This window comes from Eulemur rufifrons, chromosome 17, assembly GCF_041146395.1.
Source record: "Eulemur rufifrons isolate Redbay chromosome 17, OSU_ERuf_1, whole genome shotgun sequence".
Classification (NCBI taxonomy): Eukaryota; Metazoa; Chordata; class Mammalia; order Primates; family Lemuridae; genus Eulemur; species Eulemur rufifrons.
This window is the reverse complement of record NC_090999.1, coordinates 22587831-22718321: the sequence shown is the minus strand read 5'-3', so window position 1 is coordinate 22718321 and position 130491 is coordinate 22587831. Positions and strand designations below refer to the sequence as shown.

Sequence of the window (130491 nt, the reverse complement as noted above, 5' to 3'; positions counted from 1 at the left end):
GACCAGGATGGTCACTCCTATCCTCCAACTCCGGAAAGGTTTCTTGCCTTCAGGCTCTAGGCTCCCGAAGCAGCCACGCGGCAAGTCAGACCTTGGCGCCGCGGCAGCGCACTCGCCAAGGCGCAAAGGAAAGTTCTGTGGGCGGCTCCCTGGCTGGATGCACCTCGAACGCCCTTTCAAGAGCTTCATAGAAGTCGCTGGAACAAATGCCCTCAATTGTCTACGCATCGTTTGGCTACACTTCACTCCCTCATGCCCTAATCTCTCTAATTCCTGATGCTTCTCCTCCCTTCGGGGTCCACCACACCGTGGGTAGAGGAAGGAGAGGATGGGGGTGGGAGCGGAGGCTGGTGGCCTGCCCTGTGGAGCTGATCCCGCCCCTTTGCCGGCTTCCTCTCTTCACCTGCTTTCGCAGCACGCCCTCTCCGGAGAAGGTCCTCCGGCCAGTTCACCAGCTGCTTCTCCACGTGTCTCCCCATCCTCGTCCCTCCTACTTCTTGATTGTGGGTGGGAGGGGGCAGTGTCCCCTAGTCCGTTCTCCTCTTTCCCCGCCAGGGGATGCCATCTTGCCCCGACAGCGCGCCCTCGGCCGCAGCCCGCGTCAGTACGCAGAGCTGCTGGGCAACAGGTCGTAGCGCCCCCCACTGTAGACCACCACTCCTGGAGGGTAGTAGAGCAGGTCTGGTTCGGCGGTGGCGTGGAGCGGCGCCAGGGCCTGCAGCCCCAGATCCTCGGGCTCTGGTTTGGTAGAGGCGGTGAAGGGACGCATGCTGGTGAGCGAAGGAGACGCGATGCGCCACAGCAGGCTCTTGAGCGCCTTGCGGAACTCGCGGCGCACGAGGCAATAGAGGATGGGGTTGAGGCAGCTGTTGGAGTGCGCCAGGCACACGCTCAGGGGGAACGCGTACACCTGGCACAGGAAATACTCCTGGCTGAAGGGCACTGCGTTGAACTTGATGAGGATGCTCCAGGTGGTGAGCGCCTGGTTGGGCAGCCAACACAGGAAGAAGGATAGGACCACGATGGTCACCGATTTAGTGACCTTGGACCGTCTGCGGGCGCTGGCTCCAGCCAAGCCTCCCCGGGCTGCTGCGGCCCCGCCTTCGGTCCCCATCACGCAGCGGTCCGAGATGAAGCGCACCAACAGCAGGTAGCACAGGCTAATGATGCCCAGCGGCAGCACGAAGCCTAGCAGCACTTTCTGCGAGTGGTAGAGGCCCAGCCAGAACTGCCTGTCGTGGCCCAGCAACTTGTCTGGGAAGCGCACCAGGCACAGCTCCTCGCCCATCACCTTAACAGTGGTGGAGAAAATGGCATTGGGCAGCGAGGCCAGCGTGGCCGAAGCCCAGATCAACAGGCACAGCGCCTTGGCGGAGAAGCAGCAGCTGTCCCTCAGCCTCTGGCCGCAGCATTCCCCCCGGCCGTGTCCTTGGGTCCAGTGGCTCTTAAGAGCCGAAGCCACCGAGTGGTAGCGCGCCACACTCATGGCAGTGAGGAAGAAGACGCTGGCGTACATGTTCATGGACGTCACGATGGACACGATCTTACACATGGCCTTGCCAAAGGGCCATTTGAAGTCAAGCGCGTTCTCCACTGCCCAGAAGGGCAGGGTGAGCACGAACTGAAAGTCCGTCAGCGCCAGGTTGGTGACGAAGAGGTTGATGGAGGACTTTCGCCAGCCCTGCTTGCTCTTCATCAGGTAAAGCACCAGCAGGTTGCCGGCCAAGCCCAGAGCGCAAACCACCCAGTACACTACGCTGATCAGAATCCGCACCCAGGCCTCGGTGTCAGCGCTGGCTGCCCCGCCGCTGCCGGGGGGATGCCCCGGCGCCGCGCCGTCCGGCAACTCCAGCCCCAGCTCCCACCATAAGTCCTGAAGCTGCAGCGACGCGTTGCCACTCGTGTTGGCCACTTCCAGAAGGTCCGGGATCACATTGAAGAGTTCTGCGAGCTTGTCCCCTCCAGTGGCCTTATTCATGGTGGTTCTCGCGGCTGCAGCAGCCACTCGAATGCGCAGGTGCTTCTGGGGAACAAGACGTAAGGGAACACGGTTCGCCCGGGTGTTGTCCCCAGGTGAGCGCGCGGGGCGTGCGCGGGAGCTTTCAAAGTGGCTGCTGAAGATAGAGCGGTCCCGGCGCACAGCACCACTCCGGGCGCAGGAGTAGAGCTGAGCCTCTGCTTTGGAGCGGAGTTGAGGAGTGCAGCTTCTCAGGCGAGAGGTTGGCGTCCAAGGGCTCTCGGGCCAAGTTCGGTGTCTCTAGGTTTCTACTCTACAACTCAGGCTCCCCTCCCGCCTCTGTTTGCGCTGTCACTTGGGCACTGGCACACGACTCACCCCGCGGCTCAAGAGCGCGTGGGGCCGCTCCTCTTGCAAATACCTTTGTCGGTTTCCTCTGTTGCTGTTGGACACGGTTTCCGTCCTTTGAGAGAAAGAGCTCGTAGATTTCGCCCACCTCGCTCTGCTGCCTGGAGGTGTGTGAGTGTCTCGGTCTCTCAGCTGTTGTCTACTCCGAGTGGGGTGCCTGGGTGCTCGCGGGAATTCCATTGGCACCCGCACTGCCGAGGCGGCGGCCGCAAGGAGCATGCGTAGCCCCGCGCGGAGAGGGGGCGCTTTCCGAGGTGCTGAACCCAGCCGCGCCCCGCCGGGGAGGAGGGGGAGCTCGGCGGCAGGCAAAGCCCACTGGCCGACACTCCCCCTTTCCTCTCCAAAGTCCCAGTCGGAAATGGTCGTAATCCGTATTTTCCTTTGTTGTGGGAGAAAGTCTGCTTTGACTCGCGTTTCCTCTTCCTTTCTTATCCCCAAGCATTACGATTAGAAGTTTTTTTTTCTTTCTTCCTCGGTCCCACTTATCATTTAAATTATTCCATTTGGTCAAGGATATTTCTAAAATTGTGCGGTCTCCTGCCCACTTTCCTTTTTAAAAAGCAATGACAGGCCGGGCGCGGTGGCTCACGCCTGTAATCCTAGCACTCTGGGAGGCCGAGGCGGGTGGATTGCTCAAGGTCAGGAGTTCGAGACCAGCCTGAGCGAGACCCCGTCTCTACTAAAAATGGAAAGACATTATATGGACAACTAAAAATCTATATAGAAAAAATTAGCCGGGCATAGTGGCGCATGCCTGTAGTCCCAGCTACTCGGGAGGCTGAGGCAGTAGGATCGCTTAAGCCGAGGAGTCTGAGGTTGCTGTGAGCTAAGCTGACGCCACGGCACTCACTCTAGCCTGGGCAACAAAGTGAGACTCTGTCTCAACAAAAAAAAAAAAAAAAAAAAAGCAATGACAGTGGCCTCTTTTCATTCCTAAATGTGATGATGGGTGCTTATTGAGTACACAAACGCAAGCTCCGCGTTTCCTTCTTTAATTAACTGTGGTGTCTATGATCGTCAGGATTTTCGAAGGATCTTCATATAACAGAACTCTGGGTTTGAGTGTTGCCCCCAGTTGGTGTATTTCGAGAAGTGGAGCTAAACAGCATATAATTGGCCAGCAGACTTCACAGACATTAAATGCCACCTGTCTAGCCCAAAGCACTTCAACAAATTGTTTGATCACATATATCCCACTCTCTCTTTACCTAGATGCAGGTGGAACAGAGGATACCAAAGGGCTGGTTTTTGGACCATCAATCCCCTATTTCCACTACTATTATAATCAGAACCTTTTATCAGATATTTCTCAGAACAACAGTAGTAAATTCTAAGAAATCTTCTAAGGGAATGAGTGGAAACCCTTTGAATTACTTCTCAAGTTGCAGTTTATCTAAATGCCAGGTCAGCTTCTCTAGTGTAAGTTACACTTCTAAGGATTTGCTTAGGAAATTTGAAATGTTTTCACAATCTGGGCTAAACTGAAACAAAAGCATTTTAAGCACAACTGTCTTCACTCCTGGGGTAATGCAGAGTTCCTGGCTTTACTTAGAGAGATAAAGAATATGTGACCTTCAATAAGAGGAGATAAAAACACTTAGTAAAAAAAGAAACATGGTATCCAAAACATATAAAGGGAAACAATTTTGTTTCCAAAGCGAGAACACAGTTCCGAAGAGAACGCACGCCGCTATAGACACTACTCTGTCGTCCCGCTAGAGGGCGCCAGGGCTTTAGTTAAAACCAAACCAAACTCAAGACTGCTTCCTTCGATCAGTGCTAAAATGAAGATCAGCCCTGCCCTGATTATTTCTCCTAAACCACAGGTTACTTCTGTGGACACCTCTTATCCCTATTTTATTTGCTTCCCCTTTTTTACTAGTTTTTATCTCCATGAAATTTCTCCCTCTCTCGCTTTCTCTCTTACTCTGTCTTTCCCTCTCTCTCTTTCTCCCCCTCCCTGCCTCTCTTAATATTTCAAGGAGCTATTGAAAAACAAGAAAAACCTGGGCATACCCTAAAAGCCTTCTGCTGTTAAATTTTTGGTATGTTCACCCTAATAACCTCCACCCCACACATACACAGCTTTGATGTTTCAGTGCTTCTAGTCTTACCCAGGGACGTGATCTGCTCCAAAAATACATGTACACATTCACACATTATGAAGAATATTGTGGGAACTTGGTTCAATTCATCTCACACTCATTGGCTACTTGCTCTTTGCCAGGCAGGCTGAACGACTGGCTATAAATGCAAGTCCTCTACTTTGATCTTTTCTTGAACGCTCACTCTGTTATTATTTATTTATTTTTAGAGATGAGGTCTCACTCTGTCACCCAGGCTGGAGTGCAGCTCACTGTAGCCTGGAATTCCTGGGCTCAAGTGATTCTCCTGCCTCAACCTCCTGAGTAGTTAGGACTACTCAGGAGTGTGCACCACCACACTCAGCTAATTTTTTATTTTCTTATTTTTTAAGAGATAGGACCTCACTATGTTGTCCTGGCTGGTCTTACACTCATGACCTCAAGCAATCCTTTGTTGCTGAGATTATAGGTGTGAGCCACCGTGCCCGGCTGAAACCCTTAATCTAGATGAATGTGCAATTTACTGGTGTCTAAGACTATATTTTTTGTTTAGTCTTGCGCATGACTGAGTTATCTAGAGTGTAATTATTCATGCCAGATGTATGGACAATAATTTTAACTCTTTTATTATTTCTCTTTTATTTTTAAGGGGCGAGTGGATAATAAGTGGTTATACCGTGATGGGTATAATCAAGTTTTGGATTCTTTTTGTTGTTGTTATCTCAACGCTACTCTATGTTGGTATTTGAATAAACCATAAAGGTGGAAAGGTGCAGAGTTTGTTGTATTACATACATATTCTTCTTCTTTGTCCTCTTTCTCACCTAAATTGAGACTAGAAGGGGGATTACAGGTAAATTCTGTTAGCAGTAAGAAGCACTGTGTCCTTCATGGTGGCAGAATATGGGATGTTGAAACCTTTTCTTGGGCTGCTATTGTGTTCCTGAAGCCATGTGGGCCATGTGAAGCCATGAGTAAGGACAGAGTAAAAGCATAGCCTAGCATGTAACCACTGGGAACCGTGGTCATAGAATGTAAGAAGTCACCTGCTTTGGCCTGGCATTTTGCAGAGGAGGCCTGAAGAGATGAAGGGATTTACCCAGAGTCTTGCCACTAGGAAGTAGCCACACCAGGTCTAAAACCTAAGTCTCTTGACTCTCATGTGACACCTCTTGGTCTATGCTTCATTTCCCTACTTGGATCCAGCTCTTCCATATCCAGATTTTTCAACAAAGCGGTGGGTGGTAGGCTGAATAATGGCCCCCAGGTATGTCCACATCCTAATCCACAGGCCCTTGGATGTTACTTTATATAGCCAAAGGAGCTTTGCAGATGTGATTAAATTAAAAGTCTTGAGATGAGGGAGATTGTTGTGGATTACCCAGATGGGCCCTGTATAGTCACAGGAATCCTTACAGGAGGGAGGCAGGAAGAATCAGAGTCAGAGGAGAAGGCAAAGTGATGACAGAAGCAGGGACTGGAATGATGCTCCTTGAAGACAGAGGGAGGGGCCACAAGCCAAGAACACAGGCAGCCACTAGAAACTGAAAAAAGCAAGCAGACGGATTCTTCCCTAGACCTCGAGAAGGAACCATCTCTGCCAACACCTTGGCTTTACTCCAGTGAAACTGGTTTTGGACCTCTGATCTCCAGAACTGTGAGAGAATAAATTTGTCCTTTTTAAGCCACTACATTTGTTGTAACTTGTTACAGCATCAATAAAAACCAGTACGAGGTGGGTACATGAGCCAGGCTTGCACATGATATAATGGGAAATTGAGCAATTCTGAATTATTTAATAAATATGTTGGTTCATCTTAGCATACTATTCACTTATTAAACACATATTTATTGCGTATCAACTTTGTGCCATGTGCTAGACATTTAGTGGTCAATACCATCTACCAGAGCTCAACATTCTAACAGATGACAGAGACATTTAAAAAATTAGAATTCTAATAAATTGTATTATTATAATTATAAGAAAGAAAACAAAGTAAAATAGAAAGTTATAAAACCATGTGCAAGGAAGTAACTTTTAACTATGAGCATATTTAATTTAATTCTAAGAATCACATCTTTTCAAAGTAAAGATTTTTAAGATTAATATGGATTTCCAATTGCTATATGTATATTTAATGAGATAGTATTTTGTTCTCTAGAAAGCTTCTAACAAAAGGTGTACCTTATAAACTACAGTATCTTTGAAGAAAGGAAATTCAGTAGCCAGGTAAAGGAGGGAAGAAAAGGGAAGGGAGGGAAAGAGCACTCCAGAAAGAAGGAGCAGCCATGGTGAAGATGCCAGACAGGAAGGAGCACGATGCTTTTGCAGGACAGAAAGAAGATGAAGTGCTTGTAACACGGGGAGGTGGAATGAATAGTGCTTTATAGTCTGGTGAGGTGGGCAGGAGTCAAACAATCCCTGGCAAAAAAATTTGATCTGTGACTTTAGAGTAATGGAGGACATTGGAAAATTTTAATCAGGGGAGCAACGAGATCAGTTTTGCATACTCAAACCACTCTGCTAGTTGCAGTATGGAGAGTTGACTGGACGGCGCAAGAGGAATGTGAATCAAGACAGGAAGCCAGAGCAATAGTTCAGAAGGGAGATGATTGTGATCCAGTTGAAAGTGGCCCAGGGAAGAAAGAGGTTTAAATAAATGTTTAAGAAACTGACTTGACAGTCTGTGGTGGTGGATTGCATACCAGGGTGAAGATAAGGAGGAATCAAAAGCCTTACTCCGTAGGTCTGGGCAGGTGGGCACACTGAGACAGTGAGGTGGGGGAAGAGGACACCCCCCAAGTGAACATACAAGGCTATGAATACCTCTGAGACTGTCAGAATGAGATGTCAAGTAGACAACTGGACACATGGATCTGTAACTCGGAGAAGTCTGGGTCCAAGATAAAAATATGTGGTTCAGCAATATATAGTTGACAACTGAAGCTTTGACATTGATGAGACTGTCTGGAGAAAAAGTGCAGATTGAGAAGAGCATGGATTCCTGGGGGAACTCTGGGATCGAATGATCTGGTAGAGGGTGGCAAGTCTCTATGTGACAGTGAGAACTAGAACTTTGGGGGCGGGGGAGGAAAATTAGGAGCATGTGAAATGGAAGCCAAGAAATCTAAGAAATGTAAGAGAAAAAGACAGGGACTGTGCCTAATGAGAGGTCAAGGAAGAAAAAGAACAGAAAATGCTAATTGGGTTTAGAGACAGGGAGACAGTTGATAACCCCGGGTGGGGGGAGAGGTGCAGACTACGTCAGGAGGCAGATGCTGGGAAAGGGGATATGAGTATACTAGGAGCTATACTCACAGACTTCTGACAACTAAAGAAACCAAGTCGGGGGGAAGTAGAGTAGCTTATCCAAGTTCAGCTGGCAAGTCAGTGATAGAATTAGAAAAGAATTCAGAGATATTGGCTAACATTCCACTCTTTGGAAATCTATGGAGTAAGCTGAAAGAGTCAATTAAATAACTGCCCAACACACGAAAGAGCCTGAGCCTCTTGGGGTCCTCAGGCTGCATCGCTAACCTGAGTAGTCACTTCAGACTAAATTACAATTTCTCAACCTTGGACCTATTGACATTTTGAGCCAGATAACTCATTGTTGTGGGGGCTATATGGTAGGATGTTTGCTCACCAGCATTCCTAGCCTTTACCCATTAGATGCCAGTAGCAACTCCTACTGCTGTTGTGACAACCAACACTGTCTCCAAACACTGTCAAATATCCCCTGGGGGCAAACATCTCCTTCCCCAATGTTGAGGACCACAGGTCTAAACATAGGCCATTTGTCAGAAAGGGAATTGATAGGAGACTATGAAAGGATCTATTATGAACCCAATGGCTGGACCCTTTATATTTCTTCTTCCCATGGGCACATTTGAATCTTTTAACCAATTCTTTTGCTTCATATTTCAATAACTCTGGTTGCTTTTTTGTCTCCACTGGAATTAACAATCATCCTGTTTTTTCAACGTAATTATAACTAAACGATTCCCAAACTTTCTTTGAACTGTGAAAAATCTTTTTTCAGTATTTTAAAAAGTACTATATTGCTCTCCCTTGGAGGAGGTTAGCCTCCTCTTGCCTAAAGAAACTGCGATGTCCTCCGCTGAGGTAGGTGCCTTGCTGGGGACTCTTGATCCTCCTAAGGACCTCCCTCCACTGGTATAAGAAGACTAAGTGCTGGCAGGCCCCAGGAAGCAAGACACAAAGTGTGACCCATGAGGAAGTGCACTGCACACAAAAAGACTTATAAGAGTTTGCCAATTTTAATGATGGAACTTTGGAATATTTATGGGAATGGATCCTAAGAATGTTGCATCAGGGTGGAAGAAACATAATGTTGGTTTGGTCACATTTGTTGACGTGAGTACACTATGCACAGATTCTAGACTTGGTATGGTATCTCAAGCTCCAGGAAATGGCTCTAACAGTATGCTTGTTGGTTGGCTGAAACATGGACCCAAAGTATCCTAGACAAAATGAAATTGAAATGCCAGAAATTCCTTGGTACACTATAAGGGACACTACCGTGAGGCTTGGGACAATAAGAATCATAAAGTAGATTTACCATGTAAGATCTGCTCACCCACCTCTAACTGCATGCACAGGGAGGTTGAGAGGACACTCCTTTCAACAAGGCAGCAAGAAACACATTCATGAGAGGACTCCGGGCATCCTTAAAGACTTCTGTGGTAGCTGCTGTCAGCAGGACAGAGATGGAAGTGGGAGCTGCCCTCATTGAACTAGACTCCTTGAATTCAGTGGCGATGGTGGGGCTCCAGGGTGACAGAGGCCCAGTGGTGACACTGGATTGCCAGAAGTGAGGTAGGAAAAGTTAAGACGATGAGCAGCAAAGTGGAAGCAACAATCAGAATGGTTTGACCTACAGAGGTCTTCAGTGTTGTCTAACTGACCATTCCCCCTAGAACTGAAATTGGTGGACAACCTAGTATAAAGTCTTACTTATACGTACAAGCTTAGACAAACACAATAATCAATAACTCTCTCTCCTCTATACTGAATATTTCTTTTTTAACACCAACTCCCTCAGATTAAATTTTTTTTAAGAGACAGGGTCTCACTCTGTCTCCCAAGTTAGAGTGCTACGGCATCATCATAACTTACTGCAGCCTTGAACTCCTGAGTTCAAGCAATCCTAGCCTTAGCCTCCCTAGTAGCTCGGACTGCAGGCCTGTGCCACCACACCTGGCTTACTTAAACCGCATACTTCTTGAGAACTATACTCATGTCTAATCCGTTTTTGTATCCCCAGCTCCTGACTTAAGGTCTGTAAAATTATATGCAGCTCGAACCCACAAATGAGTCATTAATTCCTTTTCTGACCACTAACATAAATTTAACAGTAAGAAAGCAATTCTCGGTTGGAATACCCTGCAGTAATCCGTAAGCTCCGTTTCAGACGTTTTCCTGCTCCTCCTTTGCACATTCCACACGCTCACAACCTGGCAGCGGCCATTCTCCGTGTGTGGGAGGGAACATTCCCCTGACCTTCACCCCAGGGAAGGGGACCTCTGAAGTCAGGGTAACAAGCAGGGTTCCCAGTCAAAGAGTAAATGGGGACTTGTTTTGGCAGAAGATATTAAAACGAGTCTGGATTACTTCACAGCATTCTGAGGGCAAAACTGATCACATTTCAGTATTTTTCTAAATCAAATTAAACCTGGCTTAAGGCTTCCCTGACTAAGTTGGAGAGGCAGTAAGACCAATCAACTTTGGTGACCTCCTCCTCTTCAGCTCTGCCCTAGGGCTCACGTGGTCCAGAGAAGAGCAGGAGGGCCCTGGTCCCCTTGCCATGCTGGCACCCTGCCGCTGTTGCTTGTCCAGGTCTGAGTGCCCTGACAAATCGGGCAGCTCCCCCAGCAGCCTCTCTCTTTTCATGCTGCGCTCAGCTCTGGACCTCTCTGTCGAGTGTCGCATGGTGAAGGTCCCTGATGCCCGGTCCTCACAGACACCCATGCAGGCATCCTCACTCAGGAACGCTGCATGCAGGCAAGCTTGGAACCCCTTCTGGAATCTCCAAACTTTCTTCTACCCCAGTCTCTAAGGTTCATGATCTGGGCTTAAGTGTTTCCTTTTTTTTAATTGTTGAACTCCATCTCTTCTATTGAGAAATGACTCAAGAGAATCATGGCAAACCCTCTAAAATAGTGGTTGTCAAAATGTGCTCCCTGCAGGCAGCATAAACATCACCTGGGAGCTTCCTAGACGTGCACGTTCTCTGGCCACACCTGATACCTACTGGATCAGGAACTCTGAGGCTGGGACCAGGCAATATAGATTTTTAACAAGACCCCCAGATGATTTTGATATATTGAAGTTTGAGAATCACTGTTCTAAAACAAAGAAGTAGCTTTTCCCAACTCCCACTCTGAAACACATTCAGAAGGAAAGGGAGAGATAAAGAAAGAAAGAAAGATAGTTGTTAGCTCTTCTTCCCCCTTAAGAAAATCCTGATAAAAAGACAATAAGGATGTGGGAAAATTGGGGGTGGTGCAGTTATAGGGATTGACTACTTTTCCCTTCTAAGGTTATGAATGTGCATGAGAGAAAAAAAAAAAAAACACCACATAGTGACATTTCCAATTGGTAATTTTGCCACAGAATAAACTCTTGATGCATTGTTTCCTTAGCTGTTTTAGAATCTCTTGAGAAGCTTAAAAACATTCCAATCCCTGGGTTCCTCCCTCTAGGAATTCTGATTTAATAGGTCTGGATTGAGATCCAGATGTTGTTATTTTTGCAAAGTTCCACAGGTTATTCTAATGTGCAGCTGAGGTTAAAAAACATTGCCCTAGATCCTCTGTTGTTTTTTAAGGACGACACAGGTAATTTTAACTCCCTGTTACCTTCTAGGTTTGCATGTGATTCAATGAGGAATGGACTAGGAACATACAATCCTAGGTTCTTCTAGTTGTCTTATAGTCAGTCAAGAGTTGACATTCCTACTCCTTTCCTTGCTTGTTTACAATGTTCAAAGGAGCAATTGTAGCATTCAGACAGAGGTCTAACAGTCATCCAGGAATGTTGAATATCAGCCCATATGCTGTTCCTTCCTCTATATTATTGCAAACTAACTTGGGCTGACTATTTATGTATAGCTTTTAGGTTCTGCTTCTTATTATTTTGTTGTAATTTTTTAAATTTTATTTTTTAGTGGACAGATAACATTGTGTGTTTCTATCATGTACCACATGATGTTTTGAAGTATATATACATTGTGGAATCGTTAAATCCAGCTAGTTAATAAATGTATTACCTTACATAGTTATCACTTTTGTGGGGAGAGCATGTAACATCCATTCTGTTTACATTTTTCAAGAATACAGTATACCATCATTAACTATAATCACCTTGCTGTACAAGAGACCTTTTGAAATTTATTTCTTCTATCTGACTGTAACTGTGTATTCTTTGGCCAACATCTCTCCATTCCCCCTCTCCCCTGACCACTGCAGCATCTGGTAACCACCATTATACTCTCTACTGCTATGAGATCAACTGTTTTAGATTCTACATAGGAGTCTTTTTGTACTTGGCTATTTCACTAAACATAATGTCCTCTCGGTTCATCCACGTTGTCCCAAATGGCAGGATTTCATTCTCTTTTTATGTTTAAAGAGTATTCCATTGTGTATATATACCACATTTTCTTTATCCATTCATCTGTTGATAGACACTTAGGTTGATTCCATATTTTGGCTACTGTGAATAGGCCTACAATAAACATGAGAGTGCAGATATCTCTTTGACATACTGATTTTATTTCCTGTGGATATATACCCAGTAGTGGGATTTCTGGATCATATAGTAATTGAGACCTGTGTAGATATGCTCAAAAGAAGACCTATAAATGGTCAGCAGGTATATTAAAAAATGCTCAGTAACCAATCATCAGGGAAATGCAAATCAAAACCACAATGAGATATTACCTCACCTTAGTTAGAATGGCTATTACCAAAAAGACAAGAGATAACAGACATTGGTGAGGATGTGAAGAAAAGGGAACATTGTTGGTGGGAGAACAGTATGGAGATTCCTCAAAAAGTTAAAAATAGAATTACCATCTAGCTTTTAGATTCTTTTTGATAAGTCAATAGTCACCCATAATTAGAAGTGGGAAAGTGATGATCTTGGTTCCCATTCTACCACCTATTTACCAGGTTTCAAAGAAGAATATCCCATTCTAGGTTGATAGACTTTTTTTTCTTTCAGTACTTCAGAGATATTGCTCCATTGTCTTCTGGCTTGCAGAAAGTGAAAAGTTTGCTTCATTTAATTTTTGTTCTGAATGCAATATGTCTTATTTTTCTGACGCTTTTGAGATTTTCTATTTATCACTGATTTTGAGTAATTGGATTGTGATATGCCTTGGAGTAGTTTTCTTTATGTTTTTTGTGCATGAGATTCATTTTTCTTGGATATGTGGATTTATAGTTTTCATCAAATTTTGGCCACTATTTCTTCAGATAGATTTTTCTCCCCTCAACCCTTCTGTGGACTTTAATTGCATGTATGTTAGGCTGCTTGAAGTTGTTTCATAGCTCCCTGGTGCACTGTTATTTATTTTTTTTCAGTCTTTTTCTTTGTGTGTTTCATTTGGATAGTTTCTATGTCTTCGAGTTCACTAATATTTTCTTCTACAGCGTCTAAACAACTGGCAATACCATGAAGTATAGTTTTCATCTCAGATATTGTTTTCTTCTTCCCTAGAAGTTTGAATTGAGTCCTTTGTATTAACGTATCTCATGTCTCTCTTCAACATGCTCATGCTTTCTTCTACCTTCTTAAACCTATAGAATAAAATTATTATAATTATAAAAATATCCTTATCTACTAATAATTATCATCAGTGTCATTTCTGGGCTGTTTCTATTGATTGGCTTTTCTCCTCGTTTTGAACTGCATTTTCCCTGTATTTTTTTTTAATATGCCCGATAATTTTTTTTATTGGATGACATGACACACAGTGATTTTTACCTTGTTGAATGCTGGATATTTTTGTATTTTTTAAAAAAATTCTTGCACTTGGTTCTGGTACTTTGGGTTATATTTTAGTTATTTGTTAAACAGTTTAGTCTTTTGAAGGCTTGGTTTTTTGTTATGTGAGACCAGAGCAACCTTTATTCCAGGTTTAGTTTTGCTCCATTACTGAAGCAATATTCCTCTGATTCCCTGTATATTGCAGGGTTTTTTGTTTTGTTTTGCTTTTGTTTTTTTCCAGTTTAGCTTGTGGGAGAGCAAACTCTTCCGGCCCCTATCTATTCACTGGAATTATTCCGCCTGAAGTTTCCAGTGCTTTTTTTCACCTGCTTCAGGTAGTTTCCTCACATGCATGGGGTGTGCAGTACTCAGTTAAAGGCTCAAGGGGAATGCTCTGCAAATTTCTGGAACTCTCTCTATATGCAGCTCACTCCTCTCTGGGCAGGTCCTTCCTCTTCTGTAGTCTGCTCTGCAAACTCCTAGCCACCTTGGCCTCCTCCAATTCTTAGATGTCTCCTCAACTCAGAGAGATCATTGCGCTGTTCTGGGTCTCGCCTTCCCTCCCTACGCTGCAATCTGGAAAGTCTGTCTAGAAAGTCAGACGGTAATCACAGGGGTCACATCACCTGTTTGCCTTCTCTCTGGGATTAATGTCCTGTGATGCTTATTGCCCAATGTCTGAAACCCATTGTTTCATATACTTTACCTAATTTTTTTAGTTGTTTGAGTTGAAAAGGCAAATTGCATCCCTATTACTCCATCAAAGTTGAAAACGGAAATTCCTTTTGCTAGATATTTGTATCCTGTTTATACAAGGTTGGGGGGGTTGTCTCTATAATATCTTAATCAAGCCACATCTCTTGAACATTCTAGTTAAGAAACATCTGGCATTTATCAGAGATAAAGATAGTTGAAGCACATTTAGTTGCTGACTTGTAGCATGAACTTTTGATTATGTATTACCACCCTTCTCTAGGTTCTTATTCTTTTTTCTAGGGTATAAATGAAAAATAACACACACCAGTATTATCAATAATAAAATATCTTGAATTAATTTATAGATATTGTATCCCTTCTCCCCAAAATAACTGCTGGTGGACTTAGAATTGGATTTCAGTTGCCAAATCCTCACCAGCAGAGTGCCAGCCATTGGTTCCTTTTCCTTGTCTATACTCCAAGACTAATGCCGGAGCCAGAACCACATGCAGAAACGACAGAGAGGGAGTGCTCAGAATACTGTGATAGTCCTCTGAGCAGTGACCAATGCCCCACCTTCTGCTGAGGTATCAGTCATGCCAAATGTCCCTTAGGTCAATATTAACGAACCTCTTTTTGCTTAACTAAGTAGCTATTTAAATAGTTAGTTTTGCTTTCTGCAAATCTACAAAGTAGAATATTTATTCCTGAGGGCAAAGAGAGGAGGGAATAGTCTAATACTAAAACCAGAATCTACTTCCCAAGGTCAGGTAGGAGTTAGGCAAGGAAACCAACTCCTTTTAATAGAGGGGTGTTTCTATGGGCTTCAAAGCAGATCATTCCCCAGAACATTCCCCACTAGGTCACCCACCCACACAACCATCCTCTAATCAAATATTTATCTACCAGGGGCATCTTTGAGGGAAATGCAGAAATGAATAAAACATAGTTTCTGTACCTACAGTTTATAATCAAGTAGAAAATTAATCATCAGCATCTAATTAACTTGACTCTCGCTGCATGCAATGCAGCTCAATTGCCGGCTTTCTAATTCGCTACTTGATAGCATCACTTCTTTTTATGAGTCTTTCACAGATTTCTTTCTGCCTTACATGATAATCCGTGCATTTAATCCACATATTCTGTGCACCCAGTTTTCTCACACTGGCTTTCAAAGATTTCATCAGGCTACTCATAGACATATCACCCCTCTCACCTTTGAAAGGTGGATCACACACCTTAATCTGATCATGGCCACCGCTTTACTCCAGGAGGTAGTGACTGAATCAATATGTCCATTTGATCTTGGAGGCCTCGCAGGAGACTCAGTGCAGATTTAGGGTGGCAGCAAAATAAGCAACTGACAATGTGAGTCAGAGCATTATCTGTAACACACAGAGGGCATATAAAGCAATGACAGAGGCCTTCTCCCTGCCCACGCAGGCACTTTTTGGAAAGTGTGGTGGCTGAGATGGATAAAGGTGTTAGCAGAGGCTTCTAGCCCTTGTTCAGCTGTCTTCTGGGCCTCATGAAAGGGTGTCTGAGAGCACAGAGTCTGTATTTCTGTGCCTCCAAGAATTAAAGTGATGCAAATGCTCATCTTGTGGTTGTGGAGATAAACTACACCTCTCTCTAGCAGTGTGGACAAGCTATGTTGAGACTGGACAAAATCTTAGGAGATCTTTTATTGTAATCTACGGTTAACTTTAAAGCTGATTTTTTATTTTAATATGTGTCTTTTAAAGTCACTTTATCCTGAGGAGAGACACCTAGTGTCTGTTGAAGTGTGATTGTTGGAGCACTTAGGGCCCTTGCTTCCCCGTTTCAGGGAAAGATCTTTAACGTGAATGGGGATATGCACACATCTGCCTGATTTTAGGCTAAGCATCCTGAACCAAGTTTTCCCTCTATCATTTTTCTAATGGTCAATAGATATTTAGTGACAAGATAAATGACTAGATCAATTGTGGTATATTCATGCAATAGAATACAACTCATAAATAAAAGGGAGCAAAATATCGGCACACACAGCATTCATAGATCTCAAATAAGCATGCTGAGTGAAAGAAGGCAGACAAGTGAGTACATGCTATATGACTCCATTTATATAAAATTCTAGAAAATGCAAACTAATCTTTAGTGACAGACAGCACAGTGGCTGCCTGTGGTTGAAGGTAATGTAGATAACAATGGCAGGAAGGGATTTCAAAGGAGCAGAAGGAAACTTCTGGTGTATATATATGTCAAAATTTATTGTGGTGATGGTTTCACAGGTGTATAAGTCAACACTTATAAAACTGTACACTTTAAACATGTGCAGTTTATAGTATGTCAAATTATACCTCAATAAAGCTGGACAAAAAGATTGATACTATTATGCTGCATAATGATGTTTTGGTGGACCACATTTATGCCAGTGGTCTCATTGATTGATTATAACAGAGCTTCCCTTTACAGATGTATCATTTTTATCTTTTATCCTATATTTTTTGTTGTACCTTTTCTATGTTTAGATGTGTTTAGACACACAAATACTTGCCATTGTGTTACGATTGTTTACAGTATTCAGTACAGTAACAGGCTGTACATGTTTGTAGCCTAGGAGCAATAGACTGTACCATATAGCCGAGGTGTGTAGTGTGCTATATCATTTAGGTTTGCATAAATATACTCTATGATGTGTGCTATACCATTTAGGTTTGCATAAATATACTCTATGATGTTTGCGCAATGACCAAATCACCTAATGACACATTTCTCAGAATGCATCCACATCGTTATACATGATGCATAACTGTATATTTTTACTACTACCTGAACTAATTTCATTTACTCACTTTGAAGTTTCTTGGGGACACAGCTGATGTTCTGCTCTCAGCGATGCCAGGATACCAAAGAGCAGTGATAAATACCAGGCAGAGGCCCTCTGAGACCACAGCAGGATTCCCTGACATTCAGCGGGTATCCTCTAAGGAGGAGAGGTCCACCCCAGGCTCTTCTTAGGCTTTTGGTTGAGCTCAGAGGTTAAGAGAACAAAACAAGCAGGGTAGACTGGGGCTGTGGACGTTCTTTGGCACTCCCATCCTTCCTGCCACCACTGTTCATGAGGGAATTTCTAATCTGGTCAGATTTCAAAGACATTTATTAAGCTGCATTTATGGAAGGGTGGAGTTATTGTTTCTTAACTGAACAAACTCAGTCTTCAGTTTCTCCCTTCCATTTTGTCTTTCATGCAGCCCACTATGCAGAGCTAGGACTCCTCTGCAGCCCTTACCTCCAGTTTGAGCTATCGCATCACTTCCCCAAAGCTCCTCTCACTCAATTTCAAAGATATCACCCTCTCTTGATTGTTCTATCTCACTGGCCTCTCCTCACTCTTCTTTACTGGTTTCTTTTTATTTCTGGTAACTCTAAATATCGCAGCACCTCAAAGTTCAGTCCTCATGTCTCTTTTCTTGTCTGCTAAATTCATTCAGTAGGTAATCTCATTCTGTTTCATGGCTGTCAATAGCATGCACACACCTATGATGACTGCCAAATGGATACCTCCAACCTGGACCTTTCTCTGAACTCTAGTCTTGTATATTCAATGGCCTACTTGACATTTCCATTCAGATGTCTAAGAGACATCCATGCATATCTCAAGAGGAACTTCTGATTTTCCCCATTCTCACCAGGTATTTTCCACACTCTATCTTACCTATCTCAATTATTGCCAATGCTAAGCTTTATAACCATCCTTGACTTCTTGCTTTCTTTTGTATCACACATCTAATTCATTAGAAAGTCCTGTTGATTCTGCCTTTAAAATAAATCCAGAATCTGACCAATTTTCACCATGTCTTTGGCTACCACCTGATCTAATCCACCATTATCTCTTACCTGGCTTAATCTGATAACCTCTGAACTGCTCTCTGTACATTTACTTTCTCTCTCTACAGTCATTCTCAATCCCCCTACCCAAAGAAATCCTTTTAAATCTGAAGTCATGCCTGTTGCTCCTCTATTCAGAAGCCCCCACTGGCTTCTTAACTTGCTCAGGGCAAGATCCAAAGTCTTCACTATGGTCTTGAAGGACCTATGGGACTTCCTCCTTCACTAGCAGTCTCCCTTTGCCCACGCCATCCAGTCATTCCAAACTCCTTGCTTTTCCTTAAGCTCTTTGAGCATATTCCTACTTAGTCCCAATTGACAGTGTTATTACTGTTTCCTTAGCCTGGAATGTTCTCCTAGATATCTGTTGCTCAGATTCTTATTTCCTTTAGATTTCTGCTAATATCATCTTTATTGGAGAGGCCATTCTTGACCCTCCCCCCCATATAAAACAGGAACCTACCCCTCTCAATCACTCCCGGCCCTCCTTAGCCTTGTTATTATTTTCCATTGCTCTTGCCACTAGCTCACATATTATGTATTTACTGGTTTATCCTTTATCCCTCTACCTCCCACAACCCCAAACTAGAGCATATGCACACAGGCATGAAGAAAGAGTCTCTGATTATTTAATTAATTGCTGTATTCTCAATTCCTGGACATAATGGGCAGTCAATAAATATTTATTGAATAAATAAATGAAGTATTCTCTTTTTGCTAAGGCAGTAGCACTCCAAGTTTCCCTGATACATTCCATTTCTAATTTCTTCCTCTCCTTCGGAACAATAGGAACACTATTCTTTAATTGAGACTCAATCTTTAAGGCAGAGTGAAAGAAAGGGTACCCATGTGGCTGAGGACCAAAATAGGACCTGTCTGATAATGCTGAGGTCTACAGCTGCCAGCATGGAGGCTTTTTCCCAGCTGCACAGAGGCGACCATACACGAGCACTTAACTGGCTAACTTCTACTGTATGTGTGTCATTATTATTAGGTTTTACTAATTTCCAGTTCTATAGCATTTACCATGTGTTAAATCATTATAAAGAATGAAAACAGCCTGCAACATTTGTTTTTTATTCAGAAACAATCTCAAACTTACAGAAAAGTTGGAAGTGGAGTGTAGAGTTAAAAAAAAAAAAAAAACAAAACCAGAATATTTTGTGGTCTGAATCACTTGAGAGTAAGTTGTCAGCTAGATGCTCTATCACCTCCAAATACTTTACTGTATTTCTCCAACAAACATGGATATTCTTCTGTAACCACAACCATCACAATCAGAAAATTAACAGCAGTACAATACTACTATCAAATACTCAGTTCTCTGAAGTTTTGCTAACTGTCCTGGCAATGTCCTTTGTAACAAAAGGATCCCATTCAGAATCATGTGTTGCATTTGGTTGTCATATCTCTTTAATCTTCTTCAATCTGGCAGAGGTTTTCAGTTTTCCTTTGACTTTCATAACCTTTTTAAGATAAAGAGCCAGTTTTCTTGTAGAGTGTCCCTCAATTTCAGCGTGTCCGATGTCTCTTCATTATTAGATTCAGGTTATGTATCTTTGGCAAAAATATTACAGAAGTGATGCTGTTCTCCTCGCTGAATCCTATCAGGTAGCACAGGGTTTTGATTTCCCACGTTACTGGTTATGTTTATGTTGTTAACTTGATTAAGGTGATGTCTGCTAGGCTTCTCCACTCTAAAGTATTTTTTTGGCCTTTATAACTAATAAATGCTTCGGAGGATGTACTTTAAAATTATATGTAAATTCCTCATTCCTCATCAACTTTTCTATTCACATATCTACTTGTATCAGTATGGATTCATGGATTCTTATTTTATTACATGATTAATAATTTGTTACTGTTATACATTTCTGCCAAAACTTTCCTATATTTGGCCAATAGGAGTCCTTTCATGCTAGCTCCTCTACCCTTTTGACATGCCCCATCTTTCTTTGAGTAGTTTCTTGGTTTTGGGGGTGTAACAAAATGTTTTAGGTTTGTCTTCTATTTTCCAAGCCCTAGAATCAGCTATTTCTCTAAGGAGCCCTAGTTCCTTTAGAGTACAATGGTATTTGGAATCCACGATCTGAGTGTCAGGTGTGCTCATTGCCTTTGGGATGTCATTGCTCCAACATCCTCAAGTGACAGGCCTAGGGAATATGTGTATGAATACACACATACACATATTAACTTATGCACATTTATGTCTTTATTTCTATATGCATCTATATTTACATCAATGACATAGGTTCATATTAATGCCTTCAGTTCCAATCCAACATTACTGGCACATTCTGCTTTTTTAATATTTGTACTTCTCTTCACTGGCAGTGAGAAACTTGTTGACTCCTATTATCCTTACTATGTGTACTTATTTGATCAATCTCCTTGTGCGTAACCAATCACCACCATCATTGCCGTTATCAGCCCACCTCTCCTCACCCTACCAGTATTTCGACACCCTGCACTTGGACATCCCCTCTCAGTTGGATGCCTTCCTCTCTCTGCTCAGCTCGGGTACCATGCACTGTGCCATGATAGCTTCTCTCTGTACGTTGCTGACACCTTGCAACAAGCTGTTCCCTGGTCCCCTCTCACCTCACTTCGGATCCCTCTGACAGATAGATCTCCTATGTGGATCATCCCTCCACCAACTCTCCAAAGCTCTGTTACATTTCATTTTGAGCCAGTTTAAGATGATCTACAAACTGACGTTGGTCTCAATTAACTGCAGCATTTTGATCCAAATGCTACACATTCTTTCTGTGGTGTGCTGTTTTCCTTCAGCCAGTAGTACATTTCATTAATCGGGGACCCATAGCCTTTTCAGCCTCAGCTTTCAAAAGGGCATTGCCATGACATTGTTTCTTTAAGTAAATTGATTAATGACAGTGTCAGAAGAATGGTCCGATATGGCACGTACTTTAATGCAAAGCCAGATAACTTTACAAAATCTGCAACAAATGGATTCTAGGGTCCTCAAGCTGAGTCAGGAAAGTAAACTTTCTGGGGCTTGGAGATATGCAGAGTGGGTAGTGGTGATTATTGATCCAGTTGCACATTTAACACCCTTGGATGGAAGAAAAAAAAGTGACTTGACACTCCTGAGGGTTAAAAATATCTACCTTCATTTTCTTACAAGAGCTGCAAAAACGTTTGAGAAAATAGTACATCTGACAACAATATTTAAATATTTCACTTTTGAAGACAATCCTTTTCAACTGCCAAGCTGAGTTAAGATCTAACTAGTCTTGAAAACCTCAGAGGAAGACTTTTCTCCTCTCTCACCTCTCACCTGGCTTGGGAAAAGCAGCTTACAAACTATAATGTGCGATGCAAAAATTTTTGTTATGAGATGGTGGTTATGGTATTTAGGCAGGATTAACAGATGTAAAGTCTCTTCTTGTGGCCTATTCATTTGTGATTCTTGGGACCAAGTCAGGTTTTTTTGGGTCCCTGTCAGTTTGTTTTGTCCTTCCAGTGTTAATGACAGCTCTGAAAGATCCATTGAGCTAATTTTCCTTGAACTTCAGCCATCCCTTGTGCTTCTAAGGGTTTATTAGGAAAGTATGAACATGTTTTATGCCTTATTTGCTAATGAAACAAAGGGAGCTCTTTGTGAAGCATCTTAGATCTTTTGTCACAATTTGTATTTTCACATGGAAAATACTTAACCATAATGAACTAAACAACTATACAAGGCACTCTGATAATTACTAGGGGCCTTAACTAAGACAGATTTATATTTGAATCTGTTTAGTGGCTTGGCTAAGTCTCTTAACTTCTCTGAACTTTACTACTTCATCCTAATTTTCCATCTCATAGCGCTGTAATCCTAGGCAAGTTATTTAACCTTTCACCAACTGCTTCCCCAGTTATAAAATAGGGATACTAATAGTACATACCTAATGAGGTGTTTTTTTTGAGACAGAGTCTTGCTCTGTTTCCCGGGCTAGAATGAGTGCCGTGGCGTCAGCCTAGCTCACAGCAACCTCAAACTCCTGGGCTCAAGCAATCCTACTGCCTCAGCCTCCCGAGTAGCTGGGACTACAGGCATGTTGCCACCACGCCCAGCTAATTTTTCTATATATGTTTTTAGCTATCTGTATAATTTGTTTCTATTTTTAGTAGAGACGGGGTCTCGCTCTTGCTCAGGCTGGTCTCGAACTCCTGACCTCGAGCGATCCTCCCACCTCGGCCTCCCAGAGTGCTAGGATTACAGGCGTGAGCCACCGCGCCCGGCCAAGGTTTTTATGAAGATTAAATAAAGCAATGCTAATGTAGTGGTTATCATAGCACCGAGTATATAGTTAATGTGCAATAAAAGTTTACTGTCTTAGCTATCACTTAGCTCTGGGATCTTACATGGTTTTGTAGTTTTTCCTCAAGGGCAGCATGTTTGCATAGCTCAGGGATAATCTGGCGACTCTGCAGTGATTCACAGATCTGCTGTCTGTAGTGAACAGGAAAAGGTAGGTGGCCCTTTTCATTGCTATCAACTTTGGTCACCAAGGAAATTTGTTACCTTTTTTCTGTGAGCAGACAAAAAGTTAAGGAAGATTTAGTTTTCTCTTTAACCTGTGGAACCTCCAAGCTTTGGAGGTATTTTGTAAATTCTGGAAAGAGTAGGATGTATCGTAACACACTCTTGGTGTTAGAATAGCAGCAGAAAGTATATTTGTGTTGAGCCACATTGATAACTTGCTGAAGTTGGAGACATAAACTGATGGCTGCACCAGTAGGTGCAAACATGTTAGTTTCTTCAATAGCACCTGGAAACAAAGAGCAAAGAAAATCAGCAGTTGGGGTAAAACAAAGTTACATTTTGATGAGGAAGAAATAAGATGTTGAAAGTGGTGGTTTAAGGAGATAAATCATAGGGTATGGCTGGGCAGAAAAGGAGGTAAGGCCAGAGAGATGCTGATAGATTATCATAAAACCAAAGATGGAGAGAGCAAGGGACTGGAAGTCCTTGCTAGGTTGGAGACCCAAGGTACTGAGTATAAAGGTTTGAAAGATAATATAAAACTTTAGTGGGATTTTATAATTTTAATATTTTGGTCTTGGGTGACTTAAGGATAACAGATATTTCTGGTTATGGTCTTGAGAGTTAGGTGAGGGAGAGAATAAGGGGAATGCCATTAGAGTTGAAGGGATTAAACTATGAAGTCAGAGCGTTCAATGGATTATCCCTGATCACTCCTAATATCGGTGGAACTCAGGAATACCCCAGCGTTCTTTGGGTTTCTGCCAGAGAGACAAATCTCTTCTCCAGGGAATGGGAGCCAGGAATGATCTCGCCCTTTGAATGAGATCCTGGTTGCTATTAAAAGGAGAAGAGGAAGAAAGGGAGAAAGAAGAAGAAGAGGAGTAGAGGGAGGATGAGGAGAAGAAAGAGAAGTAGGGGGAGGAGGAGGGAAGCAAAGAAGGGGAAGGAAGGGAAAGAAACAGGAGTCCTAGCCCAAAGTGGTTCTTCAATGCCTTGCAAATTTCTGTCAGGTCATCATGTCTGTTTCGTCTGAATCTCTTTTGACTCCAGTTGTGAGCCTATTGTCCCTCCGACCCACTTATATAACAGGAAAAGGGGCTGTTACGTGGCAAGCAGGCTTTAAGGTTGCAGATGGAATTAAAGTTGCTAATCAGCTGATAAGGAGATTACCCTTGATGGTCGGAGCAGGTCCAATGTAATCACAGAATCCTTATAAGTGGAAAAGGGAGGAAGAAGAGAGAGTGATGTGATGTGAGAAAGATTCAAGTGGCCATTTCTGGCTTTGAAGATGGGGGAAGAGGGCCGTGAGCCAAGGAATTCGGGCAGTCTTTGGAAAAGGAAAGAAAACAGATTCTCCCCTAGATCCTACAGAAGGGAATGCAGCTGTGCTAATTCCTTGATTTTAGCCCAGTGAGACCCATTTCAGATATCTGATCTCCAGAACAGAAAGATAATAAATCTGAGTTGTTTATGCCACTAAGTGTATGATAATTTGTAACAGCAACAACAGGAAACTAACACTTACCCCTTGAAAAGTCTTGGTGTCCATGGATCCCACTTTGAAGTCCTTCAGGCTACTCATCCCGGGCCTGTGAGGACCCCTTTGCATTTGGGCCACTGCAGTTGACTTGCCTGTCCTGTCCCCACGCAAGGTTGGGTGAGTTGGCACCCCAGACCTTTGCTGAACACATGCGGTTGGCTGGCAGCCAGGGAAATCTCAGTATCATGGCCAAATTCTTCCTGAAGAAGAAGGCGGCTTGTGAAAAATCTTGGCTGGACTAGCCCAGTGAAATCTCAGGATGCCTGGCAAGCGCCCTGGTGTGTGGCATTCGCTCACTGATGTAAAAGCTGGAACCTCTGAATGAGTGGATGCCCCCTCCACCGGCAACCTGTTCAGGTAAATTGGATAAATACCTAACACCTTCTTGGGCTGACTTTCTTCCTCCACTCTCCTGGTTTCCTTTTGGTGAATGGAAGTGAGCCAGGAAAGATGGGGTTATAAAACGAGGGAAGCCCCACAGAGCACTGCAGCCTCAGAGGGGCCCACAAGCATTAGTTCTAGTGCGCTCCTTGCACAGATGAAGGGACTTGTCCAAGGTGAAACTAGCAGAATGGCTCAAAGCACTTCCCTTCATGCGTCTTGACATGGAGAAAAACTGCCTGCTAGTTTTTCAAATGGAAGTCTTAGCCTGCCCTGGGAGAGAATCCCAGAGCGGTGCCGAGTGGGATTCTTGACCGAGAGAGCAATGTCAGGGAAAGTTCGGGAACTTGGGGGAGGACGGCAGGGAAGGGGGGCCGCGCGGAGCTGGGGCGGCTGGAGGGAGTGGGGTCCCCTCTGCCCCGCCGCGGCACTCCCCGTTGGGCGGCCGAGGGGCGGGCGCGGCGCGGCCGGGTCTCCCCCGTTTGGCCGCTCGGCGGGGCGGGGCGGGGCGGCGCGCGGGTGGGGGTCCCGGGGGAAGATGCGGACGGCGGAGGGGTGGGGACCCGGGTGGGCTGCGCCCTCCCGCCCTGACCCATTCCCACCCCGCCGAAAGCAGACGCTGTCAGCCGAATCGCTCCCCTCTCTGGAGGAGGAGGGGAAAAGGTGTCTAGCCCCTCTCGGCTTCAAAACGCTGAGGGAGCGCGCGGGCGTCTGCGGCCGCTGCCTTCCCGCGCCCGACCATGCCCCCCCGCATCTTCCTGCTCGGCCGCGGGCGAGGACTTGACTTCTGGAGCTGAGGGCTGGAACTTTTTTGACTTTTCTTCTCCCCAACAACTGAATCATGCCATGTGCCCAGAGGAGCTGGCTTGCAACCCTTTCTGTGGTGGCTCAGCTCCTTAACTTCGGGGCGCTTTGCCATGGGGGGCCGCGTGAGCCAGGCCCGCTGCGCTTCCCGGACAGGAGGCAAGGTTAGTGGCTTTTCTTTATCTGCTTTTGAAACCGTGGCAGTAAGACGTGTGGAGACTTGCTCCCTTTACCCATCCCCCACCGGCAGAACTGGGCTCTGCACAGCTGTGAGGCTGCGAGCTCGGTAACCGAGGCTTTCTCAGAATTCAGTGTTTAAGGTGCTGATTCCTTCGTTCTTACCGAAAGCTGAGCACCTCGCTCTCCGTCTTCCACAGGGATGACACTGCAGTCTTTGAAAGCCCCAGGAGGCAGCTGGTAACCTTCTCTCTCTCTCTTTTGTCTCCTGTTTGTTGCACTGTTTCAACCTCCTATTTTTCAGATCCTGATCACGCAAAATTATTATTTTTAAAAAGTCCCAGCTGGCCACTGGCAGTCATTGCAATGTTTCTAGTCAGTTTTAAACTTTTGGTCAGGAAAGGGGAAGTGTGAGTCCTCCCCCCCTGCTGAGCCGGCTTGGCTGTGTTTGGGTTTCCTGGAAAGATTTAGGGTTGTGTTTTTAAAATAACAGTCCTGGGGGTGGTGGTGGAATTTACCTCCATTGGGGCCCACTTTTCTCTGTCCTGCCTCGTTGGTTGATCACAGCTGGCTGCTTCTCTTTCTGAATTTCATGAAACCCATAATGTTACAGAAAGCACTGGAGGGCTTGTGGTGGACAGTTTGTTATGATGATGATGATGATGATGATGATTCTTTTAAGCCCAACACTCTGAGCAGAGAGATACAGTTGTCTCTGCTTTTTATTGGACGTGGGTCAGAGACACTTTCCTGTTTGGTGGGAGTTCATGGTGCCTCTGGGGGAAAACAGGCATGGCAGCAGTAATGGCCCATGTGGCACTCTGTGTGTCAGCCCGTCTGACCACTGAGGATAGCCTTATAGGGGGCAGATACAGTCCCTGCTGTACAGATGAGGAAGCTGATGCCTGGGAGAGTTTATGAGCATAGCTAAGAGTGGAGCAAGGTTTTGAGCCCAGGTAGCCTGACTCTTACAATCACACAGCACTGCCCCATTGCAGTAGTAGGGATTTACACACACACACACACACACACACACTCACACACACTTGCAGAGCACTGGGTTAGCATCCATTAAGTCGTGTATTTGCTGACTATGCTCAAGTCTCGGGAAGTTTCCCCCATAGCTTTCTGACATCTCTTTAATTCCCAAGGCCATTTGGGTGACAGACATCACCAGCCTGTCGTTGTTTAGGATTTCTAGGCAGGGTTTTCTGCCCGGGTTGCAAAGTTCAGATACTGCTGCAGAACTCCTCTGCTGCGGCTTCAAGAGCTATCAGAAGCAAGTCCCTCCCTTTGCTTTACTTGGAAGCCGGAGCAGGCCAACACTGGGGTTAGATGTCAATCAGCACTCGCTTGTGTAAACGTTCCAGATACAATCTCCCACCCCCAAGTTTAAAATAGCAGCGCTGGTTGTTCTTTGCAAAACAGTCCCTTTGTGAAAAGTCTCTCTTCTGGGGCAGCACAAACAAAGCCTGCAAGCACTTCCCAGGGCATTTGGAGATGATTTGGTTCAAAGACACACATTATCCTGGGTTGGTTTTCAGCTCTGCTTGCTCTACATCATTTTTGTAAGGAAATTCAGCTTGGCGTGGAGCAGACACCACTGGGATTTGCTTTTTCCTTTCTGGCAAATGAGATATGGTTATTTTTCCTAGGCACCTTTAGGGCCGTGTGCTGTGAGTATTCGATATTTTAAAATAGTTGTAAAGTGCTCCAAACTTAATAGCGATGCATTTTATTTACGTTTAAAAATAATTTCAGTTTTTAAAAGACTTTTTACTAATCTTAGTCAATTCACTAGTGGATTTACAAGTAATTCACATTTGGTGCAAAGATAAGTTTCTAAGCAGACTTCCATTTAGAACCAAAGGTTGGGGGGTGGGGAGTTTGGGGGTGGTGGGGGAGAGAAGGAGGGATGGATGAGGGCAAAGTAGTAGAGAATGACATTCTAAGGCTATCTGGGAATAGGATGGCCTGGGTTTTCCCTCCAAATGACCTGCCTGCAGCTTCACAGTTAGCCAATCTCCTTAGACTTTCATTTCCTTTTGGACAATATTTTTGAATTGCACCCAGATTCTGTACATTTAAACTCGCAAATTACTTAAGATATCATCTCACCATCCTTTTTAGTTTTACACATGAGGAACAGGAGGTCTGGGGGTCAGTTTGTTAGTTAACATATATTTATTGAGCACCTACTAAATGCCACTTCACTAGTGGGGTGAAGGGAATTGCACAGGGTCCCACAGTTGGAGACAGATTTAGATACTAAATAACCTTCTAGTTCTAAGGGTTGGGCTCAGTCAGTCAGGTTTTGGTTCTCAGGAGGAGTATGGAGATAAATCCAATTGTTTTCTGGGCCTAGCAACAGGCAGATTTGACTAATTTTGCCCAGTATTCTTTCCACATTGCTCAGTTGTGATGTAAGAATGTGCTGTGACTTCCACAAGATTTCTTGGTTCACAACCAAGTATCAGAACATTTAATGGAAAATACTAATCTTGCACAAACACACTGCCTCTCTTCTACAGCCAGTAATATTCCTTTGGGTTTGTTACCTCTGTACTGTTTACAAGGCGCTGGTCACTTCCATGATCTCTTTTGCTCCTGACAACTCCGTGAATCAACAGGGTAGGCACTTTTTCCTATGTTGCAGATTAATTATCACAGGGTTGGTGAGCAAATCCAACTTTCTGTGGCATATTTTACAACTTTGAGGGGCCCAACACAATTCTTCACAACATTTCAACATGTGTAAATTCTATAATAAAAATACAGTTGTAGGTTACAATGATCTTATGAGGAAGATAGTTATGAAAAGACCCTCTAACTATTATAGGAATTTCATTACTTTTTTAGTAAGGAGTCTTAGAAATTCAGTTGCTCTCTAAGACAAAAATAAGGAATAAGTATAGATTGTGCTCACTTTGGCAGCATACACACTAGCACTGGAACGATGCAGAGAAGACTAGCGTGACCCCTGCTCAGGGATGACGTGCAAATTTATGAAGTGTTTCATAAAAAAAATACTTAGAGTTTTAACCTAAACTTCATAAAAATTGATAGGTAAATATTCTCTTACCTCTTTCTTTCTAAGCTGAGGGTAAAAGATCCCTTGGTGTTTTGTATTTTCAAAAGCACTTGTGCCAACAGGCCTCCCTTAAAGTTTCTTATGAAGTACCATGGAAACTTGTGGCTTGTCTCAAATCCAATTTAAACAAGGCAAATCAAAGTATTCGGGGCTGTTAATTTATTTCTGCAAACCCAAGTGCAGATTGTGATGTAATTTCACTGTGTCTCATCCAGTCCCCCAGCCATATTGACAGCCCACCTTGACATCTGGCTCTCAGTGGTGGACCCTTGAGAAGCAGTGAGGGCAGAGCTTGGGAGCGTGGGCTCTGGCGTTAGATGGCCCAGCTACAGATCCTCACCATTAATTACTGTCACTTGACGGAGATGGGAGTGGAGGCTAAGCTGGAGGACGTGGTCAATAATACCTCACCAGAGAAATGTGAGGATTGGACAAGACCAAGCTGATATACTCTTAATATGGTACTTGACCACAGAAATGGTAAAAGTTATGAGCTGTTGCTATTTCCTAACACCCATTTCTCCATCCCTGTCATATCCCCTTTGAGTTGTGCTTTCTGTTGGCCAAGATTATAGCTAACTAATCTGCCAAACTAAATACCTACTGAGAGGAAGCCAAGGTGAGTGTGGGCTTCTCCCCACTCTCTGCTCTTGGAAGTTATACGTGTTTATGTTCACAGTGATCCCTGGTAGCCAAGTTTCTCTCTTTAATACCAACAATACTAGTGTTTAGCTAATGAATGTTATTTGTGAAGCACTATTTGAAGTCAATTACATATATTAATACATTGGAGCCACAACCAGCCTAGGAGGTCAATGCTATTATTATTATTCCCACTGTCTAGATGAGGTGGCTGCAGTTGGGCCGCCCACATAAACCACACTCTGTAAATGACCTCCTGTTTCCATCCACACCTGAGGGCTGCCCTGGCTTAGCTGCCACCTTTGCAATCAAATCAGGAGGGAAAACTGATACTGTCCCCTTTACTCTGACCAATAAAGAGGCAATTATTATCTCCATTTATTGCTGAGCAAGCTGAGACATAAAGAAGTCAGTCAGGCAGTTTTTTTCTGGTCAGATTGTCATCCCTAGGGACAATGTTATTACCTATAACTCTGTTATCCTTTCTGCCAAGGGCAATTGCTCTTTCTTATGGACATGAAGTGCAGTGGCTAAGAACATGATACTGAAATAGGAAGCCCAGGGTTTCAATCCAAATAATGTTGTATAATGTTGCATGGCAACTTCTTAGACTCAGTTTCCTTATCTATGGAATGGGGCCAACAACTGGTCTCTATTACAGGGTTGTTGTGAGTATTGAATGAGGAAAGATTTGTGGTACCTGGCTCATAGCAAGAGCTTATTAAATGGTTACTGCAGTTATTATCATTATATTATTATACAGCCAACTTAGTTTGGCTTTCTTAAAAATCCATTAGATCAAAAAGCAACTGGGTCAGACTCCGTTAATTTTCTTTGCTCTTTTATTCTTTTGCCAATAGGTGCTGGGGCTTAGGCAAGGTTTAGTCTTTCATTTTATACATTCGAAAATCATGTTTAAATATTTGAGGTGTATCTTCAGAGGCAGTCCTCATACGGGATATTTTAAGTCAGTAAATTTATGGAAAAAGATGTATTGTTCTCTGAATAGGTTGAAATAAATCCTCGACCAAGTCCACTTCCTCTGTGCTCTTCCTATTGCAGTTCTTCGAACTTAGATCTGGGGCTATCGCTCCTCTTCGCTGGACAGCCCAGCTGGCTGCACGCTGCAGAAGGAGTACCTAGCCCGCCATTTAGGGCTGCCTCTCCCCTCTGGCTTGTTTTGTCTTCCAGCCTTATCTCCTGCTAATACTCCCATTGATCTGTTACTCCAAACTCATTTTGCCTTCCTGTTGCCTGAGAGGACACGGCTTCACGGTAGCTGTACCACCCCTTCTCCAATGACTGTTCTCTTGGGTCAGTCACGGGGTGCCTCCTCCAAGGTGAATTCCTCCCCTGGGAAGCAGCAGGCTGTGATGGGCACAGTCAGCAGGATACTGGGCATTGGGAGCCCCTGCTGTCAGACGGCACCGCCTTATGTTGTGGGGCACTGGCATCCCTTGCTTATCTCCCCTACCTGGTGTTCTTCGCAGACCTCTCAGAACCCAGCACAACCCCTCTTGCATCCAATCCTTCTTACCTATTTATCTTTTTTTAAAATACTTTTTAATTCTGTTTTTTAAACTGAAACATAATAATTGCACATATTTATGGGGTACATAGTGATGTGCCCATACATATAATGTATAATGATCAGATCAGGGTAATTAGCCTATCATCATCTCAAGCATTTATCATTTCTTTGTGTTGGGAACATGCAATACCAACTTATTTTTAATGGGGAAAAACAGCATAGGAAATACAAATTTCAAAAGGAAAAACCATACCTCAACTCTCACCACTGTGACAATTTTCACTTTTACAGATTATCTCAAAGGCTTTGTTCATATACTTATATACATGTATCACACAGTTACAGTTATAGTGGAGACATTATTATACATTTATTACCCCTTTATTATTAGATCCGAGTTTTCCACATTTCTGCATAATTGCTATAATTATTAAGTATACTAATACATCATGTTGATGTATCACTTTACATAAATTGTCTATTTAGAGAAATATTTTTTAATGTAATATTGATTTAAAACTGCACTTGTTCTCCATTTCACAATAACCTGAATTTGTTATGGTTGTATTATGGGTATAACAAACAAGACATTTTCAACTCTTTTCAATCTTGTTCAATATGTTATAGATCATTTAACTTGGAGGAGTATAACATTTTATTTAGAATTCAGTGTTTAAAAACATGTAGCTGCTTTTAGTTTGTATTCCTTTTAAATCAGTCAGTATGACTTTTTGGAAAAATGATATGTTAGAAAACATGCTTTTTTCCCCTGTTTTGATGGAGACAAAGAGACTTGCTTATGTCACAGAGTATTAAAATGGGACTTTTCCTTAAGTCTGAGGGGGGAAAAAGGAGTTAATTTCCCGCTCATACTTAAAGAGAAACTTTAGACCATGCATGCGGGACTTGCAAGGTGATAGTGTGATTCTCATCCCTTCACCCTCTTGGTTCTTACATGAGGAGAGGCTTAAAGGTCAATGGAAAAATATGGAAGAGAGATTTCTTCAGCAAGGATTAGGGTGCTGGGTCATTCTCCTGATTGTCCCCCAACTCAAGGCAAGTGAAGGGCCTTTATAGATTTCAGAGAATTTGGTGTGGGTTTGGGGAGTATCAACTAGCATTTCAGCCTTAAAATACTGATGGGCAAAAGACTGGCTAGAATGGCATTTGGTGACAGAGCCAACCAAGAGCACTATGTTGCCAGGAGTAGCCTGATTTCCTTGACATTGGGGAACAGGACAGGGCTCATGGTTGTCTCCTGTGAGCCAGATTTGGACCCCATAGAAGGGAACCAGATGTGGATCGTCTTGAAGGGTTGCCAAAGAGGATGCCCTGCAGGGGTGAGGTGGCCTCAATAAAGAAGTGGAGGGAGGAAAGGCTGAGGGTGGCTATTGGGGGAGGAATTGCCTACATTGAGGGACCTGGATGGGGGCAATCCCAAGGGACAGGGCACCATTGACAGATGACGGCTATGCCCAGTTGAATAAGAGTTTTTTTTGCCCCTAATTCCCTTCCTTGCTCCAACCTTGGAGGAGCCAGAGGCATCACTGTGAGTAGCAGAGAAGAGCAGCAAGAGGGAAGCACTACAAGAGCTGACTATATCCGCCTCACACGCCTGCCATTTCTCTCTGCAGTTAGGCCTGGACTTGGAAGATACTCCAATGCTAAATCCAGACATTTCTTGGAGAGTGAGTGGGTGGTAGAGAGGACTGAGTCAGTTATACTCCTCAGTTCATGGCACACTAGCTTCAATAATTTGTGCAAAAACTTTTTTTGTTTGTGTTATATATTTCTGCCTTTTTGTTCTCACTCCCTACTCCTCTTCCTCCCGGTGGAAAACCATTTTAATGTGTTCCATATGTGTTTCTTGGCTGCGTGTGCTCTGGCAAACTTTATATTATTGTTTTTGAGTGTGTGTATTTTCCATTAATTTAAATAGCTCTGTATTAACTTGCTTTGTTTCTTATTTTTCATTAACATTATTTTTAAAATGTATCCATGTTGCTGTGTGGTCTCTTGTGCCTAACTGCTGCAGTTGGAAGCAATGGGTCTGGACTTTTTATGCCTAAACATTAAGACTGCTTATTATTAATTATTGTTGTTAATAGTACCTGAGAGTGAAAACTCTGTGCTCTGCCCCATATTTCATCCAAGGCAGAGAAGAATGATTCCACAAAGTATATTTGGAAGCAGTTGTCTGGAAAAAAAAAAAAAAGCTTTTTTGTAGTTGTACCCCATTGAGTCCAATTCTTTTAATTAACCAGCTATAAATGTGTTACTGATACATCAACACATATAAACTGACCACCTATGATGTGCAAGATTCTGGCCTCCAGAGGATTTGAAGATAAGTAGTATATATAATACATAAAAGGCAATGTAAAATAAAGCCACTCTGGGGGGTACAGAAAGTAAGGGCAAGAGGGCTCAGGGGAAGCAGAGAGAACTTTAACCAGGGACATTAGGAGAATGAAGAGGAAGGATTTGAGTTGGGACTTAACACATAAGGATTTTGATAGAACGCAAAAGACATTCTAGTTGGAGAAGTAACATGAGCAAAGTAAAGCAAGTGAGAAAGTGCAAGGGGTACAGCTGGGACATGGCAAATAGCATGTTTTCTGTTTTTCCTTTTTTTTTCGGTCTGAAGCAAAAAATTAGTTTATCTTACGAAGTAGTTAATCGTCTTCTTTAAGCAGTCTGTAATCCAGAGTGATGACTACTTCCCTGCTAGGTAGGTCCCTTGTTATTCTCACACATCAACATAAGGAGGTCCTCCATGGGGACTGAAATTTGGGTAAGTCAAGAGGTGTTTGCTTTTGAGTGTGGAAGGAACAAGTGTTCCTGTCTTGCATTTTTAAAGTGGCAGTTTTCACATTTTGAGCCAATACCTCAGATGCTTATATGTTCCCTTATCATTTCATTTTGTGTGTTTTGTAAACGTTAAAAAAACTCAAGTGCCTTTAAGCACTCTTTGCTACATTATGGGACACTCTTGTGCTGTAATTGGTATGAGGTTTGTCAGTGCATAGATGATGGGTTTGCTGCGTTTTTGTTTTTTCCCCTTAACCTGACTTAACTGGAAGTTCCTGAGGAATTTAAGTGCCTAATAAGCAACAGTGGAGCTCTGTGATTTGTATTAATAAACTCTAGACTTGAAAGGTTCCTGTTCGTCATGTGGATCTTGCCCCTTTCCTTACAGTATTCGTCATGAATTAATTCTCGTCTAAATTTGCCTCTGATATGACATCTGCTCTCCAGAGCTATACCTTAGTGTCAGCTCAGACTGCTACATGTCACCAAGAAGGGAGCAAGTGTAAATTTGAGTTGTTCTGGGGATTTAATGTGTACAGTATTTGTATGGTGGAAAGGATCTCTAAACTTCAAGTTAATAGGATTTTGCAATCAAAAAGCTAGAATCTGAGTTCCAAATGAGAGCGGTTTCCCTTGCTATAGACTCAGCTTGGATCTCAGTTTTCTTCTGTCTCCTTTTCTTTCAGAGCATTTTATCAAGGCCCTGCCCGAATACCACGTGGTGGCTCCTGTCCAAGTAGATGCCAGTGGGCATTTTCTGTCCTATGGCTTGCACCTTCCCGCCAAGAGCAGCAGGAGGAAGAGAGATTTGGACGGCTCAGAGGACCGAGTGTACTACAGAATTTCTCATGAGGAGAAGGACCTATTTTTTAATTTGACAGTCAGTCAGGGATTTCTTTCCAATAGCTACATCGTGGAGAAGAGATATGGGAACCTCTCCCATGTTAAGATGATGGCTTCCTCCGCCCCCCACTGCCATCTCAGGGGCACGGTCCTGCAGCGGGGCTCCAGCATCGGGACAGCAGCTCTCAGTGCCTGCCACGGACTGGTGAGTGCTGGCTCTGCCATCTCCCCGCCTCCCTCTACAGGCCCCTAGAGTCTCAGCCAGTGGAGACTAGTGAGAACCAATAGGTTCACAGACACATTGACACATGGGAACCAAGCACCTGTGATACAATAATGCTGGGCTCCAACGACGTGGGGGAGAAAATGTATAGTAAACAGAAGGGATCAGTTTCGGAGGTACAAAGAGTAAGGACACTGAGGGTTTAGAAGAGGCAGGGAGAACTCCAACCAGGGGCATCGGGGTGGGAGGCGGAAGAAGAGGGCGGGTTTGACTTGGGTTTTCAACCTCTGGGGCAGCTCGGAGGGTATTGTTGGCTGACTGGCTGGCCAGCGTTATTTTGAATTAGCAAAACCTGCGTTTGGACTGAGTGATAGCAGCAGCTGCTTTGATGGAATAGTGGCGTATGTGTGCTTCATAGTCAGACTTCATGTGCGATCTTGGGCTTCAGTTGATCCCTTTGTGCTTCTGTTTTCTCATCTGTAAAATGGAGATAACGATAGTACCTGTCTCATAGAGCAAGGTTTAGCAAACTATGGCCCACAGGAAATTCTGGCCTGCCTCTTGTCTTTATAAATATAATCTTATTGAAAGACAGATATGCCCATGTGTTTACATATTGCCTATGGCTGCTTTCAAACTATAGCGGTAGTTGGGATTGGGACTGTATGGCCTGTGAACCCAGCAATATTTGCTATCTGGCTTTTACGGAAAAAATTTGCTGACCCTCGCAATAGAGTATTATGAGGATTAAATGAATTAATATATAATATAAGTAATAAACACTGAATGTTGGCTGCTGTTATTATTTTTGTTATTATAATATGCCAGGCACTGAATTGTGTGGTTTGTGATGTAGTTTATGTATGTTGTCTCTCCCATCCCTTTTTGAGCAGATGACAAAGCTTGGAGATATTGAATAACTTCACTGTGCAAATTAATTAGGTCTGAGTATTTCTACTGTTATATGCTACATCTCAAGCCTGTGACCAAGCTTATTTTTCAAAATTTCAACCTGTATTTAAAAACAAACTTTGGTCCCTTTGTTCTCCTTTACTTCTAGCAACAGCAGTAGTGATGGCCCCACTAGCAACTGCATGGCAAGCAATGCTTAGGGATTATGTTGAGATTTTTTGAGGTTTCTCTCATACTTGAGTAGGAGGTAGGCACCAGCACTGATGGGTGTGCTTAGGAGTGACTGCATGGGGAGAGAGCCCAGAGTCCTGATGGTGGAGTCCAGTATAACAACACTGGCATTTGTGCCAGGACTGGTTTGCTGAGCAAAACAGCCAGTGGCATTGGCATTCCCATAGAAGGCACTTGTCCCAAATTCTCCCATCATTACTGCCGTTATGCTAAAAATTTCTGTTATTTGTAATTTGGGACTCTGTTTATTTTGCATCTATACAGTTTGCCTTTGCTGCAATACTGTGGAAAACATTCATGTAAAATCTTACACAGCAGTTTAAATTTTCTGAAGGACCTCTGGGGATGAATTGGTTTGTACAATAAATGGAAAGTCTTACTTTGCCTTTTTCTGTAAATCTGGATTTTCACACATAGGTATTTATCATTTCCCCCTCACTAGATCATAATACAAAATCAAGAGTGGTGTCCTATTCTTCTGTTCTTCTCTCTGGGCCTTATATGTGCTCATTTGCACTGGGGGACATTTCCTGGCTCCGTGGAACTTACCCGCTAGGCTTGATCTGGGTTCACATCGCATCTTCCCTTTGCAATCCCCGCTCTCATTTCTAGGAGACAGCCCTGGAAACATCAGTGGCACCTGATCCTCTATGGCCAGAACAGAAGAAAGAGCTCCTGACATTAAAAGAGCTCCTGACAATGAAACATTATTATGCTCGTAAAACCCTAGAAAGTTTAAACACAGGAGCCTTTCTGTGGGTTGGAGCAGTGCGATCTGTGGACTTGCACAATTAACCTGCGGAGTCACCCGGGACCTCATTAAAGAGACAAATTCATGGGCTCCACTCCAGACCTGGTGTGTCAGAATCTCTGGAGGGGGGAGTGGGAAGAAATATATGTGTGTGTGTGTTTTAGCAGCTTTTTTGAGATATAATTCACATATGTACAATTCACTCACTTAGAATTCAATGGCTTTAATTATATTCAGTGGCTTTAAATACATTCACAGAATTTTGCAACCATCACAATAAATTTTAGAACATTCTTGTTATCCCAAAAAGAAGCCTGTACCCCTTAGAAGTCACCTCTATTTCTCCAGGCTTTCTGTCTTTATAGATTTGCCTATTTGAAACCTTTGTTTTAATAAGCCCTCCAGGAGATTCTGATGCCCACTGAAGTTTCAGAAGCACTGGACTAGAGCAGACGTTCTTAACTCTGGCTCAACATAATGATCACCTGGGGAGCTTTAAAGTATACCCATACCCCAACCCCATGCTCCAGATGTTTTTGATTTAATTGATCTGAGGGTGGAGCCCAGGCATCAGCATTTTTTAAAGTTCCCCAGGAGATTCTAAAGTGCAATAGCTGTTGCCAACCACCAATTAGTGAGAGTGGGTGTTAATTGGCGGTATTGGCCGATATTAGTCTAATATAGCAGTTCTCCTCCGGTGATTCTAACCAGCAGCCAGGGGTGCAACCACCACTCTAAATTGCTCCCTAATTTCATATCATGCTTTTTAAGGGGAATTGCATACTGTTTAGCATTATTCCAGGCTTGGGAATAGAATACTGGGGCCCTTTCCATTTCAAATGTCCCCAAGGAGCAGTGAGTACCACCCTGTGGGCATTTTCAGATTCAGATTTCAGATTCATAGAAAGTATAGGAGCACAAAGTGGTCGTTAAGATGATGAAAAATTTTTGCACCCAAATTTTGGAATAATTTTGCCAGAAGAAACACTCCACTGGGATTATTTGGGAGACTTTTACACATAATTGGACAGTTAATGGATGGTTATAAAAAAGGGCATCAAAAGCCAAACGAGTTTCTTTCCTTTCTGTGAGCACACCACGTGGATGGCCTCAAGTTTATTTGCTCATCTGTCAAAATTTGCCAGTTTTCACCTAGAGTGCTCCTAGTCAAAAGGGTAGTGGTTGGACTCATGTCTGACTTACGATCACATGTCTGCGGTCTGACCTCTGGTACAGTTGCTTTCCCTTTCACTCAGGGATGACACCAGACTCAAATCCACAGGATGGCAGGCCTAGGATGTGCTGGCTCTAACTCCTGTCACCACGCCTAGGGGAAGAGGTAGCATTTGGGAAGGTTTTCTTAGGAAGGAGACATTTTCACGTGGACCAGGACATCTGCCTGTCATCTAGGATGCAGGCCTTGCATATTCTTTGGTTCAGACGTGGTCATCTGAACGAGATGTTGGAGCTGTGTTCTCTTGGCACTGCCTATGATTTGAGGCTCATTTAGTCTCCTCTGGCTCAGACCCAGATGGTTGCAAACTGAAGACCCCAGAAAAGTCACCTATGGGAAGCTGGGGGACAACCTCCTTCCTCCACCTAATGTCCTCTCACATGGCTCTGGTCCCCGTCTTCTGGGAGGCTGCCTCCAGACCAAGTCAGCCCATGTCCCCAGCTTAGCAGCTCTTGTCTGTCATCTCCACCATTTTCACTACCCTCCCCCTCAACATTTTCATAGCTTTGAAATCATGGAATTTGTTTATTTTGAACAGTTTAGTTGATTTGTCCTATTCTCTATTCTTTGGTGGTCAAACTGTATTCTTTAATCGGTTAGACTCTGAATTCATCCTTAGCAGGAATGAGAATCCCAGTAGGGGTGGTTTGGGTTTGCTACTGCCAAGGGCCCTACAGTGCTGGTTCTAGGTGAGTTTGTTATTAGTAGTTCAGTTCGGATTTCTAGGAGAATAGTGCACAATGTTAGACCCCACACTTGTGCACAATACACAATTGGAGTTGTTATTTTTCTTGGGGTACTCTGCTTCCCAAGGGTCTGCCCTAAGCACTCGCATTCTGGACTGTGTACCTGGGTCAGTGAACAGTTTTCACTCCTGTTCACAGACATTATTTAATTCCTGTTCACAGCATTTCTTAGCCCAGGCTTTATTAAAGTTCTTGGCTCGATCATCAACCCTAGCCTCAACTCTAGCCCCTGAAGGGAAATAAATTCCAATTCTTAATCTGAACAGCTGGTCATGGATCTCCCCAGGGCCTTCCAGCTTCAACTCCCACTCACTTTTCTGGCCTAAAGTTTGCCTTTCTCTTTTGGCACAATGAGGTTTCCTTTCTTGTTTTGAACTCAAATATGGATTAAACTTTTGAAAGAGGTATTTTCTTGGTGTTTTCTTTTTAAGTTAAACTTTTTATTTTGGAGTAGTTGTAGATTTATATACAGTTGTAAGAACTAATATAGAAAAGTACTGGTAGTACCTTTTACCCAGTTTCCTCTGATGGCAGCATCTTGCAAAATTACTGTACAATATCACAGCCAGGATTTTGACATTGATATGGTCAAGATGACAGACATTTCTGTTACAAAAGTCCCTCATGTTGTCCTTTTATAGCCATACCCATTTCTCTCCTGCCTCATCACCTCCTTATGTTTTACATTTAAGTCCATGATACATTTTGAGTCAATTTTATATGAGACTTAGAGGTTCTTTTCCCTCCCTCCCTCCTTCCCTCCTTTCCTTCCTTCCTTCTTTCTTTTTTGCCTAGAGATGTCTAGTTGCTCTGCACCATTTATTGAAAGACTATTTTTCCTTTATTAAGTTGGTTTTGTCCTTTGGTAAAAAATAAAATTTTTTGTGAGTCTATTTCTGAGTTTTAGGTTCTGTTGCTTCCAATAGTACATAGTCTTCATTACAATAGCTATATGATTTGTCTTGAAATTGGGTGGACTTATTCCTCCCGTTTTAGTCTCCTTTTTCAAAATTGTTTTAGTGATTCAGGTTCTCTGATTTTCTATATAAAGTTTAGAATAATCTTGTCTATGCATAGTTTGTTGGGATTTTGATAGAAATTGTATTAAATCTATATATTAATTTGGGAATAATTGACATCTTTGCTATGTTGAGTCTTTTGATCTATGAACATGGTATGTATCTTGATTTATTTAGATCTTTCATTTCTTTCATCAGTGTAGTATAGTTGTCAGCATACTAGTCCTATATGTGTTTTGTTAGATTTATACCTAAATATTTCATTTTTAAAGCAATTGGATTTTTAATTTCCATATTCACATATTTATTGTTATATATAAAAATATAATTAATTTTTGTATGGTTATTTTGTATGCTGTGAGTTTGCTGGATTCACTTGTTAGCTCTAAGATGGTTTTATTGATGGATTCCTTGGGATTTTCTTTGTGTATAATGATGTCATTAGCAAATGGGGCAGTTTTATTTCTTTGTTTCTTATCTTGTGCCTTTTAATTTCTTTTTCTTGCTTTATTACATTGGCTAGAATTTTGAGTACTATATTGAGTAAGAATGGTAAGAGCAGACATCTCTTGCCTTGTTCCCAATCTTAGGGAGAAAGCATTTTGGTTTTGATCATTGGTATAATATTGGCTATCAGTTTTGTTTTGTTTTGTTTTTATAGGTGCTCTCCATCAAGTTGAGGAAATTCTCTGAGGGTTTTTATCATGAATGGGTGTTGAGTTTCGTCAAATGTTTTTTCTACATGAGTTGATATGATCATGTGATTTTTCTTCTTTATCCTGTTAATATGATAAATTACTTTGATTCATTTTTAAAAAAAAATTTTATTTTTTAAAAGAAGTCTTAGTTTTATACCAAAATTGAGAGGAAGGTAAAGAGATATTTCATAATCCCCCATCCTCACACATATGTGGCCTCCCCTATTATCAACATCCCCCACCAGAGTGGTACATTTGTTACAACTGATGAACCTACGTTGACACATCATTATCACCCAAAGTCCATAGTTGACATTGGGGTTCACTCTTGGTGTTTTACATTCTATAGTTTTGGACAAATTTATAATGATATATATCCACAATTATATTTTCATATAGGGTGTTTTTTACTGCTGTAAAAATTTTCTGTGCTCTCATTTATTACTCCTTCTCCCCTACCCGTGGCAACCACTAATCTTTTTACTGTTTCCATAGTTTTGCCTTTTCCAAAATGTATGTAACCTTTCACTTAGTAATATGCATTTAAATTTCCTCCAAGTTTTTTCATGACTTGATAGCTCATTTCTTTTTAGTGCTGAATAATATTCCATTGCCTCTGTGTACAGTTTATGAATCCATTTACCTACTGAAGGACATCTTGGTTGCTTCCAAGTTTTGGCATTGTTGGATAAAGCTGTTATAACCATCCAGGTGCAGGTTTTTGTGTGGACAAAAGTTTTTCATTCATATGGGTAAATACACAGAAGTGGAATTGTTGGATCATATAGTAATTCTATTTTTAGTTTTTGAGGAAGCTTCTTACTGTTTCCTATAATGGCTGTACCAATTTACATTCCCACCAACAGTATACAGGGGTTCCCTTTTCTTCACATCCTTGCCAACACTTGTTATTTTTGGTCTTTTGGACAGTAGCCATTCTAACAGGTGCAAGGTGATATTGATTTGCATTTCTCTGACATTTAGTGAAGTTTTGCACCTTTTAGTATACCTGTTGGCTGTTTGTATTTTTTTTTTTGAGAAATGCCCCTGGTCCTTAGCCCATTTTTATTTTTATTTTTTTTATTTTTTAATTTATGTATATTTTTTGCTATTGAGTTATTTGTATGAGTTCCTTATATATTTTGGGTATTAACCCCTTATTAGATATATGGTTTGCAAATATTTTCTCCCATTTCTATAGGTTGCCTTTTCATTCTGTTGATTGTTTCTTTTACTGTGCAGACACTTTTTACTTTGATGCACCTGTACTTTTGGTGTCATATCAAAAAATCATTGCCCAAACCAATAGCAAGAAGCTTCTAAGTTTTAAACCTGTTACTTTTACTCTCCTGGATGACACATGTGAGCTCCTCTTTTGTCTTCCCTGTTTCCAGTCACAAGTGGCCCCAGGACTTCCAATTCCTACCATGAGAACTTTCTAGGTTGATTGGTAGAACTGAAGGCTCCATGATCTTTGTCCCTTCCTTCTTTACCATGGTGAGAATGATATAGCTCCTTTGGGAGAAATTTAAATCCCCCTCTGAGGGTATTTCTCACCAAGAATCTCCCAGCTCATCATCCCCGTATGTATCACCTATTGGGTTGTTTGTCCTTGTGGGCCACCAGGCCTATCCCACCTATAGGGTATTTGGTGTGAATAGAGAATGAGGCTCCTAAGTAAAGTCAAATAATTGCTTATATCCTTTTCTCTTCCCTGGGTCAGAGAGTGTATTTGTGGAAAAATTAATGAAACTGTTTTGCAAATTTATTCCTTTGGATTTCTCACTCATATTTATTCTAAAAATATTTTGTTTTGGAGAGCTTTCTGATTCTAAACTAGTCTGGGAGAAGGATAGCACTTTTTTCCATTGCTGAGGATGGGGGCTGGTTGGGGTGGCCACATTTTATTCACAGGGGAGAGCTGGCTCATTGATTCAGGGCCTGTTTGGAGAAGGGTCTGCTCTGTTATAAACTAAATTCCAATGCCTTATTAGTATGATCTATGATTTCTTTTCAGTCTGAAGAACTTCAGTGCCCTTTTCATTTGACTTCCTTCTTACAGGCTATAAACTGTGCAGCCTGTCTGGAAAGTAGTAGCAAGAACCTCCCTTTTAGTGTCTGCCTGCTGTCGTTTGATTTTTTTGTCCCCTCCAAAACTCGTGTTGAAACTTAATCCCCAATGGTGCAGTATTGAGGAGTGGAACTTTTAAGAGGTGACTGGGTCTTGAGGGCTCTGCTTTCATGAATGGATGAATCCATTCATTCATGGATTAATGAGTTAATGGATTAATGGGCTAACACTGGAGTGGGATCAGTGGCTTTATAAAAAGAGGAAGAGAGACTGAGCTAGCATACTTAGCTCCCTAAACAAGCGATGCTCTGTGCCATGTTGTTCTGCAGAGGTCCTCACCAGATTTGGCCCCTAGACTCTGGCTTTCTCCATCTCCATAACTATAAGAAATAAATTTCTTTTTTAAAATAAATTTCCCAGTTTCAGGTATTCTGTTACAAGCAACAGAAAACAGACTAAGACCCACCTTAACCCTGACAAGCCCTTTGTAAACTATTCCTGCATGGAAAATATAGGTAATCATGTTAGTCACTCGTGCTTACTTTGCACAGAAAACAGCTTGAAAATGCTTTAGAGAAGTACTCTAGTTTACTTTTTGACTAAGCAAGAGCAGCCAAATCTCTTTACCCAAACTGTTCAGACACTTTATTAAAACTGCTTTTTTCAAGTTATCAGTGAACTTCATGCTTCCAGTGGGCACTTTATTGTTGTATCTTATTTGATGATATCTTAGCACCATTTGACAAAGTCAATTATTCCTACTTGAAATATTTTTCTCTTGGCTTAAATGACAACATATTATGGTTTTTCTCCTATCTACCACTGGCAGTTCTGTCTCCATATCCTTTGGTCCTTTCCACACACTTAACTACAAGAAGTTTCCTGGGATTCTGTCTGTGATCATTCTTCTCCAACTTCACACTATTGCTAGGTAACCTCAACCAGTAACAAATCTATCTATCTATCTAATCATCTATCATCATCACCATTATTTATTTCCAACATTCATCTCTATATCTGTGTATGTCTGTGGATAACTACTACATTTAAATATCTAATTCTCATATTTCCTTGGAACTCCAGCAATCGATTTGCCATTTCCACATGGCAGGAATCTCAAATGTAACATGTTCAAAGCAGCACTACTGAGCGCCCCCCTTCAGTCTTCCCTGTCATTGCACATGTCAATTTCATTCTTCCAGTTTCCCAGGTTAAAATCTTGGAGATATTCTGTCATTGACTCCTCTTGTTCTTTCCCACTCTGTATCTATTCTTGTCAGCATGTTTTGTCAGCTCTACCTTCAAAATATGTTCAGACTCTACTATTCTTGTCACCTACACAGTAGACACCCTAGTCCCGTTGTTCTCAACAGGGATAATTTTACCCTCCAGGGGACATTTGACAATCTCTGGAGACATTTTTGGCTGTCACAACTAGGAGAAGATTGCTTCTGAAGTCTAATGAGTAGAGTCCAGGGATGCTGGTAAACTTTGTGTAATGTATAGGACAGCCCTCCATAATAAGGGATCAGATAACCCAAAATGTCAATATTGCTGAGGACCTCAAAAGTGGTTTCTCTGCCTCTTCTCTTATTTCCTGCAAGCTGTTTTCCACATAGTGGCCAGACTGGTCTTTTAAACACTTTTGTAGAGCAGTGACACCTCTTCTGTTTAAAATCTTCTACTGGTTTCCCATCACAATAGAATGAAATCTGAACTGTTGCCCTGGGTTCCAAGGCTCTCTGTGATCTAGTCACTGACCACCTCCCTGCCCTCTTGCCCCACAACATTCCCCCCAGCACTGTGCTCCAGCCACATTGACCTCTCTGATTCTCAAATGTACCAGGCACACACCAGCCAGCCTCATAGCCTTTGCACATGCTGTTCCCTCTGCCTAGAACACTGTTCCCACAGATTTCCACATAGCTACCTCTTCTCTATAGATCCCCAACTTAAGTTTTTCCCTGGCCACTCAATCAAAAGTGGACTCCTCCAGCATTCTATCACAATTACTTATTTTATTTTTTAAAAAGAACTTATAGTACTTGATATTTTCTTGTTTCTTTTTGCTTAATTTTTCCCCTCACCCTGTCTTGTTGACACATGTTTAGCTATGTTCTGCCATAAACACTCAGTAAATATGGTTGAAAGGATGAATGTGTTTATTTCAGTATTTAGCCTTTATACTGCTCCAGGTTCCTATAGCCCCTCCTAGCCTGTGGCTTCCAGATGAGATTACATTTCCTTAACTACCCAAACAATGTCTTGAATCCCCACATATTGACTGTTATATTACAGTCTGCTTACATGGTCCATGCACTATTTCTGATGGGTTCTAGGGTGAAGCTTCTTATCATGGTACCATGATGCTGCCTCTGCTATGTGGCCCCTCTGGGCTCATCACTTTAAGAACATGACTGCCACCATCAGGCTGACTTTCAGAAGAAGACACGGCTCCCACCTTTGCCATTTATTTCTGAGCCTGGTTTAGGCCTTTCCTTAGTTCTGCAAAGCACATCAGTGTCCAACCTATAATTTTCAGTAAGACTTTTTTGAAAATTTTCACATAAAGAGAAGGAAAGTATGACACAAATAATAACCTAAAACTTTTACTCACCTTGGGTGTGCTCAGAGTCTAGGCTGAACTTTAAGAGGGTCTCTAACCAAGCACCTGGCCTTTTGTAAGTAGCAAGATCACTTTACCAGTACTCTTCCTGAAAAACATGTTTCGCTCCTGAGTTCCAGGCCCAGTCAGGGGCAATAAGGAAATTTCCCCATCTGTCTGACTATGTGTCTATGTCTCTATCCATCCAGTCCAGTCCCAGGCTCACCTTTGTTTCCAGCTCTTCTTTCCAGGCCTGATGTTTTTCAAAGAATATCTGCTTGCTTCAGGGAAAACCCCAACCTAAAGCTCTGGGTTGCGCCATGTGTTTATGTGTTGTACACCCTACTAAGTTGGTCCATTAAGGCGGGTATTGGGGGCTGAAATCCAGCTCAGACTCTGCCAGCTGAGCCAAGTCATGGCTCAGGATAGAACCTAGTCCTGACTTAAGAGGAAAAGAGGCCTTTTTATAAGTCTTTGTACAAAGTGCAGTACCTTTTTGTAATTTGTCTTCCTCAGTGGGTACTTTTAAAAATTCATCTGTCTGGATGGGCCACTTTTTATAATTTCATCTGCCTTTCTTGCATACCTTCTTGCAGTTTGCATAAATGTGTGTGACCACGGGAGCTACTGAGACCCTTACCTATAGGACTCAGTCTGGGTTTATGAACCAGATCACAGTCACCTGAGGACACAATAATCCGTCACCAGCATGTTTCCCAAAGCCTGAGTTATTCGGTTTCAAACAACAGTGCAGGGAGATAAAGAGTGTGTGTGCATTAATCAACACATCCTTCTACACTGAGCCGCAGAAAGTCCTGACTAATTGCCTTTTCCAATCTCTCCTTTTATTCGAGGTGAAGAACAAATCTCTATTTCTTGAAACTGTTGGGGTCTTTGCCTCTGATCTCCAGTGAACAACTATTTGAGCTGAAACACAAGGGAGGAGGTCTTCTCAAGAAGATACAGTTACATAAAGACTCAAATTCTTTATGCATTGAGGGAAAAAGAAAACACCCTCATTTATCCCATATGAACACCCAAAACTGCAGTGACACATTTCTGCTGCAATATTAACCCAGTAGTCATGTTTGAAGGCAAACATGGCTATTGTTTCCCTGTTTAGCTACCTTTACATTGAGATGAAAAGTACCTTTATTTTTGTCACCAGAACAAATGGAATGTCTGCTACAAAAAGAAATTTAATCCTCCTTCTTTTAAGATGTAGGCTGCTATGGAGCTTTGGGAGTTTTCCAGCTTCTAACCAGCAAAGTATCAGTTTGTGCTAGGATATGCTGTTATAATAATTTGAATTCTTTAAAGTTTGTTAGATTCTAATTTCCAAAAATGCAAGGATGAAGTAGTCTCTGCATTTTTTGGTGTGAATGCTGCAAACAAGGCTTAGCAACATTTAAAAATCTGTGCCGTTTGATGGCGCCTCTGTTGAGAGAGGGATGTGCTTCATACCACGTCACTCCCTCAAGTGCAGGTCAGTTCTTGGCCCAGATGGAACGTCTTGCTGGTTCCTTTCCATACAATCAAAGAATGTGACCGTTTCTGCCCTCTTGTTCTTGAAATCTGGCTGAAGCCTGGGGTGATGGAGCTGAGGAATGAAGTCCATTGGCAGGGCTGTGTGGGAAAGCTTGCCCAGCGCGGCTTCTTGCCTTGCTTCCTGATCCGGAACTTCGTGGCTCTTTTGAAGAAGCTGCTCATTTGAGTGGCGGGATGCCTGTGTGTCAGGGTTTGTTGTTCCTCACCAGGGGAGGGAAAGGAATGCTCTGTTTATCCCCTAACTCTGCTTTCGGGATGAGGAATTCTCTGTGACCCCTGACCTTTGGGGGTCGCCTGGTAAGACCCATGCTTACTCAGACATGAGACTGTGGACCGCGGTGTCTGTCTGATAGGAATTCCTCCCCTCGCTATCAGTACTTTGTGCTGCATTCTCATAAATATGAGTGGGTATTTTTCCTCCTTCCCTTTTTGTCTTTCTGCTTACTTTTTAGTTCATCAGGTTCATTTTGTGGGTCCCATTACGATGGCTTGGAGGTGGGAGAGAATGGAAGAATCTATACTTCAAGAAACAGCATTGTTTTCTTCGTTTTACTGGGTCCTGAATTAGCAGCTTTCCCTATGGTTCAGGGATGGTGCAGGAGAAGAATGGAGAATGACCCTCTATGGTTGTGGGGGAAAGAGGCCAGATGCTCTATTATAGAGTTAATGACTCAGCTTAACGGTCGGCACAAATGCAGCACACAGATGTTACTCCCTTCTCATGGATCTCCTTTCTGGAGACTTGACTTTGAATCTCAGTTCTGTTTTCATTACAGAAACTGAAGACTAAGTATCCAGAGTCTCCCTCTAGATGTTCATGTATTAATATTTCTGTTCTTTTTGACCCAGAATGAATCAATCACTGGTCTAGAGAGCTTAAATATGAGGGAAATCTAGTTCCTTTTGAAAATATCTCCATTGACTGACAGATACTAACAGGAACTTTGAAAATTGGGAAAACAAATGGCCTGGATTTTATGTTCTATAATTGAAAAAATGTTTTGACTTAGTTGTTGGTGATCTTTCAGTATGACATGACTGATTTATTTTTAACTTAACCTATATGGAGGCTTGGCATATTTTTCACACAGAACGATTCCACTGGATTGGGAGTCAGAGAAGCTGAGCTAAAGTGCTAGCTTGAGTACTTACTAACTGAGTAAACTTAGACAAGACTTTGCCTCTTTGGGTCTGTTACATTGGGTAAACTGGATCCTTGCAGCCTGTGGACCAGGAGGATGCTCATCACCTGAGAGCTTGTTAAAAATGCAGATTCTCACATTCTACCCCTGGTCTGCTGAATCAGGCCTAAATTTTAACAAATTTAAAATCCCCAGGTGATTTGCGTGTGCATTAAAATTTGAGAAGCATTGACCCATTAAACCCAGAGACACTAATTCTATTTGAGTTCATCCTTTTATGTCTTGCGTCCTTTTGACAAATTGTTTGCCTGCAAGCCCAGTGATGTTTAAAAACAGTAGCTGGGAATGATACTGCTCTAATCAATGTTGATGGGTGAAGCGGTGGAAGAGGAATCTTAGATAATGTGATTCAGAAAAACACTGAGAAGATACACGGGAACTTGGAAACCAAAATAAAGATGAATCATTTGGCCAAATGTACCCATTCTTTGTCATTCTTTTCCGCTCTTCTGTTCTCTGCAGTGTTTTATTGTGTGAATCCATGTCCTTGGCATGGAGAACTCTTACCACAACAGCTGGCGCTTCTCAGGTTCTTTAATTCTCATCTACCTGATGAGTGTGCCAGGCAATAATCTCTTGTTTTGGTGTCTACCTCTAAGCTGTTGGGAAGAGACAGGCTTTTGGGCCCTGCATGGGCTGGAACAGACAATGACAGCTGGCACTGTGTATGGTTTCCTTCCCACCCCAAGGGGATGGATGGGCCTTATTGATGCTAAATTTGGGTTAAGAATGAGAAGACTTTGATATTATAAATATTCCTTTAAGAGATTGGAAGTGTGGAGTTTTCTCAGATGGTACTCAAAGTCTAGGTATAAAAGGGCAACAGCAAAACAAGAATTAGGCTTCCTTCTCAGCTCTGAGAGGATGGTATCCATGAGGACAGGGCCACTGGCAGCTGAGCAGCCCGAGGACAGCAGGAGCAGGAGACACAGCCTCTGCTCCGGGGCTGTGGCCACCTTATTTCTACCAAATTCTATGTCCTTGACTAAATGAATGCGGGATTTAGAGAAGGTATGCATATGTTTCTCACTTCCTGGCTATTTGCCTTCTTCATTGATTATACCTGGTTATTTGCTTTTAAGGCCTTGCAAATAAATAGTCAAACACTGAAAATCTTCCTCTCAACAAACACATAAAAAAAAGACCTTCTGAAAAAAATTTTTTCCCCAATGGTGTACGTTGTTGCATCTGCTCATTTCCCTCCTTGAGATATTTCAGACATTTATTTAGAAAGGGTGACTTTCATACACTAGTGCTTCCTACCTGACCATGTCTCTAGCTTTCAGACAGCACGTTCCCCATTAGACATTTCCGCTAGTTCTGCAGTTACATTGGCTGAGAGCAGTAAACTATTTTGAGAAATAGATTTATTGTAGATATAAAATTTCACACTAAATGATCCCATTTGATGTCATTGATTCTCTCTCTTCCCTTTACTGATCCATCTACCCACCCCAGCATCCTGTTGACAGGTAGATTTTTTTCTGAAATTTTTTCGCCTCATTTGATTTCTGCTTTGGCCCTAAGGAATGAGTCATGCAATTTTAAAATGCCCAACTTCCACAGTCTCTTGCTGGGCTATCAGATATCACTATCTTTCCTCCAAGTAGACTTCCTTTCTTTTAGCAAGCCTTTTTAAAAACTTTTTTTTAAGTTTGCAATGGATTTTTTTCTCTTTCTGATTCTTCAGCATTCTCAATTCATCTCTAAGGACTGACTTTTTTGTTTTTGGTTGTGGGTTTCCTGGGCTTTCTCTTTGGCTTTCCTTTTCTGGCTCTTGCATTATTTTAGTTATTTTTTACATATATATAGAGCACATTACAGAAGAAACTCAGGAGTTTGAGTTGTTAGTTAAAATAAGACTTAGGGATACTTCACAGTTTATTATCTCTTTTCCACCTTCTACAGAGCTTGATAAGGAAAGAACATGGGAAATGGTCTGCTCATGGCAGAGCTTCCAGACAAATTGGATTTTATTGCACATAGAAGGGCAGGCTATGGTGTGTGTGTGTGTGTGTGTGTGTGTGTCTGTGTATTATAGGTAGGGGAGGGGTAATACTATACTTGATCATTTGGGTATAATGATGCTGTTTTTTTTTTTTTTTGGTTATGAATTGATTTTGAGATTTTATTTTATTTTATTTTATTTTATTTCAGCATATTATGGGGGTACAAAAGTTTAGGTTAAGTATATTGTCCATGCCCCGTCACCCCCCTGAGTCAGAGCTTCAAGTGTGTCCATTCCCCAGACAGTGCGCATCGTACTCATTATGTAGGTATACACCCATCCCCTCCCCGCCCCCCACATCTGCCTGACACCCAATTGGTGTTATTCCCAAATGTGCACTTAGGTGATGATCAGGGAAACCAATTTGCTGGTGAGTACATGTGGTGCTTATTTTTCCATTCTTGGGATACTTCACTTAGTAGAATGGGTTCCAACTCTCTCCAGGAGAACATAAGAGATTCTATATCACCGTTATTTCTTATAGCTGAGTAATACTCCATGGTATACATATACCACATTTTACTAATCCACTCATGTATTGATGGGCATTTGGGTTGTTTCCACATAATGCTTGGTTTGATCCAGTCCTTGAAACTTCCAGTTTTTTATTCTAGCTACATTTGTACGTATCCTGTTTTGCAGCGTGTTCACTCCTACAGAATTGCATGCATATGTGCAATGAAATACATGTAAAACAATGTTCATAGCAGGATCCTTAATAATAGCCCTAGCTAGAAAAACCAAACTTCATCACTAAGATGATGAATACATTGTCATATATTCACACAATGGAGTACTCTAGAGCATTGAAAATGAATTACTACCACATGCAAAAAATGGATGAATCCCACAAACATAATGTTAAGCAAAAGAAACCAGATGTAAGAGCTCGTACTGAATGATCCATCGATGTATATAAAATCTAAAAATGACAGAGCTTATATAATGGTGTTGTAACTTCCCCTTCTAAGTACCACCCCTTCCCAAGTACAAACCCTATCCTGACTTCTAACACCAAAGATTAGATTTGCCAGTTTTAAAATTTTGTTTAAATGTTATTAGAGAGTAGATACTGTTCCGTTTCTGGCTTCTTTTGCTTTGTGATTGTATGTGTCGGGTGGAAGGGTGTTTAATTTACTTAAATGGTATTTAAAGTTATTTTGAATTTTTCACTAAAGAAAAACAAAACAAGATTTAAGTGATACCCTCTTACATGTGGTTTATAGTAATGCTTTTTTTCTTTTGTTTTGAGACAATCTCAAACTTACAGAAAAGTTGCAAGTACAGTACCAAGAATTTAATTTTTGTTTCCTGAACCATTTGAGCATAAGTTGCTTACCTGATGCCCCATCTTCTCTGAATAATTGAATGTGTATTTCATGTAGACAAGGACAATCTTCTGCAAAACAATGGGCAGCCACCAAAATCAGAACATTAACATTGGTTCATCTAATCCTACTGCCATCTAACCCTCAAACTCCATTCAAGTTTTGCTAATTGTGTTAATAATGTTATTTATAGCAAAAGGGATCCAGAGTCACATCTTGCATTTAGTTATCAAGTCTCCAGTTCCTTCAGCTAGACTGAAGGACAATTCCTCAGTATTTTCTCAGCTATATGACCTTGACACTTTTGAAGATTACAGGCCAGTTATTTTGCAGAATGTCCTTCAGTTTGGGTTTCTCTGATGTTTGCTCATGATTTACTTCATATTGTGTATCATTCTTTGGCAGAAGTAGCCAGAAAGGACCCTGCATTTCCTCATTGTGTCCTATCAGGTGTTACAAACTTTTGATTTGTCCCATTACTGATGAAGCTCATCTTGATTACTTGATTAAGGTGATGTCCACCAGCCTTGTCTGCTGTGAAATCAGCCTTTTTCTCTTTCTAGTTATTAAGTATTTGGGGGAAAATACTTTGATATTATGGAAACTTTCTGTTCCTCATCAGACTTTGAATTTATTCATTCATTTACTTTTCTTAGTATAGACTTGTGCTCGTGTCCATACTGGGACTTCATCATTATTTGATATATATCATTATTTACTGGGATATAATATATCATTGTTTATTGTGATACTCAGTTATCTCAATTTGGCCAGTGAGAGCCCTTTCAGTCTGGCTTCTGTGTCTTTTTGACTTGCCCCGTCATGCTTTGAGCATGTGCCTGCTTTCTGGGACAATAAGATGTTCTAGGCTCATTTTGTACTTTCTCAGCCCTGTAGTCATTTCTCTGGGAAGCCCTTTCTTCCCCTGGTGGAGAGTGGTATTTAGAGGCAAAGATCTTGGCGCCAAATGTGCTCATTGCTATTGGGTGGTGCTGTTCTACCTCAACGGACAGAGCTAGGGAATGTGTGTGTATACAGGCTTATGTACGGGTAAATCACAACGCACAATTACATCTATAGTTATTAGGATATCTATTTACATATATATGAAAAATTATGGATTTACAGTAATACAGTAGTCCCCCCTCATGCATGATTTTGCTTACCCATGGTTAACCACGGTTTGAAAATATTAAATGAAAAATTTCAGAAATATACAATTCATGAGGTCTAAGTTGTGCACCATGCTGAGTAATGTGATGAAATCTTGTGCTGTCCTCCTGTGTCCCACCCAGGACCGGAATCATCCACGCTGTCTATGCCCATTAGCCACTTGGTAGGCTTCTCGGTGATCAGATCAAAAAGCATGGTATATATAGGGTTCAGACTATCCTCAGTTTCAGGCATCCACTGGGGGTCTTGGAATGTATCCGCATGGTTAAGGGGAAACTACTGTACCTGCAATTCCAGTTCAACACCACAGGATTCATTTCTCCCTTTCCATATTTGTAAAAATACCTTCTCTGACAATGACAAAACCAGCTCCTGTTCTTAGCATTTGATCAGCTCCCCGGTTTATATCCCATCCTCATCATTGCTACCTCCTCTCTCATGTGGGTGCCCTTTTCACCAAAGCTGGCTGCCCCAGATGCCTGGAGGGGCATCCTCCTCACCTGCCTGGGCTCTGCCCCACACGCCAGGCCTCCAGGGTTTGACTTCCCAGCCAGGCTGCCTCCCTGTGAGGCTGTCCGCCTTACTTGCTTGGGCTCAGAAACCCAGCACTGTGCCTCTTTCCTATCACCACGGATGCCTTTCTAGCCTCTCCTGGGCTCCGGTTTCTCTCACTTTGTACCACATGTCTCTCCTGTGCAGATACTGGCACTGCTTGGGCTCTGCCATTCTGCTCTGGTGCACCTCAGCTCTCCTGCCAAGCCCCACACAGATGCCTACTTTGCTCTGCTCTACTTAAGGGCTTTAGGATCAAACTATTCAGGAAGGGAAAGGTAGGGGAGGGAAGGGCACCGTGTTTGTCTGGGTGCTCACCAGAGGCCCTTCCAATTCATGTATTCTGTGACCCTAGGCTGGCTTAGCTGCACATTCCCAGCTCTACCTTGGCGTTTCTCGGCACTCAAGTCTGGCTCTGCCTTTTGTAGTTGTCCTAGCTGTAGCTTCCTGCCTTTGTGTTTGTACCCCACTGTTACCCTGGCTCTCTCTTAGCCCACTGGCCTGGTGTCCTGGGGTCTTCTGTCCTGTGCAGGTCACCTACAGGGCCTCTCAACTGTTAGAGGGCTTAGATAGAGAGGCTGCCCCAGCGCCTGGCATCGTGCCTGCCTCCGATTTCTCTGTTTTTCCAGCTGCCCCTGGTGTTTTCTCAATAGTTCTTTATGCAGCACTGTGGATATTAAGTAACCTTTGTGCTAATTTCAGCATGAAAAGGCCTGTTTTAAAGTTGCAGTGTGGACAACTCCTGTTTTAAATTCCTTTTGCTCTAAAAAGCTTTTTTGCTATTATAATTCTGTTAACCCTCACTTTGTGAGTAGCTGGAACCTTGCAGGTTTATTTACACTGGAGCCACCCCAAAACAAATTCTATTTTACCCTGATTCAGCTGTAATCACTTGTAATGTGTTCCTAAGTAAAGCACCTTTTAAATTTATGTAAAATTAAAAAGAATGTAGAGAGAAATGTACACTTATACACTGTTGGTGGGACTGCAAACTAGTACAACCTCTATGGAAAATAGTATGGAGATACCTCAAAGAACTAAAAGTAGACTTACCATTTGATCCAGCAATCCTACTACTGGGTATTTACCCAAAGGAAAAAAGGACATTATATAAAAAAGACACGTGCCCTTGAATATTTACAGCAGCACAATTCATAGTCACAAAGACATGGAAACAACCTAAGTGCCCATAATGAGTGGATTAATAAAATGTGGTATATATATACCATGGAGCACTACTCAGTCATAAAAAAAAAATGGTGATCTAGTATCTTTTGTAACAACCTGGATGGAACTGGAGACCATTCTTCTTAGTGAAGTCTCACAAGAATGGAAAAACAAACACCACATGTACTCAATACTAAATTGGAACTAATCAATCAACACTTACATGCACATATAGAAGTAAAACTCAAGGGAAATCAAGTATGTGGGGGGGGAGGGGGAAGGTAAATTCACACCTAACGGGTACAATGCACACTAACTGGGTGAAGGGCACACTTACAACTTTGACTCAAACTGTGAAGAAGCAAATTATGTAACCAAAACGTGTATACCCCAGTAAAATTTTGAAATAAAAAAAAATGAAGAATGGGGAATGGCAATGGAGATGGAGGCATGAGGAGAGCACATTTCACTTCTTTGCATGGGATTACCCATTATTTTCTTTCTCTTGTGAGTTAAAGATGACCATTTCCAATGACCTGTTGTGCCTATCTACCTAGATGTCCTAACAAAATAAAATTATAATCTACTTGTTCTAGAGATTGGGAAGGCGTTGCTGAGACTGGGTTAAGGAGATAAGACCAAGGTGTCCCTGCTTGCCCTGGGTGGTGTCAGTGCCCATTACCTGGTGCAGGGAGATCTTATAGCCAGCAGGGGATAATGTAAGAGGAAAACGAAGAGGCGGTGTCAGGCTGTGGCATGTCATGGTGAGATGTAGAAACTACTGACTCATGTGGCCCTGGCTGAAAGGTTCCAGTGAGGAGGGAAGCATGAGTCTCCACACAGAAGTTCCCCTTTCCAGGAATACCCTGCCCTATTCCTGACCACTTGGTAACATCAGCGCAAATGTTCCCTTTTGCATTGTATCGTTAGGAACCCCAGCATCTGAGTCTCATTGGTATGGGCAGGGCAGAAACCATAATGCAAGACTGGTTGGGGGAAAATTAACTCCAAATGTAGACTACTCTATTTGAAGGAAAAGGAAATACAGGTCAGCGAATAGAGGAGAGTGAAAGTTAAGTGTAAGTTCACCTTTTCTCTTTGGAAGTTGGGAGAGACTTGGGAGAAGCCACAGGGGACTCAGAGGCTCGCCACAGACAGAGAGAGAGGATGGTTGATGAGACAAGGTCCCTGGGGACGTAAGGGGTTCCAGGACCCAGGGCACAGTGAGAAGACTTTGCCTGAGACAGGAGTACAGACCATTTATGCCACAACAGTGAGGATGAAAATGAAAATGGGTGTCACTGCAGACAGCTGTGAAGTTGGGGGGCAGGAGGTAGAGGGAGCTGCAGCAGGCCTGGATCCCTGAGCTTCAGTAGGGGCTGCGGACATGAGGCCCTGAGCCAGCAGTGCAGGGTTCAGGGAGGGAATCCAGTGCCAGCAGGAGTGCTGGAGTATGGGCCGAGCGACTGCCTAAGGTGGGTCACATAGACTGGGCAGATGCGACAGAGCTAGCGGTGGGGCCTGGAAGGTTCTAGCTTCAGCTGGCTTGAGCAGTACCTCAAATTGAAGGCCTTAGTAGCTGGTCTTCTGAGGCTGATACACTGGCTGTATACACACTAAATGGGCTGACTCTGCAGGTTGAAGATCCTTCCTACGCCCTCTGGTTGGCCTTGGGGATCCAAGATCTCCTATGCTGGAAGATAAGGGCTGCCTTAAGGCTGCTGCATTCCCGGGGCCTTGGGCAGAGCTGAGTGCTGTCAAGACGCCTCCCATGACTATGATTAGCTTGAACACTTGACCGCGCATGCCAGGCACTGTTACAGGTGCTTTCCTTCTTCATTTCACGTAACCTTCACGAGGAATCTATGAGATGGTGCTATTATGATCTCCACTGTTCAGAAGAGGAAATGGGCCACAGAGAACATTGGTCACTTGCTCAAGGTTACACATCTGGTTAGTGGCTGAGCTGTGACTTAACTCAGGCTGCCAGTTTCTTGATCCTGAGTTCTTCCCCGGGGTGCCATGGCCAATTCAAGGGTGAGATGAAGAAACTGAGGCAAAGGGTTCGTGTTAGGAAAACTACCCGACACACAGGGAGTAAGGGGAAAAGAATTTGCCTATGTGCAGTGGGGCCCTAGAGCTCAAGCACTGTAATATCTGTATCTAAGATCTTACAACAAAGGAGATGAAGATATAAAGGGAATAAAATAGGCTGTGCTGATCCTTCCACTCCTGACCCTAGATTATGGTGCTTTTGTAGAGTCTTAGAGAAAATACGTGTAAGCAAACCTGCCTCCAGGGCACTTAATCCTTCCTCGAGGATTGGAGTCTTTCTGGAGCCTACTTAGGCTTTGCGAGGAATGCCAGAGAACGGGATATTAGTGAGTTTGATGAGAAAATTCATCTTTTCCTCACAATACGTTTAGGAGGATAGCTTTGAATTCTTCAATGCCCAAACCATCTTCTTTGTAGTGCCTTTTCCTCCCCAGCTAGTCACTTGATTCTACTGTATTAAGGCATAGGAGAACTTTCTTTTTCTCATTTCATGAAACCACCAAGCAAAATACTGTAGTTTGTCTATAGTGAGCACCAATGACAGCATGGACAAACCCGGAGAAGCAAGGCTAAGTCAGTATGTTTGCATTGCTTGTGTTTCAGTAAAGAACATCACACAACCTTTCTGGGTGGGCATGGTGGGGTAGAGAGTGGGAAGTGCACAAGGATTGCAGAAGAGTTTTGAAGTGGCCACATAGTCAAACCCAGGAGGCAAGAAGCTTGACATTGGTGGGAACCAAGCCAGGAAGGACTCCTTCAGTCTGCTCCCCTCAGCAGGGAGCACAGACCTCATTCTCAACTCTCCAACCAGAGTTGGAGCCAGAGGGGCCAACTCAAAAGGAGAAAGGAGATTGACTGGCATCCTGTAAAGAAAGTGTGACTCAGTGATGTGCAGACATGGAAAGAGCACATGCCAATTTGTGTGATTATCAAATGGCTGAGAGTAGCAAAATTCTGGTCTAAACTGTGGTTAGCCTGCACCCTTTCATATTGGTTAGTCTATAAAGTGCACTTGGAATTTGGGATAAAAGATCTCTGCTAATAACAGTTCACACTGCTTATGTTACCAATCTCTGTTCTGACTCAATCCTTACTGGAATCCTATGGCATAGATACTGTTATCACCTCTGACTTACACACAAGGAAACTGAGGCCCAGGCATGTTAAGTCAATTTCTAAAAGACACACATGGAGGGGAGATTGAAGAAGCCTACTCCCAGTTCCTGTCGTCTTAACCTCAACACTGTTCTGTCTCTTATTTAAATCACAGAAGGGTCAAGTTTGCAAAGCAATGTTTTAGGAGCTTCATGTTTTAGATGAGGGAACTGTGATGCAGGAAGGTGGGACAGAGAGTGGAATTAGCAGTTCAGGTTGATGCCAGATTTGGGACCTTTGAATCCAGTTGTTTTTCATCCAGCAAAAAGGGGTAGTGACTACAGAACCTTGTTACTGTTTCCAAATTTTCAGTCCATCGTCTGGCTCTTAGGAATGGCCTTCCTTCCTCTGTGTAAGCTCTTACTTCTCCCTGTTCCTTCTCCACGCTTCTGTCCTCCAAGCCCCCTCCAGGGCTCTCCTCCTGCTGCATCTTTCCCCTGCCTCTTTCTCTCTCCCTCTCCCCTCTCCCTTTACTTCTGCTTCTCAGACACCTTTGTGTTCCACAATTCTTTTGGTCTGTATTCTTTTCTCTTTGCTTTCAATACTCTCCTATCCCAGGTTTTATTTTCCCTTTATATTTTTAGTCCTTGGATGCTATTGAGTCTGGCTGTTGGCAGTCTAAGGAACTGTATAACTGTCGTGGTTCTTCTGAACGTCTTTAGTGCTCTAAAGTCTTGAAGGATGGCCCCATTGCTTCCTATTCTCTAAACTTGTGCAGTCCTCACTCATCATGGAAACCAGACACCATGTGAGGCCACATGTGGCGTGGGGAGTGTCTGTGTAAGCACTTCTGTGCGGATGTTGCAGGGAGCAATGAAAACACGATGTGATTCTTCACGACAGTTCTAACTTTAAAAAATGTAGGGTGGTAAGCTGAACCACAAATACAGATTTAATGTAATCATGACATCTTAATGTTCTTAGTAAATTACAGTTTGTATATTGTACCCTCTATTGTCTACAACTTTTAAATTTCTTAAAAGTAAGTTTTCAGAAAGGCAGGCTTTGCTCAGAAGGAAATCTGTTTCTCTGCTCAAACATTACAAGTGAAGTTTCTTTAAATAACTAATTCTCCCCAATGTTCTGACTGTAAGACGTGTTTACTGAGTAACTCAGTGATTGGATCCAGATATTCACTGTTGTTGACCTGTTTCTTTGGTTTTGTTTTGTCATGTTCCACAGGTTCTTTTAAGCTTTATTTCACTAAATAATCACACACTTCAAGAAGTACCAACCAGGAAAGCCACTGCAGAAGCTAGGAAGGTAATGGGAAGTGCTCCTAAGCCCAGGAATCCCACTCAGCTGGAAAACAAAGGCATCCCTGCTCTAACGGGTCAGATTCCTATAAGAAATGGATGCTTCTCAAGAATTTCTTGGTGTACTCAAGCGGTAGATTGTCCAGAGGAATTTGTTTATTTGGGCGGGTGTGGCGAGCAGAGCTCTTATGATGACTTTCCACATAAGAAATAGCACATATCTGGAATAGGTGATCAAAGGCAGCATCTCAACCAAGGCTGCCCCCCACACCTTCCACCACTGCAGCTCAGTCCATCCCTCCTCCTGGCGATTCTGTCTCCAAAGTGCATTGCAAGTCCTTCTCGCCCTGCACCACCCCCATCCTCATGTCTGTGCACTCCCCACTCCAGCCCAGCTTCCCTTCCCACCTAATCTCATCCCTTCCCACGAGTCCTTTTACACGGACCAGCCAGAGTGACCTTTCTAAAGCCTACAGTGGGGCTTGTCTGTGTGCTTAAGCCCCCTGGGTTTCCCATTGTTTTCGGCATGACCTCTCTCTGCAGACTCTGACCTTCCAGTCCTGTCCTACCAGCTGGCCCTCGAGGACAGGCTCCAGCCACCCTGGCCCGGATGCCACACGTTCTTCCCCACCCCAGGCCTATGTACATGCTGTTGTCATTGGCCGGAACATTGGTTACCTGCATCTGGGTCCTTCTCATCCTACAGTTATGAGCTTCCCTCTCATCTCCTCTGAGAGTCCACTGAGTGCTCTAGGTCAGTCTCTGCCCCACTCTTCTCCGTTCTGTTTTCCTATTTCTTTCCTCCCCAGCTCTTTCCACAGAATGTGCTTTGTGCTTCTTCCCAGCTCTGCCTCATTGTCTGCCTCCCCCACTGTAACAGAGCTGTCTCCCAGGGCAGAGAATTCCCCATCCTGTTCACTCTTGTTCATCTCAGTTATATCCTTAATATCTAGTTAATGTTAAATAAAGATTTGTTGAATGAATTTTTTCCCAGCCTTCCAGGTTGTACTGCTGGTTGTCATCCTTCTGTCCCAGAAATGTAGTGTGCTACTCCAATCTGGGTATTTGTATTTTAAAGGAGGTTGTTTGGAGAAGGCTGGCACCAACTTGGTGTGTGAATCACCTCCTGGAGGAGGTCAGAGTTTAGGGGAGGGACTTAGTCTAGGGGTGAGGAGCTGTCTGAGGCCTTTCAAGACATTCCAGGTTAGCATTACCCCCTCCTCCAGGCTGAGGGAGTCTTCTTGTGGCTGGTGAACACCCTCCTCCGCCCCCTCACCCCACCAAACTGCAGTGGGCATGGCCACAGGGTTTCCGGATTCTCTGTTCACATTCAATGCTTTGTGATAACTTAATATTAGTGCTGAGGGTGTAGACTTCAAGAAAACAAAAACAAAACCTGTAACATTTATATTTGTGCTGAACTTCTGCAGCATATGTTGCCTGTATCTCTCATTTGGATCTTAGTACAAACTGCTTAGATAGATAATAGATAGATGGAAGTTACCTTCAATTTGATTCTGAATTTTTTGAGGACAGAAAATCTTATACTGTTGTGAATTTTCTAATCCTGAGAACCTTGCACTTATTTAATTTCTCTAAGCCTCCATTATCTCAATTCCAAAATGGGAATACTATAAATAATTGCTATGGTCTCAATGTTTGTGTCCCCCCAAATTTATGTGAAAATCCTAACCCCCAAGGTGATGGTATTAGGAAGTGGGAGATGATTAGGTTGTGTAGGAGAGCCCTCATGAATGGGATTAGTGCCCTTATAAAAGAGGCCCCAGAGAGCCAGCTTGTCCACCATGAGAGGGCATAGCAAGAAGGTGCCATTTATGAACCAGGAAACAGGCCCTCATCAGACCCCAAGTCTGCTAGCACCTTGATCTTGGACTTCCCAGCCTCTAGAACTATGAGAAATAAATTTCCGTTGTTCATAAGCTACCAAGTTTATAGTATTGTATTATAGCAGCCCAAACAGAGTAAGACAATACTACTGATTTTGCAAAGTTAGTGTAAGGATTAGGGATAATGTTTGACAAGTCCTTACTTGGCACTGTGGATTCACAGTAAATGAAGCGGTTGGTTGCACTTTGAAATATCCGTTCTTGGTGCACTCATGGCTAAAGAATGACCAGATGCACAAAGTAAGGCAAGCACAAAAATGAGGTTTATTGAAGAGAGAAAGATAGGATTATAGAGCAAGAACAAGATATAGGTTTACAGAGCAAGAGAAATACACCACAGATGACAACCAGATCCAGTGTCGTAGCAAAAGAGAGAGAGCCGAAAAGGGCTTGGTTATGGTCTGGATCTTGTTTTATAGTGTCCAGATTGGGACCTCCCTTGTGGCTTAGATGTCACTATGGAACCACTTTGTTTGGACAGTTGTGAGTTATATGACCTGAGTCTTACTGCACATGCAGCTTTCCCATGAGCCTCTCTGAAAGCCCATTTGGCAGGGAGGTGAACTGCAACGGCACCCACTTTCATCCCTGGAGGCCGGGAATCCCTCACTATCTACCTAACAATGCTAATTTGGTCTTGTTCTTTCATTATTCAGCAAATACTTATCGTGGACCCCACTGGGGATACAGTGGGTTGGACATGGCCTTCCTGCCTTCGTGGAGCTTGTGGTTCCAGGTGCTTTCAGACCAGAGCTCTGGAGATGGGCCTGGACTCTAACCCTGGCTGGGCCACTTATTAGTTGTGCAGTTCAGATAAGTAACTTCTCTGAGTCTGTTTCCTCATTTGTAAAAAATAGAATCGACTTTATAGGTTGTCCTGAGAACTAAAGGGATAGTATTTGAAAAATGTTTAGCAACATTCCTGGGTTATGGGGAGTGCTGATGTCTACAGTCTATTGATATTATCTGGCAGGTGTTGCCACAGGGTCAGGTGATTTTCCTGCTCCTTTCTTGCTGTGCCACTGGGACTCAAAATATTAAGTGGGTCAGAATTAGTCCAGTCTTCTACCACTGTCAGTGAGGCCTTCTTGGGCCTTTTACTTGTGACCTAAATATGTGTTTGTAAGCAGGCATTTGAAAGAAGTTGTCTTGGCCAACAGTAGCATATGTGTAGACACAGCTGGAACACAGTGTCCTTATCCTCCTGGAAACTGGTGACATCTGTCCTAAATTCATATCTGTCCAGGGAACTCGGGTGAAGTGTGTGTGTGTCTGTGGTGGGGGGTGGTGAAGAGGGGATGATCTGACTTTGGTGGGTGGGCTTTGCCCTTCCGACTCCTCCAGTGGAGTCTGGTGGAGAAGGGCAGGCCCCCTGGCGTCTGGAGTGCAGGCCGAGAGCTTTTGCAGACGGTTGCGCGTTCCTGAGTGAGCAGTAGGTCATTCCTGAACGCATACCTGGCAGTTAACTCAGTCAGAATGTGGCTTTCAAGGAAACTCTCACTGTTTCTTTTTTTTTTTTTTTTTTGAGACAGAGTCTCACTCTGTTGCCCGGGCTAGAGTGAGTGCCGTGGCGTCAGTCTAGCTCACAGCAACCTCAAACTCCTGGGCTCAAGCGATCCTCCTGTCTCAGCCTCCCGAGTAGCTGGGACTACAGGCATGCACCACCATGCCCGGCTAATTTTTTTTCTATATATATATTTTTAGCTGTCCATATAATTCTTTCTATTTTTAGTAGAGATGGGGTCTTGCTCTTGCTCAGGCTGGTCTCGAACTCCTGAGCTCAAACGATCCGCCCACCTTGGCCTCCCAGAGAGCTAGGATTACAGGCGTGAGCCACCGCGCCCGGCCTCACTGTTTCTTAAGAATGCTAAAAACTTGTTTTTAATAAGTTTAAACTTATTTAAATAAACCTCATTGTTTTTTCTAAATATAAAAATAATGTATCTTATTGTAGAATATTTGAAACACTCATAAAAATACTAAGGAGAAAAATGAGAATTGCCTGTCGTCCCGCCGCTGAAAACACTTTGGTGCATTTAGTCCCTGTGATGGGCTGTATTGTGTCCCCCCCAAAAAAATTCATGTTGAAGTCTTAACCCCCAATAGCTCAGAATGTGACCATATTTGAGGGTAAGGTCCTTAAAGAGGTAAGTTAAAATGAGACCGTAATCCAGTATGACTGTGGTGCCTATAAGAAGAGGAAGTTTGGACACAGAGGCTTACAGAGGGAGGGTGGTATGAGACACGGGGAGAAGATGCCATCGACAAGCCAAGCAGCCAGGCCTGGGACATCCATCCCTCACAGCCCTCAGAAGGAGCCAACCCTGCCGACATCCTGATCTCAGACTTCCAGCTGTCAGAACTGCGAGAGGATAAATTTTTGTTGTTTAAGCCACACAGTCTGTGATACCTTGTTGTGACAGTGTTAGTAAACTAACATAGTCCCATTTTTTTCCTAAGCACGTATAGTTAATAATTTACACATTTTATATGTATAGCTTTGAATCCTGTTTTTTATTTGCTATCGTAAGCATTTCCTATGTCATTAAATTTCTTGTAAATGTATTTTTCTGGTTACAAAAGACCTCATTGAATGGCTGCACCACCATCTGTTTAACTGTTCATGTAGGATTGGACCTTTTTTGGGAGAGAGTTTGCAGGTGGAAAGTATTGTAGAGTGAATTTGCTTTTCTTCTTATGTTGTATCCACTCCCCATTGTAAAGCATTTAATTTCCTAACTGATACAGTCTGGTGCACCTTTTGTGTCTGAATACAGTACAGTTTGAGATATAATATTTTAGCTAAAGAGTTCTAGGAAAATGTTTTTAGAAACGTAAAGACTTTGGGCTGGTCCTTGAAAGGTGAAAATGAATCACTCCTTGTTTCTGAGATGATACAGCTGACAAAGTCCCTGTACTCCTCTGAAGAGGTGGCTGTGAGACTCCATGTTGCAATGACTATGACCTTGTGTGTCCTTGCTGTGTGGCTACCCGGTCAGACATTAAGAAATGCTTGTCAGAGCTTGGTCTTTTGAGCTTACGTCTAATGCAGCTCACCATTTGCACAGTGACTTATGAACTAAAAAAATAAGTATTGCTATGCAGTCTGAGGTGTGCTTAGAACTTACAGGAAAAAGGTTTTTCAAGTAGAAATTTTATTTCCTCCCCTCCCCCCATCATCCCATCACTCTAGTTATTTCTCTTTGTCATCTCACACTAATTCCTATGAACCCTTATGAAATGATGGGGGCAGTGACTCACATCTTTTGCTTTTATTTCATGGTGACTTATGCATAGCTATTGTATTACTGGAAAATCTATAATTAGAGAGAAACTAGGGTATTCCTGGAATCTGTGCTAAAAAGAAGAACTATATTGACTAAATTTAAAAATTAAATTCAAAGGATAGGAAATAAGCAAGTTGTCTTTCTTCCCTTCAGTTTTTGATACAAGGCCAATTTTTCAGTCTGGTCTGTGGCTCTCATTGTTGTCTCTCATGCATATGTAGAGTCAGAGGGAATGAGCCTCATATTTATATTGATATAAATGGAAGCAAAGTATGGGTTATAGTTAAAGAAGGGGAAATGCAGCTCTTTATCCCTTCAAATACACCAATGTATCATTGTCCTCAAACCAAACTATGCCAAGGAAAAACATCACTATCTCTCCAGTGCTGAGTGGAAATTCCCTTTTGAAACATGCACAATACCAGGTGGTAGAAATCACACACATGATGTGTGTTGCAGCGTTTTTAATACCTAACACATTTGCCTGCACATTAGTTGAATGGAACTCAATGTGAATCTGAATTCAAGAAGAGGAAATTCTATTTTATGTTTGAGAAAATTCCAACTACACTGATTGTTTTCATATCTTAACTTTAAATAGATGTATGATGCCCATACTAAAAGTTTTATTTTTCCCTCATATAATGTTCATTTATTTATTAGGTCACTCTCCTTGCAAAGAAAATAGTCAGGTAGGAATTGTTCTTATAGTGCAGATGAGGAAACTGAGGCATGGCAAGCTTGTGGACTTCGATAGAGCTCACACAGTGAGTCAGGGGCACAACTTGGAAATGAATAAAAGACCCCATTCCCATACAATGACTCCAATCACCTGCGGGGAGTTAGCTACGCTCCCTGCAAAGAGGTTTTTTACTTCCGATCAGGTCTCTCAGGCAGGGGTCATCGCAAAGGATGAAAAATATAGTAGGAAACAGAAATAAAAAATAAAGTAATGGCAATAATAATACACAGAGCCAAAGATTATAAAGTAAAAGTTTATGAAAATAGATAAAGGAGGGTATCCGGATGGAAATATTTTAACCGCATAAAATATCTCCCCAACTGAAACTCCACACAGGTATTTTATAGGGTACATACAGGCTCTCCGTTGCCAAGGGCAGTGGGATTTGCATATTAACAGGCAGTTTGCTTTAGGGTCGAAGTCTCCTAAAAGGCTACTACAGATCCTTTAGCTCTAACTAGGGGAACAATGAGTTATAAAATCGTCTTGGGGCAAACTTCTAAGTTTTATGATAAGGCTATTACTTTAGCAACAAACAGAGACATCTTGGCTCCGGTGATTGTGTTCTTGGAGACAGAGATGATCCCAGAAGTCAACATAGGCTGTGCTTTGTGTTAATTACTTGAACCGAATGGTTCCATCTGGGCCCGGCTTGGGCATTAGCATATCTATATGATCAGCTCTCATCTCCAGGGGTCTACCTGTCAGCTCGGGCAACCTTTGGTTCTAAGGGAGGCCTGCCTTGTCTTTGAAAACAGGTGAGAACCATAGGCCCAGTTTACAGCTGTCTCTTTGAAGTGCAGCTTTTACTGACCAGCCAGACGCTCTCCTGAGACGAGGAAGCTTTTGAACTAACACATTTATTTTTTCTTTAAGGCAAAGCCTTATTTGACTTCTGAAATCAAATCTTGTCTCCAGAAATACAGGGAGCATTTCTATAACTCAGTATTCTTAGGCTCAACAATCACCAACCTACACATCCTCCCACAGAGTAGCAGATTTTGTCTTTGCAAAGTAAACTGCAGATACTGTTCTCACCTCTTCCATGAAACCTACCAGATAGGTTTAGCAACAGGTCATGAATGACAGTCTTAGGAATCACTTGAACTATGAACCTGGAACCTGCAGAAAATACTGCATTCTTCAGAAGGGGAGGAATTATGCTTGGTACCAGCTGCCTTGCAGGGACCCTGTAAATCCCCTATCTCCTAATGTTAGCTCTCCTTGTTTCATCATTCGTGGCAGGACTCTCTCTGGGTGTCAGGAGGTCTTTGAGAGGACCTGCCCACTTCTAGAGTCTGAAGTAGCCTTGGCCGTGGGGCAGGGCTTTCATCACTGTCTCTGCCACCTGGAGTTTTCATCTTTGGGAGCCGGTCATTTGCGATGGCAATATATTTTGTTCCCCGTGAAGGCAGGAAGGATGATAATCATGAAAAGCAGCCCAAATGAAAAGGAGATAATTAAGGGGTCAGTGTAATTTCACCTAATATTCTATCAGTAATTAAGCAGCACCGTAAACGTGCATTGAGCTTGTCACAATCCATGTGGTTTGGGGAGTGAGAAATTATCCGTCATCCAGGATGAGGAACAACTGAAATATGGAAGCAGAAACCTTCAGTCAGAATCAATGATGCACCTCCTACTATTAGTATTTAAAATGTAATAAGTCAAGCAAAATATTTGTCTTCAGCGGCTAGACTGCTGTTTGGGCTAGTTCATGAAGAACCTTTTAAAGGAAAGCCAGACTTAAGATCACTGTTTATTTTTGCTGGGCAGGTAACTCCCCATCACTGAAGAGGTAATATAGCAGGTGGTTTTAGTGATGGGTCCTGGAACCAGAGTGCATGGATTCGAATCCCAATTCTGTCATCTTTTCATTGCATGATCTTAGACAAGATATTCAATCTCTATAATCTTTTCTGCCTCAATGACCTCATCATTAATAAGGAGATATAGATAGTAGCTCATTCATAGGGTATGGATTCAATGAGTTAACATACATTACATGCTTATAAGAGTGTCTGGAACATAGTAAACATTCTCTATTGTTTTCTCCTGTTATTATTGTAGTTTCTTTTTCCACTTTCCTTCTGGTGTGTAATGTTGAGTTAAGTGTGTATTTGTTTATCTTCTTAGCTTTGGCCTAGAAAAAAAATAGAAAGAAAAGTGTGTATTTGTACACGAGTGTGTACTTGATAAATTAAGTGTCTGTTTGTAGAATACCCATGATGGAAATAATTTTTAAAATGAAGTTAAATCAGGAACCAGAGGCATCAAATCAGCAACTGCCAACTGTTGTGATATGGGCTTCTCTTACAAAAACTGAAGAAGAGCCAGAATTCTTTAACAAGTGGCTTTAAAGTTGTTAGGACCCCCTGCCCTCAGACCATTTTTGTGTTTTATATCAATTGGCTGCTTTGTTGGTGGGCTGGCAGTTTTCTGATTATCTTCTTTTGAATATAAATCTAATCAGGTAATTGGGCTGGCCTTCTGTAAAATTGTGATATAGATCAAATTCACATTCCAGTTGTCCTACCCTTTTTGCCTTTTATCCCTTTGGATCACCTCCATCCTCTGAGGGGAGCCGGCTGTACCACGGCTCTCAGGAGCCCTCACTGGGCCACTTCACTCAGGTCTACCTTCCTCGTAGATCCTTCATCTTCTCTCCAAAGTTGTCCCAGCCTTTCTTCTTTAATCCACCAGAGCCCCATTTGCAAAGCATGGCCAGAATGGCTGTCTCGTTCTCTTCCTGAATTTGATTTATATTCAGTAACCATAACCTCTCCTCCAGTCTGGGTCCTCTGGCTTGCCTTTCTTCATGTGTTCAGGATTCTGACATTGCGTGAGTAAGAGGTATGGCTGACCAAGAAGGTTATGGAGAGGGCTCCCTGAATGGCACTGAGGAGTCTCGGGCTGTTTGCCCTCCCTGGAAGGGCCTGGGTTTTCTGTCTCTGTTGCCAGATGGATTACTCAGTACAGAGTGGGTGGATTCTTTGAGAATTGAGCAAGGCTGGTTGACATTATAGTGAGACTAGAAGGGGCCATTTTCCAGGGGGTTTTGTACTTGCTAATGATAGCTGCTTAGTTCAGTGGAATCTGCTCTTAGCTCTGTGAGGGAATTGTTTCCAGGGAATGAGTTCAAGGGAACAGAGAGGCCCACAGAATGACATGCCTCTGGAGGAATTAATTATTAAGACCCAAGGGGGTTAAAAAAGGCAGGAGCAGCCCAAAGGCCAATGGTCAGATCCTCCTTCTATGTGATTCCTGGGAAATCATTTCTGAACTTCCAGGATGAATTAGAGAAGTTTAAGGGAGAGGTCATAGCAGGAAGCTAGTTGTGTGCTGCCTTGGAAAGGTGGGGAGGGAAGGTTCTGGCTGGTGAGAAGAGAAGAGGGATAGAAAACCTTCCCTCAGATCTTTAAAAAAGAGTAGTGAGTATGCAAGGAAAAGGTCCTGTCTGGCCAGAGCCTGGCTAATCAAGCAGGCCAGGATGCCGCACCTCTGAGGCCAAGCCCTGTGGCAGGCTCCAGCGTCTCTCCTCAGGTTACACACTCGGGGATGCCAGCGTGGGGAGGAGGCGCATCTTGAGAGTGTCAGCCTGTGAATGGGTTCTTCTCCCATTTGGCATGATATGGCCTAACTATGTGTGCCATCTGTTTGTCTCATTGGACCTTGTTAATTTTGTGAGGAAAGAGATTTTAAGATGGAATGGGCCTGTGTTGGAGCAAAACGTGTCCAGAGCAATGTGGCTAATGCCAGCTGCCAATGTGACCAGGGCTGACACGATGCACGGCAGCATGGCCCTTTCCTTCTCATCCCCCAAGTGGTAAAGAACTCCAGTTTTCAATAGAAGAAGAGAAATCATGGATTAGTAATTACAGCAGAGAGGCCAAAAAGGATGTTCAGGACAGTATCCACCGCTACGACCCTTCCTTTTCCTGCCACCAAGCTTGTGAATCACTGCATCATGCCGTCTGCCCGAAGAGGGTGGGGTCACTTTGGCTTCCCAGCCCAAGCCACATCCACATTTCTCAGCTTACCTCTCCCCATGGTGGACTGTTGAACAGATGTGTTAATAAAACTGCCCCATGGCCGGGCGCGGTGGCTCACGCCTGTAATCCTAGCACTCTGGGAGGCCGAGGCGGGTGGATTGCTCAAGGTCAGGAGTTCGAGACCAGCCTGAGCGAGACCCCGTCTCTACTAAAAATAGAAAGACATTATATGGACACCTAAAAATCTATATAGAAAAAATTAGCCGGGCATAGTGGCGCATGCCTGTAGTCCCAGCTACTCGGGAGGCTGAGGCAGTAGGATCGCTTAAGCCCAGGAGTTTGAGGTTGCTGTGAGCTAAGCTGACGCCACGGCACTCACTCTAGCCTGGGCAACAAAGTGAGACTCTGTCTCAACAACAAAAACAAAAAAAACAAAAAAAACAAAAAAAAACCTGCCCCACAATGTGGAGTAAAACAAAACCAGAGGGTCTCATAAAAATATGGACCCTTGGGTGTATTAAAGACTGAAATGTGAAAAGTAAAAATATGAAGCCAATAGAAGAAAATATAGGGTAATATTTTAGGGACTTAATGGTAGGAAAATATTTCTTAGTAAAGATCCCAATAAAGTACAAATTATAAAGCAAAACATTGACAAGTATAATTATATAAAATTAAGGATTCTTGAGTTAACAGAAAGATAACACAGTGGGAGATATCAGAAGAGTCTGGTATCTAAAAGACATAAGAACATACTAGAAATCAATAATAAAAAGATGGAGGAATCTCTAGCAAAATATATAAGTAGGCACTTCACAAAAGGGGAAACCCAATATGTAAAGTGATACTCAAACTCATTGATTCAGAGGTATGCAAATTAAAAGAACTAGATGTTGATTTACACCTGCGAGATTAACAAAGATTAAGAAGTTGGTAATGTTAAATGTTGGCAGAGATAGAAAACAGGACCTCTTGTACTGCCAGGGGACTCTCAAAAGCTCTCTTCCATTTGAAGGAGAAATCTGAGAGTGCATAGTCAGACTGAGTATTCATATATCCTATGACTCAACGATCCTCTTCCTGGGTGTATACCCTAAAGGAATTCTTAGGCAGGATCATGGGGAAACTCATATGACGGATGTTTATCACAGTGCTGAGTTTGGCACAGGGAATTGAAGGCCGACTTATAAAAAGCATAAATAAAAACGTAGTGAATACACACTATGGAATATTTTGGAGCACTTAGGAGGAACTCACTAGATACACCTACAGCAAATGGATAGATGTTAACAAGATATATGTGAGTGAAAAAAGAAACAATAAATAGCATGGCATTTATGACACAATACTATTAATGTAAATTAAACTACATAAACAAAACGAACTTATGGTTTATTTATATATTTTCCAAGGACATATCCAAAGTCAAGAGTACATGTCAAGCACAACAAAGCGCTTTGCCTATGGGTAAAGGGGACTAAGACAGGGAAGTGCAGATAAAAGAAAATTTGCTAGAATGTGTTCATTTAAAATTTTCTAGCCTGCCATGATCTCATCCTTATTTTAAATCTTGACTTGGTTTGGGAGTAAATATATCATAGTATGCACCACGAGGAAACTGATATTGGCATGAATACAATGAACAGCAGGCAGTTCTTGCTATAGGGAAGCCAACGGAGGCTTATCTAGCTGGAGTCAGTGTCCCAAACACCAGAAAACACTATGTTCTTGTGGGTGACTTGACTGTGTCAGGCTGCCTCATCTGTTCCCCACAGCCTGCCAAGGACAGCAGGTGTGTTTTCGAGGGGTGGGGTTGATGTTGTTCACAACTAGCTTTGAAGAATCCCCTTTCAGCTACATTTTCTGGGTCCTCCTAGCTTGGGGCTGTTTTCCTGGCTTTCTGGGTCCTCAGCCTTCTTCTGCATCATCTGCTAGCTCTGTCCTTGGCTTGGGATCAGAAATGCAGCCACTTCACTGTATAGAAGAAAGTTCCTGCCGGAGAGAAGTCAAGTTTTTTTGTGAGTCCACTCTCAAGGGTCGTCAAACAAGTGCTACATCTGCCCATCTCTTTTTCTGCAAAGTAGTCCTTTTGAAAATGCATGGAGCATAAAATATGAGGTAGGGGAAAGACCTTATGAAGCCAGAGTGACCTGAGAATTCATCTGTTTAACTCCATTTATTCAAGAAGTGATATCAGTAATTTAGATACCTTATGCTGTTACTATTAGTTGCTTTTGTGACTTTCTAGGGAAACAGATGAAACTGAAAAAGCACATGAGAACCAAAGAAAAAACCTCCGGCATTCAGACTTTGCACTTTATGGTTTCAGTTAGTTCATAGAGGTTTTAAGAAGCACCTACATGAAGTTAGAATGAAAATTCAAGTTGTCTTATTCTGTATCTCATACTACCTGGCATGGACTGAATTGTGTCCCCCCCAAAATCTATATATTGAAGCCTTAACCCCCAAAAAGTGACTATTTAGAGATAGGGCTTTAGGAAGCAATTAAGATTACATTAAGTCCTAAGGGTAGGGCCCTAATCCAGTAGAATTTGTAGTTTTGTGAGAAGAAGAGAGATATCTCCACCCTACACCTGCTCTCCTACCCACGTGCATGCACTGGGGAAGACCACATGAGGACAAAGCAACCATCTGCAAGCCAGAAAGAGAACCCTTACTGGAAACCAAGCCCTGCCGGACCTTGATCTTGGATTTTCCAGCCTCCAGAACTCTGAAAAAATAAATTTTTATTGTTTAAGCAAAAAAAAAAAAAAAAAAAAAAAAAAATTGCACCTATATAATTATATATGTCTGTTTTTCTAGGCCCCCCACCATGGCTTCAATCTCTCTTCTTAACGATTTCATATATTTACATTTCTGGGTAACTTTTCCTTGAAACCAAGCTTTCTGAGAACCCTGTGCCAGAATCTAGTTTTATTTTTAATTATTCTGCTTCATATTTATGTATAGTTTACAAGTTGATTTTTATAAGTCACAAAATACAAACTCTCAATAGAAAACAAGTGTTCATATGCTAGGAGTTGTACAAAATAATGTGTGTGGATAATAATCAGGGATGGGAAAATTGTGTGTGTGAAAAGCCAGATAGTAAATATTTCAGGCTTTCAGGGCCATGCAGTGTCTATCACAACTACTCAGCTCTGCTGCTATGGTGTGAAAGCAGCCCTAGACCACACAGATGAAGGGCTGTGACTCTGTTTTCACAGAACTTTATTTACAGGTGGGCCAGGTTTGGCCCATGGACCATGGTTTACTAACCTTGAATTATATCATTTAATCCTCGTAAGAGCCCTATAGATAGAAACTGTTATTATTATCCCCATTTTACAGATGAGGAAACTAAAGCCTAGAAGGGTTAACTAATTTATCTAAGGTCACACAGCTAAGAAGTGGAGAAAATAAGACTGGCTTTTCCAATGTCACTCCAGAACTCAGTTCTTACTCCTTGAGCTGTAAAATTTTCCTGACTACCACTAAGGAAATAATTCAGGGAAAAACACTGGAGATGTTGTATTCTAGTACTGTGGATGACTAAAAATATAATCTTCCTGAGTGACAAGTATGAAGTTCCAGCTGTAACTTCTAATCCATTTCTCTGACATAAATAAGACCAGCCATTCCCCACTCCTAGCCCCCTAAAAGACCTGGTCCTGGCTGATGGTCAAGATTGTGGTCTCATCGGGCTTGATTCTGAAAGTGCTGCCCCAGGCCCACTTGTCAGCCTTGAGCAGCCCCCTGATGGGCTGAGAAAGGACTCAGGTCTTTATGAGGCAGATGATGAACATAATTCCATAGACTTTAATTTTTGTGGATGACTGAGAGCTATTTAATAGTAACCAATTATGTGAGTTATTAAGGGTCATTCAATTTTAGTATTCACAAACCAGAATTAGTACATTATTGGAGCTTATTGTGGACTTTAATTTGGTATTTTGCTAGGAATCCCAGTTTCCCTGTAATGTCTGGCAGCATAGCAGAGGTCCCACTGCCATCCAAACACGTGGATGGCTGCAGCTCTGCGGTTTTGGGACAGAAGTCTACCATCAAGGTGGTACTTAGCTGTTTGTTTTTGTTTGCTGCTATTCTTGTTTTTTTTTACTTATAAATTGCTCTTAGTTTAGATTTATTATTATTAATTTCATTTGTTATTTGTTGTATAGTTAATCAAATAATGTGTAGAGGTACACATTGTCATCAAGAAAGTTTTGACATATGTTTTCAGGCAATTAGACTTAAATGCATATATATATATATATATATATATGTATTTTGAGGTGCAAATAGAATTACCCATACCCTATTGCTCAAACCTTTGTATATAATCTCCCTGAAATTTGCTAGCATTATCACTATTTTTTCCATTAAAATTTTTTTTTAAAGTAGGTGAGTTAGGTGAGCAGTAAATCTTTTGCTCTCACTGAGCAGACTATCATTTAAAAGACTTTAAGTTCCATGGCTCAGGAAGAAAAATTCTTCTTTTCTGAGCACACTATTGTAGACCTCAGCAAGAGGCATAAATTGAATCTAAACTTTTCAAAAAGGAGAACTAGAAAAAATAATTTATTTCTTGATTTCCCTTAGAAATGTCTCTAACTCTTATCACCAGAAAATCATCTGGGAACACTAAGGTGAAAATGTCATGTATTTTCATCTTCCTGTTTTTAAGAGGGCCTTTAAAAAAAATATCTCCTAACTGTAGTTCATACAACTGTATTACACAAAATGCCATCTCCAGCCTATTCAACTGTGGCAAGGTAGGGATCTGTTCCAGTCTGGAGTTTTCTAAATCCAACTTGCAGAGGTGACCTTGCATAGCTATATCCTCTAGACCAAGCTTAATTCTGGTTTGAAGTTTCTCTCTTCTGGTTACATAATCTGGAATCTTCTAGGAGATTTTAGAGGCCAGCCTAAGCATAATTGTATAATTTCCCAGAGCAGGGGATGCCAGGAGTTGTCTTGTGTGCCTAGAAAGAGGAAATGGGATTGGTGAACATCTAGGCTGTCTCAGCCACAAATATCATCACAGGGCCTTTCTTCCTCATTTGTACTCTTCTCCTCAGGCAACCAGCAGGGGCCTCTCCCTCATGTGTTACCCCTGCTCTGGATGAAGACAGTGACTTAGAGTGGAGGAATCTATTTTCTAGGTACAATTATGTTATTATTGCTTACTTGTTTTTTATTTTTATAATGACTAAATTGACTCATTAAAACTTGCAAAAATGTGAACTTGGGGGCAGTTTCCTCTTCTAAAATGAACTGACCAAATGGTCTTTTAACAGAGAAGGGCGCCTACCTTCAAGGACAGTTGAGGCCAGAGCTCCTCACTGTGGCTGCTGCAAACCCATCAGTCACCGCTCTCTGCTCCCTTCCTCTGGCACATGGCTTCATGGAAGGGTAGCATAGAGGTCATGGGTTTGAGTCCCGAATCAGGCTCCAACTGTGTGACCTTGAGGTTAAATGAAATTAACCATAGAAAGCCCTAGCCCAGTATCTGGACTATAGTTCTTAGTATATCTTAGTGCTTGTTATTATCCAGTATTATTGAGAAGGAAGAGCTTCTCTCTTCAGTGAGTAAGTTGGCTCATGACCGTGATATGCTTGTATGTCTTTAATAATTTCACATACTTCCCCACAAGCTTTATTGAGGTACAATTGACAAGTAAAAATTGTATATATTCAATATGTACAACACGATTATTTGATATATCTATACATTGTGTGATGATTATCACAGTCAAATTACTCAACATCCACTGATTATTTTTCTTCATATTCTCTCTCCTCTGCCCCAATTCACCCTCATTTTTTTATTTTAAGGTGAGACCCCTGTTTCAATCAGATGATTCCTTCTCATTCTTCTCATTGAGGAATCTCAATATTCTTTCTTCCAAACTGACTCACAAAGACATATAACATATTTTATTTGGCTTGCCCAATACTGAAGATAAATCAAACCCAGTAGGTAAAGTATCAGGAATTTTCACCTAAAAATGTGAAGTTTGTGTTTCTCAAAAAAACCCCAGGAAATTTCACAGCAATTGCTCTGTATGCCAGTGAGGCCAGAGTCAAAGGAAGCTGAGTCTCCCCCTCTTCACTGGGGTGAACCCTGACTGGTTCATGTAGCACCCACTACTTCCATCTTTTTTTTTCTGACAGTAAGCCCAACATGGGGCAGTCACCATTTATCATTATATTTGTACATTGTTTTCGAGTAATAATTGTTGAAGAATATTGTTTCTTTCATGGATAGTTATGTAAAAAAGAGGGAAAAACAAAACACCCATGGTGTTCAATGTATCATGAAAATGGGAGGAAGCACAATTCTTTGTGAAAGTGAAGACCATTCCTGCCTCTAATTCTAGAGCATGCACCAATTTTGGAAGCATAAAAGCCAGCATGCTTCAGTCATTTATGTTACTGGTTTGGCTCTGAAGGTAATTGAGCTGGCCACCTGGAGAGAAAAGCTCTCTATTAAGTGCCAGAATAGATAGTGCAGTCAACATTATGGGCAGTCTGAAGGAGGACTTTGTATTTTTCTTGATTGAATTTAATACCTGTGCAGTGACCTTTCTTACTTTTTTTTAGAGCCATGGTTTCCTTTTTATTTTTTAGTAAGAAGAGTAGTCCTTTTAAGTGTCAACCAATTTTGTAGACCTCCTTTATGATAATACTAATAATTACAGTATCTTTTGATTTGTGGATCAAAGAAATACATATGTGCACAAAGATTTGAGGGTTCTTTTAAATTTTGCTGCAACCCTCCAGTGTTTTGTAGCTGATACGTTAAAAAGCACATGATGTCCAGAAATTCCCTTTTCATTGGGAATTTAGGGACTTGTGAAGAAGACCATAGAGATTGAAAGAGGTCTTATAGAGAATACAACCCAATTGTCTCATTTTCAGTGAGGAAAACTGAGGCCCAGCAAAAAGTGCAAAAAATCACACAACCAAAGGTAGGACTCAAACCTACCTCCCCGGGCAGTGCTTGCAGGCTCTGGCTCTGCAAGCTGACAATTGCATGTCCCCAGGATGAGGTCTGCCACTTAGAGGGCTTTCAGAGTGAATTTGCTACTCAGGCTAATATACTGTGTGGAGCATCATGTGGCTTTTCATTTTCAAGGCATTAAAGTTAAAGAAATCAAGGGTTAGGGCATTTCCCCAACATGCCATGGGAGAGAGAAATAGGAGCTCTGTAATTGCAGAAGATGGACTATTTCTTGATGATAAGTGTAGATTCCATGAATAGAGACAGGGCAAAGTGTGAAGGAAAAATATGTCACTTGTTTTTTATAAATAATATTTTACAGGACATTTGTAAAAACAAAACAGATCATGACTTGAGGATGCCTAAGTCTTGCTCAAACACATTTGGAGTAGTAAGCTCCATCTTAGTCTAGACAGACAGTAAATAAACAGTGTCAGCAAATCTAAAATTCAGCAGTTCTGAATGAAGAGCTGGAATTTAGTAGTCAGTGACTTGGCTGGCAGAGATACATTATTATATTGAAAACTCTTCAGTAAGGGGATGGAAAGGGTGGAGTTGGGTAGTTAGGTCTGCAGAGCAAGCTCAGAGCTAGAGAAAAGAAGGAAGTACTGTCACATATTTGATAAAAATGCTACTTGGAGTAGCTAAGCCATGGGAATGATTTCTTTTTTATTTAAAATTTTAAGTAAAATATGTTGCCTTATATATTTATTTCAATTATTTTAAAGTTGACAGTGAGTACTGACAGAGTGGGGAGAGGCCACACTCACATACCACTGGTTGGAACAGATCATAACACGCATGTTCAGAAGACAATTTGTTAATACAGATCAAAGTAAAGAAAATTTGTATGACCTAATACATAAAAATTCCATTTTTAGGATTTTATTTCCAGCATATCCATTAAAATTCAGCTAGTAGGATTGTTACAGAAGCATTTGCTATAATAAAAAAAACATATATTAGAAACAAATAAATGCTGAGCAATAGGGAAATGCTCAAATGATTGGAGTACCTTCAAACAATGGAAAATTATATAGCCGTTCTCACTATTTGGGAAGATTATTTGATGATAAAGAAAGAAATTCATGGCCAGGCACAGTGGCTCATGCCTGTAATCCTAGCACTCTGGGAGGCCAAGGTGGGAGGATCGCTCGAGGTTAGGAGTTTGAGACCAGCCTGAGCAAGAGTGAGACCCTGTATCTACTAAAAAGTAGAAAGAAATTATCTGGACAACTAAAAATATATATAGAAAAAATTAGCTGGGCATGGTGGCACATGCCTGTAGTCCCAGCTATTTGGGAGGCTGAGGCAGAAGGATTGCTTAAGCCCAGGAGTTTGAGGTTGCTGTGAGCTAGGCTGATGCCATGGCACTCTAGCCTGGGGAACAGAGCGAGACTCTGTCTCAAAAAAAAAAAAAAAAGAAAAGAAAGGAATTCATAATATTGATAAATGTGAAATGCAATACATGATATGATTCAAATTTTTAACTTTTAATGATTATAGATATAATGGTAGTAAAGCTACAAGAATGTCATCAGTGGTCATTACTGGTGTTATGATCACGTGAAATTATTTTGCTCATCTCTTTTCCCCAAATTTATGGGTTAGTAATTTAAAAAAAACTCAACTCCACAATCAAACTGAAATTTCCTCTGTCAGCTGAAACTGGCTTCAGTTCTGCTGGCTACAGAACAGTAGTTTATCTTCTTTACCAAAGAACTATTTTGCAGTTGTCTTAAGGTCTTGTGCAAATACCACTCATGATCTAGTAAACACATTTTAAAATATGTTTACTCTGTTTAAAATCTTTCTCTAAGAGGTCCAGGATAGGCCACACATAAAGTATTCTTAGGAGTGAACAATCCATGTGGTGCTTTCTTTTCAACACAATGGAATAAAATAGGGAACCTAGAAATAAATCAATTAATTTTTGACAAGGGCACCAAGAGGACACAATGGACAAGAATAGGCTCTTCAATAAATGGTCCTGGGGAAACATGCAAAGGAATGAAATTTGACCCTTATCTTATACCATACACAAAAATCAACTTAAAATAGATGAAAGATCTAATGTAAGACCTGAAACCATAAAATTCCTAGAAGAGAGCATAGGGGGAAAAGCTCCTTGACACTGGCCTTGGCAATCACACCAAAAGCTCAGGCTACAAAAACAAGAATAAATAAATGGGACTAAACTAAAAAGCTTCTGTACAGCAAAGGAAACAATTAACAAAGTGAAAAGGCAACCTACGGACTGGGAAAAACAATTTGCAAACCACATATCTGATAAGGGGTTAATACCCAAAATTTATAAAGAACTCCTACAACTCAATAGCAGAAAAACAAATAACTTGGTTAAAAAATGGGCAAAGGACCTGAACAGAAGACATACAGGTGTCCAACAGGCATATGAAAAAATACCTGACATCAGTAATCATCAGGGAAAGGCAAATTAAAACCACTATAAGAGATTACATCACAACTGTAAGGATAGTTATTATCAAAGAGACAAGAGAAAAATGTTGGCGAGGGTGTGAAGAAAAGGGAACCCTAGTACACTGTTGGTGGGAATGTAGATTGGCACAGCCATTATGGAAAATTATATGGAAGTTTGTAAAGAAATTAAAATAGAGCTACATATGACCCAGCAATCCCTCCTCTGGGTATATACTCAAAGGAGATGAAATCACCACCTCATTAGGATATCTTCACTCCCATGTTAATTGCAGCATTATTCACAACAGCCTAAATGTTCACTGATGGACAAATGGATAAAGAAAATTTAGTGTATATACACACACACACAATATCATTCAGTCTTTAAAAAGATGGAGATTCTATTTGCCACACATGGGTGTACCTGGAGGACATTATGCTAAGTGAAATAAGCCACATACAGAAAGAAAAATAACTACTTGATCTCACTTATACGTGCCTGTGTAGAGATGCCCATGTGCACTTCCTCCGTCCCGACTCCATTCCCTCATCAACCAGTTGCAATCTGCCTTCCACAGCTGCCCCTGCTACCAACACTGCTTTTGTCAGTGTCTCCAGTGCCTCCTGGATTGTTGAATTCAGTGGACATACTTCAGTGTTTAATCACTTGCAGCCTTGATAGCGGTGGGCTCTGTGCACCACACCCTTCTCCTCAAAGCTCTTCCATTGGCTTTCTAATGATATCACACTCTCTTAATTTTCTTCCTAACACTCAAATCATATCATCTCTGTCTCTCTTACTGGCTTTTACTCTTTCTTGGAGCTTAGAGCTTAATCCCACACCTTTTATTTCATTTTATATGCCACCCTCTCCATCTCCTGTTCTCCCATTTCTACCTCTATGAAATAACTTGTGTATTTCTATTTTTGCCCTGAATCTTGGTCTTGAGCTCCAGTTGCTTACTGATAATCTCTACGTGGATCTCATATAGGCACGGCAAACTCACCTTGTTTAAATCTGAATTCATTTTCTTTTCCAATCAACTTTCTCTGAGTCAGTGTCCCTGTCTCATTAAATGGCATCAACATTCCCAGTGGCACAAGCCACAGTCCTGCACATCCTCCTGGCACCTTCCCGTGTCGGCTCCCACACCTGGTGAATCATTGCATCCTGTTGATTGTATCTTTACCTTCCTCTTGACTATCACAGTCATCCATCCTGTTGCCATCATCCTTGTGCAGCTGCCTTGCGGTGACTGCAGGTGCCAGATTACTCCTGCCTGTACTCTAATCCCTGCCATCCATTTTCCACCTTACTGACTCTACGATATGTTTCAGAACTATATATATATAATGGTGTCATTCCCCTGTTAAAACCCATTAGTGGTTTCCCATGCCCTCAGAATAAAGTCTGAACACAGCTTGTGAGGCTCTTTTTCCTCTGACCCATTTGCGTGTCTCCAATCATTTTCCTCCTTTCTCCTTTTTCAACAATATTTGACTTTTCTCTCCTCCAGGTTTCCACTTTCCCTTCTGCCTTTGGGCCTTTGTACTTGCTACCTTTTGTCTCTCTATGTCTGCCAAAATAGTCATTTTCCAGATAAAAAAACTAAAGTTCACAGAAAGGAAGTGACCTATCCTTGGACATTTCATCTGTTTGTTCATTAAGGAAGCATCTGGAATCCCTGAGTACCACAGAGGAAGGCAATAGCATGGTTCCAGAATCAGACAGACTTAGGTTTAGCTTTTAGCTCCATCACTTATTAGCTGTGTGATCTTAGTCAAATGACCCAACACTTCTGTATCTGTTTTCCTCATCTGTAAAATGGGATAATAGTAGAACCTACATCATTGGGTGCCTGTGAGGATGAACTGAGATAATGGATGTAAAATTCTTATTACAGAGACTGGTATGCAGCAAACATTAAATAAAAATCTGGTATTGTGTTGTTGATTTAATTATTGTTATCATCAGTTGGTTTGATTTTTGATTCTTTGGATTTAAATCTAATGCAGTCATAAAAGTGATGACATGATGAATTCACCCAGAAATATGGAACCACTTCAAGATTGGGCAATAAATTACTTATATCAAATGAAAGATCACTACACACCTCCCAAGCCAAGGGCAAATAGAAAATTGTGTGCAATTCAAAGAGAGCCATCATGAGCAATGATTATTCAGATTTAGTAGACAAAAAGAAGCTTGTAGCTATTTTTAACCAGTTTATGCTTATGTAATATTTGTGGTGGAAGAAATATTAAGCACAATTGGGATCAGCTTCTCTTTTATTAGATATTAGACTTGGGATTCAAGAGGAGTTGAGCTACTTACCAAGGTGATGCCATTTTAAGTGACATTGTAAATTCCCATGTAGAGCTGGGACCAGAGCCCAGGTTGCCGGACTCCAGGCAGCATTCATTCCTCCATATGACCTAGTCTCAAAACCCCTGTCAGTGCCCATTGTATATAGGGAAGCACTGAATCTACCTAGAGATGTGATTTGCCCAAGATCACCCAGATGGTCCTTCTTTCCATAGGAGTTTAATCCAGATAATAGGATACATTGGAAATCCATAGCATGAGAGTATTCATTTTTTTAAAAAAAGAAGTATAAACTTTTTCTTCTTTAAATTCTATAGTTACCAACACATTTAGAGGATCTAGAATCTAGATTTAGAGTTTCTTTAAAAATAGTTACAAGGTGAAAAGTCCCCTAGGTTTTTGCCTCAGTTAACATGTTTTTGCACACGAAAAAGCTCCAGCAGAGCCTGGAATGTGCTCTTGGCAGGAACCACGGAGAAGGGAGATTTTAGTATCAGCTTCATCACTGGAACAGAGCTGAGATTCCTGGACTCGGATTTCATTGAACAGCTTGAAAGGAGGTTGCTGATGTTTCTACTTCTCCACGTAAGGATATTAAAAAGTGACAACCACTTTCTGCTATAACTGGCCAGCACCACTCCATTCCCTGTGCCAGTACTGAAGAACCACTGAGCTAGGTGGCCTCAGCGAATGATGTTTCCATCCCTGAGGCTGTGCTTCCAATAATTACATCTTTGTGTATAGACTGAATACATTTCTAGGTTCTTCATGACTTCTGTATATTGGGGTGAGGGGAGAGAGGCAACTCATACATGGAAGATGCACATGATCTTCTGTTTTCATGATCCCCTGCATCATCCCGTTAAGTACTTACAGCACTGCTTTAAGGCACATCTGACCTCTATTCCAAACAAGTAAGCTGAAGTTCATGACAGATTTATGGCTAGTATTAACAGATGGAACAACCAGAATTTATATGACTCTAAAGCATGAATTCTTTTACTGTTTATTCATGTTATCTGAAATTGTAAAAACATCTAATTTTAGACATCTGTACTTATTTGCCACTTAGACAATGGCAGATTCTAATTAAACATAATTATATTTAATTTTATTTTCAAGTGTTCTGTAATTTATAGTCTTTACAAAGTCATTTTTTTTTCCAAATTAGAGAAGGCTTTTTTTTCCGTTTTATAGCCTACGTATAACTTCTTTTTTCTGTAATACATACCTTTGTTAAACAAACTCTCAGTGGCAAGATAGGCAGAAAACAGTGCCCAGATCTGTCCTATAAGCTTCATGGAATCCTCTTCTCTCTCCTTGCAGGAGACCTCGCTGTGAGGGTGGTCTGCTCCTTTGGGTCAGACATAGTCACATGACCAGGCAGGATGCTGTGCAATCAGTGATCCTCCCAATCTGGTCAGCAGTTGGATGCGGGTCTGACTGAGGATGAAGTCTCAGGTGCCCCAGGCAGGTTTCCAGCCTCGCTGGATCCTTGCACTTAGTTCTTGCAGTGGAGGGTGTTGCTCAACTGTCTCAGCAGCTTGTGCCTCTTGAACATCTTTAATTTCCTCAGTGAGACTGAATTTCTAATATTCATTATGCTCATTAATAGGACTCTACTTTCATCAATCCATTTTAAAATCCATTGTGTAATTAGTAAATTGTGGACTGTTGATGTTGACACACATGGTATAAGTATTTGCGGGAGCCCTTCCTGGAGTGTGGCCATTTTTAGTGCACTGCTAGCTGACCACCCCAGGGCTGTGCGTTAAGCATAGTGCTTGCTGGGCCATCCTAGAATTTAAATTTAAACTAACTGGTGCTTACATAACATCACACTGACCAGATGGAATTATTTTCCAGTACATCACTCACTTCTTAACCCCTGCTCTCAGGAGTGCACTGGCACTGGTCAGATGTGTGGTTGGGGGCAACAGCTTGCAACGAATGGGAGCTGCGTCTTAGGTGTGCTAATCCCCACTGGCTTCCAGATAGTTTTCTGTTCTGTAGCCCATGGTTTTCCTGATATGTCTTATTGGAGCATTGTGCTCTGTCCCCTCCCCTCCTTACTCGTAGGCTGGTAAATAGCCACAGGAGTAGAGGGAGTTGGGTGGTGGGCAGGTCAGGCAGGGGTAATTTGAAATTTCTAAGTGGTCCTGGAATTACCCTCACCTCCCCTTTAGACCTTTGGCCAATTCCTCCTTTTGGCTATAACACTCTTTTTATCTCTTTAGGTTGCGAATTGCCTTGCAAATAGTTTATCAGCATAATTTCTAGAGTGCTGTCACTTTCCCAGGACCTCTTAGGCTGAGGAAGAAAGTAAGGGGCTATGTGTCAGTCACATGTGCTGGGAAATACACCACCCTAAAATTCTGCAGCTTAAAGCAGCCACCATTTCTTGTTGCTCACAGGTCTGTGGGTCAGCTGGGAGTTGGCTGGCTGGCTCTCCTTCCAGTGCTGAGTGGCTGGGCTTGGCTCCTCATGCAGGAAGGGCTCAGGTCTGCCCCTTGCATGTTCTTCTTAAGGCTAGGCTGGGGCTGGGGGGTCAGCAGCAGAGGGACAGAAGGTGAGTGCCATTGTGCAAGCATAGTTTGTTCGTGCCAGGTCTGCTAACATCCCTTTCAACAAAAGAAGTCACATGGGTGAGCCCAAAGTCCTGGGGCAGGGAACTCCACTCCTCAGCCGGGGATGAGGGGAGGAGGGACTATGAGTGGAAATAATGAATACTTTGGAGAAGTGTTTAGTTGGCAAAGACTTCTATTCACCCTCATTCATTATTCCATTCAGTCCTTACAATAGCCTGTGAGATACGAGTTATATCTGTCTTCACTTTTAATGAGAAAATTAAAGCTTAGAGAGGTTAAAGACATTTAATAAAGGATATCCAGCCAGTGGAGGGCACAGTGAGGCTGCTGTCTTCCTCTCCTACGCTGTCTCATTCTTCACCTGACCTCCCACAAATCGTAGAGATCTTTGCTCGGGCTGGGGGCTGCCATTGGAGAGCACGAGAGTGGCTGAGTATGTCTCAGTGCTACTTGCTGACGGCATCCTAAGGAACAGTACACAACTAGAACGGTGCAGGCCGGTGTGTCCCACACTTCAGGGCACACAGGAGTGAACCTGAGTGCTCACCTTTGGTCTTTTCCCTGATTGTAGCATTTACCTCTCTAGGTTGTGTATAGCATGTACTTAATGGACTCTCTAAATGTAAGTTTCTCATTAACAGGGCGTGTGTCCTGTCACCAGTAATGTTTCCGATGCTGTCAGCTGTTTGTCCCCACCATTCTTCTTATGGGGCTTGTGGTAGTTTTTTCTGTGGGTGTTGTTGTTGTTGTTATCTTAGTTTGTCTGTTTTCTTGGGGGGAATTTGGAGAAATTCAAAAACAATGCCATACTGCCTCCATCTTCCCAGAATCTGTGCACCTGCCAAGGATGAGGCCTTTCTTGGCCCTCGATAAGTGACTCTCCACCACCTCCCTTTGCCCTACTGGACCCTGGGTATCCTTATCTTCTAACACCAATGACATTTGCTGATTGTGGGTAAGTCTCCTTCTGAGGACAGGAGTCGCTTTTTTACCTGCCTTGGATTCCCAGTAGCTAGTTCAGTGTCTGGTGTGTAGGATTCCTTAATAAGCATTTCTTACATGAAGGAATAAACAGAATTTTGCCCCAAATAGATCCCACATCTGGAAGAGTTTTAGCCAATGAAATGAGAGCATAAATGACACATGTCACATCCAGGCCAGAGCATTTATACACTAGCATGGGCCTCCGAGTTCTCTTCCCTTTCCCAGATTGATCTTGAAAGGATGTACATGTTGATATCAAGTCTCTGGCAACCTGGATCCTGGAGGGGGTCCTCATAGGAGAAGCAGATCTCCAATACTATGTGCAATATACGTGCACATGGTCACATACACAGACTCTGGATATAAGTCTTCTATCAGATAAATGTTTTGAAAATATTTTCTCCCTGTCTACGTCATGTTTTTTCATTTTCTAAAAGGTATCATTTGAAGAGCAAAATCTGTAATTTTCTCGAAATTTATCTTTCTCTTTTCTTACAAATTGTACTTTTGTTATCAAAAATCTGAGAAAAATTTGGTCTTCTCCAAGGTCACAATGATTTTTTTCCTATTGTTTCTCCTCACTGTTTTTACAGTTTTAGCTCTTACATTTATGTCTATGATCCATTTTAAGCAAATTTTTGTACATGGTGTGAGGTAGCTGTTCATCTTCATGTTTTCACATGCAGATATTCAATTGTCTCAACCCCATTTCCTTTCTCATTTTCCCTACCCCTTCCCCACAAATTGCTTTGGCAACTTCATTGAAAATTAACTGACCCACAAGTAAGGGTTAATTTCTGTGCTCACTATTCTTTTCCATTGATCTATATTTCTTTCCTTATGCCAATATTACACTGTTTTAATTACTATAGCTTTACAGTAAATTTTGAAATTAGGTATGGAAAGTCCTACAACTTTGTTCTTCATTATAAAAATTATTTTGGATATTCTAGGTCTTTTTCATTTCCATATAAATTTTAGGATCAGATTATTAATTTCTGCAAAAAAGTACCTGGAATTTTGATAGGTATTATGTCAAATTGATGGATTAATTTGGGGAGAATCTCCCAAAATTTTGTCTTCAATCCTTGAACATGGTATGACTCTCCAACTATTTAGAGATTCTTTAATTTCTCTTAGTAATGTTTTATACATTTCAGGGTGTAGATGTGACACATCTATTTAAAAATTGATTTGTAATTATTTCGCTCTTTTTTATTATTTTGGGTATGAAACTATTTTCTTAGTTTTACAAATATTTTTGGATTGTTTGTTTCTAGTATAGAAATACCATTAATTTTGCTATACTGACCTTGTATTCTATAACCTTGCTAAATTTATTTATGTTTAATAAGTTTTTAAAAGTTTTCTTAGAATTTTCTACATAAAGGATTATATTGTCTACAAAAGAAGACAGTTTTACTTATTAGTTTCCAATTTGTATGCCTTTAATTTCTTTGGCTTGTCTTGTCTCATCGGCCAGCACCATTAGTACAATGTTGAATGAAAGTGGTGAAAGGGGACATCTTTGCCTTGTTCTCAATCCTAGGGAAAAGCATTCTGTCTTTCCCCTTTATGGGTTTATCTGTAGAATAATTTTTAATATGCCTTTTATCAGGTTGAGGAATTTCCCTTATATTTCTAGTTTACTGAGAGTTTTTGTTACGTATGGGTCATTGATTTTGTCAAGGGCTTTTCTACATCTATGATCATATGGTTATCATTTATTTTATTAATTTGGTGTTTTATAATAGTTGGATTTTGGACTTTAAGTGAACCTTGCATTCATGAGTAAATCCCACTTGACTATCTATCGTGTATACTTATTTTCTTATGTAGTTGAATTTGGTTTGTTAATATTTTGTTGAAGATTTTTACATCTATATTCATGAGGGATATTGACCTGAAGCTTTTTTGTGATATCATCTTGATGTCCTTGTAAACTTTGATATCAGGGCAATAATGGCTTCAAAAAGAGTTGGGAAGTTTTATTTTCTATTCTGCTTTCCAAAAGACTTTATGTAGGGTTTATATTATTTCTTCCTTAAATATTTGATAGAATTCATCAGCAATGCCATTGGACCTGGGCTTTTCTTCATGGAAAGATTTAAAGTTCTGATTCAGTTTTTTAATCTGTTACATATCTTCTTCTTGAGTCAGTTTTGGTAATTTGTGTCTTTCTAGGCATTTTCTATTTCACATAAATTGTCTAATTTGTTGACATAGAATTATAGATAACATCCCTTTATAATTCTTTTAATTTCTATAGGGCTTATAGTGGTTTTTATTCTTGGTTTTGGTAATTGGATTTTCTTTTTGTTTTTACTTGCTCAGTCTAGCTAATAAATTTTACTGATCTTGTCAAAGAACAAACCTTTAGTTTTTTGCTGATTTTCTCTATTGTTTTTCTATTTTTGTATCTTATTGATTTTTAATCTGGTCCTCATTATTTCCTTACTTTAGATTTGATTTGCTCCCCATTTTTAAGATTTTAATATAGATGCATTTATATCTTTCCTCCTTTCTAATACAAACATTTAAAGCTAAAAAATTCTTTCCAAGCACTGTTTCCATTGTAACCCATAAATTCCTGTATGTTTTGTTTTCATCTTCATTTAGTTCCATATGTTTTATAGTTTCTCTTGTGGTTTCTTCCTTAACTCAATGGTTATTTAGAAGTTTATGTATAATTACCCAAATTTCTTTCTGTTGGTGATTTCTAATTTAATTCTCTGGTGGTCAGAGAACTTACTTGGCATGATTTTAACCCTTTTAAGTTTATTAATAATTGTTTTATAGCCTAATGTATAGTTTATCCTGGAGAATAGTTGGCATGCACTTAAGAATAATGTACCTTCTGGTTCTGTGAGGTAACATGTTCTATAAATGTCAGTAAGGTCAAGTTGATAGTATTGTTCAAGTCTTCTATATCCCTGTTGATTTTCTGTCAAGTTGTTCTATCAAGTACTAAAAGATAGATATTGAAATATTCAATGATTTTTAAATTTTTTTACCATCAATTTTGTCAGTTTTTACTTCATGTATTTTATGGCTCTGTTATTAAGCCCATGTACATTTATAATTATTATATCTTCCTGATATATTTACCCCTTTTTCATTATGAAATGTCTTAATTTATCTCTAATAATATTCCTGGTCTTAAAATATATTTTTTGTTATGAATGTAAGCATCTTAGCTCTTTCCTGGTTGGTTGCTTGATTTATCATTTTTTCAGTCCTTTGCTATAAACCTTTCCATGTCTTTGAATCTGAAGTGTATCTTTTGTAGATAGATTTTTGGTTGGGTCTTGTTTTATTGTTCTGCATGACAACCTCTGTTTTTTGAGTGGAGGGTTTGTTCACATTCAGTATAATTATTGATGTTGTTAGGTTTACATCTATTTGTTTTCTTCATGTCCTATGTCTTTTGTTCTTCTCTTTCTCTTTTACTGTCTTATATTGTGCTAAATAAATATTTTTAATGTACCATTTTATTTCCTCTGTTGATTTTTAACTATATTTTTGAATTATGTTCTTTGTGGTTGTTCAGTAATATATAATAACTTTGCTTTAATGTAGTTCCCTTTCTTCCCCCACGTCTGTGTGCTATTATTTCTTACATATTGCCTCTATATACATTGTAAATCCACTAACCCAGTGTTAAAATTATTGCTTTATGTAATCTCATGTTTTTAAAAGAAATTAAGAAAGTAGAAAAATATACCTTTTATGTTTATCATTTCAGATCTTCATTTCTTGCTGTAGATTCAAGCAGAGACAATCAAGATGAGGTTAAGTTATAGAGTTTGGAAGCTGTAGTTCAACTGAGCTTTCGTGGACGGATAGGAGTTTACAGGTTGATAAGAAAGCGTGCAAAGGCAATCAAGAAAAAGTTACTGGCTGACATTTCAATTGTAGTCTCTGACTCCCGCTGTCTCAGCAGATTCCATTCTTTGACATGTGGCTGCTGCAGCTGTTTTGTTTGGTTGTTTGTTTTTCCTGGCAGATTGGCAGTTGATCCTCTTCTACTTTGAAGTTTCCTTCAGATTGGCCTGGCCAGTGTGAGAGTCATGATGCTCAGTGTGGTTCCTGGTCTTGTGGTATGGCCATCTCCTTGAAGCTTGTTAGAAATGCAGACTCCTAGCCCCCACCCACATATTCTAAATAAGAACAGACATTTAGCAAGATCCCTAGGTGATTCTCATGCACTTTAAAGCGTGAGGAGCACTGAGAGGACTTCTTGGTATTTCTCTCAGTTCAATAATTTTAAGACCCAGTAAAGATATGTGTGTGTGCGTATGCACATATACTTGTATGTATATATGTATATACACTTATATGCATATATACGCATTTTTATTATGCATATGCACACACCTTACAGCATAAAGTCTGAGAGAATAAATGTCTGCCAAGAATTCATGAAGCTATGGCTGTGCTGTTCACATAATCCCAGAAATCACTTGCTATCCCTGATACATTGCTTTTTTGTTGTTGTTGTTCTTTTGAGACAGAGTCTCACTCTGTTGCCCGGGCTAGAGTGCCGTGGTGTCAGCCTAGCTCACAGCAACCTCAAACTCCTGGGCTCAAGCAATCCTCCTGCCTCAGCCTCCCGAGTAGCTGGGACTACAGGCATGTGCCACCGTGCCCGGCTAATTTTTCTGTATATATATGTTTAGCTGTCCAGATAATTTCTTTCTATTTTTAGTAGAGACGGGCTCTCGCTCTTGCTCAGGCTGGTCTCAAACTCCTGAGCTCAAACGATCCGCCCGCCTCGGCCTCCCAGAGTGCTAGGATAACAGGTGTGAGCCACCGCCCCTGGCCACCTAATACATTATTTCAGCCAGTTTTGCATATCTACCACCATAGTATTCTTCATGAAAATGAAAACGGAAGGAGAAAAGAGAACACATTTGTCAATTTTTACCTGGAAACTTCACATTTTGCCTGGAAACTTCTGCCATCCCACCACTGAGATTCCATGATGATATTACTCCTGCTGCATGACTTCCAGTAGCTCCTGAAATATTGCTGGCAGTGAGAAGGAGGATGAATTTCACATTTATTAGACTCATTTCAGGAGACAGTTATAAAAGGAAAGAAATCAGTTAGGAAGCAAAGGGTGCCTGACCCAGCAGAATGAAGTTGGCTGCTCTCCTTTTGAAGCAATATGATTTAGAAAGCACTTTGAATATATATTAGCCTCATGAAGTCCCAGAATCAGTATTTGGTGGGATAAATGAAAGTTTAGGCTCTTTTGTAGAAGTTCTTTATATGGGAAACTCCCTGCCCTGTTTCTTTTCATATCAATCTACCTGAATCACCTTGGTTTACTCCCATTCAGTGCTTCCAATCCTTGTGACCACCTCACCTTAATGATACACTGTTGGTTTTTATTGAGAGGTAGCAGAAAGAAAACAGCCATTTGAAGATCGCTCATACTTACTGTTTGTAAAACTGTTATTGAATGCTTTATCTTTTAAGTGTCTCACCATATCTTGTATGAGGATGTCAGATTTCTAGTGTCAAAAGAAGTCTTTCATTAGTGAAAATTTGGTGTACTTCCTTCTTTCAGAGGACAAGAATTATGTAATTTATCTAATATCCTTTTTAACCTTGGCTGATGGGAAGCTCAGGGAAAATTTAATTCTGATTTTCAACAATGCTTAATTTCAGTCTTTGTGGTTAAGGCAAAATTTTACTTCTCTTTTTGAATTTAATTCTCTGTCTCTATCTTATAAACTTCTTGTGTGGCCGGGCACGGTGGCTCACGCCTGTAATCCTAGCACTCTGGGAGGCCGAGGTAGGCGGATCGTTTGAGCTCAGGAGTTCGAGACCAGCCTGAGCAAGAGCGAGACCCCATCTCTACTAAAAATAGAAAGAAATTATATGGACAGCTAAAAATATATATAGAAAAAATTAGCCGGGCATGGTGGTGCATGCCTGTAGTCCCAGCTACTCGGGAGGCTGAGATAGGAGGATCCCTTGAGCTCAGGAGTTTGAGGTTGCTGTGAGCTAGGCTGACGCCACGGCACTCACTCTAGCCTGGGCAACAGAGTGAGACTCTGTCTCAAAAAAAAAAAAAAAAAAAAAAAAAAAACCAAAAAAAAAACTTCTTGTGTGATATCTTCCTCACCCTCAACTTTATTGAGGCATAATTGACAAGTGAAAATTGTATATATTTATAGTATACAACATGATGTTGTGATATATGTGTACACTGTAAAATGATTACCACAATAAAGCTGATTAACATATCCATCACCTCACATAGTTTTTTTTTCCCCCTGTGGTGAGAACATTTAAGATCTACTGTCTTAGGAAATTTCAAGTATACAATACAATATTATTATCTATAGTCACCATGCTATATATTAGATATCCAGAACTTATTCATCTTGCCTAATTGAAACTTTGTACCCTTTGACAAACATCTCATCCTTTTCCCCACCCTCCAGCCCCTGGTGACTACCATTCTCTGATTCCATAAGTTCAACTTTTTTAGATTCCACACATAAGTGAGATCAGATAGTATTTATCTTTCTGTGCCTGGATTATTTGACTTAGATAATGTTCTTAGGTTAATCTATGTAATTGCAAATGACAGGATTCTTTCCTTTTAAAGGCTGAATGGTACTCCAGTGTGTGTTTGTGTGTGTGTGTGTGTGTGCATCACATTTTCTTTATCCATTTATCTGTTGATAGACACTTAGATTGACTTCGAATCTTAGCTATTGTGAATAGTGCTGCAATAAAATAGAAGTGCAGAAAATTACTATCTCTTGAGATAGTAATTTTAATTCCTTTGGATATGTACTCAGAAGAGAGATTACTCAATCATATGGTAGTTCTATTTTTAATTTTTTAAGAGACTTTCATAGTGTCTTCCACAATGGTTGTATTAATTTACATCTCCACTAAGAATGTACAAGGATTCTCTTTTTCCCATCTGTCCTCAAAGCCTGTTATCTGTTGTCTTGTTGGTAATAGCCATTCTCATAGGTGTGAGGTGATAACTCATTGGGGTTTTGATTTTCACTTCCCTGATGATTAATGGTGTTGAGCATTTTTTCATGTACTTCTTGGCTGCTTGTACGTTTATTTTGAGTAAGGTCTATTTAGATCCTTTGCCCATTTTTAAATGGGGTTATTTGTTTTCTTGCTATTGAATTGTTTGAATTCTTTATGTATTTTGGATATTAACCCCTTATCAGATGTTTGACTTGCAAATATTTTCTCCCATTTTGTAGTTTGTCTCTTCACTCTGTTGACTGTTTCCTTTGCTGTGCAGAAGCTTTTTAATTTAATGCAATCTAGTTTTTCTATTTTTGTCACTGCAGCCTGTGATTTGGGATTCATATCCAAAAAGTTCTGTGCCAAGACAAATGTCAAGAAGTTTTCCCCCTGTGTTTTCTTCTAGTAGTTTTAAAGTTTCAGGTCTTACACTTATGTCTTTAATCTATTTTGAATTGATTTTTATGTATGGTGTGAGATAAGGGTTTAGTTCTATTTATCTGAATGCATATCCAGTTTTCCTGGCACCATTTATTGACGAGACTGTTCTTGCCCTATTGTGTGTTCTCAGCAGCTTTGTTGAATTTATTTCTGGGCTCTCTATTCTGTTCCATTGGTCTTTGTATCTTTTTTATGTCAGTATTCTGCTGTTTTGATTACTGTAGCTTTGTAGATATTTTGAAATCAGGTAGTGTGATACCTCCAGATTTGTTCTTTTTGCTTAAAATGGCTTTGACAGTTTGGATTCTTTTTTGGTTCTATATTAAATTTAGGATTTTTTTTCTATTTATGTGAAAAATGCCACTGAAATTTTGATAGGGATTGCATTGAATCTGTATATTCCTTTGGGCACTATGGACATTTTGAGTATATTAATTTTTCCAATCCGTGAACATGGGATATCTTTGCATTTGTCTGTGTCTTCTTCAATTTCTTTCATCAATGTCTTAGGGTTTTCAATGTACTGATCTTTTACCTTCTTGATTAAACTTATTTGTATGTATTTTATTTTTTGTTTATGTTATTGTAAGTGGGATTTTCTTGATTTCTTTTGTGAATAGTTCTTTAGATAATTCTTTATTAGGGTATAGAAATCCCACTGGTTTTTGTTTGTTAATTTTGTATCTGCAACTTTACTGAATTCATTTAGCAGTTGTATCTTTTTTTGGTGATGTCTTCAGGGTTTTCTATATAGAAGATCATACTATCTGCAAACAGAGAAAATTTTACTTCTTCCTCCCCAATCTGGATGCTTTTTATTACTTTTTCTTCTCTAATTGCTCCAGTACTATATTGAATAGAAGTGGTGACAGTGGGCATCTTTGTCTTGTCCCTAATCTTAGAGGAAAAGCTTTTAGCTTTTCTCCATTGAGAATGTTAGCTGTGGGCTCACCATACATATTTATTATGTTGAGATACATTTTTTCTATACCTAATTTATTGAGAGTTTTTAATCATGAAAGGATGTTGAATTTTTTAAATGCTGTTTCTGCATCTATTAAAATGATCATATAATTTTTTTCCACATTAACAGATTAATGTGGTGTATCACATTTATTGATTTGTGTATGTAGAACCATTCTTGCATTTCTGGGATAAATCCTGCTTTATCATGATGTATGATTCTTTTAATGTGTTGTTGATTTTGGTTTGCTAATATTTTGTTGAGGATTTCTGCTTTTATGTTTATCGGTGATATTGGCCTGTAGTTGTCTTTTCTTGTAGTGGCCTTGTTTGACTTTGGTATGAGGGTAATACTGGCCCTATAAAATGAGTTTGGAGCTGTTTCCTCCTATTCAGTTTTTTGGAAGAGTTTGAGAAGGATTGGTGTTAATTCTTCTTTAAATGTTTGGAAGAATTCAGTACTGAAACCAACAGGCCCTGGGCTTTTCTTTTTGGGGAGATTTTTGATTACTGATTCAATCTTCTTACTCACTATTGGTCTGTTCAGATTTTCTATTTCTTCATGATTTGGTCTTAGTAGGTTGTCTGTTTCTAGGAATTTATCCATTTCTTCTAGGTTACCTAATTTATTGAGGTATAATTGTAGTAGTCTCTTATGACCCTTTGTATTTATGTGTTATCAGTTATAATATCTCCTCTTTCATTTTTGACTTTATTTATTTGAGTCTTCTCTTTTTTCTTTGTCTAGCTAAAGATTTGTTAAGTTTATCTTTTTAAAAAAACTAACTCTTAGTTTTATTGGTCTTTTCTATTATTTTTCTAGTTTCTATTTCATTTACTTCTTCTCTGATCTTTATTATTTTCTGTCTTCTGCTAACTTTGGACTTAGTTTATTCTTTTTCTGATTCCTTGAAGTATAAGCTAGGTTATTTATTTGATTTTGTTTTTCTTAATGTAGGCATTTATTGCTATAGACTTCTTTCTTAGAACTGATTCTGCTGCATTTCTTAAGTTTTGTTGTGTTTCTATTTTCATTTGTATCAAGATATTTTCTAATTTCCCTTTTCATTTTTTCTTGACCCATTGGAGTGTATTGTTTAAATTCCACATATTTCTGAATTTTCTAATTTTTCTTCTGTTGTTGATTTCCAGTTTCATACCATTGTGGTTGGAAAAGATACTTGATATAATTTTAGTCATCTTGAATTTGTTAAGGCTTATTTTGTGTCCTAACATATGATCTATTCTGGAGAATGTTTCATTTGCACTTGAAAGAATGTATGAATGTTTCATTTGTACTTGAAGGAATATATATTCTGCTGATATTGGATGGAATGTTCTGTATATATTGGTTAGGTCCATTTGGTCTGCAGTGTTTTTAAATTTCAATCTTTTCTTGTTTATTTTCTGTCTGAATGATTTATCCATATTAAAGTCTCCTACTATTTTGTATTGTTGTCTATTTCTTCCTTTAATTCTGTTAATATTTGCTTTATATATTTAGGTGCTCCAATATTGGGTGCATGTGTCTTTACAATGGTTATAGTCTCTTCATGAATTGACTCCTTTAACATTATATAATTACCTTCTTTATCTCTAGTGACAATTTTTGACTTAAAGTCAAAGGCAGAAGGGGTAACAAGTTCCCTTAAGCCCAATTTATAAGTGCACTAATCCCATTCATGAGGGCTCTGCTCTGATTACCTAATCACCTTTCCAAAGTTCCTACCTCCTTAAAGCTTCACATTGGTGATTAGATTTCAATATATGAAGTTGTGGGGGGGGGCGGGGCACAAATATTCAGACCATAGCATCCCACGTGGAGGGTCTCTCTGTCTCTGCACGGGGCTGGCAGGCTTGGGGAAGGAGTAGTGTAGGTAGTGTGAAACTGTCCTGCCTTCTTCGGTGTATCTTTTCTTATTTCTGTACTCCGTCTGGCTGCTGTAATCTTTCACCTGGATTCCTTAGCTCTTATAAAGGTATTCTCTTTTGTCACTAGTTTTCTAAATTGATGTTTCTCTGAGAGGATGCTTACTGAAAAGCCCTATTCGATCACCTTGTTTACATCACTCTCCTGACATCTTTGATTAGAAGAAGCTTTGCATACTTTTGGACTCTAGTGGCATATAAATTAAAAATTATTTATTCCTAAAAGTCATCATGCTCCTGTCTATAAGGGCCATAGACAAAATAGTGAAGTTCAACAACCCCCTACTCTCTGAATTTTTTTCCCCCTTCTGGAGGCCCTTTAACCACCTCAGAAATCTTACTCTTTCATATTCTCCCTTTTGCTGCCCTGTTCTTCCATAATCCCAAAGTATACATGACTGGTAATAGCTTTAGCTGTTACTCTTCCAGAGAAAGTTCTATTTTTTACAGGGCTTTAATCCCTGAGATAAAGGGGTGAGGCTTTATCGATGGCATGTCAGCTTGTGCCCAGCAGAATTTCTCTGGGTATTAGGACATTCTTGGCACTTCTCTTCCAGTGGTTCCCAAACACTGTCCCGCTGACTTTCTGCATCAGAGTCACCTGGGGAACTTTGAAGAAACTCACAATTCCCAGGCCCGTCACCCAGAGATTTCAATTTAGTAGGTTTGAACTGGAGACCATGTATTTTTGTGATATTCCTCCCTTCTCTTCCTCTAGGTGATTTCCACTGTCAGAGTGTAATTTTCAAAAAGTTGAAAACATGTTTCTCATACTAATATATATATATTAGTGAGAATTTGGGGAAGTTTCATTAACTCATTAAGGAGCAAAATGGCAGGAGAATAAAGCTGGTCACAGCAGATCCCAGTAATAGTTAATGGAAGACACACTGCTAGGATAAGAATGCCCAGACAGATACAAAATAGGTTAATGTACCAAGTAATAAAAATTAACCTTTTATACTGGATAGTAATCATTTGCATTTCTACTGAACAAAAATAATTTTCAACTTTTCAGTCTTCTACAAGTTAATTCTAACTTCACAGAGTTTGGACTCTCATTAAAGGTAAATAGTAACTCAAATAAGAGTACAATTAATTCTCTAGAGAGTTAGACAGCTTTTCAGTGGACCTCTTAGACAATGTTCCAGTGTGAAGTCAAAAGGACATGCTTTCATCCTTTTGCATTATTTCAAAGTTTTGAATGATTTGTTCATAACACTATGTACAGCTATGCCTAGAAAAAGTTGGTTTAGTTCACATACATATGGGAAAACCCAAAATATGTAATTTGGTGCCAAAATCACTGAGATGTCAATTCCTCTGGAGATCCTTTACTAGACACCTGCACTCTTCTCTTATGTATCCTAAACTTTCTTTGTCAGGGTTTCTAATTCTCTGTATTCTCCACCAGACTGTAAAGCCCATGAGGGCAAGAATGTCTGGTTTGTTTACTGGCATGTTCTCAGTGCCCTAACAAAGAAACTGGCATGTAGAAAGCACCTAATAAATGCTTCTTGGTTGGATGGGTGAAAGTGGTGGTCTCAGACCGGGTTAGTGTGAAGTGAAACAAATAGTGGATTCAGAGCAAACTCAGCCAACTGCTCTCCTGGGGAAGTCCCTGATGGTCAGCTGCTTCTTGGCCATGTTTCTTTAAATGAAGGGCCAACTCAGCTCTTTTTTCCTTCAACACGAAGAATTGAAGGTTATATGTACTTATTTAAAAGAAAAAAACAATCATCATTACCCTTAAAAAGCTACTTTTTCAGTAGCTCAGTGTATGTGGTACCGTGCTAGGCTCTTGGAGAGAAAGCATTCAACATCATCAAGACCCACTTGGGATTAAGCAGGATATAAGGTGGAGGGCAGACAAAGGAAACTACTATACAGGATCTTTCTTCTTCCCAGTTGTATGCACATATTTAGGTCCATGCTGCTCCTGGGAGTCAGGGTAATTCTGAGTCCAATAACTAAGGATTCACAGAGGAAAACAGAACCTAGTTTATCATCTTGACTGCCACACTCTCTGGCCTGTGACCAGCCATGAAGGAGGCTAAGCAGATGACACACATGCATGCCTAGAGCACACACCAGGCCATAGCCTGTTTGGCAGCTGGTTTTCATTTTATAAAGAACATAATTCATCTCTCAGCAGCCAGTTCTCACTTTAAACTCCCTAAATGGGAAGTGAAAACTGAAGGTAGCATAGTTCTTAAAGCTGTGGAAACTTCTCTGCCTGCTATCTTCCAAGCTCCAACCAAAATACCAAGAACATGGCCTTACTTAGAGTCAAGTAGACCAATTATTGAGGAGGGTCCAAAGAGTTACTGTGCTGAGCCTAAATTCAGAAACAGAGAAGTCCTGGATCCTGAAATGTCACTGAACAAAAAAGATGAGCACACGCTGTTCTTAGAATAAGGATTGGGAGCAGAAGATTCAATCAAAAGCAGCTCATGTGTTTAGGAGTCTTGGCTAAGCTTTGCACCTTCCATAGCTAGGCTTTTTGCAAAGCCTTTGCAGCTGGCTAAAAGATTATCTTCCCAAACTTTAAAGTACTGTTCATTCTCCAAGACCCAGATCACAAACACCTCCTTTCTGAAAACTTCCCAGATGGAATTGATTTCTTTTTCTGTAGTGTATCCACAGCATGGGATCTGTTCCTTCTCACTGCCCACTTTATATTAGAATTATTCATGCCTGTGTCTAGAAGGCAGAGTCCAAGCCTTATTCACACAAATATCACATGTGGTGGTGCTTATCTTAATGTGCTTTGAATAGTAAGTGCTTAAAATGAATAGAATCCAGTGAAAACTCATCCAGGATGAGCTCAGTTTTTAAGGGTGGTGCCGACCTGTCTTTAACATAGAACTCTCACTATGCCGAGGGTGTGTGAAGCATAGCCAACTGCCTCCTTTGCAAGAGCCCTGGAAAGGAAGGATTTCATTTTTCATACAGGCACATGCTTTATTATGTATGTATACAGGCATGTATGGAAACTCTCTTCATCTCTTTTCCTCAACTTTTTTTTTTCTTTTTAATTCTGGCATTATTTTTGCTCAGTCACCCAACCTCCTAGATTTCTTCCAGTGAGTAATACACCACCTTAGGAGGAGCTATGGCTGGATCACAATGGTGAATTAGTTTCATCTCACATTGCCAAGTTGGATTCACTGGTAGAAGATGTCTGGACTGCTTGTTGACAGGGACTGTGAGGTGGGTCGAAGCTGTAGGGTGAGAATGCCCAGAATAAGTGGCAATGTCTGCTGTGAGCACAGAATTGGGGCCATGTGGGTGAGGCGGGTGGCAACGTGTGTACATGTTTCTGCCATCTCTGGTCTGGATGAATTACTTATGGTAGCTCTTATGCGAGGAAACTGCTCTTGAGAGTCTAGAATTAAAACTTCACAGAATTTACTTATTGAAAGGACATCTAGTATGCAACATCACTTTATTACACAGTGTTATTTTAAGGACAGTGGTATTTAATATTGTGCTACAGTACACATGCTGTAAAATTTATCATCTTAACCATTTTCACATGTTCAATTCAGTGACATAAGTGTATAGACATGGGTGTGCTACCATGATCACCATCCATCCACAGAACTCTTTCCATCTTACACAACTGAAACTCTGTGCCTTCTAAACAAACTCTGTACCTACTTTTCCTGGATGGATATTTCTTTTTAATAATACAAAACTAATGATTTTAGGAAATTTAGACTACCTAAGAAAACAAAAAAGAAGAAAAACATCATTCAGAGTGGGACCATCAACGCCTTGGTGAATGCCTCTTCACTTGACCACTGAGGCTCTGACCTTGTTTTTCTTTGGTTTTTCAAGATCTGCTCCTAGGCAAGGACTATGACCCACTCATTCACACAGATTGAAAAACTTACCATGGTACTTCTTCCAAGGTCATTGTAATTATTTTTTCAGAAGACAGCATCCTTTTTTTACTTTAAGCCAAAGGAGTAAAGATCTAATTATGGATTTTCAACATCATTTATTCAACAGTCATCACTAAACAGATATGTGTTTAGTGCCTACCAAGTGTTGGGCAGTATTCTAAGCAATACAGATATAGTGTTGAATAAAATAGAGGAAAACCTCACCCATCATGAAACTGATATTCTAGTATAGTGTGTGACATTAGCCAAGATCAAACTTGTAAAAATATATGCCTATGTGTATGTAAAAAGTCCCCTGAAGAAGAATAAAGGCAGCGAGGAGGAGAGGGAGTGGCGGGGTGGGAACTGAGTACACTTTTAGTTGTGTGGTCAGGGAAGGACTTTCTAGAAAGTGATATCAGAAGTGTGCATGTGTGCGTGTGCATGTGTGCGTGTGCATGTGTACATGTGCATGAGGGCAGAATTTGAAGGCAGGGAACTTGAAATAACACCGTTTCAATCATCCCCTCCTGGGCCTAAAGCAAAGCTAACTCTCTGCCAAGACCCCTGAATTTTTCTGAATTTTTATTTTAGATGTGTTTGAAAAACATTTGTACTTTGCCACACAACCCTCAGATAAAGCTATGGACATATAATTGATGAGAGCTGGACTTATTTGGAGTTCCTACTATATCCTTGGACAAGCTGATTCACAGGCATTCGAAGATTCCTCCCTGACCTCCAAACTTCATACCAGTTACAAATTAATAAATGGTGAGAAAAGATAGAGCATGTCCCCACTATTTCCCAGTAGGCTCCTGAAAGGTTGAAACTTGATCCAAATGGGATCTCTTGCTCCCCACAGATTTCAAGTTTTCCTATACTCACTTCAAAATTGGAAGCAACCGCCCATCACATGAGGCCATTTCCTCTTTAATGCCCTTGAGATCATCAGACTGTTCTGGGAAGATCTCTTTGGAACCTTTGGAATGAAGACATGTGTAAAACTATGAGCTCATGCTGTCCATGGATGAGACTTTGTCAGATGGAACATCATGTTATAAAAAAGCCACCAACCACCATCCCTAGGCATGAGATTATTTGAAAGAAAACTATTAATAGAGCATAATTGTGATTTGTAATCAATTTATTGTGATTAGTAAGTTGAAAATGATAGAGGGATAATACACACATAATTACCGGTAGATTCATGTATATAGTTTTATTTGCCTTTCACTATACCCATGGGAGGAAGGCAGAGCAGGTTATAATTTCCATTGTTTCACTACAAATCTTAAGGGCCAAAAAATCAGTGACTTGGGTAGGGTCTTGTGCCAGGGTACAATGCCTCTCCTGATTGCTCTACAAGTTTCCTTTTGGTCATTCCTTTTCACTCCTTACATTCCACCTAAGTGTCCAAAATCAACTGAATATCTTCATGCTTTCTAGTTCTAATTTTTCTTCCCATTAGAAAAAGAACTGTGTTTCTATCTTAACAAACTGGGCATTTTCTTCCAAGTAGTTACTGTGCTGATTTTGGCAAAACTCTTGGGGCTGAGCTGAGCTCACAGCATCACTGTTTGTAACTGGCTTAAAGTGAATAAAATGGCCTCATTTTAAGTTCTTTTAAAGGCTTTAGTCTGGACCCAGTAGCGAGTTAGACCCTTCCCTCCATCCCAGGGTATGATAATAGCTTTTGTCTAGATTAAGGGATTTTTTTTATTAAGAGCTGGTGACCCAGTTCTGGTTGGCACTGTCCCACCTTTTGCATGTGATGTATGGAACCATATTATATTGTTTTCTTATTGCTGTTTTAACAAATTACCAAAAGCTGTGTGGTTTAAAACAACCCACATTTATTACCCTACAGTTCTGGAAGTCAGTAGTTTGAAGTGGGTCTCAGTGAGTCAAAATCAAAGTGTTGGCAGAGCTGCATTCCTGCTGGAGACTCTTGGGGATAAACCGTGGCCTTTCCAGCTTCTAGAGGTCACTGCATTCCACAGCCCATGGCCCCATTTCTCCCTCTTCAGAGCCAGCAACATCGGACCAAGTCTTTATCACATTGCCATTTCTCTGGTTCTCTCTGTTCTGCCTCCCTTTTCCACTCATAAGGATCCTTTTGATTATCTCAGGCCTACCTGGATAATTGAGGCTAATCTTCCTATTTCAAGGTGAGCTGATTAGCAACTTTAATTCCATCTACAACCTTAATTTCTCTTTGCCACATAATCTAACACAGTCACAGGTTCTGGGCATTAGGGCATGGATACCTTTGCAGGGCCGTTATTCTGCCCACACACATTTGTTGTCTTATATTCTAGTTGTCTCCATTTAACAATATGCAGTTTAGTATAGAACAGTTCAAGTAGTTTCTTATCATGCCACTAAATGTTCCTGAGCGTGGTAATAAGTGGAATCCTACTTGCCCACAGAGACCATTTGGACAAAATAAATTACAGCTAAAACCCACAATGTGCTATAAAAGAAAAGGCATGCCCGTTAAAAACCTTTTAAATTATTTAAAATAATAAAATGAAACTATATGCCCTATGAAATGAACATGAATATGTTCTGTACAGTAATTACATATTGTATTTTCATGTACCTAAAATTATAAAGCATACAAAATACAATTCTGCTGCATGATTTCAATATGATTGGAAACTAATATTCTGGCAAATCAAACATATAAAACAGTAAGAATTTTATAATTTAAAAGGGCTTTTGAAATAGTGATTTTGATAACCCCTAAGCCTCTAAAAGCTTACTGGTGTTATTATTTCTCTGTAGCTAGCAGATGTATTAAACATCACCCCTCTGGCTTTAGAGATGTGCTTTTCACAAATTACATGTCTGCCGTAAAGTAGACACGTGAGCAGCTGCATAAGGGAAGTGGCGCTGGAAGGGGAGACCTGCAGCAGCATCAGTGAGCAGCACGGCCCACTTGGACAATGTGGAGGTCTCCCCTCCCGAGTGACCTCTCGCAGGCAGCACTGTGCCCTTGCCGGCTCCTGTCTATCAACAGCATGTGTCAGTGGCTGCTTTCCCAGGCCATTTTTTTTTACAGCCTTAAAAATTTTTGAATAAAATAGGTGACTGATCTAACCCTCTTGGTTTATTTACTGATTATGATCCTCTCTTATCCTGTACTATTAGTGAGTTTATTTCATATGATTTCCAACTTCCTACTTCATAGATTTGAAAGAAGTATGTTCATTCTTCCTTTCTCACCTTTTTTTCCTTGCTCCTGTTGTGTCTTTTCCTCTCTCACCTTTCTCATGTTTTCTGTTCATTTCTCTTTTTCCTTCTCTTCTCTTCTGGTGTAGTTTCCTTTCTCTCTTTCTTCCTTCCCCTCCTGTTCTCTCGCCCATACACCCTCCTCTTCCCTGCTGCCGGCTGCTTCACCTGGGCACCTCTAATTAGCACTGTCATTAGAAAAACTGATGACTGGATATTAGGAACAGAATGTTTTTTAAAAAGTACTTCAATTAAAATCATGTTTTCTAAACAAACGAATATCCCTAAAACATCCTGTCTGTGTATATCATTTAGTATCCTTAAAAATTTCTTGTAGCTAAAACATATATTACCACTTAAATCACTGAATTTACAGAAGCATAATAAAACATTTTAATACATTCTATTTGACTATAAAAATAACACATGCTAATAATATAAAGATTTGAAAAATACAGAAAGGCACAAAGAGGAAAATAAAAATTATTTTCAATCTAATCATGCAAAGAAAAGAACTAGCAAAGGTGTTTAAAATAACTTTATTTTTATTATAAGAGAAATATGTATCTAATGTGGCAAGTTTGTAATTTTCGGTGGAAGTATAAAAGAGAAAATAACCATTATCCCATTCAGGAATGACTATGATTAATATTAAAATATATATATTTCTTTCCTATGTTTTCTATATATTTCTACAATGTTGGATTCACATAGAACATACAATTTTGTTTCTTTCATTTACTCTCTTAAAATGAACATTTCTTGTATATCATTAAAAACGTATCACATTTTTTATTTGATGCGTAACATCCCATTGTGTAGATGTTATGCACGCAGTTTGTTTCCTGGTCTATTATTGTTGGTCATTTAGGTTGTTTCCTGTTATTCATCATTATAAATATTACAGTGCTGGCTATCTTTGTACACAAACTGACTTCCTTATTTTGGATCAGTTCTTTCAGAAATAATTTTACAAGTGGAGTTTTGGGTCAAAAGTATGTATTTCTGAGGCTCTCAATGCATATTGTCCAGAAAGACAGACACAGTCCTCACTTTCCCAGTGTCTGCCTGACCGTGATATTATGACATGGCCAGATGGATAGAGTAATTTCACGGTTTTACGATGGAAGAATTAAAAATTTTTGTTTCCAGATTTTAATTGGGATCAACTTCCCATCAATTTTAATACTAATAAAAGAATGAACGAGTTTTTTGTACTTTTTATTTTAGACCAGTTTCAGATTTACAGAAAAGCTGCAAATATAGTACAGAAAGTTGTATACTTGGTACTCAGTTTCCCCTATTGTTAACATCGTATGATATTAAGTTATATTAGTCAAAACTAAGAAACCAACATTGGTTCATTTTTGTTAACTAAATTATACACTTTATCTAGGGTTCACTAGTTTTTTCCTGATGTCAGTTTTCTGTTCCAGGATCTTATCCAGGGTATCACATTACATTTAGTTGTCATGTCTCCTTAGCCTCCACTGGGCTATGAAAATTTTGTAGACATTCTTTGGTTCTGATGACCTTGGCAATTGGAGGAGCACTGGTTAGGTATTTTGTAGAATGCTCCTAAATCTGGTTTGTCTAATGCTTTTCTCATGGTTAGACTGAGGTTATGGGTTTTGAAGAACACAACAGTGGTAAAATGCCATTTTCATCATGTCATATCAAGGGCACATGTATCAATATAGCTTACCACTATGATGCTACCCTGGATCACCTGGTTGAGGTAGTGTCTGCCATGCTTCTCCATTGTAAAAGAAATTTTTTCCTTGCTTTTTTTTTTTTTTTGAGACAGAGTCTTGCTCTGTTGCCTGGGCTAAAGTGGGCGTGGTGACAGCCTACCTCACAGCAACCTCAAACTCCTGGGCTTAAGTGATCCTCCTTCCTCAGCCTCCTAAGTAGCTGGGACTACACATGCACGCCACCACACCCAGCTAATTTTTCTGTATTCCATGGAACCAGGTCACTAAACATAGCCTAGAGGAAAGTCAGAGTTAGGGTTGGGGGAGTTAACGTTTCACCTCCTGGAGGGAAAAGTATTTATATAAACTACTTGGAATTCTTCTGTACAGGAAGATGTTTGTAGACATCTTCAGATGTAAATTTAGATTTGTAGACTTAGGTGGGATATAGATAAAACAACTGAAGACAGCTTATTGTAATGACCTGTAGCAAAAATAAGTGTAGCGTTTCCTATTTTATCTAAACTTAAAATCAACGATACCCAAGACAGTGAATATTTAATCCCGTCATCTGAAAGAGATTCAAAGTACTGTATTTTAATCTTACGAAATTAAGTGTGTCACAGAGAGATAACCACTGGAAAATGTTTTTAAAATAACTGTTTCTTTTGTTTATGAGAGAAACATCAAATGTAGCAAATTTAGAAATTATAGAAAAAGTATAAAAGAAACAATAATCATTATCTTTATATTTTTGCTATGGTCAGATTTTTTGATTATACTTTTGTGCTTTGCTTAACAATACTATTCATCAGTAATTTGGGGATCATGGATTAAGTGTTAAACAAGTTGGCATTTGCATCAGGAAAACTCATTTCCAAGAACATTGCCCTGAACAGGGTTAAGGTTACTGAAAAATGTGGGGACATTTTAGCTGTCATTCAGAGTGCTTCAAATGTTCCATAGTACTCACCACATACTTTGCAGAATTGAGTAAATTATTAGTGCTGTTTAAATTTTGACAAGAATGGTATATTGTTTTAGTGTATAATTATTCTATTGGAGATTTTTTAATATTCTGTGTCATTTATCATTTCTCTTTTATGAATTATTTGAGGCATAAGCATTTTTAAGTGGTGAATTAAAATAGAAGTAGACATGTTTCTAAGTTTGAAAAAGACTGAATTCAATTTTATAATCTCTTTGATATTGATGAGAAGGTTTCTCATTGTCTATTTAAATTTGTTAAAAGTATGTCTAATTAATCTAGTAATTTTTATTTTCAATGTTCTTGAAACCATCAAAAAGTTTTCAAAGGTGACAGATGGAACAACATGTTTCCTCTCCTTCCCAACGATACCAGAACAAGAGTGGAGCCATGTTAGGATAGGAGATTTGGACACAATTCTAGAGGATGAGAAGTGGGACAAGTAATAATCATGTTCTTTGGCCAGGCAAGCCACAGCTCGGAGTGTGGATATAGACACGAAGAAAGTTGATTTGACCCAGGAACCCCAGAGGGGCTTGAGACTTAAAGATGTTAGATACGATGCCAGGCACAGAAGATGGAGGCGTGGATCTCAAAATAGAATCACTCTCTGCTCTCACCACCTCAGGCAGAATTATGTTCTCCAGGTGTCTATGTCTTAAGCAGCAGACTAGAGTTTTCCTCTCTGCCTGAATTAAATGACCCAGGAAACGTGATCTTTACATTCAGACATGTGGGAAATCCTCCGATGGTAAAGATCAGGTACTCACCACATCCTCACCTGAACAGTCACAAGCCCTGTATACATACACAGAGTGCCCAACCAGCTTTTCTGTACCCCCTACATAAATATGGACAGACAGGCAAGCATGTCAAGACATTTCAGGAAAACCTCCAACATGAAAGAAGCAGAGCAAGGTCAATAAACAGGAAAAATCGACTCTGGAGAAATCAGATAATGCAGGAAGCAGAAAGGAATGTAACAAACCAACCAGCAAACCTCAAAAATTTTAATTAATATCCTTAAAAATATTCTTTACTATATTGTGTCCATAAAGCCAGAGGAGGATATTGTGAAAAAGAACAATAGAGACCAAGGAAGAACTCTCTGAAAAAGTAAAAAAGAAAAGATTGATGAAATTTAAAAATAAATCAATAGAAATATTGGAAGATGAAGCCAAGAGAATCTTTCAAAAAGGAGATCAAGAGGACTAAGAATTGGAAAAGATAAAAGAAAAAAATGTTAAATGTTAAATGCCATGCCATATATTTAAGTAGATATTATGTATTAAAAATATTAGAGACATTCTGGTATAGCTGCAGCAGCAGAACTAAGGTGACGAGTGGAAGTTATGAGGACACAGATTTTTCATGCCATAAAGGGAAGAGGTTTCTAATAATTAAAACAGTTTAGCAGCAGCGGATGCCTTGATAAATAGTCTTTCCTCACTGGAAGTGCATTTGTGGATGTGGATGAGTGTAGCTGAGGAAGCAGTTCCTGTATCAGCTGAAAGTGGAACCCTGGAAGACTCTCACGGTGCTAAGGTTCTCCGATTTCGTAAGGAGCTGGTATCATTTCTGGAATAATGCTGTGAGTCAGGCACTGTGAGGGATGCTTCCTCATGTTTCATTTGTTTTTTACTAACAGCTGCATCAAACACATATTCCTCACTTCTCATATGAAGAGTCCGAGATTCAGCAATCAACCAATTTAACCAGGCTCTCACAGGAAGAGAGCATAGAATCAGGGTAAGAATGCAGATACAGATTTAGCTCTAAGCCCAAGCTGTCCGCACTGTATCAGTGTTTTTGAATGTGCAGGCTGCTGGTTACTTGGAAGTGAAATTAATTTTATGTATTGGAGCCAGAATTTAAAATAAATCAGATAGAATAACACGAAATGGAAAATATTAATATCAGAATGCCTCCAACATAGGAAAAGGTAGAAGCATTGCTTCCTGAAACATTTATCTGGGTATGTACTGGAGTCACAACGTGAAATGCTCTTTACACTGTGAGTCACAGCCGACACCCTAATGTCTCGGACCGTTGGCCTTCCTGGCTTCCTTTCCCTTGACTTCCCGAGTGCATCCACTTGGTGACCTGTTCCCATGACCACCCCCCCACGTATGTTAGTTTCCTGGGGCTGCTTTAACACATTGCCACAAATGTAGGGCTTAAAACAACACAGCTTTACTCTCTTTCAGTCCTGGAGGCCGAAAGTCAAGTCAAGTGTTGCCAGGGCTACCTTCCTTCTGGAGGCTTCAGGGGAGAATCTGTTGTCTGGCCTTTTTGATTTTCTAGAGGCTGCCTGCGTTCCTTGGCTTCTGGCCCCTTCCTCATAGCACTGTAACCTCTGGCTTCTGTCAGTACATCTACTCACTCTGATCCTCCTGCCTCCCTCTAACAAGGGCCCTTCCGTTACACTGATCAACCCTGACAGTGCAGGGCCACCTCCGCATCCCAAGATTCTTAATCTGCACACTCCCTTTTACCATGTAAAGTAATCCAGGGATTAGGTTGTGGACGGACAGCTTTTAGGAACCATATTCAGCCTGCCACACCAGTTTTGCTTTCCAAACTCCGAATGCTTAAAGTTTAACAATCCCTTTTCTGATCACGGCTCCCTCTGCATTTGCTGTCATCGCTTCCCTTGGCTGGCTTTTCAGTGGATCTCAATCTCAGCTGAGCCTTTGATCCCGCTCCTGAAAAGGTTGGCTCCTCCCCTCATTCCTCAGAGAAGTTTCCCACATGTCTGTCCTACCTGTGGTGAGCAGGAGATCTTACCTTCAACTTAAAGAGCAAAGGGAGTTCCTGGTGTGTATTGTGTCAACTACTCTTGTCTCTTTTCTCCCTGTGCCATCCTTGAAGGAGGACATAATATTTCTAGTCACACTGAAGTACTAGAAAACAGTGGATGGTTTCCTGAAGAGTTCATAGGTGAAAAAGATAAAGGAGTTTATGTTGTATATTTCCTATCATGCTCCAAGGATCACATCCCCATTTCCTTCCTGTACATCTTTCACTTTAGCGGCCAGTTGGTGTATCTGCCCCCATGCATCCTTCCCCTTCCAGCACTTTCATCTCCAAGGTGTCCCTTTCTCTGCACCTGGATTATCTCTGGGCCTCTCACCTTTTTCTCTTCTTTCTTGAACACAATTATTTGGGACTCTCTCAGCTCCCCTCCACCTACCATTTTAATGTTGTCTTCAAAGATATAAAAGACTATTATACTAAGTAGGAAGATTTTGTTTGCCCCCAGCCAAAAAATGCTACAGTTCCTCAGACCTGTTCTCCTTGGAGAGTGGAGTGGGATTACGCATAACTAAAATGGATTTATTCTGCCATAGCTGTGACGTTAGTGGGGCATAGAAAGTGGAGACACTGAGTGTGAGCATATTCTTTAAACAAAGAGCCCCAGGGAAGGCAATTCTTTGTCTTTTTGCTTTAGAGATATGAGGATATTAATATTTGTTAGTGTTTCCATTCATATCTTTAACATCTCATTCCAGACTTCCTCTTCATTTTGCTACTCTTTCTCTGCTGTCACTCGTAGTGAAGTCGACATGCTGTCAAATTTCCTCATGGTTAGCCTCCGCCCATCACTGAGCCATCAGAGGTGGCAGCCCCTTTGCCCCAGGTCATCATTAAACATTCCTCCTGTGCTGCATGTCACGCTGCCACAGTGAGGAGGAGATTCATCCTTGTGGCCGCAGCCACAGCCTTGTCTCCAGGGGTGGGAGCTCTTCCCCGTCAGGGAGCCTCACCGTTGAGGGTGAGAAAAGAGGGGGTCCCAGGAAGGGCTTTGTATCCTTACAGGGGAGGACGGTTTGTGGCTTGGAAAGGATGGCCTGCTGGGGCATCCTGAAAAATCAGTGCTGTGTCATAGCTAAATCTGCCACAGTGGCTTTCTGCTTCCCATGGGGAAAGTGCTTTCACTTCTGGAAGCCGGTTCTCTCCCATTGTTCTCCCTAATAACACGTTTCCTGGGCTTCCAATGTGCTAGCAATTTTTACTTCTTCCTTTTAGTTGGACACCTACCTCATTTTCTGGTGAGACATGGCAAACGTGGGTACATGGATTGCTGCTTAGAGGACAAAAAAAAAAAAAAAAAGACAGAAATTCTGAGAAGCAGGAAACCCTTCTGATAGAAGATGTTTGGGAGCAGGAGAAGTAGTCAGAAATGACCCGAAAACTCTGACACCCCTGTTTTTGCACAGGACTGTAAAGACCGTGTTGTCAGGTGGGGCCATTTATGAGGCCCCTCCCTGTTCCTGAGGACAGTATTCAAGAGAAGTTCTGAGGAGACTTTTGGTTGCTACAGTGTCTCTTAGCTGATGCTCCTTGATTTTGTTGTTGTGTCCAGGAATGCATAGTTTGAGACGTCATAAAAATTCCTTTCTTCATTTTTGAGAAGGGGTTCTATAGAGTTCTTCAGCATGTATGTCAGGTCAGCTTCTTTCAGACTGTTCTTTTTATTCTTGACATGAAATGATTTCACATTCATTTCACATTTCAAACCTGAAACATTTATTCAACTAGGGTACCTAGTTACTGGAATGTCTTTTAACTTTTATTTTTGGCACCTTTGATTGCTCTGATCTGCCAATATGTTATGGACATTCTCTGTGGACCTTGAGTTCAGGGAAATATTCTTCACAAACTGCAGTCAATAATTGTCATAGTTGAAACTTCTTTTGATTAAGGTGAACTAAGAGTTTAATTGAAGCCATTATTAGTATTTTCCCATTTCCTCAGTGCTATGCCAGTTGGGGGATGGAGAGATAAAAACAGTCAAGCATTACCTGATGGAAAAGTGCTGTGTTTTTCAAAATGTGAAATGTGGATTATCTATATCAGAAACCTCAGGATGCTTGCTAAATTGCAGATTCCTGGGCATCACACTAGACTTACTGAATCTCTGGGCAAGGCTCCTGGACATATGCTTTTTTTTTTTTAATAAGCTCTCTATGTGATATTTTTGCACATTAAAGTTAGAGAACCCCTGGACTAGTGGGTCATTAAATACTTCATTTTCTTTGGTGGTTGTGCTTTTAATTTCTAAAGATCCACTTTATTGGACTGAATGGCTGTCTACCAGTGACTTACTCTTTCTTCTGGAAAGCCATAGTTAGTGAATCTGTGGGAACAGCTCTTGGGAATTATAATGGAATAAATGCACTCAGTTCTAAGTATTATCATGTGAGAAATAAAGATAAGCCATTAAGAGGCAACTTTTCTACCTTTATGTAAGGAGATTTTCTTCTAAAACCCAAGACTGAGTACTTCCAGAAATAAAAAACAGTGTTAACCAAACCGCAAGATGAGGAAATGATTGATTGAGTCACAGGGTAGGGTTGAGATGCCATCACCATGAGGACATCCATAGAGATGGCAACATTTACTGAAGGCCAGGCATTGTTTGGGGTCATTTTCATGTATTACCTAATTCAGTTCTCACCATAACTTGTCAGCAAAAAACATTTTGCCATCACCATTTTACAGATGAGGAGACTGAGGCTCAGAGAGACCAAATTACTTGTGCAAAGCTACACTGCTTGTTAACTCTGGAATTGTGTGTTGAACTTGGCCTGTATGCAGAGTCCGACTTTTCCACTAGAGGAAAACAAACTATGCTACAGATTCTGTTTCCAGTAGAGGAGGCTGAGACTTGGCATCCATGGTTGATTTAAAGACTTGGAAGTTAAGTCTGTTGAAGATTTCAGCCCTAATTCATTTGAAGAAATCCCAGTTTGGGAATTGTGCTTAATTCTGCCTGACAGATGCCCTGAAAACCAAACTCTCAGGCTGAGAAGATGCCTGTGATGTGCTGGAGGCTTGAGTAGAGGCCCTGGCCATGGCTTCCAGCTCTCAGACTCTCTCAAATAGGAAGAAAAAGAATCTGTCTCCTTTCAGAGTTTTCCAGATAGCTCAGTCACCACTGGTTTTCCCCTGGTTAGTGTGGTATCGGTTGCTGCTTTGTGTTAACTAAGGACAGGCCTCTCTGTAGAGAATAAAGAAGATCCTCATCTACTCCCCGCTCACTAGGGAGACCCACAGACTTCACGGTCGGGAGAAAGTTACTTCTGTGGCTGTGAGGAGAGGAAGTGTTGGAATTGGTCCTGCCAAGAATCTTGGGTATAGACTATGAGGAGCTTTATACGGCCTCCTCCTTATCCCACCAGTGTCTGAGCCTGGGCTGCGATTTGGGTGTGGTTGGGGCGTGTCTCATGCTTGAGGTGCCCCCCCTCCTGGCTCTATCCACTCAGGGCCTGACAGTGCCCCTGACAGCCATAGCAGTTCCTTCTTGCTTCCTTCTCTCCACCTTCTGCATCAGATCCTGCCCACCATATCCACGGGCTCACAATTCACCCTTCTTCCTTCTGCTCAGAATCTTAAAGATACTGACATCTGGAAATGTTAGGTTTCATTTGTGGGAGCCCTTCACCCCCTTGTACAGATACACATCCCCCTCTCTCCAGCAAACCTGCTGCCATTTTTTCTCTGGGAACAACTCACTCCCTTGCTTGCCTGCCATCAACTTCACTTCACGCCCTGCTGAAGGGCTGACGCTCTTGTTCATTATGTTAGAGTGTGGGCCCCTTCCTCCAGCCCAGAGATGGCTCATAATCATTTCCACTCCCTGGCATTCCTCCCATCTGGCTGGGTGGACAGCACCTCTCTGCCTGTTACAGCAAAGGACGAGTTTCACCAGAGTGGCAGGTGGTAGCTTTCACAAATATGCCTTTGTCAGTTTCTACAGAAGCCCTGAACTTCTGGTCCAGACATCTGGGGCAATGTCCCTTAGGCTATCATAATAGCTAATAGCTGACACTTATTAGGTACTTACTATGTGCTGGCACTCATCCAAGCACTTTATGCTAGCTCATTTAATCCACATGACACCCTTTAAGAAGTGAGTTAATAAGTTACTGTCACTAATCATATTTATCAGACAAGGAAACTGAGGCCCAGAGAAGTTGAGTCACTTGCAGCTAAGAGAGGAATCAAGCAGATGGACTCGAGTGCTTACTTTGAAGTAGCACCTTATATAGTGTTTGTTGTGGGTGATGCCATGATAAAATGAGCTGCTGTGCATTACTGAGTACCCACTGTGTGCCAAGGCATCTGCCTTTTATGTACAGTGTCTCTGATAGTCTCAACCCCACAAGTTAAGATAGATTTTGCCCCATCTTACAGATGAGAAAACTGGGGCTCAGTGTGATAAGTAACTTGACCGAGATCACACAGCTCATGCTGTTTCTGTTAAACCCTGTCATAACTTTTTGATCTTGTCTTCTTTTGTCCATTTTCCAATGAATGGATGTTTTTTTCTGCCATGTGGATTCTAAACGGCCAGCTAGAGAGTTGGGTGTGGTGTTTGTATATTAGGGTTGCATCAGGCTCCTTCAAAGAGCCTCTGAGGGGGGTGAGGACATGTAGGTTGATATTCCAGGACTCCTGGGACAACTCCCTCTATAAATAAGGCTGAGCTTCTAATTCCGTGTGATCACAGCACCAGTCCCAGGCTCCCGCTGGGATATCTGCGCCCCCTCCGTTCTGGCCTCAGGACAGCCTTGTCCTGTTACATTTATTCCCAGTGATTCATTTTAATTTTGGTGAATGTTGCATTTTTTATATCTAGTCTCTTCTGTGGATTCCCTGAGGTCTGTGTATAGTACATTGGTGTTCTTGATCTGGCTCCCGATTTATTCATGAAAACCAAACTGCTGTAGTGAAATAAGTCATATTTTTGCACTTTGTTTTCTTTTAAGGCAAATTCGCTCTTGATCTGAATTTGGTGAATATGCTTATGAATCTCTCTCCTTCCCTAGTGGGCCAGTTTCTAGAAATAAGTCATCCAATACTGGAGCCCCTAATTACCTATGGCTGTTTAAATTTAAAATAATAATTAAATTTGAATCATATTAAAAATTCAGTTCCTCTGTTACATTAGCCACATTTTAAGTGCTCCATAGCCACCCGGGGCTAGTGGCTACCAAATTGGACAGTCATCATCACAGAGAGTTTCACTGGGCAGCACTGTTTCAGGACAGAGAGACCAGGTGTTATATCCCTAACACCTGCCTGGCACATGGCAACCACCAGGTGGATGCACCGGATGCCTTCCTGCCTTGAGCCCATATTTCCCCAAATCACATAAGTTACTGGGACTACCAAGACTCATATGTAACATCTTTATGAACTGATGACATTACCAGTCACTCTCCTCTTTGGCTCCACAGAGGCCAGGCAGGGAGCTCTTGGCATCACAGCAGATGGTGGGACACACAGAGGGAGCCTTCCCAGTGATTGCACCCCTGCTTCTCTTTATTCTGAAGCTTCTATAATCTCTTGACTTCTACTTTCTACTGACTTACGATCCTGGCTACATGCGAAATGAGAACAAATTGTCTGTCTCTTGCAAACCAGCAAGAAGAAAGTTATTAATAATAATTCTGGGAGCCTCTCACGGCCTTAGGACTGTGACAAGTGTTTTGGAAGCTATAGAAGTTCAATCTTGTCTTTTCTCTTGGAAAGCATCTGCCCTCACTGGCCTCTGTGAACCACAGCACTAGAATCAGCAGCACCTATGGAAATGACACTAAGTGACTTCTATGGAAGTAGTCACTATGGAAGTGTCACCCCAGTGGGTGCTGTGTGCAGTGGGAAAGGGACTCATGATACAGGACTCCAGGTCTGGGCTCGAGGCCCAATGCTCCAGAGCCTCTGGGCTGGTCTCTTGGGCTGTGTGAACACTTTTCCAACATGAGGACACCGAGGCTTTGGTGTTCCCTTTCCTACTGTTTACTGAATATCAGCCTTGTCTTCTTGGCTGTGTTGTAAACCTTGAGGGCAGGGGTCAGTACCTTTCTTAGAGCTCCTAGCACAGGACTGACCTGTCCACTGATGCAGACTGATACTGTGTGAGGGGGGTTTGGGGGTGGTATTTTATCCCCTCTCCCATCTATGTGATGGGGATTAGGTGGTATCTTCCCAATGCTCCACGCACTATAATTGGATATCTTGGTAACTTTTGATCCCAAACTATTTTTTTCTGTTCCTGATTTCAGAATTTGTTCATTATGTTGTCTTTGTCACTATGTGAATAAACAAGTTGATCTGATAACTTCTGAGATTTTCAAATGAAAAGAAATTTCCAGAGCAGGGTGAGTTTTGGAAGCACTGTTCCATTGCACAACAACAAGGGGCGCCATTCGCATGCCTTTTACATATCATTGGCTCTCCCTTGAGGCTGCTAGGCTTTACCTGTGGTACTCCTGAAGGCACAATAGCACAGGGTAGGTGACTCTTCAAGAACTCTGGGCTCTGTGACTCTAGAGCATTCTATTTACAAATTCTTTGGAAGATGCTACCATTTTCCCACTAGATCCCAAATCACTGTCACTAACTGAAGCATATTGTCACATATATTAAGATAACTAATACTTTGATGCAAGTTGAGGAGGAGGCAGGAGAGGTTGTGGGTAAACTACTCTCAGTTTGAGACTGTTCTGAAGGGTGTGACTGCCCTTCCCCACACTCGCTCAGCAGAGAGCAGTGGAGGTTCAATGCCACCCAACTCACACCAAGGCATCTAAGCCCTTTGTCTTTGTCCTACTGCCTGTGCTTGCCGTATCCTACTGAATTAATGTCAAGAGTCTGATTTAACAGGTCTTGGGAAATCCACCCACCTTAGCAAAATCTTTTCCATTGGCCAGTCCCTAACCCTTGAAATGAACTACTAGACATTTTGTGTTTGCGTGTGTGTCAAATAATTCTTCCCATAAAGAATTAAGGATAGGCTTAAAACTTATGAGTGTTAGAAATCACGATTGTGGTTACCCTTGGGGGATGTTACTGACTGGGAGTGGGAAAAGGGAGTCTCTTGTCTGCTAGTAATGTTCTATTTCTGCATCTGGGTGTTCCTTTTTATGAAAGATTTATGGGGATTTATAGTTATGATTTGCATATCTCTCTGCATATTTGTAATACTTCAAAATGAAGTTTATTTACACTCGATCTTAGCCAAAAGGCTGAGAAGCAATAAAAGATAAAGTTTATTGAAAATAATTTTTAGAAGATATCCTTGGGAAGCATTCACAGATATTTATAACTTAGTTAAAACAAGCAGGTGAACTTACTTCCACAAGAGAGTCAGCAGTGTGCCGAGACTGCTGGATGCCAGGAGAAGAGTACTTGACAGGGGAGATAAAGGGGAAATGGCTTCTCTTCGAGCTTCAGCCTGGGCCTCATTCTGCCCAGGTTCTTGGAATGCCTAGTACAAGCCCTCACTAAATTGGATGCTTTTTCCTCAATTCCATTTCCATTCTCCTTTAAAGGTGTAAGAGAAGTGAGCAGGTTGCAGAGAAGACTGAAATCGAGAGTGCTTGCTTTGGTTCAAGAACCAGCACAGAGGAAGGTGATTCTTTTGAGCAATTAGCTTCAGGGAAAGAGTGGGGCCAGCTCTTCCTTTGGAAAGCAAACTGTGGATAATTTCTTTCAGCATGACCTGGCTGTGGTTAGACAAGAAGAGAGCAGTAAACCAGGGCCACATGTGTACCAGATGCACAAAGCTCCGTGTTTATGTGTTGGGGGAGAGAGGAGGTGCAGAACTCAGCTAGGAAACCCCCCACCTCACTCTCCCCACAGTCGGCCAATGTCTCTTCACCCCTTTTCCTATCTGTTCCCTTCCCCATGACGCACACACAGGCCCCTGGGGCCAGCAGCCTGACTAGCATGTGAACAGGTCCTCCGCTTGCCCTCTAGGTGGTGAGTCACTCGCTCTCCTAGGTCTCCATCCAGCTTCTGAGAAATTCTGAAGCTGAATGGGAGATTGCCGTGTGCACCCTGGCAAGGCCCACCTTGCTGGGGGATGCAAGCAGAGTAAGCCTTTAGGAAAAGGCTTGTTTGGCTCTCAGGCATTCTCATTTGTGTTGCTCGTAAACTAGGTATTATGTTCTCAAGTGGAGTTCCATCTGTTTCATTTGGGTCCAAAATTTGAGGCTGAAGAAATACCATTAAATCCTTCTTCTTGGTGGTGGCTTCTGTTGTTTTTTTCCTTCAAGGACATCAGTGTGGGGTTGATAGCTGTTGCACAAAGGGCCCCTAGGTCTAGCCATCCCTGGAGAGTCCTGGACTTCTGCTTCATTTCCATGGAAGAAATGAGCTTCATGAGCAACAGGCTCACGCTCTCCTCTCGCACCTGGTCTCTGACTCAGAGAAGAAATGGAAACAAATCTGAGCATTGCACGGAGTCTGTTTCCAGCTATTTTACTGCAATTATTTAACACCTCTCTCTGAGCCTTTCAGTTCTTCCTGTCCCAGAGGTTTTCCTCAGAGAAAGATATGGAGGAAAAAATGTCCTATCTCCTAAGAAATGCAGGCACAAAAGCAAATTATATCAGATGTGACCACTATTGCAGTGGGTATTACCCCTCTGCGTTTGTAAAGCAGTTTGCATAGCACTTTTGTAAGCTTTGTCACATCTGATTCTCCTAACAGCCCTAGGAGGTAGTAGGCAATGCCCCCTTTTACGGATGACCACGTTGTGGCTCAAAAGTTGCAGACCCATTTAGGGGCACACAGCTATGCTTATGACTCTCAGAAAAGTGATCTTTTTTCCTATTGTCCTTGTAATTAAAGATATTTTAAAGTCAACAATCAAAATAGAAAACCAATTGTGAAATTTACGTTAAGATCAGGTTATACACTAGCTACGATGAAGCAAACATTTTGGAAAGACACGCAAGTCCAGAGCTGTTCAATAGAAAGCAGCCTCTTTCTTGGCTAGAGCCCCTCTGGCCTCCTAACTGTGGGGGCTGCTCTGCAAGTCTTCAGACTCATCTGCAGAGCAGAGCAGCCTTGGATTGCTGAGCTGTGGTGAGGGGAGCTGGAACTTTGGAAACCTTTTGCAGTTTCCCTAAGCCTCCAATGTTTCCAGGTTTAATTTTGAAAACTCAACATTCACTGAACTGCTAGATTGACTCTGGAGTCCCTAACACAATGCAATGACATAAAATCAGAGGTCTGGAAAGAGCCTGGTAAGGTTATGACCCAGGCCCTTTGCTAAGAGCTTTGCATATATTAACTCCTTTGCTCTTCATAGCAAGTCTTGTTTATCCCATTTTTCAGCTGAGAAATGTGAAACTGAGCAAGTAATTTGCCTAAGGTCTCAGGGCTAATGAGTGGAAGACCAATTGTAACTTGAAATGAGTTGAATTCCAGTGTCTGAGCCCCCAGTCCCTCCAATGTGATACTGCAAGCAGGCTGACTAGGTTAGGCCCTTCGTTTTGTAGATAAAGAGTTGCGATCCTGAGAGTCAAATCCATCCAAGTGCCTCAAATGGGCACTAAGAAATTTTTCTAAAAGGACAAGAAAGTTATAGGTTATACCATTTCTAGATCTGATCTCTAAAAGGAATTTCTGATCGACCAGAGTTCTCCATAATATCACTGATTCCCATCTCCGTGAAATAACAATGCCCCTTTTCCCTAGAAACTGACAGAGGGCCTTTCACTGCAGACCCCTGAAACTCAGCCTCAGATCAAGGACTTAGCATTGTGTTTCTTGGTTTTCTTGAGTGAGGAATGGCATTAAACACTCCGGTCAATAAGTTGTGCGAACATGTGGCTGAAATACCCATATACGGTAAATATTCCAAGAGTTGTCAGTGGAGTGTGGGGCACAGTTACCCACACGATAATAGGGCAGCCAGGAAGTACTGGCTCTTAATTTGAGATCCACAGATATCCAGCAAGGCTGTAGAGGAATCTGTGAACCTGGAACATTGTAGGCTACATTTTGGACACATGGGTATATGTGCACTTTTTTCATTAGAGTCACAAAGGGATCCATGACCCCAAAACATTTCATAACCATGACTATAAAGATATTTCATTAAATTATTTGTGTGTAGCTCTTCTGTGAGAGCAAATGTCAGCCTATGAGAACACTGGTCTTCAGAGTTTCAGAGATCATCATGATCTATATAATTTTTCACTTTACTAATTTTTTTTGTATAGATGGAGTTGATTCAACTAACCTTCTTATTGAATATATTTTACAGACTGGATTTTTCCATCTACCACACGGAGACTTTTTCATTGAGCCTGTGAAACAGCATCCACTGGCTGAGGAAGGGTACCACCCACACATCATTTACAGGAGACAGAGGCGGAGAGTTCCAGAGACCGAGGAGCCAACCTGTGGATTAAAGGGTATTGTGACTTAAACATCTTCATGAGTTGAGCAGTTTTTCTTTTCTTCTAACATAAAACTTATCTATTCATTCATTTTTTGGTGGAAATTTGGGTTGTTCCCAGTTTTTAATCTAGTAAAAATAAAGCTGCTATAAACATTCATCTATAAGTCTTTGTAAAGACATAAGCTTTCATTTCTCTTGGGCAAATATCTAGGCATGGACTGGATCATATGTTATGTATATGTTTAACTTTCTAAAGAGACTGTTAAACTGTTTTCCAAAGTAGTTACATCATTTTACATTCCTAGCAGCAGTGTGTGAATGTTCCAGTTCCTCTACACCTTCACCAACACTTGGTATGGTTAGTCTTTTTAATTTTAACTATTATAATAGGTATGCAGTAGTATCTCATTGTGGTTTTAATTTGCATTTTCCTAGTGACTATTATTTGCCATTTGTATATCTTTTTTGATGAAGTGCCTGTTCAAATCTTTTGCTGATTATTTTTACGTTGGGTTATTTGTTTTCTTTTTATTTTATTAAAAAATGTAGGGGTTACAAATATTTTTTGTTACACAAATGCTGAAGTTGGGGCCTTCAGTGTACCTGTCATCAGAATAGTGTACATTGTACCCAATGGGTAGATTTTTATTCCTCACTCCCACCCTACCCCCTTCTTAGTTTCTAATGTGCATTATGCCTCTTTATGACCATATATATCCCTCATTTAGCTCCTACTTATAAGTGAGAATGTATGGTATTTGTTTTACCATTCCTAAGCTATTTCACTTAAGAATAGTGGTCTCCAGTTCCACCCAAGTTGCTGCAAAAGACATTATTTCATTCTTTTTTATGGCTGAGTAGTACTCCGTGGTGTGTGTGTGTGTGTGTGTGTGTGTGTATTAATATATACGTGTGTGTGTATGTGTGTATCTCACATTTTCTTTATTCACTCATCAGTTGATAGGCACTTAGGTTGGTTCCATATCTTTGTGATTGTGAATTGTACTGTGATAAACGTTCAGGTGTAGGTGTCTTTTTGATATAATGACTTCTTTTCCTTTGGGTAGATACCGAGTAGTGGGATTGCTGGATTGAATGGTACATCTACTTTTAGTTCTTTGAATAATCTTCATGCTCCTTTCCATAAAGGTTGTACAAGTTTACATTCCCATCAACAGTATATAAGTGTTCTCTTTTCACTGCATCCATGCCAACATTGTTTTATTAAAATATGATCTATTCTTATTTAGTTCTGTTATCTCCTTTGTATTCTGTTTCCAGAAAGTATGCATTCTTGTACAAATTATTTCACTTGTCTATACTCAGGTCTTTTCGTATTCTTAATGGGAAGAGAAAAAAAAGTGTCTCCTACATCTTCACCACATTAGTTAATGGTACTCATAAGATATTCATAATGGCAAATTTTTAAAAAACTCTTTTGAACATTCTAGAGAAAAATGGTTAAAGACATCATGATTTTCAATATTAGCAGTATTATAATACATTGGTGTGAAATATTACCAGACAGCTCATCATGTCTGCATGTGTAAGCAGATTTAAATGTTTGATGATACCAATAATAATGTGTGAAGAGAAACCAAAAGAAAAAAAAAATCAACACATTGTCAGCTGATGAATTCATCGAAGCTTCCTTTGGCTGCATGGTGTTGCATCTGTAGTTTGCGGGACTGTGTTCCCCGCCCTTAGGCTTCAGGAATGATTTGAACTGCTCCTCTCAGCCTTGTCTGAAGCAGTTTTGGGTAGTTTTCAGAAATAAACTGACCCAAATTATTTCCTTGCAACTACCACATTCTCTTTCATGTGTAGGAGATAACAGACTATGCATAAAGGGCCAATGAAAATTGAGACATTTTCTTAAATATTGTATAATTTCTTATCTCTTCAGAGGAAAAATCAATGCCAGAGGGACATTTAACAAAAGGAATCCATAATATTATTTACGTGTCTATTTATGTGTCATAAGGATTTGAAAATCATGGGTTAGGGAAGGTGTATCCTGATAAGGGTTGGGGGGACTCAGAACTTGGGCTTTGCAAATACAAGAATGAAAGGACGAGGGGACAAGTAACTTCTACAGACGTCACCCCAGCCCTACACAAGATGGCAACTTTCCTGGAAGAGTCTGCTATAATCTTAGCAAAGTATATACAGTAAGCAAGAAGAAACTTTTGAGTCTAAAATGTTTTCTGTGCACAAAAACAGCTGCTTTAAATTCTTAACTTCAGTAAGCTATTGCAACTTTCTCCTAAATTAGATAACTTATTGTCTAAATCTTCTAAAAGACACTCTTTCCTGTTTTCTTAGCACCTCTGAGTGTCAGAATTGAACAGCTTTGCTTGGAAGGACCTTTGAAGTGGTTAATGCAGCCTCTTTCCTTCACCAAAGATGCAACTGTGGCTCAGAGCAGGGAGAGGATTTTCAAAGCATCAAGGTAGTTGGTGTCAGCTCATGAGTCAAAGTTCTAGTCCACCTCAAGCTTTATACTGCCTCGTGTTTATTCTTTAAGTCTCTCTTGAATATAAATCTTGTTTCATCAACAATTCTTGCAAACCCTGTTAGAGTGGGGACCCTCCTCCCCCAAACAGTGTGTAGCAGAGTGTTGGGTGAAAAGCAGGAATTCAGTAAATCATTGAAATGAAACTGACAAGAGTATTTAGTAGCCAAGAAGATGAACCTAGAGTTTACTTGTGTCTAGTCTGTAGACACTGATAGAAAGACAAAAGAAATTTGCCTTTTCTGTTATAGATACTGAGGACGTATCAGTTGTTTGTGTTCATCTCTCTTCCTGAGACAATAAGCACGATTCAGTGCTGAAACGGTAGGTAGAAGTTCAAGAATATCTGATGTTTTTGTGAATATGCTTAAACTACACATTTAGAATTTTAAAATCTTGGTAAGTGAAAGGTACTTGGTCTTGCTGAACTAGGTAATTGCAGTGTTCTTATGCCATGTTACCCTGCAGAAATGATGGGATTAACTGACAGTATTGGTGTCATTAGCCAACATTAAAGTGTGCGTCATGCTTAGGTCAGTTAATGTTGTGAAACTGAATTACTGTGATTATCTTAAAAAAAAAAGATCACCTTTACCATGTGGAAAGCATTTTGCTTTTGTACTGCTCAAAGCAGAAACATCCTAGATATTGAAAAAAGACGTACTTTAAAAGTGCCCTAGTGCTTCAAGAGCGAAAAGGTATCAATTAATTTCTCCTAAAACCTACCCTTTTTCTTATTTTTGTTTCCCATGTAGAATGGTGCCAGGAATTCACAATATGTTCCTTATCCATATGGCCCAACTTCTTTTTTTCCAGGACTTTAATGTGATGCTATTTTGTTTTGATTTGATTAATTTTAACTGCATTTCTCTAACTCGTTATGCTAGTTTTGTTTGCTTTTCTGAGCCTTATATTTGCTGAGCCCTCCTGAAGTTCTTGTTTTCTCTCAGGTCAACTTTCTGGAATCTATGGTGAATAGTGGGAAAATACAGCTTGCCTGCATTAAACATAGAGCAGATTTCCAAACCTTATTTTATCAACAATGATAAGCTCCTTTATCTTAGGCTTTTTGATGAGAACATAATCACACTGGGATTTGAGCGGTGTTAGGTGGAAGTGTCTGGGGGAACTTTGGTTCCAGGAAGCTGGGGATGGAGAGATAACCCTAGTCAGATAAATTGGATGACAATAGCTTCTGGGTCATCCATGGCAGAAAGCATTCTGGCAGGTCAGATGAGAGTCTGGGATTTCACGCATCAGGACTCCAGGCTAGAAACAGGGTCTGGTTCCTGGCATGCATGCTTGTGTTCAAAATTTATTCATGTATTCATCAAATATCTGTTAGCTACCTTCTTTGTGCCAGGTGCTTTCTTTGGCTCTTTGGGCACAATTGTGAATAGGATATAGTCCTCGGTCTGAAGAGCTGACAGCTTAGATGTAGGACATAACTAAGTAGGGATCCAGTCCTGGTTTTATCTTTATAACATATGGTAAGACCAGGAAGAGCTATGAAATCTTAATGCATGTTTTGGACTTTTTGTTACTCCACATTATGTTCATGCTAGGACATGTAGCTATAATTTATTCATCTTCTCTTCTATAGAATCTCCATTATGGGAATCTTTCACACTTGATCCAATCCCCCTGTGAGTGGATCTGAACTGCTTCCAGGCTTGGGCTCTTATACAGTATGTTGAAAGGACCATTCTTGTCCATGTTTCCTAGTACACAGGTTCACAGGGATTTTATTTCACCTAGTAGTGGAATGAAATCAATAACTAATAGGATATATACATCTACGATTTTACCAGATAATGCAAAATTGTATTCCAAAGTTGATCTTTAAGAGCAGCGAATGACAAGTTCCCATTGTCCCATATTCTGTCTAATACTGGTATTCTCACTTTTAAATTTCCATGGTCTGGTGAATGTGAAGTATCTCATTATGCTTAATGTTAAAGTTACAGATACCCTGCTGTGAATTTGGGCCCTAAATCTATGGCTTGTGGCTATAGATTCTCAATGAATAATTTTCTTCCCTATACCCAGACAGCTAAGGGTAGGTTTGCTTATTTTGTTTGTTGGTTTTCTGATTTACTTTTTCACTTAGTCTTTAAACTGACTTTTCACCTGTGTGAGTCCTAAACTTGCCTCTTTTCCCCAGAGCAAAAGTAGGGAGCAGCAGATGCTCCAAACTAGTAGCTAGTGCCATGTATCAGTCAGTGTTCAACCAGAGAAGAAGAACCAGTAGAAAATGTACATCAAGAGGGTCACTGCAAGAAATTGGCTCATGCGACAGTCGGGGCTGGCTAGGCAGGTCCAGAATCCACAGGAAGGCTGTCCAAAAGGACAGGCTGGAACTCTCAGGCACAGAAAACCTCAGTTCTGCTTTTGACTCAGTTCTGACTTTTGACTGATTGAATTGGGCCTACCAGATTATCAAGAATAATTTTCCTTAGAGTCAATTGATGATGGACTTTAATCATATCTACAAAATACCTTCATAGCAACACCCAGATTAGTGTTTGATTGAATAACTGGGACTTCAGCCTGGCCACGTTGGCCCATAAAGAAGATCCTCACACAGCATCCTTTGCTTTTCTTTCTGAAGTTTTGCTTGCACTTTTTATTTTTTTTTTCTACTTTTTGACTCTATTGTTAGAGGCTTAATATTTGAAGAATTTTTCAGAATATCTAGTCTACTCTATTGCAAGAAATCAAAGTCTCTAGTGGATTTCTTATCTAAGTCATTTGGAAATTTTTGAGTTGCTTTTTAAAATGACATGCACAAACATTATTAAATATTAATAAATGTAAATGGTAAAATACCATGAAACTAGCTCACTGAAATTAATTAGCATGTCATATCACTAATTTGATAAATCAGAACAAAGTTATAAACTTTGGGGTGTTTATAAGTTTGTTTTGATTTCATGGAAATCCAGTTAGTTGAAGATTCTAAATGACCACCATACTGCCTATTGAGTCGGATCTAAAATGTTCTCAACCCATTCTCTTAAGTGAAGTATCCCAAGAATGGAAAAATAAGCACCACATGTACTCACCAGCAAACTGGTTTCTCTGAGTGCACATTTGGGAATAACACCAACTGGGTATCGGACAGAGGTCGGGGCTGGGTGGAAGGGATGGGTGTATACCTACTTGATGAGTGCGATGCACACTGCCTGGGGAATGGACACGCTTGAAGTTCTGACTTGGGGGGATGGGGTGGGGGGGAGGGGATGGGTGCACACCTACATGATGAGTGTGATGTGCACTGTCTAGGGAATGGACACAATTGAAGCTCAGACTTGGGGGGATGGGGAGGCATGGGCAATATATATAGCCTGAACTTTTGTACCCCCATAATGAGCTGAAAAACAAAAAAATAAAAAAAAATAATAAAAAATAAAATGTTCTCAAGAGATGGTACCATTAGTTTTTCTTGGCTAACACAAAAATTTTTTGAGACAATCCACCTGAGCCTTGTCTTGAATTTCTTGATTACTTGATTGCCTTATGATTGGAGATTGTTTATGCTTTGCTTTGCTGTGAGATAGTTAACATTTTCATTATTGTTCTATACTTGGTTTTTTAAATTTTTTTTCCTTTTTTTTTTGAGAGGTGGCATATATTAATATATACGTGTATACACACACACATATATATATAATTAACTACTTTAAGAACTGGCAGGAGGATTGGTAAAGTGCTTAAAACTTTTATTAATGAGAAGGATGAGAAGACTGTTGGAAAGAATTTGGAGAAATGTACAGGGAGGTAAAATGATAACCTTGGTGCTTTTATTTGCTTAATAAAATCCAAGACCAAGACATTAGGAACCCAGAGTGCCAGAGACCTCAGCACAGTTGCCCTATAGCTCTGAGATACTCATTTATCAAGTCAAAAGCCTTTTGTCACCAAGCAGACCTCACAGTGATAATCTTGTTACCTCAGCACTGGACAGTCTGTTTCTTTGCTACTTCATCGTTTCAGGTGCCCAGGTTTCCACGCCCCAGTCAGGAAACAGCTCCCCTGGGAAACACGGCATCTGCTTGTCTTGTCCCCTCCAGGACGCCCTGTGCTGTGCACATGCTGTCATAGTGGCCAGGGCTGCACCGAAGCACCCAACTGAACCCCGAAGGCTGAGAGCACTGGCGGAGGCGTTCTGGGCGGGGAGGGAGCCAAATCAGTGTCACCTGATGGATGGTTCTTCTGCAGGGCAGAAAGTCCTATTCTAAAGAAGCGTTACTTGACATGTTAGCTACCTAAGCTCTGTGGCACTTCTCACAACTCCGCAGATAAATGATTAAGGGCCTCCCAGCTTTGCCCTTGGTCATTCCTGCGCTGCCATCTGCTTTAGGTGGAGGCAGGAGGAGGCTTGTCCTACTCTGACCAACCTCGGGCTTCATCCTGCTTCCTGCAGAGACCTGAGAGCACATCTGAGCTTTTTACCCCACTCCGCTTTGCTCATCCTTAGAGCCATCAGTGGCCCTGCTGGGAAAGTGATATTCCTCCTAAAGAAAACCCCAAACAAATGACTCCACTGCTAGCTTCAAAGCTCTGTGTGGCAAATAAAACCTTGGCAAAGTTTTTCTTCTTTAATCCATGCCCTCCATCAACTCACATCATTACCGAGTCCTGCCACTTCTGCTTCCTAAATAGTCTTATGAAGTGTTGGCCTTTCCCCAGTGCTGTCACTCTGTTTCAGCATCTGTTGCCTCACTGGGATTATCGCAGCAGCCTCCTAACTAGTCTCCCTGTGCTGGATCTCTCCATTAGAAGTCAGAGAAATATTTCTAAAACACAAATCAGATCCTATCTTTCCCATGCCTAGAGCCTGTCAATGAACCCATTACCCTCAGGATAAAGACCCAGCTCTTTAATCAGTTTTAGGAGCTGCTTGTTGATGTGATGTCTATTTCTCCAGTTTCATCTCTTGTCACTCCAAATATAGCCTTGTGTTATCCTGAACTCGTTTTTATTCCTCAAAGAAGCCTTGCTTTTCATTGCCTCCAGCCCTTGCACTTAGATTCCTTCTCCTTGAAACTTGTGCTCCCCAATGCTTTGCTAAGTTACTTCTATTCATCCTTTAGGACTCACACGTGGCTTCCATTCGAAAACCTTGTCTGCCCCTCAATCTGCATCGGATGCCCCTCCTGTGATTCTTAACACCAGCTACTTTGTACCCTACCACAGGCTTTATCATACGATGAGTATCTGTCTACGTCCCTCTCTACACAATACACTTGATAAGGACAGGAATCGTGTCTTCCCGTGCCCAGGGGTGTCCCCCAGATCTGACAGAGCTCCTGGCCAGGGCAGGAACTCAAAAATGTTGGACTTAGAACCATTGAACTTACTGAGCATCTATGGTCCATGTGTTAGCTTATTGGATACTTATATTTTATCTATATGGAGCTAGTTTAGTGCCTGAGAATACCCACACTTTCCAGAAGAAATTTAGTGTATGCTCTGAATGGCCTGCTAGCTGCTCCGTATCTCAGTCCTGAAGAGGACTATGCCACAGAGACGAAGGTGTGGCAAGGGTTGGGGCCTGTGGCTTGAGGTTATAGCTTTAAAAAAGGCCTACTTAAAACTCTTATTTTGAAAAAAATCAGATTATATATAGGGTGTGTGTATGTATAGATGGATGGATGGATGGATGGATGAGTAGACAGTGAGAAAAATAAAGTGAGTGACTTCATTTACACAGCAAGCTCCTACACAGTTCCAGGCACCAGGTACTCAGGATACAGGGGTAAACAAAATATTGAATCAGGCAGAAACACAGAGATGGAGGCCTGGGAGAGTTGTCAGGTGCAGAGCAGCGGGTGCAGAAGACGGCAGAAACCTTGGAGGATGATCCTGGAAGTTGAGGCCTTGAGGGCCAAGTCAGTTAGCCACAGCAACCCTAGCACACAGACTGCTGCTCTGTGAACCTAGAGCATGCATAGTTTTCAACTTCCTGTGGCCAATGGGAGGACAAATTCTCATCCTGTCCACAAAGCATATTTCTGTCATTCTTCCAGTCTCATTTAAAATGCTGCCTCCTCTGTAAGGTCCACTTCTCCCACACTGGACTGCCCAGGAGGACTGATGTGCCCCTTTCTTGCACTCATTCTGCATTTTGATGTGGTTCCTGTTTACCTTCTACTTCATCTCCTTCCACTCTGCCCTTCCTTTTCCACCTCCTTGAAATGAGATTGCCACAGGGCCTTTGCACTGGCTGTTTTCTCTGCCTGGAATACTCCTCTCCCAGATTTCTTCACGGCTCACCATCTCACGCTATTCAGGTCCTTGCTCAAAATCTCCTGATCAGAGAAGCCTTCCCTGACTACTATCCAGGATAACTTTCCTTCCACCATATTGTAAACTCTTTATCCTGCTTCATGACAGCACTTTTCATCACCTGACGTTACAAGTGTTTTCTCTACTTATTTGTATTGGATTATTGTCTGTCTTCCACCAACTAGAAATAAGCTTCACACAGACAAATATTTCCTTGCTTTGGTTCTCTGCTGTATCCCCAAGTTCCGAGCAGAGCCTGCCACAGTAATAAGCACCGGGTGAATGATGAATTATAGCTTCATTAGTGACTATCCTGTTGAACTTGTATTTTATTTCTGCCACTAGACTCGTCTTTGTATTTTAAGTATCAAAACCTGGTGTCTGATGCATACTAATTGTTTGATACATGTTGGTCCATTGATTGCACGAGTAAATGATGTGTGCTTGCAGTGGGGTACTGTAGGTGTGAGTAGACACTGATCTTACCTGGGCCAAGATTCTGAGCATGCCAAGAGCACTCCGAGTCACTGAGGCAAGGCAAATGTGTTCTTTTGGCAGCAATTAATGTTAACTGTGTATTTGTCCCACAGCTTGATTAATGCCAATGGTTGGGAAAACAAACATTCCCACTCCCACAGAGGCCCATTTCTGTGCAGCAGCTGGAAGTCTTATAAATAACCACAAAATTGTTTCTTTACGGGGAAGGAAGTTTACTTGTTAGATTTGAAATCAAATATTTGAGGAAACTATCAATGCACTTTATGCTCCAGTCCTCCTCTCCAGGGGCAGAGAAATGGATCCCTAGGGTACTTTTGGGACCGATAAGCCAAAGACTTGAAAGTTCTAGAATTTTATTCACATTGTTTTGTGTGTCATTGACCTTCCTTTCTTCAAGAAATATTATTAATAATTTGGTACTTTCTATGGACCAGATACTAAGGGACACAGCTCTGAACAATGTCCAGTTGGACCCTGGCCTCAGGGACTTACAATCTAGTGGCAAAAGAACTTCAACAAAAATTACAAAAATCGTATATATGAACATTGTGACAAAGGCTATATGAGTGCATAGCAGAGGAAAATGATGTGATTATGAGGGTTAGGGATGGCCCCCTGAGATAAGCCATGAACGCGGGTAGAGATTCTTAGAGAGCATTTTCGCTAAGATCAGAACATCCAGCACTTGAGGAATAGTGTCTATTATTGGCTGAATTGTGTCCTTCCCAAAAGGCATATGTTGAATTCCCAAGCTCAGTACCTCAGAACGTGGCTGTACCTGGAGACGGGGCCTTTAAAGAGGTGATGAAGTTAAAATAAGGTAGTTATGGTAGGCCCTCATCCAGTATGACTTTATGCTTATGAGAAGAAGAAATCTGGACACAAACACGTACAGAGGAAAGACCATGTGAGGACAAAGTGAAGGTGCCATCTGCAAGCCAAGGAGAGAGGCTTCAGACACCATGAGCTGGGACTTCCAGCCCCCAGAACTGCAAGAAATAAATTTCCGTTGTTTAAGCTGCCCAGTCTTTGGTACTTTGCTGTGGCTGCCCTAGCAGATTAACACAGCATCCACTGGTTATCCCGCCTGCCCCGTGTTCCTCTGTTTCCTCCAAGCTAGGAGCAGTTAGTTATGCTGTGTGAAAGAAGATTGTACATGTGTCAGTAAGGTTTCCTCAGGGATGGCTTCATGGGCCCGTGACTAGTGGAGCCCCACGGGTTCCCACGCTCAGAAGAGTTCCAGGCTTGGGTTTAGTGCTCTGCGGTAGTGTTTTGAAATTCTCACTGGTTTTATCTCTGAATTTGCGCTTTGTAAGGGAAGTCCGACAGGTCACTTGCCTTGCTGGGGCCTCGCCTCACACACACCCCGCCTTCTGGGATTGGGCTCCCCATCACTTTCCTCCTGGGGCCCCTTGGCTCCTGGGGTCCCACCTGGCCTCTTCCTTTCTGTTCTGATCCCACTACCACTGTGACCCAATGTCTGGAGCAGTGACCAGGTCACATCAAAGAGGGAAGGCTGTGTTCCATCATTGCTCTCTGCCCCCAGTGGGAGCCTGGGCACAGACGTGGGGAGCGTGGGGATTGGGTGGGTGTCCCCCAGTGTCTTAGAGTGGGATATGGTGGCCATCCTCCCCATCCCAAGCTGGCATTTGGCAGATGGCTCAGGGGATTCTCACCACCCCATCCAGGTACAAAACATATCCCAGTGCAGTTTGCAATCCTTTGGGGGCTGCCCATCTATATCGGGTTGGAGTGGTGGCTTCCGGGAAGGAAAGACTGACTTCCCCGCCCCTGGCTAAGGTCCTGCATCTTCATTTTGCATTGTGTTCTGAAAATTATGTAGTTTACACTGGGATCAGAGTTGCTTTACTTGCAAAAAATTAAAGTGAGTCTGAAACATATTAATGATATGCCTGAGATTGCTGCATAATTAACCCTAGATGGATAGCAATTATTATTGATTATTCTTTTTGGTCTTGCTTATATATGGACAAATGCATTTTAAATTTTTCTCTTTTCACAGTAGAGTTTAGAAAGCAATGGATTGGAAACCGGGAGTACCATGTTCTGGTGCCGCCTCTGTCATCCCTGACGTTGGCAAGTTACATAAACCCCGGCCCTGTTTCCTCATCAGTCTGATGAAGGGATTGGAAGAGCTTTGTAGATTCTCTTCCCTCTCATAAATTAGGAGGCTTTTTCTGCAGTGTCTAGAAACAAAGCAGTCTTGTTATTCTTCATCCACGCCAGTGTGGTTTGAATTCTGTCAGGTGGGTTTGTTCACACCGGTGTCTCATACTGAAGAGGTGTAGATCTTAACCCATCTTTCCAGTAACCCTGGCCTTGCTTTCTCCTCCTGGCTTTTCTGCCTCTTTTACTTACTTATCCCATCCCAAACAGCCACACCTAAAATGTAGGAGCACAGGACACTGTTCTCTACACTGTACCCTAACCCAGGAGGGCCAGCCAGGACCTCACGCCAAGGAAGCAGAAGTTCAGGGTGAATTGGTGGATGTGTCCAGTCCATCACCACGGGCCCGAGCATGGAAGGGAGGAAGTGGCAGTCCCAGAAACTGGAGCTGGACTCAGGATCCCTAATATCTGTGGGGAAGGGAGGTGAGTATGACATTGTGGACAGATTTGAGTGCCTGTTCATCCTGGGCATGGCTCCTTATCCCAGAGTCAGATGTGTAAGGCCACACACACACACATACACAGGCACATGCACTCAGTTTCATTTGAAATGTGGTACTTGGGTAAAAAGACTCCATATGCGTTTGAGTAGTGCAAATACCATGGGGATGTTATTCTAAGTTCAGGACCTGGTGTTTTAGCTACATTCAGTCCCAGTGGTGTATGTGTGGGGGGTGTGTGTGTACGAAGGTGTGTATGTTTGTTTACATGTGTACATGTGTGCATCACTGTACATGTGTGGTGTGTGTGTGCTGATGTGTGGGGTGTGTGTGTGCTTAAACATTCATCATATTCCACACTGTTAGCTCCAGCAGGCAAAGATGGTTTGCTCCATTGTGATGGCTCGGGGATTTATGGAAGTTCTTTCCATTCTCCTTAAATATACCATGTTGAAAGACCAAAGTATTCTCTCAGTTGACAGAGGAGCTCTTTGTTTAATCTAACTAAGAAGGGAGAGTCCAAACCCCTCGGAAAGAAGTTGCACTGAGAATAGGGCCCATGTCAACACCGCCAGTGGGCAGCCAGCATCCGGCTGCACTTCTGAGGGAGTCACTGCTACTGAATTGACAACAGAAAGGGGCAGAGGGCTCATTTTCTATGAAGTATCTCCTCCCCACTTCCCATCTCAAAAGACATTTTTTTATGAACAGCCTTGGCTCCAGCTCTGTTGGAACACTGGCCGTGGGATCAGGCCAGGCCAGTGCCATGATGTGGAAACTGGTGACTGGCATAGCGAGTTTGCTACGGTGCTGACATTGGTGTGCAGAGGACAGGCAGCAGCTAATGCGGGTTCTCCTGTGAAGACAGATTTTGATAGAATATCTGCAAATATGAACTGTCCTAGCCAAAGGACAGGGCAGGTGGCCCAAGACAAGAGAGATGAGAGCCAAAATCTTCATTATTGTTAGCTCTCAGTCAATCTCATTTGCTCTCGTTTCTCCTAGGAACATGCAGGGGGCATCAAAGACACTTTTAATTTGCACACCTTCATCTCTTGGGAACAGTCTCAGTTGAAAGCAGTTATTAGCATGGAAGAGAAGCAAAAGTTCACCTGATTGGAGATGTTCCCTACTTTAAGTCTGAGTAACAAAAGATCAAAGGACAGTCCCCACAGCGACAGACCAGGGGTTTATCCTGCTCCTGCTCCTGGCTGGGAGAGTGACATTCATCATTGGCTGGTGAGAGGGCAGGGTTATGGCCCTCTGGGGGCGGGGTGGTGAGGCCATTGTCAACCCCCCAGGTGGCCCTATCCCACCCACCTTCCATAGCATCTGTATTAGGACAAGTCCTCTGGGATTCTTTCTTCAAACTTCAAGGGACCTCCTCAGGGTTCTGTAGTGGGTGAGTATGAATGTGTCTACCATAGTCTGGAGTTAAGATGAAGGCTCCGTGGTGAAACTAGGCAGGTTTGAATCCCGACTACCTGGCTGACCTTGGGGAAATGACTAGTTTCCTGCTCCTGTTACTTCCTGTTTCTATTTTCTCCTCTTTAAACTGTGGATGATGAAAATGTCCTGTGCAGGTGGGTGGGCTGGGGTCAGTCGCAGCTATAGGTTCACAGTTTCTGAGCTGCAATTCTGGA

At 41.4% G+C, this 130491-nt stretch overlaps 2 protein-coding genes and 1 non-coding gene across 3 annotated transcripts; 2 read left to right on the top strand and 1 right to left on the bottom strand.

The window, feature by feature from the left end:
- Window positions 1–601: 601 nt before the first annotated feature.
- Window positions 602–5728, bottom strand: RXFP3 (relaxin family peptide receptor 3). The gene is made up of 3 exons (XM_069492227.1): window positions 5646–5728; window positions 2313–2792; window positions 602–2204 (listed from the first exon to the last, which is right to left on the bottom strand). Exons 1-3 carry the CDS (start codon window positions 5726–5728, stop codon window positions 602–604), a joined length of 2166 nt encoding a protein of 721 aa, XP_069348328.1.
- A 19560-nt stretch (window positions 5729–25288) lies between these two features.
- On the top strand, window positions 25289–116941 carry ADAMTS12 (ADAM metallopeptidase with thrombospondin type 1 motif 12). The gene is made up of 3 exons (XM_069492358.1): window positions 25289–25415; window positions 34190–34551; window positions 116777–116941. The coding sequence occupies exons 1-3, from the start codon at window positions 25289–25291 to the stop codon at window positions 116939–116941; spliced, it is 654 nt and encodes a 217-aa protein (XP_069348459.1).
- LOC138398501 (U6 spliceosomal RNA) lies at window positions 28347–28453 on the top strand. Its single transcript, XR_011235989.1, has one exon. It is a non-coding gene; the product is annotated as a U6 spliceosomal RNA (small nuclear RNA).
- Window positions 116942–130491: the final 13550 nt, after the last annotated feature.

Excerpts from the sequence above, each read along its gene's own strand:
- RXFP3 (XM_069492227.1), bottom strand. The coding sequence starts at position 5,728 with ATGTGGACATACCTGGGGGCCATTATTCAGCCTACCACCCACCGCTTT. Across the intron at positions 2,793-5,645 it reads TATGGAAGAGCTGGATCCAA|AAAGGAAGAGGAAACGCGAG; the intron begins GTAGGGAAATGA and ends CTTGGGGATAAG. Across the intron at positions 2,205-2,312 it reads AGTCGTGTGCCAGTGCCCAA|CTGCACTCCTCAACTCCGCT; the intron begins GTGACAGCGCAA and ends TCGCCTGAGAAG.
- ADAMTS12 (XM_069492358.1), top strand. The coding sequence starts at position 25,289 with ATGCCATGTGCCCAGAGGAGCTGGCTTGCAACCCTTTCTGTGGTGGCT. Across the intron at positions 25,416-34,189 it reads CTTCCCGGACAGGAGGCAAG|AGCATTTTATCAAGGCCCTG; the intron begins GTTAGTGGCTTT and ends CTTTTCTTTCAG. Across the intron at positions 34,552-116,776 it reads TCAGTGCCTGCCACGGACTG|ACTGGATTTTTCCATCTACC; the intron begins GTGAGTGCTGGC and ends TATATTTTACAG.